This window comes from Oncorhynchus gorbuscha, linkage group LG04 (genome assembly GCF_021184085.1).
Source record: "Oncorhynchus gorbuscha isolate QuinsamMale2020 ecotype Even-year linkage group LG04, OgorEven_v1.0, whole genome shotgun sequence".
Lineage (NCBI taxonomy): Eukaryota > Metazoa > Chordata > Actinopteri > Salmoniformes > Salmonidae > Oncorhynchus > Oncorhynchus gorbuscha.
This window is the reverse complement of record NC_060176.1, coordinates 22,628,089-22,772,267: the sequence shown is the minus strand read 5'-3', so window position 1 is coordinate 22,772,267 and position 144,179 is coordinate 22,628,089. Positions and strand designations below refer to the sequence as shown.

The following is a 144,179-nucleotide window of genomic DNA, read 5'->3' as shown; positions in this document are numbered from 1 at the left end:
AGCAGCCACACACAGCCTAAGAATCACCATGCACAATTCCAAGCTATGGCTGGAGTGATGTAATGCTGGGCTATTGGACTCGAGGAGTGGAAACACGTTCTCTGGAGTGATGAATCATGCTTCACAATCTGGCAGTCTTAACGGACGAATCTGGGTTTGGCGGATGCCAGGAGAAGACTACCTGCCCGAATACATGGTGCCAACTGTAAAGTTTGGTGGACGAGGAATAATGGTCTGGGGCTGTTTTTCATGGTTCGAACTAGGCCCCTTAGATCCAGTGAAGGGAAATCTTAACGCGAAAGCATACAATAACATTCTAGACAATTCTGTGCTTCCAACCTTGTGGCAACAGTTTGGTGGCCCTTTCCTGTTTTAGCATGACAATGCCCCCATACACTAAGTGAGGTCCATACAGAAGTGGTTTGTCGAGATCAGTGTGGAAGAACTTGACTGGCCTGCACAGAGCCCTTGCCTCATCGAACACCTTTGGAATTAATTGGAACGCTGACTGCGAGCCAGGCCTAAATGCCCACCATCAGTGCCGACCTCATTAATGCTCTTGTGGCTCAATGGAAGCAAGTCTCCGCAGCAATGTTCCAACATCTAATGGAAAGCAGCAAAGGGGGTACCAACTCCATATTAATGCCCATGATTTCGGAATGAGATTTTCGACAAACAGATATCCACATCATCTTGGTAATGCAGTATTTGTTGGTCAGGAGAAGGCATGGCAAAATATCACCTGGACACCTGACCATGCATCACCAATTCAGTTTGTCTTCAGAGTAGGCCTTCCAAAATGTATTCAGACAACATATACTCTACAATACAGTTTTCAGACACTGTAAGTAGATTACTGTCAATAAAATAACATTTAAAATCGACAGTGTGTGTAACTTATTTTTAATACCCATCCATAGATGGGCTTTTGGGAAGAGGACGAGTAGATTTCCATAGTGGATAACGGGAGGGGTCGATAAAAGCAATACAGTCAACAGACTCTGAAGACCTTCATATTAGTCCCTCTGCTCCTTCTTCTTTAAAAAGGTTTGAGAGTGAGCTTTTAAGTGAAAACGTCCACCTTACTCAAAGCTCCTCTTGGTTTCAGACACCTAAAAGAGCCGACAGGTGAACCACACATGCATGCACACGCACACACACACACACACACACACACACACACACACACACACACACACACACACACACACACACACACACACACACACACACACACACACACACACACACACACACACACACACACACACACACACACACACACACACAGCACTTCCACAGACAGCTGTGCATACAAACATGAATCCTATTAGTAAATGTTTTATTTTATAAACAAATTTACCAGACAACATACCAATCAGTGAAACTGTTTACTTACAACAGTGGTTCCCAACCATGGGTACTAGGACCCCTGGGGGTATTTTGCCTATCCCACAGGGGGTACTTGAGAAGACTCATGAGACCAAAGGCGTGCTGGTAAAATGCACACGAGGAGGTACTTCAGGGCTACTCTTGGCAGAACAAAATGAAGGTGGTGGTACAATAACTGAAAAAGGTTGGGAACCAATGCCTTACAAGGACCATTCTGGACAAAGTCTACTCACGTATTACAGTGAAGCTGCAATCTCTTGGCAGTTATACTAGGAATGTATTTTATGTTTTGTTGGCCGTGAATCCAAATGCCAAAATTTGAAATATATCACAGTGCATTCAATTAATAATGTTATGTGATTATAGACCTAATTTCCAAAGGGATCTTTCTGGAATGGTGTGATAAGTATTCAATGTATGTGATTCATCAGACCAAATGAAATGCAGAACCAATCAAACTTTAAATGATCTACTATAATCCTTCCGTACAACCTCTAAATCAATATTGGAACCAATGGGTACTCCAGCTCCTGTGAGATCAATTCAAATCAAATTGTATTATTTGCATGCGACACAAACAGTACAACAGGTGTAGACTTTACAGTGAAATGCTTACTTACGAACCACTAACCAACATGCAGTTTCAAAAAATACGGCTACGAATAAGAGATAAAAGTAATTAAAGAGCAAAAAGTCATTCAAGAGCAGCGGTGAAAGATAACAATATATACAGGGGGGTGCCGGTACAGAGTCAATGTGCAGGGTCACCGGTTATTGAGGTAGTATGTACATGTAGTCAAGTTAATTAAAGTGACTATGCATAGATGACAACAGAGAGTGGCAGTGGTGTGGAGAGGGGGGGGGGGGTATGCAAATAGTCTGGGTAGCCATTTGACTAGATGTTCAGGAGTCTTATGGCTTGGGGGTAGAAGCTGTATAGAAGCCTCTTGGACCTAGACTTGGTGCTCCGGAACCGCTTGCCGTGTGGTATCAGAGAGAACAGTCTATGACTAGGGTGGCTGGAGTCTTTGACAATTTTTAGGGCCTTCCTCTGACACCACCTGGTACAGAGGTCCTGGATGACAGGAAGCTTGGCCCCTGTGATGTACTGGGCCGTACGCACTACCCTCTGTAGTGCCTTGCGGACGGAGGTCGAGCAGTTGCCATACCAGGCAGTGATGCAACTCATCAGGATGCTCTTGATGGTGCAGCTGTATAACCTTTTGAGGATCTGAGGACCCATGACAAATATTTTCAGTATCGTGAGGGGGAATAGGTTTTGTCATGCCCACTTCACGACTGTCATGGTGTGCTTGGAACATGTTAGTTTATTGGTGCTGTGGACACCAAGGAACTTGAAGCTCTCAACCTGCTCCACTACAGCCCCGTTGATGGGAATAGGGGCATGTGCTGTCCTCTTATTCCTGTAGTCCACAATCATCTCCTTTGTCTTGATCACATTGAGGCAGAAGTTGTTGTCCTTGCACCACACGGCCAGGTCTCTGACCTCCTCTCTATAGGCTGTCTCGTTGTTGTCGGTGATCAGGCCTACCACTGTTGTGTCATCTACAAATGTAATGATGGTGTTGGAGTCATGCCTGGCCGTGTAGTCATGAGTGAACTGGGAGCACAGGAGGGGGCTGAGCACGCACCCCTGAGGGGCCCCTGTGTTGAGGATCAGCGTGGCGGATGGGTTGTTACCTAACCTTTCAACCTGGGAGGCGGCCCGTCTGGTAGTCCACGATTCAGTTGCAGAGAGAGGTGTTAAGTCCCAGGGTCCTTAGCTTATTAATGAGCTTTGAGGGCACTATGGTGTTGAATGCTGAGCTTTAGTCAAGGTGGGAAAGGACAGTGTGGAGTGCAATAGAGACTGCATCATCTGTGGACCTGTTGGGGCAGTATGCAAATTGGAGTGGGTCTCTGGGATGATGATGTTGATGTGAGCCATAACCAGCCTTTCAAAGCACTTCATGTCTAAAGACGTGAGTGCTACGGTTCGGTAGTCATTTAGGCAGGGTACCTTAGTTTTCTTGGGCACAGGCACTATGGTGGTCTGCTTAAAACATGTTGGTATTACAGACACCGACAGGGAGAGTTTGAAAATGCAGTGAAGACAACGTGCTAGTTGGTCATGCTCTGAGTACACATCCTGGTAATCTGTCTGGGCCTAAGGCCTTGTGAATGTTGACCTGTCTAAAGGTCTTATTCACATCAGGTGCGGAGAGCGTGATCACACAGTCTTCCGGTACAGATGGTGCTCTCATGCATGTTCCAGTGTTATTTGCCTCAACGCGAACGTAGAAGTAGTTTAGCTCGTCCGGTAGGCTCGTGTCACTTGGCAGCTCTCGCCTATGCTTCCCTTTGTAGTCTTTAATGGTTTGCAGGCCCTGCCACATCCGACGAGCGTCAGAACTGGTGTAGTACAATTCGATCTAAGTCCTGTATTGACGCTTTGCCTGTTTGATGGTTCGTCTGAGTGCATAGCGGGATTTCCTATAAGCTTCCGGGTTAGAGTCCTTCTCCTTCAAACCGGCAGATCTAGCCTTTAGCACAGTATGTACGTGCGGTGACTGTGGGGACAACGTCGTCAATGCACTTATTGATGAAGCCAATGACAGATGCGGTGTACTCCTCAATGCCATTGGAGGAATCCCGGAACATATTCCAGTCTGTGCTAGAAAAACAGTCCTGTAGCTTAACATCTGCTTAATCTGAGCATTTTTTTATTGATCTAGTCAACGGTCTTCCTGTGATTTTTGCTTGAATGCAGAGATCAGGAGGATGGAATTATGGGCAGAAAATATGGCAGATACCTTCTCGATGGAAGCAGCATGCTACCAGTTAACACCGATCCAAGGGATTTGTGTGTCTAATGTGTGCACCTCGGCACACTTCACTGGCACAGTTGTGATGTTAGGGTCAGGAGATGACAAATCCATCTCTGCCTAGAATGCCCTTTCTGTCCGACTGCACCGGCTTTAGCACATTAAACAGTTCTCACGGGTTCCTCAGGCTTCAAGCTATAGACACTTGGGGTGGCAGGTAGCCTAGTGGTTAGAGCATAGGGCCAGTAAAATAAAGGTTGCTAGATCGAATCCCCTAGCTGACAAAGTACACATCTGTTGTTCTGCCCCTAAACAAGGCAGTTAACCCACTGTCCCTAGGCTGTCATTGTAAATAAGAATTTGTTCTTAACTGATTTGCCTAGTTAAATATTTTAAATAAATTGCATGCTGCCATACACACCAGGCTTGAGGTCCTGCTGCTGATGGAAAGTCCAGAGTAATAAAAATGATATATTCAGTAAAGGTCTTTACCGTCTTTAAAATGCTAATTGTTCCGTCAACAGTATTCATTTGCTAGGGCTCCCAAAGGGCATGCATCCATTTTGTTCGTTTCAAGCAGATGGAGGGTTTGTGTCTGTGCGTGCTTGCGTGCCTTCATGCATTTGTGTGTGTGTGTGTGTGTGTGTGTGTGTGTGTGTGTGTGTGTGTGTGTGTGTGTGTGTGTGTGTGTGTGTGTGTGTGTGTGTGTGTGTGTGTGTGTGTGTGTGTGTGTGTGTGTGTGTGTGTGTGTGTGTGTGTGTGTGTGTGTGTGTGTGTGTGTGTGTGTGTGTGTGTGTGTGCGTGCGTGCACAAGTCTGCATGTGTGTGATAATAGGACACACCTTGTTTGTCGAAACTGCCAACCAAATTTACAATGGGAGAAGATCGGATGAATGGCTTTCACAGCTAACAATAGAACAGTCCCTTTGTCACATCAGAGCTGTCAGCAAAGGTACCTATCCTTGTCTAGAATGTGGCAGTAATGAGGGATAGTCCTGCTGCTGGGTACTGCAGTGTACATTTTTAAGGTTAAATGATATGACAGCATTTAACTAAGTCTTTTAGCCTTAAAGGTCAAATGAATATTTTATCCCTGACCAGGCTGGATGTATTGAAATGTTAATGTAAATACCACTACAGCCAAAGCTGCGGGACAGCTTCAATGAAGGAGCTTTTCCAAAAGGTCATCCAGTCCCCCACCCACCATCCCTCATCTCCACCTTACGTGGCTTATGCAACAATTTTTGGTCACTAAGTTAGGGAACATGGAAACACCTCTCTTGGGACCTTAAAATAACTTGACCGCTAAGCCTCATTATGTGTAGTATTATTTGTAGAGCTTGCACCCAAAATGCCCCCATGGCTTCTATTTGTTGTCCAAGGAGGCTAACGCTAGCCAAAGGCTAATGAAACGAGCTAAATAACCCAAGCAGACAATGAAAAATAGTCAGTCGACACCAGCCAAGATAATGAATTTTGAATGAACTGTTTTCAGTCCTTAGCTACACCACCTACAAAAGTGTGGTAGAAATGTGAATACTTTTCAATTTGGACTCCCAGCCCTAAAATGTTGTATCTAAGTTACTCTTAGACAGGCAACCTTTCCCTGAGTATATAGTCCAAAACATTGAGTATTTTAGTCATAAAAATCGCTATCTCAATATAGTTTGCAGTGAATTAAACCTTGAATCATTATCCCCAAATACACCTTCTCACTGCAACTTTGGAGTGTTGATGAATTTGGCTGGATAAAGTCCTTAATGTCAAAATTACTGGTGTACCTTCATAAACATTTGCTCTGATATAGTGTTCATCAAAAAATGTGGTGCTAATCAGAGAGCTGCACTCACTCCATGAAAAAGACAGGGGGGAAACAATGCCTGCATTAATGAGGCAAAGCTACAATCCATTACCTGGCCGAGAGTGAATGATGAATGACATTACAATAAATTGTTGTCTTCCCCTGTTCCTCTAGGCTTTGTGCAGGTTTGCATGACTTGATCTTCTATGGATCCTGAAGAGTGGAGATGCTATGGCTATGTGTAAAACTGCAGTGGATGAAAAAAGTATTGACATTCACATTTTTACAGTAACATTCTAATTCCTATAAAATTGTTAATAAGATTGTGTCTATTATCCGTCCACTGTGTCCGCATTGTGAGCAGATTTCCTGGTCCCTCCTTATATGCAAGTTATTTGACAGATATTATTTCAAAATAATATATATGTTGACACATATTGATGCCATAAGTCAATGTTGCCACCTGTCAATGATTTTAGAGGGCAGAATAATGATGATTGAAATTATTTCACAGTCCAGGTCCATCGAAATCAGATCATAATGATCACATTTTTTAGACAGGTGTAGACAATCAAAAGACACTTTGCCTGCATTTACACAGGTAGCCCAATTCTGACCTTTTTTTCCTCTAATTGGTCTTTTGAACATTCAGATCAGCTCTAAAAAGTATCTGATGTCAAAAGATGCGATTGGTCAAAAGACCCATTAGAGGAAAGAAGTTCAGAATTGGGCTGCCTGTGTAAACGTAGCCATCATGTTTTTTGATTTCTACACCTGTCTAAAAAATGTGTGCATTATCAGAATGTGGACAAGGTTAGGACAAAGGACACATGTTAGAACCAGTTATAAACAGGGCTTTTCTCTCTCTCTCTCTCTCTCTCTCTCTCTCTCTCTCTCTCTCTCTCTCTCTCTCTCTCTCTCTCTCTCTCTCTCTCTCTCTTTTGACTAGGGTCAGCAAACATTCTCCTGTACTTCCTCATGGATGCAATCCAGGCTGAAACACCACATATGCTCGGTGGTTGGAAAAGATGCTGACGGTGGTGTAAAAGCACGGAGCCCTGTAGAGCACATCTGTGATTTCAGACCTCTACGAGGCCATGTCACACCGCAAGGAAATTCACCCACTCAAGTCATCATGCAAACTGTATAAGCGGTTTTTATTAGTTTGTATGCATTGTCAGATACATTTTGTTAGTAATGCTGACAGGTTTTCATTCAAATTTCTCAAAGCAAACTTTGAGTGTAAAACATGCCATGTGTCTTTTCAATGGTTTAATGGTTTATTGAGGATTTGATACACTTGTAATAAGCCAATTGTGTTACTTTGATTTAGATAAATTAAACATAGCAAGCCAGGAAGGAAGTCAAGCATCCCCAAGAAATGTACAAATACAGAAATCTCTTTGTGTTTCATAATTTTCCTTTAATTAGCAAGAGGCTGAATGACTGTATCACACTGGAGAAAGCATCCAAGCGAGCGAAACAGCTCCCCTCTATCTCAGTATGTGTAGCCCATCTATCTGATGCTGTCTGGTCAAAAAGAGCATGACATTGTTGCCGCCCGTAGCATTGAATGCAAGTGAAGCCAGTAAGCATTTAGCCTCCCTTTATATAGTTTTGTAGAATAATAGCCAATCAGCATTGAGCTCAACTGTGAATGGCCTTGGCACACCCCAAAAAATTGTTACGGGATGCCAGTTTGTATTTGACTTCATACCAATCTCATCACATCAAAAGCAAAACGTCATTGACAGAAAACACTCAGTGTGTCGTCCTCCGGTGGATAGCTAGCTAAAATTGTCCCTTTCCTAAATCAGCCAGGGAAGAAGATAGGGATTTGGACTTGTGGTTTTCCTTAATTCTCCATAATAGCCAATGATTATAACAGCAATTATGATCCAACCATCAATTCATACATTGTGCCCCTGGCCTGAGAGGATGGAAGTTCAATATGTAGCTAGATGTTGTAGGCTAATGTTAACTAGCTGGCTCATTGTTGCCCATGAAAGGAAATTAGGCATGCAAGCAAGCATTTTAGACAGGTAGCCTAGGGCAACAAAAGCTAACAGTATGTACTGTATGACAGAGTCATAGACCATTTCGAGAACATGAAAGAGAGGAGGATGGCATTGGCATCTCTCTTCAAGTAAGGTGGGTCAACATGTTTTTTCTACTTGCACGCACACACACACACACACACACACACACACACACACACACACACACACACACACACACACACACACACACACACACACACACACACACACACACACACACACACACACACACACACACAGAGATAAATAAGAACCATGGACAGCCACACCATATTCAGCTGATGTTTTTTTCCGGTTCCGGTTGGAGCGAGTGGTCGCATCTGCACGTCGCTCCAACGGGTAGTATAACTTTTTCATTATATTTCATTATATCACAACGGTTTGATTTGTCTTATCTTAGCAATTTCTTCTCAGCTAGCTACATAGCCGTCTTTGTATCAAAGATAATTGCGTAATTATCGTATTTCGCCGTCCTAACGTAGTCTTCACTAGCCAGCTAGCTAACGTCCACTGATTAGCTGCACTGAGAAACTATTACACTCAACTGAACGACTTGATTAGTTTAGTGTTAGCTACCTACATAGCTGTCTTTGCTGTCTTCGTATCATCGTAACATCGTATCCTAGATAATTGTGTTGTTTAGGTTTAGAGTGTGTAGTCTTAGAGTGATTATCTTAATTTACCGAGGTTAGCTAGCCAGCTATTTGTCGTCCTTAACGTAGGTGACTCTGCTAGCTAGCCAACTCTGCTAGCTAGCCAACAGCTAGCCAATGCTAGCCAACGTCTTCTGTATAGAACTCAACTACCCGGTCGCATTCACAGGTTGTATCACATTTTCACTTAATTTCATTACAGTACAACGGTTTGATTTGTTTGATCGTAGCTAGCTACTTAGCTAGCTACATAGCCGTCTTCGTATCAAAGATAATTGTGTAGTCTAGAGCGTTTTTCTAGGTTCGCTAGCCATCTATTGTCGTTCTTTTAACGCAACGTAACGTAAACAACACTGCTAGCTAGCCTGCTAGCCCCCGAATAGCAACACTGCAGAAACTATTACACTCAACGGAACGACTTGATTAGTGTAGTGTCAACAACGCACCCACTGCCAGCTGGCCTACTTCAGCAGTACTGTATCATTTTAATCATTTTAGTCAATAAGATTCTTGCTACGTAGCTTAACTTTCTGAACATTCGAGACGTGTAGTCCACTTGTCATTCCAATCTCCTTTGCATTAGCGTAGCCTCTTCTGTAGCCTGTCAACTATGTGTCTGTTTATCCCTGTTCTCTCCTCTCTGCACAGACCATACAAACGCTCCTCACCGCGTGGCCGCGGCCACCCTACTCTGGTGGTCCCAGCGCGCACGACCCACGTGGAGTTCCAGGTCTCCGGTAGCCTCTGGAACTGCCAATCTGCGGTCAACAAGGCAGAGTTCATCTCAGCCTATGCCTCCCTCCAGTCCCTCGACTTCTTGGCACTGACGGAAACATGGATCACCACAGACAACACTGCTACTCCTACTGCTCTCTCTTCGTCCGCCCACGTGTTCTCGCACACCCCGAGAGCGTCTGGTCAGCGGGGTGGTGGCACCGGGATCCTCATCTCTCCCAAGTGGTCATTCTCTCTTTCTCCCCTTACCCATCTGTCTATCGCCTCCTTTGAATTCCATGCTGTCACAGTTACTAGCCCTTTCAAGCTTAACATCCTTATCATTTATCGCCCTCCAGGTTCCCTCGGAGAGTTCATCAATGAGCTTGATGCCTCGATAAGCTCCTTTCCTGAGGACGGCTCACCTCTCACAGTTCTGGGCGACTTTAACCTCCCCACGTCTACCTTTGACTCTTTCCTCTCTGCCTCCTTCTTTCCACTCCTCTCCTCTTTTGACCTCACCCTCTCACCTTCCCCCCTACTCACAAGGCAGGCAATACGCTCGACCTCATCTTTACTAGATGCTGTTCTTCCACTAACCTCACTGCAACTCCCCTCCAAGTCTCCGACCACTGCCTTGTATCCTTTTCCCTCTCGCTCTCATCCAACACCTCCCACACTGCCCCTACTCGGATGGTATCGCGCCGTCCCAACCTTCGCTCTCTCTCCCCCGCTACTCTCTCCTCTTCCATCCTATCATCTCTTCCCTCCGCTCAAACCTTCTCCCACCTATCTCCTGATTCTGCCTCCTCAACCCTCCTCTCCTCCCTCTCTGCATCCCTTGACTCTCTATGTCCCCTATCCTCCAGGCCGGCTCGGTCCTCCCCTCCCGCTCCGTGGCTCGATGACTCATTGCGAGCTCACAGAACAGGGCTCCGGGCAGCCGAGCGGAAATGGAGGAAAACTCGCCTCCCTGCGGACCTGGCATCCTTTCACTCCCTCCTCTCTACATTTTCCTCCTCTGTCTCTGCTGCTAAAGCCACTTTCTACCACGCTAAATTCCAAGCATCTGCCTCTAACCCTAGGAAGCTCTTTGCCACCTTCTCCTCCCTCCTGAATTCTCCGCCCCCTCCCCCCTCCTCCCTCTCTGCAGATGACTTCGTCAACCATTTTGAAAAGAAGGTCGACGACATCCGATCCTCGTTTGCTAAGTCAAACGACACCGCTGGTTCTGCTCACACTGCCCTACCCTGTGCTCTGACCTCTTTCTCCCCTCTCTCTCCAGATGAAATCTCGCGTCTTGTGACGGCCGGCCGCCCAACAACCTGCCCGCTTGACCCTATCCCCTCCTCTCTTCTCCAGACCATTTCCGGAGACCTTCTCCCTTACCTCACCTCGCTCATCAACTCATCCCTGACCGTTGGCTACGTCCCTTCCGTCTTCAAGAGAGCGAGAGTTGCACCCCTTCTGAAAAAACCTACACTCGATCCCTCCGATGTCAACAATTACAGACCAGTATCCCTTCTTTCTTTTCTCTCCAAAACTCTTGAACGTGCCGTCCTTGGCCAGCTCTCCCGCTATCTCTCTCTGAATGACCTTCTTGATCCAAATCAGTCAGGTTTCAAGACTAGTCATTCAACTGAGACTGCTCTCCTCTGTATCACGGAGGCGCTCCGCACTGCTAAAGCTAACTCTCTCTCCTCTGCTCTCATCCTTCTAGATCTATCGGCTGCCTTCGATACTGTGAACCATCAGATCCTCCTCTCCACCCTCTCCGAGTTGGGCATCTCCGGCGCGGCCCACGCTTGGATTGCGTCCTACCTGACAGGTCGCTCCTACCAGGTGGCGTGGCGAGAATCTGTCTCCTCACCACGCGCTCTCACCACTGGTGTCCCCCAGGGCTCTGTTCTTGGCCCTCTCCTATTCTCGCTATACACCAAGTCACTTGGCTCTGTCATAACCTCACATGGTCTCTCTTATCATTGCTATGCAGACGACACACAATTAATCTTCTCCTTTCCCCCTTCTGATGACCAGGTGGCGAATCGCATCTCTGCATGTCTGGCAGACATATCAGTGTGGATGACGGATCACCACCTCAAGCTGAACCTCGGCAAGACGGAGCTGCTCTTCCTCCCGGGGAAGGACTGCCCGTTCCATGATCTCGCCATCACGGTCGACAACTCCATTGTGTCCTCCTCCCAGAGCGCCAAGAACCTTGGCGTGATCCTGGACAACACCCTGTCGTTCTCAACTAACATCAAGGCGGTGGCCCGTTCCTGTAGGTTCATGCTCTACAACATCCGCAGAGTACGACCCTGCCTCACACAGGAAGCGGCGCAGGTCCTAATCCAGGCACTTGTCATCTCCCGTCTGGATTACTGCAACTCGCTGTTGGCTGGGCTCCCTGCCTGTGCCATTAAACCCCTTCAACTCATCCAGAACGCCGCAGCCCGTCTGGTGTTCAACCTTCCCAAGTTCTCTCACATCACCCCGCTCCTCCGTTCTCTCCACTGGCTTCCAGTTGAAGCTCGCATCCGCTACAAGACCATGGTGCTTGCCTACGGAGCTGTGAGGGGAACGGCACCTCAGTACCTCCAGGCTCTGATCAGGCCCTACACCCAAACAAGGGCACTGCGTTCATCCACCTCTGGCCTGCTCGCCTCCCTACCACTGAGGAAGTACAGCTCCCGCTCAGCCCAGTCAAAACTGTTCGCTGCCCTGGCCCCCCCAATGGTGGAACAAACTCCCTCACGACGCCAGGACAGCGGAGTCAATCACCACCTTCCGGAGACACCTGAAACCCCACCTCTTTAAGGAATACCTAGGATAGGTTAAGTAATCCCTCTCACCCCACCCCCCCCCTAAGTTTTAGATGCACTATTGTTAAGTGACTGTCCCACTGGATGTCATAAGGTGAATGCACCAATTTGTAAGTCGCTCTGGATAAGAGCGTCTGCTAAGTGACTTAAATGTAAATGTAAATGATGTTGATTGGACTAAATAGTTTTTGGTATCTTTTATTTGTGACTGTATTAGACTAAGCATAACTGATTTGATGATGTTGAAATGTTGAAGATGGTGCTGGAATAGTGCAGGCAGCTCCTTCCGGTAACTTTCTGTGGTTCTAAATCAATAGTTGTTTCGTAGTCTGAAAATGTCTGAAACATTTCCTTGCTTTTCCATGCTGTAGGTTATGAACTGTTTGTTACATGCAATATGCTTTGTGGAGTTCACTGGACAGATGTTGCTCTCTGGTTTTGTGATGAAAATAAGGTGTGGTTGAATTTATTCTGCCAGTGTGTCTTCTTATTGTCTCGGCCATTGGCATATATTTCACAGAGGCAAGGCATATTAACTAACAGGTTATAGAGCAAATAATTATCCCAACACAGGTTGTAGTATGGCTTTTCCTTCTGGCTCCACTTCCCCAGTGATTTTATTCAGGCACCACTACTGCAGGTGAATAGCCCAACATTTAAATAGTCCACCACTGTGGACAAAATGTACGCCATATTTTGCCTGTCTTTCCCTTGATTAGTATGCAAAGTGTTTGTCTGTCTTTGGCATGTGCTGTGTTATTGCACCCTATTAGAGTGAGACCACTTGTCTTGGGGAGGGAATAAACAGAACTTAAACCAAGCACCCTGCAATTCAATTTAGAGGCGGGCAGGATGTCCGAAATTCTCAGCACACTCTAAGGTAAAGTCTCATCAATGAAGAACAAAATCACTATTAAGCCATTAGATGTGGTACTATCAGTAAATGAGTGTTCGTGGCTGTGCATGTGCATTTTGATTGTGACTGATTTGACCATAGCTGGCAGTAAAAGCATGCAGATGTGGTGGAACATGCATACCAACTCATCTCAACATCGGATATTAGATACAACTGAATGTTCATGGTCAGTACTGCAACATTTGACAGAACGGCAATCTCTTTTCAAACGTAGAAATGCTGTTGTCCATTCTCGTTATGCTCTAATGTATATAAATGGATAAACTGTAACTGAACTATAGTGTAATCATCATTGAAAGCCTTCACCGTAACCATTCTACCATGATATTGTGTTAGGGTTGAGGCATTGTTCATTCAATACAATGTGCGGGACTACGAGTATGGGATGTTTGCCGCTACTTAATTGATAGTGTCATTATAGAGATAGAGCTGCTTATTTGGTTTTCATTTCGATAACGCCCCCGTGAAAAAGAGTAGCTGATTATGACTTTTTCTTCCATGAGTCCACTCTATGTGTTTTAGGCACTCAATGTCTGCTCCCTCTAATTAAATGAGGTGAAACAGCCTTGTGTTGCACTTTTATGTTTCAATTTTGTCAGCATCTTTCCAAATGCACCCATCTGAATTTCAAGTGATAAATGTAAATATAAAGTCTACTCTCAGAGAAGCAATTACATTAAAGGCTACATTATGGAAATAAAGACAAAAACCTACAATGTGTAATTTCATTCCCTGCATTTAGTTCCTCATAGGGATATGAAGAAAATAACATTTATTCAATTTGCTAATATTTAAGTGCTTAGACTTCCCTGAAAAACCACATTATTGCTGGAATGAAATGAATGAAATGAAATATTTGCACTGTGCATTTCTAGATTTTCTTTTTTTTACTACAGTTATTACATTTGAATCGAGGATCCCTCATAGTTTTGAATTGGACTTATTTTAACATTAACCTTATGACCTCAGACAGGATAATGTTTCATTTTTTTGGCATAGATTACAAATATTTAACCAAAGGACCGTAGTTGCATGTAGCCTTGTAAAAATTCAGTCAAATTAACTCCTATTCCTCTTCGGTCTAACAGCGAATTTAACTAGCATGTGATTCCCAGGTGTGTCAGAAAATATTGTACAACTCATATGTTGCTCAGGTTCATTAATAAGTTGATCGTTAACTTTATTACCAAAGATCCATAAATATTGGGAAACTCATTCCTAAAGAGTTAAAAATGCGTGGGAAAATATAACTGATAGCATTGGCTGACCAAAACCTCTCCAAGATACAGAAGGCGACCTGTCACAAACAGATGAATGAAATTCAGATACATGACTGAATAATCTGTAAATCATACTAGAAGCCATTCCTAGAGATCATTTCTCCATGCATGGTTCCAACAGCGTTGGTATTAGTGGACATATGGATCACAGCCTGCAGGAATGCTTCAGTCTCACTGCAGAATCATTATATAGATAAACGGAGCCAGGTTACAAATAGGCTCATAGAGTTCTTGGGTGGCTCTCTTTTTGTTTCCAGACTCCCTTTTGTTTTATTGATCTGAATCTGTGCAGCCAATAGCTGCATGTCCTAATCAAGGGACATGCGCTCCAGTTCTCCAGTTCTGGTCTACTGCCTAGTACACCAATTTCAAATGATAGCAAATTCCAAAACTATCTAAGTGATCAGTTTGTACTTGTGCTGTCTAGCTGCCAGGGACACTTTATGAATTAATCATTTGAGGTCACTATGAATACAATTAAAAGGAGAGAGAACTCATTCTAGAGACATGCTGTTACACTGATGCATCTAACAGGCTATGCGGTATGCTTAACGTCACTTCACTATTTCCACCAGTAAATGTTAACACTGACTTGTCCTTCAGCTGCAGGTTCAGGTAGCAGTCAATTGTGTTTAAGTACAAGTATTTGTTTGAAAGATAACTTGCATTTGCTAAAAAACAAGGACAAACTTCATTTATCGCAGTTAGTGGACTTCTGGTCTACGTATTGCTCAAGTTTTTTGGTTCATGTTTGAAAGATAAGTTGTTCTGATCTGTCTTTTATTCCTTTACAGAGGATAATTCATTCTGACCAATATTCGACAGTTGAGAAGTTTGACCTTGGGCCCCAACTGTACAGCTATGTTTGCAGTTGGTGTAAATAACCACCATTCTAATCTGACGTGCATAGAACCTGAACATCTGCCTGGCTTACCAGAGGCCCTCCTTATGAGAGAGAGTTGTACAAATGACCTGATAGTGTTCACTTGTTGAATATCTTCTGGGATAGAAAGTGCAATCCCTGCTTTACCTAACACTAACATCCATATATACATATTGGAAATTGATTCAATGAGTTCAATGACAAAACAGCTTGACATCATACTTGAGGATGAATCCCATTGATGTGGCATTTAAGCAACGAATAAACCAATAAGCGAGACTAATTGGGTAAAAGAAATCGACACGTTTAGCATACATTGGGGTGGAGGTCTTTGGATGGGCACTGCAGGGAATTTGGGCATAATTGGGAGGAGTAAGTCTGTCTGTATCCGTCGGTCAGCAGCTGAGTGGAGAAGGAAAAGGTAGAGCTCACAGTGTCAGAGAGAAGTGCTGAGGAAAGTCCCAGGGTCCCCTGGGACATAATTAGGTCTAAAAAGGCTAATCATCTGATGTAAAATACAACCTTTCTTCCTGTAATTCCACGTGAACTCCCCTAGCTACATGGGAACAAGGATCACTCAGTCGCAATAATAATTTTGTTCTGCGTCAAATGGGTCTAAAAGAAAGTGCAAGAACATCCATACCTGTTAATCTCAATCAATTATTTTGATGTTGTCACATTAAAGTGTTTTGAAAGTGTTTGAAATGCTTGCACCGGAGTGAAAATGTCAATGTGAAAAAATTGGCATTAGGCAGGTTATTCTACTCCTAGGGCAGAATAACCTGCCTAAGTATGAGAGGAAGGATATGTTTGGATATTCCAAACTTGTGCGTAGGTCCAGTGGATAAACATTCTTAATATTAGCCCAATGCTGAGGTAACAGACTGGGTTTAAACTGAAATTCTCATGCAGTTTCACAGCCTCTATCAGTGTCTGTTTACGTTGTAGGAAACTTCCCTAATATCTTTCAGTCTAATTAGCTTGGCTTGCGAGCTTGTTCTCAATGCATTTGGACTGAGATCTGACACAGTTCTATTTGAGTAGTCCCTCTGCTCCCATTGAAAAGGAAGTATCAACCAATCAGCTCACAGGGGTGTCTTTGGTAAACCTCCCACTGGACATCCCACTTAAAAATGGATTTACTTTGAGGGTGAATTCAGTTGATAACCTTGATCTTCATCTACACATATTGTTTTAGGGAAATAAAGTTTTCAAGTTGTCAGAATTACCTGTAATGCGATGTAAGATGAACTATAAAATTAGGAACACCTGTTCTATGACATAGATTGATGGTACTTGTTAAATCAACTTTAATCAGTGTTGATGAAGGTGACGAGACAGGTTAAAACGTCTTGTGGCTGTCACGCCTTGGTCATTGTATTTTGTGTTTTTGTTATATGTTTGGGTAGGCCAGGGTGTGACATGGGTTTATATGTTGTATTCGTATTGGGGTTTGTATTATTTGGGATCGCGGCTGATTAGGGGTGTTAGGCTTGGCTGCCTGAGGCGATTCTCAATCAGAGTCAGGTGCTTGTTGTTGTCTCTGATTGGGAACCGTATTTAGGCAGCCTGACTTTCGCTTTGTATTTTGTGGGTGTTTGTTCCTGTCTCTGTGTAGTGTTCACCAGATAGGCTGTAATAGGTTTCACGTTCCGTTGGTTGTTTTTGTATTTATGAGTTATTTCATGTATCTTTCCGTTTTCCTTCATTAAAGTCATGAGTAACCACTACGCTGCATTTCGGTCCGACTCTCTTCCTTCAACAGTCGAACGCCGTTACAGTAACACCCACCACCTCTCATGGACCGAGCAGCGTGTAACTGGCAACGACATTATGGACAGCAGAAGCATGGAGTATACGACGTGGGAAGAAATTGACAGGTGGGCGGCCGACTCAGAGAGAGTGCAGGCGCCCGCCTGGGATTCGCTTCAGCAGTGCGAAGAGGGCTACAGGCGATTCGAGTCAAAGAAAAAGACACACCGGCTAAAACGGAGAGGCGCTGGTATAAACAGGCAGCGACAGCTGGAGCAGCAAAGGGAGGATGAATTATTCGGAGAATGGACATGGGAAGACGTGTTGGATGGTAAAGGTTGTTACACTTGGGAGGAGATATTGGCCGGAAGAGATCGCCTCCCATGGGAACAGGTGGAGGCACTAAGGAGAGCAGAGGCAGCCGGAGATAGGAGCCGACGATACGAGGGAACACGGTTGGCAAGGAAACCTGAAAAACAGCCCAAAAAAATTATTGGGGGGGCTAGAAGGGAGAATAGTTATGCCAGGTAGGAGACCTGCGCAAACTCCCTGTGCTCACCGTTGGGCTAGAGAGACCGGGCAGGCACCGTGTTATGCTATGGAGCGCACGGTGTTTTCAGTGTGGGAGCATAGCCCGGTGCGGCACATACCAGCTATTCCTATTGGCCGAGCTAGAGTGGGCATCGAGCCAGGTAAGCTTGGGCAGGCTCGGTGCTCAAGAGCTCCAGTGCGCCTGCACGGTCCGGTCTATCCAGAGCCACCTCTACACACCAGTCCTCCGGTAGCAGCTCCCCGCACCAGGCATCCTGTGCGTGTCCTCGATCCAGTACCACCAGTTCCAGCACCACGCACCAGGCCTCCAGTGTGCCTCGCCTGTTCAGCGCAGCCAGAGCTTTTCTCCTCTCCTGCGCTGTCGGAGTCTCCCGCCTGTTTAGCACAGCCAGAGCCTTTCTCCTCTCCTGCGCTGCCGGAGTCTCCAGTCTGCCCAGCGCCGCCAGTGCTCCCAGTCGGCCCAGTGCGGCCAGTGCTCCCAGTCTGCCCAGCGCGGTCAGTGCTCCCAGTCTGCCCAGCGCGGCCAGTGCTCCCAGTCTGCCCAGCGCGGCCAGTGCTCCCAGTCTGCCCAGCGCCGCCAGTGCTCCCAGTCTGCCCAGCGCCGCCAGTCTGCCCAGCGCCGCCAGTGCCGCCAGTCAGCCCAGCGCTGCCCGACAACCAGTCTCTTCCAGATCTGCTCGACAAGCAGTCTCTTCCAGATCTGCCAGCCAGCCAGGATTTACCGGAGCCTACTACCTGCCTGAGCTTCATCTCAGTACTGGGCTTCCTCTCAGTACTGGGCTTCCTCTCAGTACTGGGCTTCCCCTCAGTACCGGGCTTCCCCTCAGTACCGTGCTTCCCCTCAGTACCGGGCTTCCCCTCAGTACCGGGCTTCCCCTCAGTACTGGGCTTCCCCTCAGTCCCGGGCTGCTTCGGTCCCGAGCTGCCCCTCTGTCCTGAAATGCCCCTCTGTCCTGAGATGCCCCTCTGTCCCGAGCCGCTCCTCAGTTATGTGGGGATCTGGGTGAGGACTATTAGGCCATGGTCGGCGGAGAAGGTGGATTATCCCAGGACGCGAAGGGGAGGAAATAGGACATTAATGGAGTGGGGTCCACGTCCCGAGCCAGAACCGCCACCATGGTCAGACGCCCACCCGGATCCTCCCTATGCTCTTGAGGTGCGTCCGGGAGTCCGCACCTTAGGGGGGGGGGGGTTCTGTCACGCCTTGGTCAATGTATTTTGTGTTTTTGTTATATGTTTGGGTAGGCCTCTTCCTTCAACAGACGAACGCCGTTACAGTGGCTGAAATCCCGTTAACGGGATCGATTTGACAACAGCCAGTGAAAGTGCAGGGCGCCAAATTCAGACAACAGAAATCTCATAATTAAAATTCCTCACACATACAAGTATTAGACACCATTTTAAAGATAATCCCACCACAGTGTCCGATTTCAAAAAGGCTTTACAACGAAAGCATACCATGCAATTTTGTTAGGTCAGTAGAGATAAAGAAATAGAGATAAAATGAATGACTAACCTTTGATGATCTTCATCAGATAACACTCATAGGACTTCATGTTACACAATACATGTATGTTTTGTTCGATAAAGTTCCTATTTATATTTAAAAAATCTCAGTTTACATTGGCGCGTTATGTTCAGTAATGTTTTGCTTCCAAAACATCCGGTGATTTTGCAGAGAGCCACATCATTTTACAGAAATACTCATCATAAATGTTGATGAAAATACAAGTGTTAGACATGGAATTAAAGATATACTTCTCCTTAATGCAACCGCTTTGTCAGATTTCAAAAAAGCTTTACGGAAAAAGCACACCATGCAATAATCTGAGTACAGCGCTCAGGCACCAAAACAAGCCATACAGATATCCGCCATGTTGTGGAGTCAACAAAGTCAGAAATAGCATTATAAATATTCACTTACCTTTGATGATCTTCATCGGAATGCACTCCCAGGAATCCCAGTTCCACAATAAATGTTTGTTTTGTTCGATAATGTCCATCATTTATGCCCAAATATCTCCTTTTTGTTTGCCCGTTTAGTTCACAAATCCAAATTCAATATAGTGGAAGCCTTAGGAAGTGCAATCAGACCAAATTTTACACTGTATATTGGATAGGCAAAGACTTGAAAACCTACAATCCTCAGATTTTCCACTTCTGGGTGTTTTCTCAGGTTTTTACCTGCCATATTTGTTCTGTTATACTCACAGACATTAGAGTGTTTTCTATCCAAATCTACTAATAATATGCATATGTTAGCTTCTGGGCCTGAGTAGCAGGCTGTTTACTCTGAGCACCTTATTCATCCAAGCTACTCATTACTGCCCCCCAGCCATAAGAAGTTGATTTTTAAGCCTTGAGACAATTGAGACATGGATTGTGTATGTGTGACATTCAGAGGGTGAATGGGCAAGACAAAATATTTAATTGCCTTTGAAAAGGGTATGGTAGTAGGTGCCAGGCACACTGCGTTTTTCACATTTATCAATTTCCTGTGTGTATCAAGAATGGTCCACCCCCCCAATGGACATCCAGCCAACTTGTGGGAAGCATTGGCGTCAACATGGGCCAGCATCCCTGTAGAATCATTTCGACACCTTGTAGAGTCCATATCCAAATTAATTGTTGAGATGCAGCTTCTTAGGGTAAGAGAAATGCAGTATTAGGAAGGTTTACTTAATGTTTTGTAAACTCACTGTACAGTTATTTATATATATATATATATATATACTATTATTATGATATTTTGGAATCGTGTGTGAACTCTGTTTCAGCACAGCAGGGCATACATTGAATGCACTGGCTGTTACATCTTATTGACTTGTCAAGACACATACCCACTTTGCAATCAATTATCCCACACTCTAAATTTAATTCTGCACCTTCTTTTCTCCCTTGAATGCTAGGGGAAAATATCAACTTTACACTAATGCGAGTTATTTTTTGCAGACATCTGCATGACTTGCAGATAGCAATTAGATTGGGGGATATGTCTGACTCGGTGTCCACAATAGCAATCCTCAGGTTTTAATCTGAAATCTACAACTTGTTATCAAAAGAGGAAGGTAAATACCAGGCTCTCTATATTGCCCTTCCTTTCTCTCTCTATTTCTATCTTCTACCTCTGCCTCTCAAAATACAATATTTATCCCAGTCTGTTTGAGTTCACTCACCCTGATCATTGGGTCTACTCGCTCTGGCTCTCAGGTGGATTAGTATAGGACTCATTGACATTACATTGATCATGAAATATGCATGACACTATCAACGGCGAGGAGGAGAGTGAGGCTGCATCTCAACAAGACCTCTCAGCCCGAAGTTGATGCAACTCATTCAATAATGAAGAACTCGGAACCATGCACTACTATGGACCACAATGTAGCACGATAAAGATTGAGCCTTTCTAAAATTCAGAAAGGTTAACACACTTTTAAATGTATGAATTAATTACAAGTGTGGCACAAGAACTATTGATTTTGTACAGCGCTTTCAGAAAGTATTCACACCCTTTGACTTTTTCCACATTTTGTTGTGTGACATACTGAATTTAAAATGGATTACATTTAGATTTTTGCTCACTGGCCTACACACAATACCCCATTATGTCAAAGTAGAATTTTGTTTTTTGAAATGTTTACAAATTAATTAAACATTTTAATTAAGAGCTGAAATGTCTTGAGTCAAAAGGAATTCAGACCCTTTGTTATGGCAAGGGTAAATGCGTTCAGGAGAAACAAGTTGCTTAACAAGTCACATAGTAAGTTGCATGGACTCACTCTGTGTGCAACATGATTACGTTTAATATGATTATTTAATGACTACCTCATCTCTGTACCCCACGCTTGTAATTATCTGTAAGTTATGTCAGTCAAGCATTGAATTTCAAATACAGATTCAACCACTAAGACCAGGGAGGTTTTCCAATGCCTCACAAAGAATGAGACTTATTTGTAGATGCACAAAATTAATACATTTTCCTTTAACTTCTTGGATATAAGGGGCGCTCTTTTAATTTATGGATAAAAAGGTGTAGACTCCGGCCGCAAAAACCTAAACCTATAGGGGAGGGTCTGGGTGGGCATCTGTCCACGGTGGCGGTTCTGGTGCGGGACGTGGACCCCACTTCACCATAGTTCTAATGCGCCTCTTCGCCCGCCTCCTTGGCCTCTTTGGAAAGGCGACCCTCGCCGCCAACATTGGACAGGGAACCCTAGACATGGGTCCCGAATGGACGGGGGATTCCGGTAGAGCTGGACAGGCGGGAAGGACGCCTCCGGCAGCGCAGGACAGACAGGAAACTCCGGCAGCTCCGGAGTGAAGGGCGATTCTGGCATCGCCTGGGTGACTGACAGCTCTAGCAGATCCTGGCTGGCTGGCGGCTCTGGCAGCTCCTGGCTAGCTGGCGGGTCTGGCAGCTCCTGGCTGGATGGCGGCTCTGGCAGCTCCTGGCTGGCTGGCGGCTCTGGCAGCTCCTGGCTGGCTGGTGGCTCTGGCAGCTCCTGGCTGGCTGGCAGCTCTGGAAGGTCCTGGCTGGCTGGAGGCTCTGGTAGCTCCTGGCTGTCTGACGGCTCTGGCAAGTCCTGGCTGTCTGACGGCTCTGGCAGGTCCTGGCTGACCTACGGCTCTGGCAGGTCCTGTCTGACTGACGTCTCTGGAAGGTCCTGGCTGACTGACGGCTCTGGCAGGTCCTGGCTGACTGACGGCTCTGGCAGGTCCTGGCTGACTGACGGCTCTGGCAGCTCCTGGCTGACTGACAGCTCAAGACAGACTGGCGGCTCTAGCAGCTCAAGACAGACAGGAGACTCTAGCAGCTCAGGACAGACTGGCGGCCCTAGCAGCTCAGGACAGACGGGAGACTCTAGCAGCTCAGGACAGATGGGAGACTCTAGCAGCTCTGGACAGCCAGGATCCGCCAGAGCCGTCAACCAGTCCAGAGCTGGTGGTGGGGGGGGGGGGGTACTGTCACGCCCTGACCATAGTTTGCTTTGTATGTTCATATGTTTTGTTTGGTCAGGGTGTAATCTTAGTGGGCATTCTATGTTGGATGTCTAGTTTGTCTGTTTCTGTGTTTGGCCTGATATGGTTCTCAATCAGAGGCAGGTGTTAGTCGGTGTCTCTGATTGGGAACCATATTTAGGTAGCCTGTTTTGTCATTGTTGGTTGTGGGTGATTGTCTATGTTAGTTGCATGTGTCAGCACAGTTCTTATTATAGCTTCACGGTCGTTATTCGTTTATTGTTTTGTACAGTTTACTTCGTGTTTTTCGTCATCTATTAAAATGATGCATTCACACCATGCTGCGCTTTGATCCGCTTCTTACAACGATCGTGACAGAACCGCTTAGAAATTACAGCACTTCTTGTATATTGTCCCCCAATTTTAGGGGACAAAACATATTGGAACAAATTCACTTATGTGGATTAAAGTAGGAAACAAGCTAAATATTTGGTCCCATATTCATAGCATGCAATGACTTCATCAAAATTGTGACTCTATACATTTTTGAGATGCATTTTCTGTTTGTTTTGGTTGTGTTTCAGATTTGTGCCCAATATAAATTAATGGTAGATAATGTATTGTGTCATTTCAGAGTCACTTTTGTCAATAATAATATATGTTTTCAAACACTTCTACATGAATGTGGATGCTACCATGATTACGGATAATCCCGAATGAATTGTGAATAATGATGAGTGAGAAAGTTACAGATGCAGATGCACTAAAATATCATACTCCCCCAAAATGTTAACGTCCCCTGTTATGGTAATGGTGCTAGGTTAGCATGTCTTGGGGGTATGATATTTGTGCATCTGTAACTTTCCACTCATTATTATTCACGATTCATTCAGGATTATCAGTAATGGTCCCCCAAAATGGGAGGACGGTGTACAAAAAGTGCTGTAATTTCTAAACTGTTCACCGATATGGATGAAAATACCCTTTAAATTAAAGCTGACAGTCCGCACTTCAATTTTATCATTTCAAATCCAGAGTGATGTAGTACAGAGGCAAAACAACAACAAAAATTGTCACAGTGTCACGCCTTGGTCATTGTATTTTGTGTTTTCGTTATATATTTGTTCAGGCCAGGGTGTGACATGGGTTTATTGTGTTGTCGTATTGGGGTTTTTGTAGGCATTGGGATTGTGGTTGATTAGGGGTGTGTCTAGTTTAGGCTTGGCTGCCTGAGGCGGTTCTCAATCAGAGTCAGGTGATTCTTGTTGTCTCTGATAGGGAACCGTATTTAGGTAGCCTGGGTTTCACTGTGTATTTGGTGGGTGATTGTTCCTGTCTCTGTGTAGTGTTCACCAGATAGGCTGTAATAGGTTTTCACGTTCCGTTTGTTGTTTTGTATTATTTACAGTTATTTTCATGTATCGCTATTCTTTATTAAAGACATGAGTAACCACCACGCTGCATTTACGTCCGACTCTCTTTCGACAAACGAAGAACGCCGTTACAGAATCACCCACCACACACGGACCGAGTGGCGTGGTCACAGGCAGCGACAGCAGGAGCAGCGAAGGGAGGACGTTATGGACAGCAGAAGCATGGAGTATACGACGTGGGAAGAAATAGACAGGTGGGCGGTCGACCCAGAGAGAGTGCTGGAGCCCGCCTGGGATTCGCTGGAGCAGTGCGAAGAGGGCTATAGGAGAATGGAGTCGAAGAGAAAGACACGGCGGCGCAGAAAGAAAGCCGAAAGTCAGCCCCAAAAATGTATTGGGGGATGGCTCAGGGAGAGAGTGGCAGAGTCAGGAGTCAGACCTGAGCCAACTCTCCCTGTTAATCGTGAAGAGCAGCGATCAAAGGACTTCTGGACTTGGGAGGAGATATTAGACGGAAATGGACCCTGGGCTCAGCCTGGAGAATATCGCCGTCCCAAGGAAGAACTGGAGGCGGGAAAAAGCGGAGAGGCGCTGGTATGAGGAGGCAGCATAGCGACGCGGATGGAAGCCTGAGAGTCAGCCCCAAAAATGTATTGGCGGGGGCTTACAGGGAGTATGGCTATGCCAGGTAGGAGACCTGCGCAAACTCCCTGTGCTTACAGGGGGGCTAGAGAGACCGTCAGGCACCGTGTTATGCTATGGAGCGCACGGTGTTTCCAGTGCAGGTGCATAGCCCGGTGTGGTTCATACCAGCTCTTCGTATTGGCCGGCCTAGAGTGGGCATCGAGCCAGGTAAGGTTGGGCAGGCTCGGTGCTCAAGAGCTCCAGTGCGCCTGCACGGTCCGGTCTATCCAGAGCCACCTCCACACACCAGTCCTCCGGTAGCAGCTCCCCGCACCAGGCTTCCTGTGCGTGTCCTCGGCCCAGTACCACCAGTGCCTACAGTGAGTCTCGCCTCTCCTGCGCTGCCGGAGCCTCCCGCCTGTTCAGTGCTTCTAGAGCCTTCCTCCTCTACAGCGCTGCCGGAGCCTCCTGCCTGCATGGAGCAGCCAGAGCTGTCAGTCTGCATGAAGCAGCCAGAGCTGTCAGTCTGCATGAAGCAGTCAGAGCTGTCAGTCTACATGAAGCAGTCAGAGCTGTCAGTCTGCATGAAGCAGCCAGAGCTGTCAGTCTGCATGAAGCAGCCAGAGCTGTCAGTCTGCATGAAGCAGCCAGAGCTGTCAGTCTGCATGAAGCAGCCAGAGCTGTCAGTCTGCAAGGAGCTGCCAGTCTGCAAGGAGCTGCCAGTCTGCAAGGAGCTGTCAGTCTGCATGAAGCAGCCAGAGCTGTCAGTCTGCATGAAGCAGCCAGAGCTGTCAGTCTGCAAGGAGCTGCCAGTCTGCAAGGAGCTGTCAGTCTGCAAGGAGCTGTCAGTCTGCATGGAGCAGCCAGAGCTGTCAGTCTGCATGGAGCAGCCTGAGCTGCTATTCTTTATTAAAGACATGAGTAACCACCACGCTGCATTTCGGTCAGACTCTCTTTCGACAAACGAAGAACGTCGTTACACACAGTCCCAATACTTTTTAAACTCACTGTACTGTATATCCGGAACACTCTACCACCGTACTTAGACTAGTGTCCCTAGTGTTACCTGGAATCCCATAAAGACGACGTAATTCCTTGTCAACCTGACCAACCAGTTGGATCTCTCCAGTGGGGCTCGTGCATGATCTTTCTAGAGATAAAATAAAGTCAATGCAAAGAGAGTGTAGGATTCAATTAATGGAGTTGGATCAATGTCTCAATTTAATCACGGATGGTGTGAGCTATCTTATCTTCGTCAAGTTGATAAAATATAGTGACAGCAAGATGAACTAAGTTCTGTAAATAGAAAGTAGTTAAATCTTTTGTGGTTTGGGCCACGGACCCACCCTCAGTCATTTAAGGGGTTCTTGAACTGGAGTAAGTGCTGCAGAAGAGCTCTGACCAGACACTATTGATTTCCAGCATACTGCTCTTGTGAAGTGGTCAGGCTATATATCTGACTTGCAGCAAGAACTGAGACTGCATGCTTTATATCACTCCCCTTCTCTTGTGGATTCGATCAGTACGTAGTTTTGTTTTAAGAACATTCCAATGTTTGAGCTAATGAGCTCTCCTTACCAATGTTACGGTTTTCTTGCGGTGAAGGAGAGGAGGACCAAAATGCAGCGTGGTTAATTCGATACATCTTTAATGAAGATGATACACGAACAATACAAAACAATAAACGTAACGTGAAAACCTAAACAGCCTATTCTAGTGCAAACAAACACTGAGACAGGAACAATCACCCATGAAACACTCAAAGAATATGGATGCCTAAATATGGTTCCCAATCAGAGACAACGATAAACACCTGCCTCTGATTGAAAACCACTTCAAGCAACCATAGACTTTTCTAGATAACCCCACTATACCACAATCCCAATACCTTCAAAAAAAAACAAGACAAAACACACCACATAATAAACCCATGTCACACCCTGGCCTGACCAAAATAATAAAGAAAACACAAAATACTAAGACCAGGGCGTGACAACGAATGACGATTTGGAATATGCTTCTTCCAATGTTCCCATAATCCCAATTGTTAAATACAGGATATACAATGAGTGTATAAAACATTAAGAACACCTTCCTAATATTGAGCCCCCCCTTTACCTTCAGAAATGAGGCATGGACTCTACAAAGTGTCGAAAGAGTTTCTCAGGGATGCTGGCCCATGTTGACACAAATGCTTCCCACAATTGTGTCAAGTTGGCTGGATGTCCTTCTTGATACACACGGGAAACTGTTGAGTGTGAAAATCCCAGCACCATTGCAGTTCTTGACACATTCAAACCGGTGCACCTGGCACCTACCCCCATACACCGTTCAAAGGCATTTAAGTAATTTGTCTTGCCCATTCACACTGTCTTGCTGAATGTCACACATACACAATCCATGTCTCAATTGTCTCAAGGATAAAAATAATTATATAACATGTCTTCTCCCCTTCATCTACATGGATTAAAGTCGATTTAACAAGTGACAATTTAACAGTCTATGTCATGGAAAGAGTAGGTGTTCCTAATGTTTTGTGCACTCAGTGTGTGTTTAAACCAGTCAAAAGTAATGCAAATTATTACTTAAAAATCATACAATGTGATTTTCTGGATTTTTGTTTTAGATTCCGTCTCTCACAGTTGAAGTGTACCTATGATAAAAATTGCAGACCTCTACATGCTTTGTAAGTAGGGAAAACCTGCAAAATCGGCAGTGTATCAAATACTTGTTCTCCCCACTATATATACTGTACTCTATATAATCTACTGCATCTTTATGTAATACATGTATAACTAGCCACTTTAAACTATGCCACTTTGTTTACATACCCTACATTACTCATCTCATATGTATATACTGTACTCTATACCATCTACTGCATCTTGCCTATTCCGTTCTGTACCATCACTCATTCATATATCTTTATGTACATATTCTTTATCCCTTTACATTTGTGTGTATAAGGTAGTAGTTTTGTAATTGTTAGGTTAGATTACTAGTTGGTTATTACTGCATTGTCTGAACTAGAAGCACAAGCATTTCTCTACACTCGCATTAATATCTGCTAACCATGTGTATGTGACAAATCAATTTGATTTGATTTGACCCGTAGCACGCTCTCGGGCAGGTATATTTCACTGGTCATCCCCAAAGCCAACACCTCTTTTGGCCGCTTTTTTTTCCAGTTCTCTGTAACAATGACTGGAACGAATTGCAAAAATCACTGAAGTTGGAGACTTATATCTCCCTCACTAACTTTAAATGTCAGCTGTCAGAGCAGATTACCGATCGCTGCAGCTGTACATAGCCCATCTGTAAGTAGCTCATCCAACCAACTACCTACCTCATCCCCATATTTGTTTTTGTGTTTATGCTCTTTTGCACACCAGTATTTCTACTTGCACATCCTCATCTGCACATATATCACTCCAGTGTACATTGCTAAATTGTTATTACTTTGCCACTATTGGCCATTTATTGCCTTACCTCTTTACTTCATTTGCACACACTGTATACAGATTTTTCTATTGAGTTATTGAATGTATGTTTGTTTACCCCATGTGTAACTCTGTGTTGTTGTTTTTGTCGCACTGCTTTGCTTTATCTTGGCCAGGTCGCAGTTGTAAATGAGAACTTGTTATCAACTGGCCTACCTGGTTAAATAAGGGTGAAATAAAGAAATACAAAAATAAAAATAGTAGCAACACAATATGACAACAACATGGTAGCTACAACATGGCAGCAGCACAACATGGTAGCAGCACAAAACATGGTACAACCATTATTGCGCAAAGACAACAGCATAAAGGGCAAGAAGGTAGAGATAACAATACCTCAGGCAAAGCAGCCACAACTGTCAGTAAGAGTGTCCATGAATGAGTCTTTGAATGAAGAGATTGCAAGAAACTGTCCAGTTTGAAAGGTTCTTGCAGCTAGTTCCAGTCACTAGCTGCAGCGAACTGAAAAGAAGAGCGACCCAGGGATGTGTATGCTTTGGGGACCTTTAACAGAATGTGACTGGCAGAACGGGTGTTGTATGTGGAGGATGAGGGCTGCAGTAGGTATCTCAGATAGGGGGGAGTGAGGCCTTATAAATAAGGTTTAAAAATAAGCATCCAAAAGAGGGTCTTGCAACGAGTATACAGAGATGACCAGTTTACAGAGGAGTGATGTATCCTATAAGGAGCATTGGTGGCAAATCTGATGGCTGAATGGTAAAGAACATATTGCCGCTCGAGAGCACCCTTACCTGCCGATGTATAAATTACATCTCCGTAATCTAACATGGGTAGGATGGTCATCTGAATCATGGTTAGTTAGGCTGCTGGGGTGTAAGAGGAGTGATTACGATAGACGAAACCAAGTCTAGATTTAACCTTAGCCTGAAGCTTTGATATTTGCTAAGAGAAGGACAGTGCACTGTGTAGCCATACTCAAAAGTAGTTGTATGAGGTGACTACCTCAATCTCTAAACCCTCAGAGGTAGTAATCACACCGGTGAGGAGAGGGGCATTCTTCTTACCAAACCACATGACTTTTGTTTTGGAGGTGTTCAGAACAAGGTTAAGGGCAGAGAAAGCTTGTTGGATACTAAGAAAGCTTTGTTGTAAAGAGTTTAACACAACATCTGGGGAAGGGTCAGCTGAGTATAAGACTGCATCATCTGCATATAACTGGATGAGAGAGCTTCCTACTGCCTGAGCTATGTTGTTGAAATTGAGAAGAGCGTGTGGCCCAGGATCGAGCCTTGGGGTACTACTTTGGTGACACGCGGTGGCTGAGACAGCAGATGTTCTGACTTTATATACTGCACTCTTTGAGAGAGGTAGTTAGCAAACAAGGCCAAAGACCCCTTATAGACACCAATACTCATTAGCCGGCCCACAAGAATGGAATGGTGTACCATATCAAAGGCTTTTGCCAAGTCAATAAAAATAGAAGCACAACATTGCTTAGAGTCAAGTGCAATGGTGACATCTTTTAGAACCTTTAAGTTTGCAATAACACATCCATATCCTGAGCGGAGACCAGATTGCATACCATAGAGAATATTATAGACGTCAGGAAAGCCAGTCAGTTGATTATCGACACGTTTTCCAACACAGTAAGGATCTGCTTGATCTCGCTCTTTAACTTCTTGGTGACAGGGGGCAGTATTTTCACATCCGGATGAAATGCATGCCAAATTCAACTGCCTGCTACTCGTCTCCAGAAGATAAGATATGCATATTATTAGATTTGGATAGAAAACACTCTGAAATGTCTTAAACTGTTTGAATCATGTCTGTGAGTATAACAGAACGAGGCGAAACACAGAGGACAAACCATTCAGATTGTTTAGTTTGAGGTCACTCGCTTTTCATGACCAGAAAGGTAGCGTCAGTTTGTTTACTTCCTGTATTGAACACAGATCATCCAAAATCTTCAATTTTAGCGATTATTGATATTACAAAAGTAGTTTGAATTGTTTTGGCAAAGTTTACAGGTAACTTCTGAGATATTGGTGTATTTCTGGATCAAATGCGCCAAAGAAATTGACATTTTGGATATATATTTCGACGGAATTAATCGAACAAAAGGACAATTTGTGATGTTTATGGGACATATTGGAGTGCCAAGAAAAGAAGTTCGTCAAAGGTAAGGCATGATTTATATTTTTATTTCTGCATCTTCTACCATTCTACCATGAAGGCCTGATTCATGCAGTCTACACTGAACAGTTGATGTTGAGATGTATCTGTTACTTCAAATCTGTGAAGCATTTATTTGTGCAATTCCATGCGTGAAATTGCCAAGAAACTGAAGATCTCGTACAACGCTGTGTACTCCTCCCTTCACAGAACAGTGCAAACTGCCTCTCACAACTACAAGATACGTTACTCCAAGTATGGAAAGCTTAAATATCTTTATCATCACATTCATCTGTTTCTCAACCTCGACACTTTAATGTACTTGTCCTCTTGCTCAGTTGTGCACTGGGGCCTCCCATTTCTCAGAACAAGAATAGACTGACGAGTTTCAGAAGAAAGTTCTTTCTTCTGGCCATTTTGAGCCTGTAATCGAACCAACAAATGCTGATGCTCCAGATACTCAACTCGTCAAAAGAAGGCCAGTGTTTTGGCTTCTTTCATCAGCACTACAGTTTTCAGCTGTGCTGAAATAATTGCAAAAGGGTTTTCAAATGATCAATTAGCCTTTTAAAATTATAAACTTGGATTAGGTGTCACGTTCTGTCCTTTATTTCCTTTGTTTTGTATTTATTTAGTATGGTCAGGGCGTGAGTTGGGTGGGCAGTCTGTTTGTTTTTCTATGTTTTTGGGTATTTCTATGTTTCGGCCTAGTATGGTTCTCAATCAGAGGCAGGTGTCATTAGTTGTCTCTGATTGAGAATCATACTTAGGTAGCCTGGGTTTCACTGTTTGTTTGTGGGTGATTGTCTATGTTGATGGCTTGTTTCAGCGCAGCTCACATTAGCTTCACGGTTGTTATTTTGTTTACTGTTTTTGTATAGTGTTTCAGTGTTCAGTTCTTTCTTTAATTAAACATTCAACATGAACACATATTACGCTGCATATTGGTCCTCCGATCCTTCTCGCCTCTCCTCTTCAGATGAAAAGGAGGACGACCGTGACATTAGCTAACACAACGTGCCATTGGAACACAGGAGTGATGGTTGCTGATAATTGGCCTCTGTTTGCCGATGTAGATATTCCATATAAAAAATCTGCCATTTCTAGCTATAATAGTCATTTATAACATTAACAATGTCTGCACTGTATTTCTGATAGATTTGATGTTATTTTAATGGAAAAAACAATGTGCTTTTCTTTCAAAAACAAGGACATTTCTAAGTGATCCCAAGCTTTTTAACAGTTGTATATATGCTTTTTAACGGTGGTCTATCTATCTATATATATATATATATATATATACACTGTATATACCACTGTTAAAAAGCTTGGGATCACTTAGAAATGTCCTTGTTTTTGAAAGAAAAGCACATTGTCTATTCCATTAAAATAACATCAAATATATATATGGATATTGGCTGTACCTTTTTACTGATACAGTTGTGTGTGATAGAAAATAAAGGCAATAAACCCAATTTTGTCATTCCATCACCCCAAACTTCCTGACCTGGAACAGCAAGTTTGTTGTTCTCTATAGCATTGGTACTGCTAGATACAAGGTCATGGATATTGCACATGTCTACTGATACAGTTTCCTTATGTTGTGCCAATATAATTAAATTATGGACAACGATGATGTTCCAGTATTAAGTATTACACTAGTCAGCTTCCAAGGTTGTAAAGTTTCGATACGTATCCAATTTAGACTTTTTTTTGTTGGTAATGCTGCCCAAGTCTTAGAATTTGATTGTCCAGGACATGTATTACAGAAATTAAATGTTTAAATATCTTCAAGTTCAGCAAACTTTGTACTCAAGTGAAAAGTGAACGAAAGGGCACAAAGAACAAAGAGGTTTGAAGAAACTGTGATGCAAATGTACATTTTCTATATTTACGGGTATCTTTTCAATTAATCCAGAAAGTGTGTGCACCTCAGATCCCATCATTCTTTCGGTCACTGATACTGGCTCTCGCAGAGAAAAGCCACTGCAGCCAACGTAGCCAGATAGTTTTCATGTGGCTCACTGTAGAAGTGACAGCAGTGCACAGTCCAAACTACAGGACATCCAGGTTCAGCCGTGCTATCTGCCAACAGAGGTGCTAATTAATGCTAATTAAACGAGTGGGTCAATTTCGCACTCCACAGTGCATGATCAGCCCCACTATGTTACGGCATTACCAATAACCACAACCCTGCTCTTAGATTCAATCAAAACATTCACATTAAATAATACATTTCATTTGACCGTGACGAAAGGTAAAATGCTCTTAATCATATAATGAATGCTACAATTATGTGTTCAATTTAAACTTAGTCTTGGCATTTGAAGACGTAGCAAACAACTACTACAAACAGTATTTTTTGATGTTGTGAGACGTCTATATATTGTAAACACTAATTAACTGCTTAACATGAAACCACATTACAGCACTGGCCTTGGTGTCTGCTGTGACTGCACTGACTATGAATGAGCCTTTTCATATTTAGTAATAACATCCATCCTGTGATTGGATCTGTGCCCACATCCGGTGAAATCCGGTCACAGTAGGCAGGATCTAGTAATATCACCTTCCCGAGTTGGGCTATGAGGCATTCTGGTCATTATAATGCCAAGTGTAAAGAAACCGGGGATAGACAGAACGGTAGTGATGGTAATGATAATATCAGTATAAATGTGGTTTATGGACAGTCAGACAGAAGAGTCATGACAAAGGTCATGAAGACAGATAATGCAAAACAAAATGCAAAAACAGACTATAAAATTAAGCTGCAGACTAACATATTCTTACATTTGCATGTGTTGCAGGTTTTAATGATAGAAGGCAGCACTTTTGGCAAAGCAGTTACAGTTTCCCCGAACCATCAGGAGCCACGAGACAGTATTTAAACTCAGTAGAGAACATGTGCAAGGTTGTCACCAGAGGGGCACTTCCATTACGTGACAAAAGTGGGAAAATAATTAGATTTGCTGTTTAGTTAAGCAGCCCGTGTCAGACCTGCAGAAAAAAACATAACTGTGACTGGAGGAACTGGGACTTCATGAACCGTGACTGCAAATGAGCCGGTTGGTCTGCCGGGGTCACACATGTTGGATTCACTTTTCTTGCGGAGTATGTCAAAACTTTAAGAAATATGAATCAAGGAGGCAAACCTCCTTTCTAAATAAACTGAACAAAAATATAAACACAGAATGCAACAATTTCAAATATTTTACTGAGTTACAGTTCATACAAGGAAATCAGTCAATTGAAACACTTTCTTTAGGCCCTAATCTATGGATTTCACATGACTGTGCAGGGGCGAAGCCATGGGAGGGCCTGGGAAGGCATTGGCCCACCCACTTGGGAGCCAGACCCACTCACTGGGGAGCCAGGACCTCCCAATCAAAATGAGTTTTTCCCAACAAAATGGCTTTTTTAAACAGAAATACTCCTCAGTTTCATCAGCTGGTCTCAGATAATCACGCAGGTGAAGAAGCCGGATGTGGAGGTTCTGGGATGGCAAGGTTACTTGTGATCTGCGATTGTGAAACCGGTTGGACGTACTGCCAAATTCTCTAAAATTACGTTAGAAGCAGCTTATGGTAGAGAAATGAACATTGCATTTTCTGGCAAAAGCTCTGGTGGACATTCCTGCAGTAAGTGTGCATCAAATTTGAGAGAAATAAGCTTTTTGTGCATATGGAACATTTCTGTGATCTTTTATTTCAACTCATTAAACATGGGACCAACACTTTACATGTTTGCGTTTATATTTTTGTTCAGTATAATTTCCAGTAAAGTATACTAGTTGTGCAGTATGCAGTTGGGAAAAACACATGTAAAAGAACACAATTTCATTGAGTGCACAATGTGGACCCCACTACACATGTACATTACATACAGTGTCTTGCGAAAGTATTCGGCCCCCTTGAACTTTGCGACCTTTTGCCACATTTCAGGCTTCAAACATAAAGATATAAAACTGTATTTTTTTGTGAAGAATCAACAACAAGTGGGACACAATCATGAATTGGAACGACATTTATTGGATATTTCAAACTTTTTTAACAAATCAAAAACTGAAAAATTGGGCGTGCAAAATTATTCAGCCCCCTTAAGTTAAGCTAACTTTGTAGCGCCACCTTTTGTTGCGATTACAGCTGTAAGTCGCTTGGGGTATGTCTCTATCAGTTTTGCACATTGAGAGACTGACATTTTTTCCCATTCCTCCTTGCAAAACAACTCGAGCTCAGTGAGGTTGGATGGAGAGCATTTGTGAACAGCAGTTTTCAGTTCTTTACACAGATTCTCGATTGGATTCAGGTCTGGACTTTGACTTGGCCATTCTAACACCTGGATATGTTTATTTTTTAACCATTCCATTGTAGATTTTGCTTTATGTTTTGGATCATTGTCTTGTTGGAAAACAAATCTCCGTCCCAGTCTCAGGTCTTTTGCAGACTCCATCAGGTTTTCTTCCAGAATGGTCCTCTATTTGGCTCCATCCATCTTCCCATCAATTTTAACCATCTTCCCTGTCCCTGCTGAAGAAAAGCAGGCCCAAACCATGATGCTGCCACCACCATGTTTGACAGTGTGGATGGTGTGTTCAGGGTGATGAGCCGTGTTGCTTTTACGCCAAACATAACGTTTTGCATTGTTGCCAAAAAGTTCAATTTTGGTTTCATCTGACCAGAGCACCTTCTTCCACATGTTTGGTGTGTCTCCCAGGTGGCCCAGTGGCAAACTTTAAACAACACTTTTTATGGATATCTTTAAGAAATGGCTTTCTTCTTGCCACTCTTCCATAAAGGCCAGATTTGTGCAATATACGACTGATTGTTGTCCTATGGACAGAGTCTCCCACCTCAACTGTAGATCTCTGCAGTTCATCCAGAGTGATCATGGGCCTCTTGGCTGCATCTCTGATCAGTCTTCTCCTTGTACCAGGTCTTGGTAGATTTGCAGTGGTCTGATACTCCTTCCATTTCAATATTATCGCTTGCACAGTGCTCCTTGGGATGTTTAAAGCATGGGAAATATTTTTGTATCCAAATCCGGCTTTAAACTTCTTCACAACAGTATCTCGGACCTGCCTGGTGTGTTCCTTGTTCTTCATGATGCTCTTTGCGCTTTAACGGACCTCTGAGACTATCACAGTGCAGGTGCATTTATACGGAGACTTCATTACACACAGGTGGATTGTATTTATCATCATTAGTCATTTAGGTCAACATTGGATCATTCAGAGATCCTCACTGAACTTCTGGAGAGAGTTTGCTGCACTGAAAGTAAAGGGGCTGAATAATTTTGCACGCCCAATTTTTCAGTTTTTGATTTGTTAAAAAAGTTTGAAATATCCAATAAATGTCGTTCTACTTCATGATTGTGTCCCACTTATTGTTGATTCTTCACAAAAAAATACAGTTTTATATCTTTATGTTTGAAGCCTGAAATGTGGCAAAAGGTCGCAAAGTTCAAGGGGGCCGAATACTTTCGCAAGGCACTGTATGTGGTGTTTGGGTCCACTGGACCTGAGGGTAATAAAAGTGTGGATGTGTGTGTGTGTCGGTGAAAACAAGTAAAAATTAAACAAAAAGGTTTGCTGCATGCCTTCACTCTGTCTTCCTCCTTCCCGGGCTTGCTGTTTCAACATAGCACCAATAACCTGTCTGTCTCTCTGCCTGTCTGCCCGTCTACAGCTTTTCTCGCAACTCTTTACCCTTTGTATTGTGTGAAACTACACAAGGTCTTGCGGATCCTGCACGATGTTATTACAATACATTACTTAGATACATTATTTCGATACATTGTAGAACAATTCAGTGTTTTCCCACACTCTACCCCAGTCACGTGCAAATTGGGGGAGGGACACAATAAATAAAAAGCTTTTACATGTGTGGCTCCTGACCATAATCAATCAGTATGGCAAAAATAATCTTTGCTCAGAGGGCGTTAGAACTATTTTCTGCAGAGAGAGAGAAGCTAGTGTTGATGGAGCATCTTCCACTTTGAATTTTCAGAGTATGATGATCATGTCTCTATCAACTCGGGTCTGACAGTGAGTTAGAAGAAGAAGATGAGATTGACCCTCAGCCAGACCCAGGACCAGCCCGTCAACAACCAGCCCATCAGCAGCCTACAGGAGGAGCAATATGGATGTCAAAAAATTGTGAAATTGAATGGTCTTCTTCCCCAATTATGTGACAAAAGTGGGAAGATAATTAGATTTGCTGTTTAGTTAAGCAGACTGTGTCAGACCTGCAGAAAAAAACATAACTGTGACTGGAGGAACTGGGATTTCATGAACCGTGACTGCAAATGAGCCGGTTGGTCTGCCGGGGTCACACATGTTGGATTCACTTTTCTTGCGGAGTATGCCAAAACTTTAAGAAATATGAATCAAGGAGGCAAACCTCCTTTCTAAATAAACTGAACAAAAATATAAACACAGTGTCACGTCTAATCAAGGTGGGTGGAATCAGGCGCAGAGAGCAGATAGCGATATAAAGTTTATTCTCCGGTGAACAAAATATACACGGTCAACCCAAATACACACAGGGTGAAATTATACAACACAGGATAACAGACTAACCGGAGAATAAGAAACACAATAACACCGACAGATGAAATGAATGACAAAATAAACAATCCCGCACAAAACAAGGGCGGGACAACCTACATTATATACAGACACTAATTAAAACCTGTTAAGACTCTAGGGGCAGTATTTCATTTTTGGATAAAAAGACGTGCCCGTTTTAAGCGCAATATTTTGTCACGAAAAGATGCTCGACTATGCTTGGAATTGATAGTTTTGGAAAGAAGACACTGACGTTTCCAGAACTGCAAAGATTTTCACTGTGAGTGCCTTAGAACTAAAGCTACAGGCAAAACCAAGATGTTTGAGCAACCAGGAAATGAACAGGATTTTTGAGGGTACGTTTTTCATGATCGCCTTATATGGCTGTGAATGCGACAGGAATGAACGGACACTTTCTAGCGTTTCCCCAAGGTGTCTGCAGAATTGTGACGTATTTGTAGGCATATCATTGGAAGATTGACCATAAGAGACTACAATTGCCAAGTGTCCCGCACGGTGTCTGCGTGGAAATTGGTGCGCAAAAGTCACCTACCAGTATTTTTCCATCCGAATCAGAGAAGAATGCAGGCTTCTAGGACTGGCATTTCAATGAAGAGATATATGACAAAACACCTTGAGAATTGATTCAAACAACGTTTTCCATGTTTCAGCCGATATTATGGAGTTAATTCGGGAAAAAGTTTGATGTGTAGGTGACTGAATTTTCGGTTAGTTTCGGTAGCCAAATTCATAGTAACAAAATGGAACGGTTGTGTCCTACACAAGAATCTTTCAGGAAAAACTGGACATCTGCTATGTAACTGAGTCTCCTCATTGAAACATCTGAAGTTCTTCAAAGGTAAATTATTTTATTTGATCCCTTTGCTGGTTTTTGTGAATATGTTGCGTGCTAAATGCTAACGCTAAATGCTAAGCTAGCTATCACCACTCTTACACAAATTATTGATTTTCTCTGGTTCTAAAGCATATTTTGAAAATCTGAGACGACAGGATTGTTAAGAAAAGGATAAGCTTGAGAGCAGGCATATTTATTTCATTTCATTTGCGATTTTTAGAAATCGCTAACGTTGCGTTATGGTAATGAGCTTGAGGCTGTAGTCACGATCCCGCATGCGGGATGGGGCGGACTAAACAACACACAGGTGAAACCAATCAGACAAAACCAACAGATACACGAAAAGGGATCGGTAGTGGCTAGTAGGATGGTGACGACGACCGCCGAGCACCGCCCGAACGGGCAGGAGAGCCAACCTCGGTGGAAGTCGTGACACACAGAATGCAACAATTTCTAATATTTTACTGAGTTATAGTTCATATAAGGAAATCAGTCAATTGAAACAAATTCATCATTAGGCCCTAATCTATGGATTTCCCATGACTGTGCAGGGGCGAAGCCATGGGAGGGCCTGGGAAGGCATTGGCCCACCCACTTGGGAGCCAGACCCACTCACTGGGGAGCCAGGACCTGCCAATCAAAATGAGTTTTTCCCAACAAAATGGCTTTTTTAGACAGAAATACTCCTCAGTTTCATCAGCTGGTCTCAGACGATCACGCAAGTGAAGAAGCCAGATGTGGAGGTTCTGGGCTGGCAAGGTTACTTGTGATCTGCGATTGTGAAACCGGTTGGACATACTGCCAAATTCTCTAAAATTACGTTAGAAGCAGCTTATGGTAGAGAAATGAACATTGCATTTTCTGGCAAAAGCTCTGGCGGACATTCCTGCAGTCAGTGTGACTAATATTTGAGAGAAATAAGCTTTTTGTGCATATGGAACATTTCTGTGATCTTTTATTTCAACTCATGAAACATGGGACCAACACTTTACATGTTGCGGTTATATTTTTGTTCAGTATAATTTCCAGTAAAGTATACTAGTTTTGCAGTATGCAGTTGGGAAAAACACATGTAAAAGAACACAATTTCATTGAGTGCACAATGTGGACCCCACTACACATGTACATTACATACAGTATGTGGTGTTCGGGTCCACTGGACCTGAGGGTAATAAAAGTGTGGAAAAGTGTATGTGTAGGTGAAAACAAGTAAAAATTAAACAAAAAGGTTTGCTGCATGCCTTCACTCTGTCTTCCTCCTCCCTGGGCTTGCTGTTTCAACATAGCACCAATAACCTGTCTGTCTCTCTGCCTGTCTGCCCGTCTACAGCTTTTCTCGCAACTCTTTACCCTTTGTATTGTGTGAAACTACACAAGGTCTTGCGGATCCTGCAAGATGTTATTACAATACATTACTTAGATACATTATTTCGATACATTGTAGAACAATTCAGTGTTTTCCCACACTCTACCCCAGTCACGTGCAAATTGGGGGAGGGACACAATAAATAAAAAGCTTTTACATGTGTGGCTCCTTACCATAATCAATCAGTATGGCAAAAATAATCTTTGCTCAGAGGGCGTTAGAACTATTTTCTGCAGAGAGAGAAGCTAGTGTGGATGGAGCGTCTTCCACTTTGAATTTTCAGAGTATGAGGATCATGTCTCTTTCAATTCGGGTCTGACAGTGAGTTAGAAGAAGAAGATGAGATTGACCCTCAGCCAGCCCCAGGACCAGCCCGTCAACAACCAGCCCATCAGCAGCCTACAGGAGGAGCAATATGGATGTCAAAAAATTCTGAATTTGAATGGTCTTCTTCCCCAAGGAATGGCTGCCAATGTGATAAGGATACAACCACGGCCGACACGGATGGCGGTTAGTCATGTTAAGGACATAAAGTCTTCTTTTGAACTGTTCTTCCCAGACACCATCGAGAAAATCATTCTGGACTGCACTAATTTGGTTGGAAGGTGTGTTTTTGGAGGAAGATGGAAGGTGATGAACCAAACTAATTTACATGCAAACATTGGGGTTCTTATCCTTGCTGGTGTTCTCAGATCCATTGGGGAATCCACAGAATCCCTGTGGGATGCAGAAACTGGCAGAGAACTTTTCCATGCAACAATGTCTCTGAAAAATGTCCACATTATTTCCAGGATTATCCGCTTCGATATCCGAGACCCCAGACCAGATCGGCGGCAGAGAGACAAGCTAGCTGCAATCGGGTCAGTGTTGTACAAGTGGGTGGACCGCTTTCCCCAGCGTTACTGTTGATGAGCAGTTTATGACATTTAGGGGCCAATGCCCCTTCAGGCTGTACATACCGTCTTAACAGGCTAAATATAGAATCAAGATTTCGGCTGCCTGTGATGCTGCTTCATCATATATGTGGAACTTGCAAGTATATACAGGGCAGCCAGATGTAGGAGTCCCTGAGAAGAACCACGGGATGCGGGTTGTCCTGGATGTGACACAGGGACTCCGTGGCAACAACATCACATGCGATAACTTTTTTTCTTCGCACAAGCTGGGACAGGAGCTCCTCAAGAGGAAGCTGACGATGGTAGGAACAGTACAAAAAAGTCAGAGTCCCACCTCAGCTGTTGAATAGATGGAACAGGCCTATTCCTCTAAGTTTGTGTTCACGGTAGACACGTCCCTATTGTCCTACGTGCCAAAGAAAAGCAAAAATGTGGTACTCATGAGTACTCTACATAAGGATGGGAGAATCTGTGACCAGGAACATCAAAAACCAGAAATCATAATGGATTACAATGCCACAAAAGGAGGGGTGGACAATTTAGACAAGCTGGCGACTGGCTATAGCTGCAAAAGAAGAACCATACGCTGGTCACTTGTGAAATTCTTCAATATCTTGGACATCTCGGAGTACAACACATTTGTCATCTGGATGGCATTGAACCCAGATTGGAACTGAGGGAAGCTACAGAGGAGAAGGCTCTTTCTCGAGACCCCAGCTTCCGCAGCCATCGTGAGGAGGATTCAGGAGGAGGATGCTGGTGCCCCATCCGCCCGACTCACAGAACCAACAACTCCAACACCCAAAGTATGTGTGAGTGATGTTGTTGCATGCGTGCGTGTTCTAGGGCATGTTCTAAGGCTGTATGTAAAATTTGTCCTCCCAATTTGTTCAATTCAAAGCAATGAAAAGCAGTTGTGATGAAAACCTTGTTTACTTTATATTTGTTCAAGATAAACATGATTTATTCCACCCATGAATTGATTATAATCAATTTTTGTTTTCTAAAATCACATTCTATCCAAAATTACTAATAGCGCTTGTATTGGAAAAGGAAAATGGCAAACATTAACAATGTATGCTGCCTATATTGCTTGTAATTGATATAAGTCAACATCTAAGTAAATTGTTATGGCTGTATTGTTTTTAAAAACACAATAATGTTGTGGGTCCATCAGACCCGCGAACATTGGGTGAATAGCAAAAACATGAACACCACACAAGTGTTAATGGTGAACTTCTACAGTATATCCACATTTCTAACTGCCCATGAAGTATATGGGATTGAAATAAATAAAGACAGGAATAAATTATCCCCCCACTCTCTTTCTGTGTACCAATATAGAAATTAATTCAAGCACAGTCAGTAATCAACAAGATCAAGTTATTTTGTTATTCATGAAGAGTCGTTACAATATCAGATAAGATTGAACTCTAATCTTTCAGCAGGATTAACCACGAGAGAAGCTGATTCTCAAAATAAATCTATCTGTTTAGAAAGATGTGAGTAAAAAAGGAAAAATTGCAATGCCTCTAAGCCTTTCTTTTGTTTGTTAACACAATGGGGGACAGAATATTATTACTATATAACACAGTTATACAATGGAATTCAATGTAATTAATATAATCAAGGCCTATTCATTCCATGAGAAACCTTTTTACATGAGTAGGTAACTTTCCGAGACGGAATGTTGTTGGGTTCACTCTCTTTGAAGAGAAATGAGTGGTGAGAGGGTATACATAAAGAACATCTGTTCCGTCTAATTGAAAAACATATTTGTTTAATTAAAACCTCTTGAAGCTAGGGGGCACTATTTTTATGTTTGGAAAAATAATGTTCCCAAAGTAAACGGCCTATTTCTCATGACCAGATGCTAGAATATGCATATAATTGACATATAAGATAGATAGACACTCTAAAGTTTCCAAAACTGTCAAAATATTGTCTGTGGGTATAACAGAACTGATATTGCAGGCGAAAGCCTGAGGATAATCCAATCAGAAAGAGCCTCTTATTTTGAAACCTCTGTGTTCCTATGCGTGCCTGTCCTCCATTTAAAGGGACATCAACCAGATTCCTTTTTCTGTGTATTCCCAAAGGTGTCAACAGTCTTTAGACATATTTTCAGGCTTTTATTTTGAAAAATTAGCATGAAGGATTATATTGCGTAAGTGGAGAGGTGGGGGCTCTCAGAGTGAGATGGTGCGCAATTGAGTGAAGCGGCCATTGTTCCTCCTGCTGTTATAGAAAAAGCTACACAGTCGGTTGATATATTATCAAATATATATTTAAACAACTACCTGAGGAATGATTATAAAAAAACATTTGACATGTTTCTCTGGACATTATGACTGTTTGGAATTTCCGTCTGCGTTGTCGTGACCGCTCTTTCCTGTGGATTTCTGAACATAACGCGACTAACAAACGTCAGTATTTTGGATATAAAAATAATCTTTATGGAACAAAAGGAACATTTGCTGTGTAACTGGGTGTCTCGTGAGTGAAAACATCCGAAGATTATCAAAGGTAAACGGTTAATTGATTGCTTTTCTGATTTTCGTGACCAAGCGTCCTGATGCTAAGTGTACATAATGCTATGCTAGGCTATCGATAAACTTACACAAACGCTTGGATTGCTTTCGCTGTAAAGCATAATTTCAAAATCTGAGACGACAGGGTGATTAACAAAAGGCTAAGCTATGTTTCAAAATATTGCACTTGTGATTTCATGAATATGAATATTTTCTAGTAATATTATTTGACTGTTGCTATGCTATGCTATTCAGCGGTTGCAGACGAAAATTATCCTGCTGCAGGGATTGGTAGCGTCAAGAAGTTAACATAGATTGCTAACACCCGTGGGAAGCCATAGGAATGGCATCCAGAGAGCTCATTTTCAATATGACCTTACTCTTGCATTTCTAAGAGTATGGCTTCTCCAAAAAAAACAATTGGTTGGTTTTTCTTCAGATATTATCCTACCATATCATTTGTGTTATATTCTCCTACATTATTTTAACATTTCTTCAAAGTGTTTTCTTTCCAATGGTTCCAATTATATGCATTATCCTGGCTTCAGGGCCTGAGCTACAGGCAGTTAACTTTGGGCACGTCATTCAGACAGGAAGTGGAGAAAAAAGGGGCCTAGCCCTAAGATGTTTTAATTGTATATAGTTTACTTTTTTAAATATATTTGTGTTATTCCTTGATCTCCACGTTGTCTCCCTCTTTGTTACGGATTGCTAGCCAGTTCATGACACAAGAAGAATGGTCTAATGCCTCCCATCAAAACAAGCTGGCCCAAGCAAGCACAGGTTACACCTGAAGCATGAGGACTTGCAGAAAGTGGTTAACTTCATCAACAACTATGCAGAGGATAATGAAATAGTGTTACCAGGACAACACCCAGTACACAAACACTTTGGTGGAAAGCTGCTGCCATCCCATGTGACAAAAGCAGCAGTGTGGTGCTGCATAAACAACACATTTTGATTATTTAATTGACCTACATCATGATTGGCACTACTTTTATTGATGTCCCATTATTTCTGTATTTTCCAGAGGTATGTGTAGTTCCTGTCTTCCTTCAGGATTCTGTGTGGAAAATTGCTGCCCCACATCTCAAGCACTAAGCCCAGGACAGACCTGTGCTAGCAGTGCCAGAGGAACATCTATCAGGTCTTCAGATCAGCCATTCTGCCAGAAGCTGTTAAGTCAGCCAAGCTGAAGAAGCAAGAGCAGCATCTCCTGCTTGATCAGAGTGAGCGGTCTGTCTACCGGAAGATGGTTGCTGACTGCAAGACCACCTGAGAAGACCTGCAGTTGTCTCTGGGGGCCCCTACTGAACTAGCAAGCAAAGACATTAGGATGCATTATAGCTTTGATTTTGCTCAACAAGTCAGCAACATTTCCTCCGTTATACTGATTAATTAAGGACATAGATTTTTTCAGTGTATATCTATCACCAATATTGTTATTGTTCTTGTACATACTGTGTATTATTTTATTTATATTGACACTATCTATTTCTGATATAGCTACTATGCAAGTAACCATATGGCTGTATCGTTTTCATCTTCTGCAGAGACACATACAGTACATGTGGCTGGGGGTTACAGCATTCCTTTCACATGACCCATCATTTTAGACAAGTGTGTCTGGGTAAGTGGCATCTAACATTTAAACAATATTTGTATCTGGACACTTTCTGTTTACCTCAATTTTTTCCTTATTGTAGGCTACTACTTTTACCACTTTTAGTCTTCATCTTTACTACACTACTCACTGTTTAGCACATGATCTTAGTTAGATGTGAATCCTTAAAGAGATGGATTGGGCTGATTTAAGAGGGTGTGAACAATGCTGAATAAGTGTAGACAAATGAGAGCTCTCCAGTAGATACAGTACCAAAACATTCAACGGCCATTTTCTGAAAAATGAGTTTACAAGTTTATCAACTTTCAAAGCAGAATTACTTGCCCATTGTTCCTCAAATGCAGTGTATGATATACCATTTTGTTGCTCTGAGTCTCTACCTTATCCAATGTATGAAACACAATTTCAAATTTTGCTACGTAAGACCGATTTGAGCCGGTCAGTCACAAATGGGGCCTAATTAGACAATAACAATTTAGTCTTTCCAGTGAGATACTAACTTGCTTGAACAAGATACTAAGGGTTTCGGGGCTTCTGGACTCATCTTTATCAAGGGTTCCAATAATTTCCCTGACTGTAGGTTTCAAAACAATTAATTGCATCAACTACCAAATAAATCATTTCTAATTATATGATATGTGACATGTTGATATAGGTACTAACATATACAATTCAAGTAGGAACTATGCAAATCTCTCTTATTCCAAACATTGTAGCTGCTAAAGAAAGGCAAACTCATTCAGCAATATTTATAAAAATATATTTCACAAAGTAGGAAACAATACAGGGTATCTTAGATTACATTACAGGGAGTGAATACTTAAACATACACATTTATAAGCATTAAAGCACAGTAGAAAATATGATCTGCATGTTACACTATTTCATATATATTGTTAAGTCTACTGAGAACTGCCATATACTGTATCAGTACAAATTGAGTATGCACGCAGCTGTAGTGCCATTTTAGATTCTCATGTGCAAGAGCTAACGTGCATAGACAAAACCTACCACCTCAATGAAAGCTACGGATATTATCAGTAACTATGTACATGTATTTTTTGTCTAATAATATACAGTGTAGCACAATATGCAAGAGCCTGTATTTTATTTTTATGGGTTTTGTTACCAGTGGTTCCTAAATGAAATTGAAAATTGAGGGGTCGAATATTCACATCAATTAAATTATCCCAGCTATTGTGCTTAAATGGTCACTGGTAACTCTGTATACAGAATAATGATAAACAGTATACATTTTGTATGGGTAAAAGTTACCTTTCCATCCAATATTTTACTTTTCAGTAATTCCTGTTCTCTGTATACTTTATTAACAGCAATATCTAAACAACAAGTTCAGCTGTGATGAAATAGCTTCAGCGGTGGAAAGAACAGTTGAGAAAAGGGATCATTCTAAACTCTCACTCACTTATAACCTGAAGCACAGAAACAAACGCAAATAAGAACAGATATATAAAAAACGAATCATACAACGATAATGAAGAATCAAGACGATCATTTTCAAAAAACATTTGAATACAATTGCATTTAATGCTTGCTTCTGTAAAAAGAAGGCCTCAAAGTTTCTACATTTCTCTTTTTTTGTCTTTCGCTTTAGTCTTTTATAGGCTAATAATATTTGCAAACCACACTTGGAGCGTGTAATTACAAATAGTTGTATAAAGCAAGCTGTCTGGCTCAGACAGTTTATAAATGTGGCCACCTGGTATCAAATGATATCTAAACAAATTCATTTTAAAGCCAATATTGTAGTGGTTCTCATTTTGCTTTTTCAAATCATACATACATTCAACATTGTATTGTAGACCAAATATTGCTTTTTCTTTTAGTTTCCTATTTTATCTCGGATTATCTGGGTGGTGGGTAGAGGTCTGAGATGAGGGCCACTCAGTAGTACAATTGTTCTGTGGTTGAATCTCCATGTTGTCCAAGAAGGCTGTAAAACGTCACACAATCCCTCTATTCTTTCATCAGGCAACTACCAAGAATCCAGGCCTTTATGCTTCTGGCAGTCACAGAGAATGACAAATACCCAAAATACTGCTAGACACTCCACAACGGAATCTAAATTACACTCCACAAGAATCCTAGACCTCCTAATATATCGACATTGTTAAGTTTGGCTCAACAATACAAAGCGCTTAACGTGATAGATGATGAACGCTATACTTCACTCTAAGAGTACAAAAGGTGGCCCCCTTTTTTAAACAGCTGTTTCTATAAGCCGGCAAACCCTAGCATAATACACAAGTATGTGGACAAAATCAAAGGGTATCTGCTGATCAAAGGTCAAGTCTCCTTATCACTTTCACCCACTGAGTAGAGCTCCCCAAGTCTTCTGAAACGCGGACCCCACTCTCTGAGGTAGTCATAGTTCTGGTCTGAGTCTGAGGACGCAGTCTCGAGGGAGCTCAGAGACCCAGCAATGGAGCCCCGGCCCTCATAGCCATAGATCTGAATTGAGTCGTAGGGAGGGGCTGTGGGGTCGTTGTCCGCCTCGTGGAGTCTGACATTGATGAACTCATCCACGTCCACACCGTTAGGGCCACCACTCTGCCTTGGCATGAACTGCAGGTCTGGCTTGATATCCTTGCGGGGCAGGTAACCATTGATTCCATCAGGGTTCTGCAGTGTGGCAATGTCGAAGGCCTCAGTGTCTTCTTCTCCACCCCCCTCATCGTCATACCGGATGATGTTCTCCCTCACATCTTCGTCATCTTTGATGATAAGTGGCTTGTTCTTGTGTCTTCTCAGCGTCACAAACAGCACCACTATAACTGCCGAAAAAGAGGACATGTCAAAGTCATGTGCTCTCACAGAGACAATGTTTGTAGATTTTTGTTACATGTCTATTTTTCAGATGTAATCAAATAGCATTAAGTATCAGTATTATCTTACCTAAAAGTAGTATTATGCAGGCCAGAATGGCAATCAAAGCTCCCATGCTGAGGCCAATGGGTAGGACATAGGCCTCCACGTTGCATGACTGGACTATTCCCTCCCTGCTGCATCCACACACCCGGATGGTCAACGTGTTAGTGCTGCTCATTGGAGGATTTCCATTGTCAGTCACAATTATGGGCAGGAAATACATCTCCTGTTTCTGGCGCCGGAAGGTGTCATGCTTGGCTAAAACACTGATGGAGTTGTCTGTGGGGAGAGAAAGTAGTTGTAAAAAAAAAACTAGCTTCTGCTGTGTAAGACCATGTTTTTTCATAGAGTGACAAACCAAAATGTTTTGCAATCCAGTAAAAAATGAAAAAATGAAATGAGGTTGAGGTGATGACACTAGAAAAACAGCAGTTGCACTGGCTGCCAAGTGGTTTGTGGTCTCAGATGTATATTCTGTTGATGGCTTTCAGTCACCTTCCTCCTCAACATATTCCAATAGCAGAACTCTGTAAGAGATTGAACCCTATTTTGTCATACCCTTACTAAGATGTGGAAATGAAGCGACGTGAGTGTGACACTGACTTAGAAGATGGTACAAGGCAACGCTGAGCGGTGCCAGGGGCTCTTTGATGACACTTCTGTGAGCTCTGTGTTCATTATCTAGCTAATCATATCCACTCACACACATATTGTCAAACACTTTTATTCCTGTTAGAGTCTACTCAAGCCGGTGTAGTAGAAAATATGTTTCTTGTCACATGTTATCACATTAACTTCACATGAGCTCACGTGATCAAATGAAAACGTGTTTTTAGAACACTTCACATGGGAAATGAATAAGGTAAGTTCAATTGTCTACCCTCTGTCTGGGCAGAGAAATGCATGGCAGAGAAACGTGAAACATTAGCAATAAAGCCTAAAGGAAACATGTTGTCCATCACATTGTAACATCTTCATACCAAAAGTGTGAAAAAATGTATAATATTGATTCAACATGTGCTGAACCCTATGTGGCTCTGGTCAACAGTTGTCCAGTATACAGTAAGTCAGTATAAAGAGAGTGTAGAAAACATTAAGAATACCTTCCTAATATTGAGTTGCACACCCTTTGCCCTCAGAACATCCTCAATGTGTCGGGGTATGGACTACAAGATGTCAAAAGCATTCCACGGGGATGCTGGTCCATGTTGACTCCAATGCATCCCACAGTCGTGTCAAGTTGGCTGGATGTCCTTTGGGTGGTGGACCATTCTTGATAAACACAGGAAACTATTGAACGTGAAAAAACCCAGCAGCGTGGCAGTTCTTTACCCTCTCAAACCGGTGCACCTGGTATCTACTACCATACCCCATTCAAAGGCACTTCAATCTTTTGTCTTCCCTATTCACCTTCTGAATGGGACACACACAGTCCACGTCTCAATTGTCTCAAGGCTTAAAAATCCTTATTTAACCTCTCTCTTTCCCTTCATTGACACTGATTGAAGTGGATTTAACAGGTGACATCAATAAGGGATCATAGTTTTTACCTGGTTAATCTGTCTTGTTTTGTAGACTCAGCGTACGTCTGTTGGTAGAGCATTTCACTTACAACGCCAGGGTTTTGGGTTCAATTCCCACAGGAGACCAGTACTAAAAAATATTATTATGTTTGCACTCACTATTGTAAGTCGCTTTAGATAAGAGCATCTGGAAAAATGCTGGTTCCTATCGTGTCAATCTTTAGTGCAATCAATACAGCAGTATTACATTGATCACAATATATACCTGAAAGTTTCTCAGAGGTATTTTAACTTAAGAGTATGAGGTTAAAGCCTAAACAGCTTGTGTGCAGTAGCGTATCCTAGCTGGCTGACCCTGTTCCCTAGCCCTGGCTAACTAACCCTATCCTCTCCACAGCACATTCACTGCAATTAGAGTCATCATCACAAACAAACCAGCACACACAGGTTCAGAAGGTCTACTACTCTTCGCTGGAGTGGCTCTGCCTGCAGTATGCAGATGGAAATAGTCATACACGTGCTGTGCTTATATTTCTCATGTCGAATACTGACAGTTCATAACAGCTAGGTGTAGACTTTAACAAGAACAGTGACTTCTTAAACTATCCCATTTTTGCTGAAAAAATGTGAACGTCAAATTTGTAAAAACCTGTCTCTACTGTTAGCGATAAGTATATATTTGTATTAGTTTGTAGCAGTTTAATTCATATCTTAATGATATCTATAAAAAATATATATATATTGCTTCGATGTTGCCTATGGTTTTTGCATGACAAATTCAGGAACGTATCCTATTTGTCTCCTAATACACCTGTTTCCATGGTGGCAGGTTTCCATTTAGATAAAGAGGCTGGTGCATTTAATGTCCTGATTCTATATTTTCCTTTTACTAACAACTAGACACAGCAGTTCCTCTTGCCTGCAGCCTTCGCATCAAAACAGACGGACAGAACCAGATGAAGATTCTTCGCCCCAAGCTCTTTGAAAACATTACGCAACAACATCAGGATGAGCGTGGGCTCTTCAGTGAGAGTAATGGAAAAGAGCAGGGGAGGGGGAGATAGTAGACCAGAAAGCCTGCTAAACCAATCACCGTATTTAGCAAACAAATGTAGTGCCATCTGCCATGCGGCAACAGCTCTCAGGAAGTCACCCTACATTGAGCTGCAAGACTACCCGCAGACTATTTGGATTCAACTAATTGACTTTCTTTCAAAATCCACTGGGGAGTAAAAGTAGCTGATGACCAGGCTATTGCGCATCTGCTAACTACTGGGTACGGTAATCCAACCAGATTTCATCTTCGATTGGACTAATATGCCGCAGGATAGAAGACATTTTTTTTGTCATTCTCTCTCACGTTCTGTCCTTACCTCCATTGTTTTTTATCGTGAAATTAGGATTGTTTAGCATCTCTGGGATGAGGCGGTATTCAAAGTAGTGTCCCTGTATTGGGTCATCCTTGTCGACAGCACTGACCGTCTGTATCACCTGTGGAAACAGACAGAAAGAGAGGAGCCCAATGCCATTAGAGAGAGAGGTCATCCATTACTTTATTTTTGCCATCACAAAAAGCCTGACCGTGACATTGGCTCAGAGAAAATGACAAATATCCTCCATTCATTCCAGGAATTTGAAATTGTTATATGTGGTGCTGTCTCATCTGGCACACTTTTGGTTCCTGGGTTCATCTATTTATCTGCCATCATAGTTCTTATCAAGCTGTATGTCTGTGATTGATTAGAAACGAAAATTCAGCTATCTTGGTCATTGGTGTGTTTTTATTTTATTGTAGTTGTCTGAATGAATAGGATTGATGTGAAGGAGAATGCAAAGCACTTGTGCAGAATTTTGGCCAGAGATCCATTGTGCCATCTGGAGGAGGACATGAAAGACAATTCTGAATTATGATTCACTCTGATCAATGCTGACTGCTCTCATTTTCCCTCAGTCTCTGTGTGTTGTGTCAGGGGAGGAGTCTCAGAGAAAGGCCACACTCCTGCCTCTGTACTTTCCCATTGAAATAAATAGGCTATAATTCACCATGGGTGATCATTACTGAGGAGATGCAGGGGGAGACAACAATGACAGCCTTGATGAATGCCCCGTACCTGGCCAGGTTTGCCATTTTCACAGAGGAAAGCCTCGTATTCCGTCGCAAACTCTGGGGCGTTGTCATTTATGTCCAGCACTCGGATGGCCACGATAGCCCGTGATATCTGGCTGTGGTTTCCTGATAAACAAAACCCAACATCAGACAATGAATACAATAACATTGGATACTGTACAGCGGGAAATTAAATCCCAGGTAAATTTCATGACCCAGATACATTTTTTTCTGTTATTTTATTTAATTCCCTAGGCTGATAAAGACAGATGAGAAGCCACATCAATCTGAGTTTTAGCTGATATCAAGAATGCAAAACAGGAGTGATGAGAAAAAAAAATCACATTCAAAGTGCTTTTGAAATCCCCTGAACAAGCTCATGTTTTATGCATGAGGGTTAAAAAAAATGCATATTAATGAATCAACGGCAGCAGAAGTCTAAAAAGATAATAAAGGGCCATTTAATTAGATTTGATTTTTATTGGGATTATTCATCGCCTGTAATTGACAGTCCCTTTTGAGATAAATTATTGTATTTAAGTGTTGCAACCACTATCTTGGAGATATTCATTTGGTCCATAGAGCAATAGATGTCGCTCTGGCTGTTGACAACTTTCCTTTCTTTGTATGTTTGTGAGACCATACTGATAGCTAACATTCAAAACAATGATGTACATGATGCATATTGTCACATAAAAAACAGAAAATGTTTTTGATATATGGTTGTGAGATACATGGTTGTGATATAAGCACACCTTTAGCTGACTCACATAATACTCCAGTAGGTGGAGGATTCTACACTTAATTTTAAGAATGCTTCAGGACAAAATGCCCAGAGGTGAGCATAAGAGAGGAGAAAAAGAGTGGGAAACAGAGAGAAACTAAAATAGACAGTTTGCTAGAAGGTGATAGATGGACAGAGTGGGGAAAAAAAAGAAGTGTCCACGTTTTCCTTGTGCTCTGTTAATGTGACTTTCACTCCACCACATCAAGCATTGCCATCTGATTAGTCAGATGTCAACTGGTGCAAGCAGCAGAACGCCACACCGTTTGGGTGGCAAATGACAACGGAATTGGACTGGGAATGCAATTCTTCCTCTTCACGCCAGAGAGGATTCCTGCTTGCCTCCAATCCACAAAGAATAGTAAACAGACATATTTATTTTGGTAAATTTCTATTAAGTGTGTTCAGTGATGCTGCTGTCTTGAGTCACAGTCAGTTTAGCAAAAGTCATGAAAAGCACAGGGAGATGTATAAGACCAGGCTTGACAAAGCTAGCATGAATATCAACAGAGACACATTGCATTTACAGTAACATGCCACGAATGTATGCTCTACAGCATTTTTTTAATGCTTGTGGCAATTAGTGTGTTTCACTTTGATTATGAAAGGTGAGGGACAGCAAGTTACAAGTATTGTACATTTCTCATTCAATAGCTTCAAGGTGTATATGTTATTTCACCGCAACATACAGTCCCCCTGAAACAATATGTATGCAAATATAGTTTTACACATGGTTTGAGTTGTTTGTAGTACTACCTCAAATATGTTGTATAGTCAGTCAGTTTCCTGGATCACAGATGTTGCTGTATCTGTAATGGAAGCTGGCATTGGCGCATACAATGTCGGTATTTTGTCTTTACAACTGTTTATTTGATACTTCTTCAAATGTACTCGCACTTCCACAAATTGACTACTGAGCTGTTTAATTCAATCAAAATTCTGCAGATTAACATATTTTCCACCCCTGTGAATTCAAACTCTAATTATTTGTACCACACTACGGCCATTAACATCAGATAGGTTACAAGTGCGAGACTATTTTATCGAGGATTATGAAAGCCAGTCAGTCCTTTGTCGGAGGCAGCAATGAAGTTGTTCAAACTGTGTTAGTAAACAGATCTGAATGTTCACAAGCAGCTGTCTTCCCCCTGAGTTTACACTTGTCCTTCATCATTTCACTGATTTGAAAGGGAAATTGAATTTAGTTAATTATGTAGTAGACCACAAACAGCGTTTAGAAATATCTATTGGAAATGTTACTTACTGATTTCAGTGGCTGTTACTGTGATGTTGTGCCACATATCTGTCTCTCGGTCCAGCGGTTTGGCCAACGTTATTTTCCCATCATCTACATTAATATTGAACTGCCTCTCCAGATCGGTGTGGCGATCAATAAAGTACCTACAAAAAAAGAGTAAATCGTGAGAAGTTCTACATGCAGCACACAACTAACCGTTCTCGATAATCCCTTGGGTGCACTGACTAATGGAGACGTATCCATCAAGAGGTTCCCGTGGATGAATGTATGGGAAAAACAGTAGGAATTCAATTATAAACAAAGGATTAATTACAGGCCTCAGATTAGCAAGAGAAGACATTAAAGCACAATACGGTTTAGGAGGCTCTTTAAAAACTAAAGTGGACGTGAGTCTGGTTTGGTCTCCAAACAGTGGCTCCTTAATGTTCCCCTCCCTACAAGTAGGTAATTTACTGTTGTTTTATTTCTTTACTTACCCACACACACACATACTTTTTTTCTCTCCACACTATTGGTTAGAGCCTGTAAGTAAGCATTTCACTGTAATGTCTACACCTGTTGTATTCGGCGCACGTGACAAATAACCTTTTATTTTAAATTTTTTGATTAGTGAAGTCTGCAGGGCCCAGCAGGATCAGCACCATCATCCTTCTTTACATTCTCTCCTTTCCTTTTGACTTTACCTTGACCTCGTTTGAAAACTTCACAGGGTTCAATCTAAGGAGGGGTGGGAAAGTCACAAGGTAGAAGGGATACAATGTAAAGTTGCATTTAAATTCAAATCCAAATCGACCAATCCTCGTTTACTCTGATGTCCCTGTACTGTGGATTGAAGCAAGACGGAAGGAGCACTTCAAGGGCAACAACCTTATATATAATTCAACAACCTCACCAATAGCAACAACATGATGAAACATTGACCATTAAAAAAGCCTCAAGTTCATATTTATATGGATTTCTAAAATCATTGTAACTTTAGACCTGGATTTGTCACAATGCATTGTGTGTTGCCAATTCCTCAAACGCTTTCAGAAAGGAACTCTACTTTGTGCATGACACAAGTAATTTTTCCAACAATTGTTTAAAGACAGATTATTTCACTTATAATTCACTGTATCACAACTCCAGTGGGTCAGAAATGTATATACACTAAGTTGACTGTACCTTTCAACAGCTTGGAAAATTCCAGAAAATCATGTCATGGCTTTAGAAGCTTCTGATAGGCTAATTGACATAATTTGAGTCAATTGAGGATGTATTTCAAGGCCTAACTTCAAACTCAGTGCCTCTTTGCTTGACTTCATGGGAAAATCAAATGATATCAACCAAGACCTCAGAAAAAAGTCTGGTTCATCCTTGGGAGCAATTTCCAAATACCTGAAGGTACCACATTCATCTGTACAAACAATTGTACGCAAGTATAAACACCATGGGACTACACAGCCGTCATACCGCTCAGGAAGGAGATGCATCCTGTCTCCTAGAGATTAAAGTATGTTGGTGAGAAAAGTGCAAATCTATCCCAGAACAACAGCAAAGGACCTTGTAAAGATGCTGGAGGAAATAAGTACAAAAGTATCTATATCCACAGTAAAATGAGTCCTATATTGACATAACCTGAAAGGCCGCTCAGCAAGGAAGAAGCCACTGCTCCAAAACCGCCATAAAAAAGCCGGACTACGGTTTGCAACTGCACATGGGGACAAAGATCATACTTTTAGAAAAATGTCCTCTGGTCTGATGAAACAAAAATAGAACTGTTTGGCCATAATGAGGAGGAAAAGGGGTAGGCTTGCAAGCCAAAGAAAACCATCCCAACCGTGAAGCACGGGGGTGGCAGCATCATGTTGTGGGGGTGCTTTGCTGCAGGAGGGACTGGGGCTTTTCACAAAATAAATGGCATCATGAGCACTATGCCAAACTTCACCCAACTTATTGTGGCAAGCTTGTGAAGGGCTTCCCGAAACATTTGAAGCAAGTTAAAAAATTTAAAGGCAATGCTTCAAAATACTAATTGAGTGTAATGTAAACTTCTGACCCATTGGGAATGTGATGAAAGAAATAAAAGCTGAAATAAATCATTCTCTCCACTATTATTCTGACATTTCACATTCTTAAAATAAAGTGGTGATCCTAACTGACCTAATGCAGATCATTTTTTACTAGTATTAAATGTCAGGAATTGTGAAAAACTGAGTTTGAATGTATTTGGCTAAGGTTAATATGAACTTCCAACTTCAACTGTATATGTCTTAAGCTAAAGTGAACATCACTCATTGAATACGGCCGGTGCCGGTAAACTTCTGCAAAGAAGCGAAATGCAATTGTTGCCAGCATAGCTGGTTAGGCTGTTTTCATGTTATCCATAGGTAAATAAATCATCGGCCAGAGCTTCAAGTGTGTGCTCTGCACACTCTGAGGGTGAAAAAAGATGGGTGGGGCTCAAGCTTAAGAGGATGTGAACGATGCTGAATGGGTGTAGACAAATAACTCTTCACCAGATACCAAAACATTCAAAGGCCATTTTCTGAAAAGTGAGTTAACAAGTTTATCAACTTTCAAAGCAGAATTACTGTCCCATTGTTCCTCAGAAATGCAGTATGATATACCATTTTGAGTCTCTACCTTTATCGAATGTAAAAATAAAATAAAAACACAATTTGAAATGTTGCTATATAAGACAGAATCCAGGTGGTGAGTCACATATGCATGTGAATGCATGCATTCATTATTTGAATGCACTCAATGACACACAGAACATACATGTATATCCCTTTGAACTAAATGCCCCTCCCTGTAAACATAGCCCCTCTCAAAGCAAGTCAAAAGTGTGGCCAATGCCTTGCTTTTTCAGTAATCTAATTCTCCAATGTGCTTTGCAAACCTCCTCCAACCACCCTCCCAACCCCATCTCCCTTTACACACGACCTTGGGTCTCATCCTACTTCACTGTGGAACTGCTCATCCCTATCAGCACAGACCTGTTGACAGACCCATGTATTTTCTGCATGAGAAATAGGGGAGAAAAAAAACAACAATGACCAAATAATAATAATAATGAAAGCAACGAGCTAACACAAAATGAAATAAATAAGCCATTGCCGTAGATTCCAACTGTGGGAGATGTATTGAGCCATGACATTTTATTTTTTATTTTTTATGAAATGGTGTAAATCCTCAGACGACAGGCGGGAGGTCCAGGAGGACTCCTCTACAGACGCAGAGCACTTTCAAGACAGGCAGACAGCCCAAACCACCTGGGAGAAGTCTCCAGGAGAAGGAGTGGATTCTAGGCAGGCTTTGACAGCTTCACGTGGAGGGAGACCGACCCTGAAATGTTCTGCCACGTGTCAATCAAACTGACAATGTGATGTGAAAAGAATTAAAGCAAATACAATTATCAGATGTTCCTTGCAAGAGATGGGTGCTGACTGTCAAAGGTGTGAGGATGTGTTTGGGAGCGGACCACTGGATGTGAAAAATACAATGCCGGGAAAGGACGATGCAAATTAGCACCTGATACTTTTCACTCCTTCACTACCTGACTCAAATTACATTGGGCAGCCCTCCCCTAAACACATCTTTCTCATTCAATCATATGACATTTATAACTTTTAAATACTGTCTTAATATTATTTTAGGTTTGAACACTTTGTAAGCTACATTTACTAAGCTGTTCTCCGGGTCACAAACAGGAATGTTATAAGTGATAGTTAAAATGTGCTGGTTATAAAGCCATAAAGCCAGTAATATGTGTGAGTGTGAGACAGAGAACAAATGTATGACATTTCTGTCTTATATAAGGTCAGTAATTCTATTGGGAGGATCACAGATGTAGAACTAATTTCGCTGGCCTCCGCATGCTAACCAGCTCTTTGTAAGGACAGATGTATTCCTGTTTTCCCTGAACATGTCCTGAACTTGTTTCTCGACAAGAAAGTCTACTTGACATTAAATTTACATTCATTTTACATAATCTCTTTTACATGACTCCTTGTATTAACATTTGCAACATGTCAGCTGTCAAGGTAAGTAAATGATGTAGCGGAGCCTGAAGAAAGGCAGACAAGCTTACACAGTCACCTGACAGACCTGGCTCTCATTACCCATAAACTTTTGTAGTCCTATGATCCTCCTCTAAACCCTCAGTGCTGTGTGCATGTCCCACTCAACTCCACCAATGTACAAATGTTTCTCTACATGGTGTTTTGAGCAACTACCTAGGTTAACCATAATGTATTATTAAAAGGCATCATCAATACCAGGTACTGTAATGAGACCCTTGATTGGCTCTTACATTAGCCTTCAAAGCAATAGTGTCCATGTAACGCCCAAGGTCTGGAGCATAATGATAATTCAAGAATAAAATCATATTCACAGAGTATATCAAATCAAATCAAATCCAATTTCATTTGTCACATACACTTGGTTAGCAGATGTTAATGCGAGTGTAGCGAAATGCTTGTGCTTCTAGTTCCGACAATGCAGTAGTAACCAACAAGTAATCTAACTAACAATTCCTAAACTACTGTCTTATACACAGTGTAAGGGGATAAAGGACATGTACATATGCACATAAGGATATATGAATGAGTATGGGAGGATGCTGAAGGAATTGTGTTGCATTTTATGAAGTCCACCTGAAACCTTGTTTGAATGCATAAAGTATAGCTTGAGGGTTGAGGTCTAAGTGAGGAACCAGGCCTTGAGTCATCCTGGTCAGACTGAGAGACTGTGAGTCGTTTCGGTGTGAGAGTGTTTTACTCACAACCTGGATTCAGGGGTAGACGTAACATAGTAAATGTAAATCTGTCTCCCTCCATTCAGTATGATATGTTACATTTCATATGGTGTAAATTTGTGGATGTCCATCATCTATTTCGTATTATAGAATCCAAATGACAATTTGTATGATATGTTCCGAATCGCAATTCGTACAATGTTAATATTTTGCAAAACTTTATGATATGATACCAATACTAATTTATTGTGGCTAGGTTGTTAATGCTAACATTAGCTTGGATGATAATGTTAGCTAGGCTAGGAGTTGGGGACAAGATTAGGGTTTAGGTTAGGAATTAGGTTAAATGGTTAAGGTTATGATAATGGGAAGGGGAATGGTTAGCTAACATGCTAGTAGTTGCAAAGTAGCTAAAAAGTAATAAGTAGTTGCAAAGTTGCTAATTAGCTAAAATGCTAAACTTGTCCGTGATGAGTTTCAAATATGCAACCTCCAGGTTGCTAGACATTCGCATCTACCTGGTTTTGTCTAGACTATGAGATCAGGCTCAGGCTAAGGTTAGCTAAGGCTAACAATGTTCAGCCTATTACCTCTACGATGGTCACAACACTGCTTATTATCACTCCATAGACAGGCACTCTATCCAAAGCATTGTATGTCAAGGATAATGTTTGTCTGGGCATCCTCTGCCTGGTGCTACCTTACAATGAGAATGTAACACTTTGTGGCAACATACAAAGACAGTATGCTAATTACAGCATGATAAAAACAGGATGAGACTTCCATTGGTTGTCTCTTCATGGGGTCTCTGAGAGACAGTACTACGATGACACGTTACCGCATATTCAAAATTACACTTAAAATAATGTAAATAGATCACTTTAAAATGATAGAATCTCAAGGAGAGAAAATAGAAGACTTTACAGAATAGAAGTGACATAAGAGGTAGATTATAGATCTGACACATCATGAAAACCTACAGGGAAAATGTCTTGACTTTTGGTCGAAATATAACTGAAATTGTGAAAATGATGATAATGCCCTTTTAGTGCTCTTGAACAACAACAAAAACCTGCCTACAATTGTATTTGCATATGTATCCTCGTACTTTGTATGTAGGGTAGGTTATAGAGCAGGGATGGGCAATGTTGATGGGGGTTGGGGCATTAGTGTAAGAGCTGTTTGAAAAGACCACCTGAAATTTCAATCTATTTTTTCAATCTAAGTTTTGGCCTACCTGGTGACATCACCAGTTATGCCTGGTGACATAAATCAGATAATAGACAAATAAGAAAGAGAATTCCAAACCCCTCTGCCAATAAAATGTAGTTTTCAGTCCCCCCCCCTACTCAGACCACTCCCAGACAGTCCTTGCAAAATTATTTTTTGAGAAACTGCTATGTCTGACCAATTGAATTTAAAACAATCACAGTAAGGTGCTTCATTGTTACCAATAAACACTTTGATATTGAGATGAAAACTGCTGCATTGGACTTTAACTGAATCCCTACAAATGGAAGGCAAGTTCCCCATCCCTGCTCTAGAGTCTAGACTCTAGATCATGGGTCTCCAACAGGTTGATGACGAGCTACCAGTATCTCTCAGCCCACCCATGAGTAGCTCACAATTCATTGCTCAACTGAGGGACCTTACAGGTAATTGTATGTGTGGGGTACAGAGATGAGGTAGTCATTCAAAAATGAAATACAGAACTCATTCAAAAATGACTACTGCACATAGAGTGAGTCCATGCAACATATTATGTGACTTGTTATTAAGCCGATTTGTGACTCATTTCAGGAAACTAGGCGTATGTTGCACATCACTACTTCACAGGAGCAGCATTTGAATGTAAACATACATTTTTTATCTAAATGCATTTTTGGCAAAAATGTCTTCTGGAACATGTGAACTTTGATGTGCCTTAATAACTAACTTGGATTCCATCCATAAATTGGAATAAAATAGTTAAATTACGAGCCAAGTTGGTTTAGCCATGGAAAAAGTCGGAGACCTTCCGGCTAGCCATGATTAGCTGAGATAATGGATGGGCTGGACATGCCGAGAGATGAGTTTGGATAGGTCTGCCATGTAGAATGCTTCTGTCTATAACGTGAGCTGTTCAGTATGTGTTGACAGTCTTTTCTACCACGCCGTTTTTGAAAGATAAAATGTTAGCCATCAAGAACTACAAAAATGTTGCTACTTTTCTCAACAACATTGACGCCCTGAATTTAGCAGGCTCGATCGACAAATCAGTTGGAAAAAGTGATGGGCAACTTTATGCACACGCCACGGTCAGTGTGACCCGGAGTGACCTGATACAACGCTGGCCAAACAAGATGTAGCTACAAACAAAACTGAGTTAAATGCTTCCAGTCTGCCCTGAAGCTTTCATCCATGTATACGGGTAAGGGTCTAGCTACATTTTCAGATATAAGTTTCAGAAAGTCGTTTTTATTGCAAGTTAAAGCTAGCAAACGTTAGCTTGCTGGCTTGCTAGCTGACGTTACGTGTATGATCTGTGTAGTAATATTATTTGAATCAGAAATCAATGTGCATTGCTAGTTATAGCCTAATGTTTACTAGCTAATATTGAACCTAGTTTGTTAGCTTTAGCTACCTGCAGATTCATACTACAGCTATTACAATATTTGTCTTGTATAAATTGGGATTATTTCGGTTCATTGTTTAGCTAGCTAGCTAGGTAGCTAGCTATATGTCTAAACGAAAGACCCCACTTCGGCCCGATTATTACATGACCCATCCAATTAGCCAGGTGTGGCATGGGGGTGTTTATAGCATTTCCAACCCATGACCCGTCAATTTAGACAATTGTGTCAGGAAAGTGTCATCTAACAATTCTAAAATATTTATTTAAAAAATTTCTGGACACATTCTGTTTTTGATATTGCTACTATGCAAATAACAACTTCACTATACCGTTAAGCATAAGCATAGACTTTTTTTTACATAGGGTGTGTTTACCACATGGCCTCACATCCTTAAAAATATGGGTGGGGCTAATGCTTAAGAGGGTGTGAACGATGCTGAATGGGTGTCGACAAAGAGGAGCTCTTCAGTAGGTGAACCAAAAATATTCAAGGGCCATTTTCTCAAAAGTGGGTTTATCAACTTTCAAAGCATAATTACTTTCCCATTGTTGATTACCTGCTGTGTATTATATACTACTTGTATCCAATGTGAAAATAAAAAAAAACACAATTTCAAATGTTGCTACATAAGACCAAATCAAGGCGGTCATTCACATTTTTACTCCTGAAACTCCTTATTTAGGCTTGCCATAACAAAGGGGTTAAATACTTATTGACTCAAGACATTTTAACTTTTCATTTTTAATGAATTTGTTAACATTTCAAAAAAAATAATTCCACTTTGACATTATGTATTATGTATGTATTAAATAGTGTGTGTAGGCCAGTGACACAAAATCTAAATGTAATTCATTTTACATTCGGGCTGTACCACAACAAAATGTGGAAAAAGTCAAGGGGTATGAATACTTTCTAAAGCCGCTGAAGCCACAATTGGCTTGAAAAGCCAAACGTAACAAAATATCTGCCTATTTATATCCATTATTATTGCCCATGTAAGTCTGTTAGCCATAATGGTATCTGTCTTCTGGGTAGACAGCAATAATTTCCCAAAAACCTTCTCAGTAAAATGTTTACGACAACGTAGGCTTACCTGGCAGAATTATATCCTGATTATTTGTATCAATCTCATGTCATGACATAATGCAGCAGCAAAAACATCGCTTAGACCAGCACATTCCTCTTTCTAAAGGTGTATGACACTCAAAAAGTATATTCTGATGGGATTTAAGCATTGACATGGACTCCCAACATCCAATTTCATTGTTTCTCTATGAGTAATTCAAAAATGTGAGAGAAAAACTGAAAAAAATCCCAAACCAGCTAAATTAAAAGTGAGAAAATGTATGATTAGCTCGCGACATGTTTCATAATTTAAAAGTAGCTCTCATGCTTGAAAAGGTCGGAGGCCCCTGGTCTAGGCGATCCTATCTGCCAACCAGGGCTGTGTATGTACATATATTAGCATTTGTGTCAAGAAGACATGATCAGACTGAGCATTTCAATGGCCGCTCAGGGGAAAAAATGATAAATATTTTGGAAATTATTTTCATGAAATAAACACACACAGTGATTTATTAGACATACAGTGATGAATAATAATTTGAAAAAGACTGCATGGGGCTTTAAAGGTACATTCCATCTTGCTGTGGAGCAAATGATCAGTATTGGGAAACAACACAAGATGGCAGGAACATCTCAAGCTGTGTAAGAGCCATTCCCTTCCTCTCCTTAACAGAATGCCTTTACTGTTGAATGCCTTCATTGACATTGGCAGACATGGGAAGCAATGTGACATTAACCACTTACGTACAGAAAATCACTACTTTCCTCTGGCTCCAAACTCTTACAGCCTCCAAGTAGGTTCCGTAAAGCGTCCTCTAACTCTGATTGCTTGAAAGCTTTCGGACAGCCTTACAAACACTGGCATAATATCCTACAGCCTCAATTCACTTATCGAAATGTGTAATCTTATCCACAAAATATTAAATACATGAAGTGCTCTTTCATTCAAAACAGAAAACAAGGAATTAGAAAATAAACATCAAAAAGTATATTTTCAAATGAGAAAGTCCAGATTGAAAAAACAACCTAATACATCATTACACAGAAAAAAATGTGATTCCTAATAATAATAATTCCTAATTGCCAGTCTGAGGTGTCAATATAGTACAATATAGTATGTTTATGACAATTATTTGAATCAATTGGACAGACATGTTCACATACAAATGAAAAAGGGCAGTGCTTATCACACATCGATCAGCAGAATAATATATACCACATATCTACACACTACACACATCAATAAATACGCACGCGCAGCACAGTGATAATGAAAAACTTTGGGAAAATGCAACATAAAAGAACATTGGGGCCACGGAAGAAGAAAAAAACGAAGGAAAAGGAAAAGGGACACCCAAACATGAGAACAGGTTACATTATATTGGTATGCCTATTTTATTTTTTAAATTATGAAGATGGAACCAGGTTGAATTCCCCTTCTTTGGCAATAGCCAATAAATGATTCCCAGCTCACACTCTGTTCACCATGAAATTACACAACCTGTTGAGTGTTGTCCGGGGAAAGCGGCAAGTCACTGGAGAATTAATGAAATGACGTAGTGGATGGAGAGAAATTGCCTGTATAACCTATACAAGGTGCCCTTGTGAAATGTCTAAGAATAAGTCACACAACTGAAACGCAGCAGACAAAGTCACCACTAAGAGAAGTTCTTTCAAGTTTACGACATTGTGGTCCTAAGGAAACAAGGGCAGCCATCGGCTCACATTTAAACTCCAAAGGAACATGCACAATGGCAAGACTATATTTTAAAAATATATATGTGATTCCATGGCACACCGCACTCCTTATATGGGTGGGTAAACAATAAAGTAAACAAGTATTTGGTGAAATGAGGTTGTGAATAGCATCTTGTTTCTTACCTGACTAGACTGCCAGTGACATCAGGATCGCGGGCTGTGACTGTTCCTATAACCGTGTTGATGGGGGCATTCTCGTCCACCTGCAGGACAAATGTGGGCTTGGAGAAGACAGGGGGTTCATCTGAATCTTCCACTGCAATCTTCACCGTGGCTGTATCTTTGAAGGAGGCACCACTGTTGGGATCAAATCGAATGTTGGCCGCCTCCACCTTCAGTGTATATGACTTTTTAGTCTCGAAGTTCAGGGGCTGTGGAAAATGACAGAAACAAATACCTTTCACTGATGTCCAAAGCAGCGAGAGAAAAAAATTGCACCTGATGTGGATGGAGAAGAACTTTCGGAGTTGAAATGTAATAGTGTGATCTCTGATCCTATCAAAAACATTTAAGGAAAGAATCCAAGCACAGGGTGGAACAACATTTGTAATTATTAGCAATAACCACAATCTCACCTCAAGTAATCCATGTGTTACCACATCTGCTCTAGGTTAGAATAAAGCTGTAAATAAGATTAATCTAATCTGGTATCACACCAATCTGGTTCAAATGTGTTAGGAAATCATTAAAATAATGTTATTTGTAGGTTAGTGCTACCTGAAAATATAATTTTGTTGGTAGTGCACAATAACACTGTTACAAAATTATTGCCGGCAATCATTTGAAGGATAGCAATTATTGAGGCATTATCATCACATGAATAGAAGTGGATGTGTATTCAGGAATTCTAACATAATAATGACATTTCCTAGGGGGAATTGCATACCTATGAGTGCTTCTGTGGCAAGAAACGTACCCCTGAAATTACAGATGGTCTCTTTCCTATTTCACAAGGACATTAAGAACCAATGTCCACTACTTTTTTAGACATCATTGAATATTTGCAACATGTAAAAACACCACAATTTAACTCTCTGGTGTCTTAGCAGCCATCCCAGACTCTCACAATTGTATTTTGAATCACCTCTGGCCACTCTTATAATACTCAAATAATGGGATCAAGTCACTTCCAGGCTCAAAAACCAGGATTTATAGGGAAATCAAAACTGGGCCTTGCCGCTTGAGGGGATCTGAGTTGGCTTTGGGAATGAGAGGGGTTAGCAGAGGGATCAAAAAATGTATTCCAGCTTTTCACAAAGAAATAAAAAGAATCCAATGGTCCCCTAGGCTGGGTCGGGCCAGCGCTGGGGCAGTGCCGGCAGCAGGCCCAGCTGTGAGAGAAAAGCAGCTGGGGACGGGGACTGACAGGGGGCTTTGAAGTCCACACGTCTGGCGTCAGGGCACCCGTATGGAGAGGGCCCTGCAGCCCAGTCTTCTGCTGTCTGAGAAGCTATTTGGAGCATTTTCATTATTAAACGCCCTTCCTCTCTCTTCTCTCCCCACCTTCTTCTCCTCCTCCTCTATGTTCAGAGGAGTGAACAGCTGGACCAGGAGCAAACATTGGTTTCAAAGGATTCCATCTTAATACCAAGTATAAAGGAGCCCAGGGCTAAAAGTGTACAGGGGTCAATTGTCATATTGATTACACCGCAGTTAAAGAAAGGAATACCACAATAGTCAAACTATTCAGCTCCATTTCCTGATCACCTCTATTCTGTTTTTGTATTCGATTAACAACAACAATTAACAAGACTCCATACTGCATTGCTGTTATATTTCTACTTTTAAAATGTTATGCATAATTGACCATGCCTTAAAACAAAGCAGTATGTTCATTTTTTTTGTCTCTTAACACTGGTATGCTCGTTTCAACAAGCAACTCTACCTCGACAGTTTTACCTCAGAATAGAACTTTGAAGATAGTATTCCTATTCGCATCCTCTCAAATGATCCTCAATGACATCTGACCTCTCCACTGAGTCAGCCATATTTGAATTGGCCCTCTATGCCACTCTGCCATTACTCATTGTTTTGGGGGAGGTCAATTCATGCAGCACTTGACTCTCTATAATCCGGAGAGCAGCACTTTGGTTTTCATATTGATGGAACATGGTAGTGGAAGCGTTAGACCGGCTTGTGTTGCTACAGTATGTGCACATGAAGATGGGGCAGCTTTTTACTCCATTTTCCCCATGCTTGCCCCTTGTTGATGTCCCCACCTTAGAGCCCTCCTGTGCCATGCATCAAATTCCCATGAGCCTCAGGATAGGATCTGTATGTATACACACAGGCCATTTAGAGACATCAAAGTTCAGTGCTGGCTGGTGGAGGAAGCAGAACTTCCCACTAACATCCCCCGATAGGCCTGAGGGGTGGAAGATAAAAAGCTTAGACCCAAAACAACAAAGCCACTTCCTAGTTTGTGTTTCTGCAGTCATGTTTAGATCAATATTTTTTAACCTTGCCGCAAAGAATCTTTAATAATTTGCACTTGGTATTTGACAGCATTTTATTGAGCTATTTTTGTTGCTGTGGGTGTGGTTGTGCTATTTGCTCCATTTCATCCTTTGTTATTCCACATTGGCTAAGAAAAACTCTACAAGCTGGTACAACAGGGCTCTGAAACCAAGAATATGTTGTTCAGAGTGCGGAACGGAAGCAGAAATACCAGTTCTGCTAAAGTAATCTGAACTTCACCATCTGGAGATGTAGAGGTGAGAAGAGAGTAGGCAGTTGACTTCCTGTTTTTCACATGCAATCTCATCCATCATGCTATTAGCAATGCAGGCAACAGATTCCAGGCCAAGTATACGAGAATAAAGTGACGAGGCAGAGCAACAGCACTGCTGTCACTATGAAATACTAGAGGGAAGTATCTCAAAGGTCTTATTGATCATGTCTAGTTTGTTCTCAAGCCGTCTGTTTTGTTTAGTAGAGTATAATCTATTCAAGGCAGATCATCAGAAAAAAAATATTATTTCATTTCATCCAATAGCTTGTTCATAGTTACAGGAAGACACAGTGGATGTCCTAATGTGATGTCATTTAGAATCCAAAACGCAATGACATACTATCGCGCATGAATGATCTATAGCTCTAACTCTAGACATTAAACTAACCGTGAGTCAAGACGTGGGCACACATCCATCACTCATGTATACACTTGAATACTTCAGGCCTGAAGTAGTTCCTTCTTCTATCACCGCAGTTCTACAGAAAATGTGTGATAATTTGTAAGTCGCTCTGGATAAGAGCGTCTGCTAAATGACTTAAATGTAAATGTAATACTGTATATTGCTGTGTAACAGTACACATTTAGATTGCTGGAGGCAAACATGACATATCATTTGTTTTCCCTTTCGTACATTTAATCATCTACCAAATCAACAGTGTACATTTGGTAGCTGTTGTTGATATAGTCTTATAGATCAATTCAATGGTGCATTAATGGGGGTCGCCATCTTTATGCATCTTCGCCATTGAAACTGCTTTGCATGATATATGTAGCACAATAGCATTTTTTTCCCCATGGTCAATTTAAATGAAATCATTCTAGATATACAGTTCTGACCTGTAGCCTGTGTGAACAACCTTCCTCCTTTGATACCCCGTCTTGCAATCTAGTATTTGGGCCTTGTTTAAGTTGAAGCTGTTAAAGATATGAAGTGGTTGTTGGTGGAACCCTAGGGCAAAGCAGTTTGCATCAGGTCCTTACCTTCTTCAGACGAAGGATCCCCTCTTGAGTCTGGGCATCTGTAGTGATCTCGAAGACGTCCTTCTCATCACCGTCAATGATGTTGTACGTTGATTTGGCGTTCTCGCCAATGTCCCTATCATTTGCCTTTACCTTGCCACCAGGTTGACCAATGCCAAGCTCCTCTGGGATCACAAACTCGTACAGACCTGAAGAATTGGACACCATGATTATTTCACCCTAACAGTAGATGTTTCCTTATCTATGCATCTATATAACTAGTACAATTCATGAAAAAACACAACGCAGCAAAACACCAACTAATACATTCAGATTTGCCGATGATGGGTTCTAACTATAGTGTATGGAGAGAGAATCGGACATTTTGTTTACTTTTTGAGAACTTTGGCGGGTTATCGTTGACATCTGTTAGTGTGACAGTAACTGTTGTTGTCCCTGACAACCCTCCCATATGACCACCCATGTCTTTTGCTTGAATGACGACCAGGTACTCCTCTCGCATCTCTCGATCCATCCCATGTAAAGCAATTTTAATGATCGCTGAAAGCAAAAAAAAAATGACCATCAAATACATTGTTATTGCAAAAAAATCAACATACACATAAATGAACAGAATGGGGTATACAAAAGCATTCATAACACTTGACATGATTGCTTCACTGCACCTTTAAGAGTGTTGCAGTATCCTTCATTACAACCTTTAAGCATTTATTTTATTAAACAGTGGTGGAATTTCTGACAGAACACCTGGAGAGAAGCTCTGATCCTGTGGTTAGCATTGCAAATCAATGTGTTTGATTGCTGAAGTGTTGTACTGCTGTCTGCGAGTAATTTGTGCTCTGATTGAATGGAAATTACGTGGTCCAGGTGCGTAATGCACCCTGAAAATCTGAAGGGACACCAAGTACATGAGGATGGCTGGGGGGTGGAGAATTTAGCTTTTTTTAACAGCTGAAACCATTTTTACCTGAAATCTAGAGTCATCATTTTTATACTTAATTGTATGTAAAAAAAAATATATATATTTTTTTAATTTCTGCACATCTAAGCATACCTTTTGAGCTGTCTGTATCCTCCTGACTGGTGGTTCAATTTTTAAAAAATAAGCTAAATATGATTCTCTGCATCTCTGTAAAAGATTCAATGTCTTATTCAGTGCATTTAGTATTTTGCTTGCTTTTCTAAAGTCTACCAACCTTGCCAGCAGGCATGCCAGCTAAGATAGTTAGACAGGCTAGCTGCTCTAACTTGATTGATAGCCTGACATGTCTTTGTGGTAGCTAGTTATGGGAGATTGGGAACCTATCTGGCATAGCTAAAGCCAATATTATAAAATTGCTAAGTGGCTTTTTGTATTACAGAGAATAAAAAATATACAGTACCAGTCAAAAGTTTGGACACACCTACTCATTCAAGGGTTTTCTTTATTTTTACTATTTTCTACATTGTAATAGTGAAGACATCAAAACTACATCAAAACTATGAAATAACACACATGGAATCACCTAGTAACCAAAAAATTGTTAAACAAATCTAAATGTATTTTAGATTTTAGATTCTTCAAAGTAGCCACCCTTTGCCTTGATGACAGTTTTGCACACTCTTGGCATTCGCTCAACCATCTTCACCTGGAATGCTTTTCCAACAGTCTTGAAGTAGTTCCCACATGTAATGAGCAATTGTTGGCTGCTTTCCTTCACTCTGTGGTCCAACTCATACCAAACCACCTCAATTGGGTAGAGGTCAGGTAATTGTGGAGGCCAGGTCATCTAATGCAGCACTCCATCACTCTCCTTCTTCGGTCAAAAAGCCCTTACATACCTGGAGGTGTGTTTTGGGTCATTGTCCTGTTGAAAAACAAATGATAGTCCCACTAAGCGCAAACCAGATGGGATGGCGTATTGCTGCAGAACGCTGTGGTAGCCATGCTGGTTAAATGTGCCTTGAATTCTAAATAAATAACAGACAGTGTTACCAGCAAAGCACCCCCACACAATCACACCTCCTCCTCCGTGTTTCACGGTGGGAACCACACATGCGTAGATCATCCTTTCACCAACTCTACGTCTCACAAAGACACGGTGGTTGGAACCAAACATCTCACATTTGGACTCAACAGAGCAAAGGACAGATTTCCACCGGTCTAATGTCCATTACTCATGTTTCTTGGTCCAAGTTGTTTCTTTGCAGCAATTTGACCATGTAGGCCTGATTCACTCAGTCTCCTCTGAACAGTTGATGTTGAGATGTGTCTGTTACTTGAACTCTGTGAACCATTTATTTTGGCTTTCAATCTGAGGTGCAGTTCATTCTAATGAACATATCCTCTGCAGCAGAGATAACTCTGGGTCTTCCTTTTCTGTGGTGGTCCTCATGACAGTCAGTTTCCTCATAGCACTTGATGGTTTTAGAGACTGCACTTGAAAAAAAACGTTCAATGTTCTTGAAATTTTCCACATTGACTGACCTTCATGTCTTAAATTAACGATGGACTGTCACTTCTTTTTGCTTATTTTGTAACGTCGTTCTTCGTTTGTAGAAAGAGAGTCGGACCGAAATGCATCGTAGTGGTTACTCATGTCTTTAATGAAGAGATCGCGATACATGAAATAACTTATACATATACAAAAACAACAAACGGAACGTGAAACCTATTACAGCCTATCTGGTGAAACTACACAGAGACAGGAACAATCACCCACGAAATACACAGAGAAACCCTGGCTACCTAAATACGGTTCCCAATCAGAGACAATGAGAATCACCTGACTCTGATTGAGAACCGTCTCAGGCAGCCAAGCCTATACAACACCCCTATTCAGCCGCAATCCCAAATACTACAAACCCCCAATACGAAACACAACATTAAACCCATGTCACACCCTGGCCTGACCAAATATATAACGAAAACACAAAACACTAAGACCAAGGCGTGACATATTTGACTTGGTCTTTTACCAAATAGGGCTATATTTTGTATACCACCCCTACCTTGTCACAACACAACTGATTCTTTGAAGAATCTAAAACATAAAATATATTTTGATTTGCTTTAACACTTTTTTGGTTACTACATGTTTCTACATGGGTTATTTCACAGTGATGATGTTTTCACTATTATTCTACAATGTAGAAAAAAAAATAAGAAAAACCCTGGAAGGAGTTAGTTTGTCCAAACTTTTGACTGGTACAGTATATACAAAAACAATGTTTATGCAGAATGGACCTTATTGACTGCAGTGGCAAAGTGCAGAATATGAACAGCTCAGGGCAAGGATAATCCGCTCAGAAAACAGAGGCCGGTAGAATAATCGAATAAATCATCAACACTTAATAAAGGTCTGCTTTAGCCTGACACATTTGGCATATTATGCCAGATGGGGGGTGGAGGGGGGGGGGGGGGGGATTTAGACTCTATTATCAGAGAAACAACTTTTATGCTACACTGTCTTGAATAAACGTTTTTTTACACTACGGAAATGACTTTGAAGCAGGTAAGAACAACATCTCCCTAAAAGAAGTGCTCGCACACACACACAAACTCACACGTATGCACTTCAGTTATCCTCTGTTGCTCACTCTACTGTCATCTCTGTTGATCATCGTTAGCTATTCAAATGAATTCCTAATCACGGAAAAGGATGGAAAGACAAACACTCATTTCCATAGATATTTTCTAGGATTCTTTTTTCTACCGTCCATTAACCAAGTGATGGATTGGGGCATGACGTTTATTTATTTATCACATGCCTTTCATTTCCTTCACGGTGTTGGAAGTGTCAAATGGATTATAATGTTTGTTTTTCCCTTACCTTTTATTTGTCATTAACATTCATTAAAACATCTGGCTCACTTGAATGAGCCATCTGCATGTGCTCAGTAATCATGCAAAGCGTACACGCTGATCCTCAAATTGTCCTTTGATAGATGGATTCAATATACCTTTCTCCATTTTATTGTGGTAGATGTGAGTGATTCAAATGCATAATATTGTCGAGGAGGAAACAGGGTTTCTACATGTAGAAATATGTCTTCGTATGTGTTTATGTACATAGAGTTTTGACGCTCTTGGAGCTTGTTCATTGTATGTTGTTTTTCCAAATTGTGAGCAGCTGATTTCCATCTCATTGCTTATTAATGTAATTTCACCATTATTTAATCATGTTGCTTACAGACACACTGTTAACAAGTCGGCTGAAAATGCAATTAGGAAAACAACAAAGTCAAGGTTGAAGAATAAGCAGACGGCAGATGGAATTCAAAAAGATAGCACTGTCATTTATATGTAACAGTCCTTGAATATCTTGTCGGGAGTTATATCCTCATGTATATGCTGAGTAATTGTCTATGTATGGATAATATGCATTCAATCTGTAAATGTAGCTAAAACAACACTTGTTTTGACTGCAATCGAATCATGAAAAAGGAGAGTATCTGTTCAGGGTCAACAACTTTACATACCATGACCCTGAAAGTTACATGTATTTTGCAATGTTGAGGAAAGAGCTGCAAGTAAGCATTTCACTGTACAGTTTACACATGCTGGTTCCTGTACATTTGACGAATAAACTTTGATTTGATTTAGTATTTCACCATGGCAATCCACTCACCAGTGTTGGGGTCTATGGAGAAGTAGGGCTGTCCTTCCAGTATGCTGTACACAAGTTTAGCACTGTTTCCATAGACTGGGTCATCTGCGTCTGTTGCCGTCACCCTAGTGACTGAGGTACCTGTACGTGGGAAAGGGAACATTATTCAAAATAGAGTGGACTTCTGACACCCATAATCACTCCTTACAGCTAGCTTCTCTCCTTGTAATCTTCCTGGTTCCACTATAAAGCCAGAGGTACTTATTGGTAAGGTTAAAGACAAGCTTATTGCCAGACACATGAATGACACAGCATACTGTGCTACAACGTCCCAACAGAGAACACTATCATACAGTGAAGGCTTTGAAAAATGAACAATAAAGAGCAGGGCTGATGCTGATGCCCAACTCGTCATTAGTCTGTGGCTCAGGTGGGAAGAGAATAAAAGGAGGAAAGCTGTTCGTAGGAAGCAACTTGACAGTACAGATGGTATGGTAATTTTTTTTTTTTGTAAAATATGTTCTCAGGTGTTCTGACAACATCGGTAAATGTTCATGGTTACAGAAGGCATCAGGCCTAGCCACAGGTATCCAGGCCTGTTGTCTGCAGGAGACAGAATGGGTCATAGTGGGGGACAACACTAGTTAAGGCCACCTCTGTGCCTGTCATTAGGCTGTGCCATTAATCTGGCACAAACAAAGTAATAACACCAGGCCAGTTTAACATGGTGCTTCTCAGTTTTAATGTAAGGATGCTGACTTTTTTCTATTCAAGTTGATTTCTCTGCTGTTTGTTGTTAGGACCATTGAAAGAAAAGTTTTGGAATAGAGGTGGAGATGTTTCCCTCATGCAGCTGCTGGCAAGGAACACAGTCTGTTGGCCCAAACTCCTCTGTTGTACCTTGTATTACCTGGCTTTGGGGCTTGGCAAATGTTTTTGAGGCTGAGAGCATGAGTTGTGCCTTTGTAGATACAGACATTCTGCAGTTCAGAATATGTGGTGCTCATCATCAGTTTTACAGGTACACTGAATAATATTCTCATGAGCCTATTCATATGACATGTTACAGAATAAAGACCCACTCCAGTAGAATTTCAAGACTGTTTCATGAGAGAGGGTCATTAAATATTGCACATGTGGGGAATGCATTTCCTGTTTATACAGCCCAAACATGTCAAGCAATGATTAATAGTAACCCTGTCCTCCCTTTTACAAAAGCAAAACAAAGCATATAGACCATCATTGCACTTTGACTCAAAAACCTGCTTTGCTATTGCTACCCAATTATTTCACATAGAGAGCCTCAAGTGGCCCTTTGAGACATGTGTTTGTTGGTAATGTATGTGCTGTGATGACCCTTACTGTTGCCAGGGCTTACCTTTACATTTCATACTGCTTATTATTTCTAAGGCTGTGTGTGTGTGTGTGTGTGTGTGTGTGTGTGTGTGTGTGTGTGTGTGTGTGTGTGTGTGTGTGTGTGTGTGTGTGTGTGTGTGTGTGTGTGTGTGTGTGTGTGTGTGTGTGTGTGTGTGTGTGTGTGTGTGTGTGTGTGTGTGTGTGTGTGTGTGTGTGTGTGTGCCTGAGAGTGTGTACATGTATGCGTGCGAGAGATGGACTACGTTGTATCAAACCCTTTCATGACATTTTATGCAATATCATTCATATACACTGTTTTCCCTGTGGCCGAAAATCACAGAACAGCTTCAAATACTCTTACAATACCAGAACTGTAGTAAACCTAGATTAATTGAAAGTGTCACAAAGTCTTTGTTTAGGGAATGGGCAGGGAATGTATGGAACTAATACAAATTAATTACAAATGAGGTACTATTGATGTATTCAACAATACAAATGAATCTATTCCTGCAAAGCTGGCTGAGAATAATGTATATGGTATATGCTATAGGTATTTGCCAATTGTCAAATGAAATTAAGACAGGACAGGAAATTGCTCCACTTTTCAGAGATAATAAGTCTTATCTGCCTAAAAGTTAAATTGTTAATACTACAATGGCAGTGGGAAAATGGAGCCATATTTGCATTTAATTATGAAAGCACCTTCATACTTCTGATTGCTTGAAAGGTGTGTCTGCAGCAAATAGCAAATCCAAACTATGTGACAATACATAGGGATTGAAGTGTGGAACAAAACAGTGGAACTAGTGGGCCATGAAATAGCCCCCTCTACCTTTTTCCTTACAGAGGTGTACATTCCTCCACTCCTCTGACAAAAAAAAATATGAGGGATTAAAAAAGCTTCTGTTTGGCACGGTTTCAAATCAGTAAAGATTAGCTTGTCCTTCCTGGATATTGTACTGAGAATTCGGGGACACTCATGACTGCAGAGTTGGATGCACCTCTGGGCCCTTGGTCGAGGAAACTCAATTGTGGGAATATTGTCTCTGGTTTGATTTGATGCCCGTAGCCCACCGGTGCAATTACAAAGATGTAATACCTATCAACTTTAGGAGATGAAAAATAACAATCGCTTATAAAAAATGAAATTCCAAAGCTGATTTGGGTCTGTGACAAAACCTCTGCAGGTTAGAGGCCTAAATCGACTGATGTGTGCAGTCACACTACTGACGTTAATTCTCAAACAAATGTCACTTACAGTATGTGGTAGTATCTGAACTACCTTTGAGATGATCGAATGAATCCATGCTATTCCCCTGTCTAAAGACATGTGTCATGGACTTTGTTCTCTTCCAGAAGCCCACAAACACCCAGAGATGCTACAGGTTGTGTTCTTGTGGTAAACCTAATGTAATCTCATTAATATTAACTAGAGTACTGAGGACTTATTGCTACACAAATTATGAAAACAAATGTTATGCCCACAGGTTATGAAACTATTAAGCAATTAGGAGTTATGGTCATAGTCTTTATGATGAAGCCCATGTCGAAACAACCTCAGCCCCAGAGTCACTAGTAGGACCAGTAGCCTCCCCTGATGGGTTTCTGGCCTCTTACTGACATCAAAATGTCCAGCAACTCCAATAGCAGCGTGGTAGCGCAGGGAAACGGATGAGCTCTTCCACGAGCCCGGTGACAAGATCTACCCGAGGAGTCCACATCTGAAGGAACCTCCCGGGAGAGACTCAATGGAATAACTAGAGGCCGTTATCCGGACCGTTCACCTTGGCATAAGGAAGCCAGGGCCCTAGAAGCCTCCTCACCAAAACTGAACGGTCAAAACCCGAATCATCGTTCTGATCTGTTAGAGCAATCGCCCTGCCTCCCAGATAGCTGTGCCCCATTCTCGAGCCCGGCCAGTTGAAATTCAGCCGAGCTCTCTCTCTAGAGTATGTGTGGGGTTGGAGAGGCAGCGTGAGAAAGGAGGACTCAGTGGGCTGCCCGGGAGTAGCAAGATGGGTTATTAACCCTCAAGAGCAAGGGCGGGATAAAGATGTTGGGGTATATCCTTTTGTCTCGTCAGATGAAAAACTAAGAGGGCACCTCCCATTTACTGTGTACACTGCTACAGTGATAGAAAATCAATAGGAATCTTCCTTGAAAACTGGAGAGGGGATAAATCCAGAGGCTTAGTGATGTCAGTTGTGGCACTGTGGCAGTGGGAGTGGGAGCTCTTGGTTAGTGCAATGGCTTTGTTTCCCAGTGTCATAATTGTTTCAGTCTTGCCAGGGACCCATGAGGCTAACAGGACGCCAGACAGGCTATCCTGGTTGGCTCGCCACGGACAGTGAGGGAGAATGGGGCTCTGTGGCCACGTGTACATGTATGCAGTCACTGAGACATACGGAAAGTAGTATCCGACTCTAGAACCTTGGATACACCAGTGCTGTTATCTCACTGTGTCTGCACTGTGGGGTGCACATAGACTGGCAGAATTATTCACGTCTTGCCTCATTGAAATGTACCACATTTTCTATCTGAGATTGCAAATAATATACAAATAAATATTATGAAAAGAATGTCCTTGAAAGGATTACTCATTCACATCTTTCCATATTTATACTCAAACGTATTGAATAATACAGTATGTGAATTAGGTTTCAATGACTCATCAGGTTGATGAATGGATGTTCCCCAGGTCCATCATCTCCTCTGGTTTCTAGGTCAAATCAAATGAGTGCCAGTTCTCAACTGGCTGACCGGTAGTCAATGGTCTATGAATGCATTAGCCTTGTGACAAGAGAATGACCATGTATTGATTGCCATCAGATAGATATTGGCACTGTTATCTTTTGTGGCTATGCCGCGATAAAAAAAAATAGCTCATGGTCAGACTAAGAGACTCATGTGGATTGGCGAGCTTGCTGTGGTGAATGCTGCTGCTGTGTGACCCAGTTGATTGAAATGCATAGACTGGGAAACCCATTAAGCACTGTCAGGCCTGTTGTCAAATGAAAATAGCAGGCCAAAGCTCTTGAATATAGAAATAGGGTAAACAAGGTTCAGTAAACAACCATCTACTGTAGGTGCAATGCCATACTTGGAAAGCTACCAATGTATTATCAGAGTTGTCAACCAGGTTCTATATGGGTTACACATGAACTTTGAGGCAGATGGATCGGATGGAAATTCTGAAACAGATCAGTATGGAAATGACTTGAAAGTGTCAACTTTGTCATCTGCCATTCAACATGGAAGTCCAATTTCCCACCCAATGTTCAATCCAGTATGATTTTACAACTAGCACTGTCATTAAAAAGGGTGTCACAGCACATGCCATATTGCTCATAAGGAGACATGAGCATGTGGTAAAAGTCTGACAAGAAATGATAATCAGTCAGTAAAACATTGTCTCCCTCAACAGATCACTCATCATAACCCTGGTCATGCGTACTAATGCTCAACATTGTGTGCAAGTAGGGCTACTTTAATGGATATGAGGAAGAAATGAAAGACATCACGGTCAGGGCAGTCTGAATCTATGAGGATCAAAATCCATGTGTTTACATCAAAGACGTGTTGAATATCAGAGAGATACTGTGTAGGCCCAGACAGGAAACTAGAGAATATCCCCCCAAAAATTGCTCCCCTGAGCCAGTGATGGATAGGGTACGTCATGCCTGTGAAGTGTAAGGGACTGTCACACATAACCACTTACATTGTCATTTTTGCAGTACAATTAATGGTATTTTTCTAAGACACAGAGGAAGCCTTCACTGAGAAACTAGAAGGGAATGTGTGTGTGTGTGTGTGTGTGTGTGTGTGTGTGTGTGTGTGTGTGTGTGTGTGTGTGTGTGTGTGTGTGTGTGTGTGTGTGTGTGTGTGTGTGTGTGTGTGTGTGTGTGTGTGCGTACGTGCGCGTGTGTGCATGTGCGTGTGTGTGTGTGCATGTGCGTGTGTGCGTGTGTGTGTGTGTATTGTAGGGGGAGTGACAAGGAAACCTTACATAACAAGCAGGCTGTGGAGTGTGAGCCGTGACAAGCCGTTTACAGGAACCACAGGAACAAAACAATTAAGAGTGTCCTTTGTTCACCGCTGATGGCTGTGACATATGCCGCCATTTTAAAGTGTTGTGTCATTGATTCACTTTAATTAGTTCTTAGGAAATGTGTGCAACATGCAGATAGTTCAGGGGAGAAAGTTAGAGACAGAATGGGACACTTCACATATTTAATTGCTCCCAGGACAGATATAATGGCTGGGCAATAACAAATGAAAAGTCAGGGTATATGTTCTAATGAATATATTCATCCTGAGTAAGTGACCATAATGGGATTCTTTCCAATACTCTAACAGCAAGGGGTGTAAATATTTAGTACAAATTATGTTTTCGAAAAACAAGTTACAATATGCTGTAGGAACAGTTCTGGAAAGTGATAGTGTGGTTAAGGTTTATTCAATAGACTGAAACTGGCCATGGTCAACAGAGACTTGAAACCAAGAATGACAGTGTTACAATAATGTCCAATGCACTACACTGACACAGACAAATAGAGTGTAAGCACACTGTTTTTACATACCTAGATTTGCATTGTAAATTGTCTTTTGTCTTGTAAAATGTATCCAAATGACCCCTACGTCGCACTACAACGCTGTAGTCAAAGGTCCCATAACCTGGGGGGCAGCAGCTGAGGGTGAGCCTGGCACTTTTGAATGGCACATAGGACCAACTACCACAGGTATAACCTTTGACATGGGTCTGACACCTACTAGAGAACTGTATCAAAACATGCACCTCGTACTCAGAGGCAATGTGAGGGTAAGAGGGAACACCGGAGAACCTATCGTTGAGTCAAAAGGGTTAACATGCTTCCCGGAGGAATCTGAGAGGTAAGACCAAAACCACTGTACGTGACTTGTGACTCAATGCATCAGTCAGGCATATGGAGTATTTCTACTGCCTACTGACGAGCAATCCATCATTGGGAACACACAGAAGCTTGTGGGCACTTACACTACGTCCCTATAAAATGCATAGGAACGCATACACACACACAAAAACACACAACAGATGGATCGCACAAAGAAGAGAGCAAATAAAATGGAAAGCGCCTCCAAACTCCAAGTCATCTCCTGCTTTGTTTCCACTCCGTGAAGTGAGGTGAAATTTTAAAGGGCAGCCAATTACCCAGAAGCCCTTATGTGAGATAGTCATACCTGTTCACTGACTGGTGCTGGATTGACTACTGTGGACACCAGCCTATGACTGTGGAGAAACCACAGACTGGTTAAATCGATACTCCGGTGTAAGGAGCAATGCAACTGTCAATATTTTACTAACAGCGAAACTGGAAAATGGCACTGTGCTCCAGAAAAAAACAAGCCAAATACCAACAAGAGCAGGGAGGTGAAGAAGAAAAACACTCCTCAAAGAATAATCATCATCTACACAACATATAACAGGCTGAGTGCTGTTTAAAGGTTTCCACACATAGGTTAGAGAAGTGGTGGAGAAAGCATGAGCAGAGGCAGTGTAACAGAACATTGGCTTTTGTTAATGGGACAGGCATCTGTGAGAATCACAAAGGCTCCACATAAAGGAGATTTACCACTTGATCTCACGTTCTTATGTTTCTTTTTCAAATGACCTTGCTGAATAGACATTTATGCCTTCCCTTTATTCTCTGCTGTGATTGGATGGGCATCTTTGCTCAAGTCTCTGCCACCTTGATGAATGTGTGTTCCCTCCCATTTATGTGTCTTTGTGGAATCCCCGCCACCAGCCATGCCACATGAATCTTCTGCTGGGCCCGTTCAGGAAGTGTTAGCAGAGGAGTGACACTCTCACCCACACACAAACAAAAATCATACATGTGTGTTTACTGAAGTGATACTCAGAAAGCTCTTTACTTTTGTGTGTGTCCTCCACTTGTGTTCTCCAAGAGGAGATGCATACTTAAGTTAGTGTGGGTAGAATCATGGACCTTTTTCTTCTCTAGTAAGTGTTGACTTTGTGTACTGTCTTTAAGCCTTTTGAAATGACTATAAAGATAAAGTGTTTGTTTTTTTCTCCACAGGATGCAATCAGTGCTTTTTAATTTGGGAGAGCACGGTTGTGCGCCTGTGGGGACCAAACAACTAGGGTTTGTACCTATGACAATTAATAATGCAGACAGAGAAAGATGGGAGGGCATAGGATCCTGCACTCACTGCTGAGTACTCTACAATCACCAGGAGCAAGAAGAGCATGAGAATAGACAACTGTTCACCCCAACGCATTCCTTCAAACACACACACACACACACACACACACACACACACACACACACACGCACACACGCACGCACGCACGCACGCACGCACACACACACACACACACACACACACACACACACACACACACACACACACACACACACACACACACACACACACACACACACACACACACACACACACACACACACACACACACACACACCCATATGAAAGAGTTTGGGGGTGGAAAACAAGTGAAATATAGTGAGAGAGATACACAGAGATAGCGGGGAAAAGAGGCAGGGAGTAAAAAGAGCAAGAGCAAGAGCGAGAGGGAGAGCTGTAGAGAAAAAGCCTCAACGCAACATTACATATCTGCAGCTCTCCTCCTGCATAATTAATATGTGGAGCAATATTTTGAACTGAAGAATGTCTGAGAGAAAGCAACCTGGCACCCCAGCAGATATGAATAAGCATGGCCAATGCTGGGGTGCGAATTAGAACAGTTTCGCATTCAGCAATCACTCCTCGCCTCACTCCCACCCATCATGCAGCCTTTGGGTTTCCCTGTTCACCTCCAGTCAATTCATAATAGGGTTGGGTCGGTATCCAGATTTTCATACCGTTTCTGCACTATAATGTAAATGTCTATACTGGGGTATACGGTATTACCTAATGTGCACACAAGGGGCGCTATAAAAATAAAACACTAAACCATTTAGGCGACAGGAATCTTGATCCAGTAGGGGATTCCATATCTCTGCTGTAACCAAGAACTTTGATCTTGACATCTAGCCACTAGCTAGCAAGTTAGCAAATCAAATGCATAGCTGGAGCACTGAGCTGGATATCAATTATTTGACACATCTTAGATTTCTTATAGTTATACTTAAACGTAAAGTTATATTCAGTGGCTTGCTCCCAAAACCGAAAAAATAAAAACATATATATACGGTTTAAAATCATACCATCAATTTCACAATACCCCGGCCGGTATACAGTACAAACGGCCTAATTCGTAATATGCTCAATAAAACTTTGCGCATGTAAAGCTCTCACATTGTCATCTCTTCCATGCAAATGTCAATAATGTAAATGAACGTCTGCTTCCAACTCACACTCTCAAACACGTAGATCCCCTGAACGCAGCTCACTCTCCAGATCCCAATCCCCTGAATTCTGATCACCCGTTCACACACCTGTATGTCATTATCACACACCACTTAGTTCAGTTCTTTGCACCCCATCATTGTGAGGTATTGTTTGTTTAGTGACACACTTCTATGCGGAGCACTGTTTTTTCCCCGTAATTTAATCCTCCTGTGTATGATAGTTTCGTTACTAGCCTTTTCCCTGCCTGTACTGTTGCCTTTTTGGACCCCCTGTGTATGACCTTCTGCCTGCCCCTGGACCCTGCTACCTGCCTCCTCCTGTGGTCCTTTACCAATAAACACCTGCTGCGCCCTGTACTTGAAACCAGCTCTCTGTCTCCCATTGTGTTCATTACAACATCAAAATATATATATATATATGTTAGGAAGGTGACATGAGCACCTCACTGTGTTTTTACATGTGGGAACTGGACTACGCTTGCCAGCTAAATGAAGTATGTAAAAAGCTAGGCAGCATAAATGTAATATCAATGTAAATCATATGACGGCCGCTACGGTATACACTGGGCCTTGATTAGGCCTGTAGTATCACATATAGCATGTTCCATTCTCAGCATGCTCTCCATTCCTCCCTTCTCCATCATGAGAGGGATAATGTCAGTGTCGAGCATCGTACTGATTACCTTGTCAAAGGGGATCAGTCGCATCACTCCAGCCGACACAATGCTGCCCAGACCCATTAGCACTGGCCTTGGGTGTTTATGTACCTTCCTCTCACCACAAGAGCTGCCCGGACAAAAACACACTTCAGCTCATTCATTTCCCTCTCTTTTATCACATGTTGTCTCTTATCTCTTCTTCGTTTTTTGGGGATTCATGGCCGGGTGACTTTTGAAAAGCGCCAGTCGGGGGTTTTGTCCTTCGTGTCATTGAGCTCTTTACCATTCATCCGCAGAGCCAATCTTATGCAGAACATTTTGAAGGGCATCATTACCTGGGAGCCTGTAGTTTTTGTTCACTCACCAAGGAAGACCAAGCTGAGGTATTAGAGAGGGAGAGATCAGGCTGAGCCACACAGGGGAGCAGGACAAATGACACGCAAACAACAGCAAATTTGGAACTGCAAGGCACAGTTGTATTAATGCAGTTGTTGGTATGTTAGGTGTGCCACAGAGTGCATGCTACATAGAAAGCCTGCATAACGTATGCTACAGAGAACAAATGCCTTAGGAGGCTTTGAAAGACCAGAGACTCATCATATTACATGCATAATTCAGAGTTACGCTGGATAATAAATAACGTGATGAATAAGTCATGTGTGAGTCAGTGTGTGTGTGTGTGTGTGTGTGTGTGTGTGTGTGTGTGTGTGTGTGTGTGTGTGTGTGTGTGTGTGTGTGTGTGTGTGTGTGTGTGTGTGTGTGTGTGTGTGTGTGTGTGTGTGTGTGTGTGTGTGTGTGTGTGTGTGTGTGTGTGTGTGTGTGTGCTCTTTCATTATTTTGGTACAACCCGACAGATGCAGCAGCTGGGTGATTGATTCAATTGAATGATGGCAGAACCAGTCCAGACATGCCTGTTGTCTCTGAATATTCACACTGTTTGTCTGACAAAACAACAAATTCCCAAAACTTGAAATTGTTTTCCCTCATCCAACAAGCCATATCAAAAGGCTGTTTCAGAAGAGGAATATAGATTTGTATGTAAGCATAGGTAACCATATGGAGAGCGAGTGAGAGAGCGAGAGAGAGAGAGCGAGAGAGCGAGAGAGAGAGAGAGAGAGAGAGCGAGAGAGTGAGAGAGAGAGAGACAGAGAGAGAGAGATGGAGAGCGAGAGAGAGAGACAGAGAGAGAGAGAGAGCGAGAGAGAGGGTGAGAGAGTGAGAGAGCGAAAATGTGCGAGAGAGAGAGAGCGAGAGAGCGAGAGAGAGAGAGAGAGTGAGAGAGAGAGAGAGAGAGAGAGAGAGAGAGAGAGAGAGAGAGAGAGAGAGAGAGAGAGAGAGAGAGAGAGAGAGAGAGAGAGAGAGAGAGAGAGAGCGAGAGAGAGACAGAGAGAGAGAGAGACAGAGAGAGCGAGAGAGCGAGAGAGCGAGAGAGCAAGAGAGAGAGAGAGTGAGAGAGAGAGTGAGAGAGTGAGAGAGCGAAAATGCGCAAGAGAGAGAGAGAGAGAGAGAGAGAGAGAGAGAGAGAGAGAGAGAGAGAGAGAGAGAGAGAGAGAGAGAGAAAGGACACTCCAAATGCAGAATGAGGTGAAATCGAAGGAGCAAGTTATTTACAGCTAGGCCCAGCTTGTCTGTGATGTCCCCTCTGCCTTGGACTCCTGTCCTATCCCTATTTAGCAGCACCGAATGGGCTGGCTGGGCTGAGAGAGTCACTCCAGGTTCACTGGCCTGACCCCTGCCTCAGCTGAGGCCATGGGCCTTCTACAGCACCGTGCCTGGCCTGCACGGCAGATGTGACTCTGCTATGGCCCAGCTGCATACAGTGTTAAAGGCCCACAACCTCCTGCCTCCCTGCCCATCTGCCAGAACCTAGAGTCCTGAATCAGAAAGGCGAGTCACACCAGACAGAAGCCCTGTACCAATGTTCTCCACCAAGTTGTTACAGTTGAAGACCATGGTCTAAAAATGTATGTTTTCAAAGATAAGACTATGACCCTCCAACTACTCCAAAGCCACGGTTTTGATCAGAATTGACAGCAAGATCAGCGTTATACAACAAAGATCCGATCATGTGTTTGAGGTCATCAAGCAAGGAAAATGTATAACACATCTGGCCTAAATGGAGCGTGGAATGGTATCAAAATAGCCCTGCTGTCCTGATATGAATTTGACACCTGTAATGTGTTGAAATATTGTGTGTAAGAGCATCTCACAGTTGACTAATGTAACCCATATGTCCCTTTGCTTTTTTCACTTGTGATCGATATCTCTCCTCACATGCTTTGATATAAAAACGTGTTATGTTTCACTGTGTATATGTTTCATTTATGAAGTTGTGTTAATATTCAAATGAGGTGTCTAATGTACGTATACTGTATGATAATGTGCCCAATGGAAGTCTGCATGTAGCAGACTCATTTCCATACGTCTCTCCTTGATCAAGTCAAAATCAATGATGACAACTCTTTACTTATTTCCCAAGCTGCCATCATTGATCAATGCATAATCAGAAATATCATTAGAGCCACAGACCGTGCCTGTTAGTCCTGTTACCGATGTTCATAATAACTTTCAAAATGCAAATGAACTCCAGGTAATCTATTAATGTCACTTCAATTTCATGTCTTTGCTCCAATTTAGCAGATCCTGACACGTTTGCACGCCTGGTGCTTCTATACACAGGCTCATTTTACAGGGGGTTGAGAGCGGCCGCGCTGCGCGGAGAGGAGGGCTGAGGAGCGACATGCCATCTGTCTCTCCACCAGTTTATTAATCGCCTTGATAATGAAGCAGGCACAGGCAAGGCTCCCGAGGCTTCACGTTGGAGTTTTAGGTGGCAAAACAACTTTCCAAGTTTATTTCTCTGTGTAGCAATTATTGTCATTCACACCCTTTCTTTGGTAGAGAGGAGGGTCGGACGACCTGATTCTAATTACCTGAATCGTCACTTCAAGCAGACTCTGTAATTTAAACTACATCACATTCCCCTCGTTAGGTCCAGAAGGCAGGGAGCGCTATAATTCCAGCGTATGGTTGGAGGACCTAGTGGGGGAATTTGCTTGTCTTGGCCTTAGAGTCAAAGACCCCATCAACAAGAAAACAGATCCAATAATCCAATGAGATTTGGCCAATCCGTGCAAATGATGCACAATTCCCCTTGTGAGAAGACCTATACTAATAAGTAGCAAACTCATTTAGAATTTAAGACAAATTGAAATAATGAAATATCATGAATATAGATACAGCATTTTCACACTTCCAGTATCATACAATGAATGGATGAGTATAGTGTATTAAATATTTATAATATAAAACCTTTAACAGGGTATTTGGTGCTTGTTCAAAAATGTATTTGCCCACACTCAAAGGCTGATAGGAAGATGTAATAAAAATGAACACGACAGACACCCCAATAACGTCCCGTTTGAGATAATGTTGAAGACATGCAGTCCGGTATGAAAAATACAGAATCCCCCCCCCCCCCCCCCCAAAAAAAAAATGTTGTCCTCTTAGAATGAGATCATTAAGTGTTACTATCAGGGAACCAGATCAAGAGTAAGAAAACAGGAGAATCTCCTATAGGTTGAATGCACACAAGTAAAATAAACGTCATGACATGTACTCTGCACTCTTTTGTCTTTCAATGGAGAATGTTAGTACACCAATAACAAAAACCAAAACTGTGAATGCTTTTATTTGATTTGTTACTCAATAAATGCTGTAATATGAAGCGAACAAAGCTACGATTCTTATCCAGCTCACCTTCAGAAAGAACAAGGCATTCTCAGGCATGTTCTATTAATCTTTGTGTTCACCCGCACACAGGAAACATGAAGACCTTACCTGCACACGTCACCTATATTTTCTTCTCGTGGTAACTGACTGCCAAGGTTGTGATGACACTGGGGCATTGTATAGCCTATATTTGAATGTGTACTATGAGAGGCATGTCAGCCCAAACATTTTAAAAAGCTAACCTTTATTTGATAAAGCTCCAAATAACAGCTTACTGTTTTGGAATTGACCTTTTTAATACTTTTGAGTTACATGTTTTTGTCAGATATCCAACAATAAGAGTTTATTTTCCTCTGTTTCTGCAATAGGCTTTATTGGAATTTCAAAGCACAACATGAAAATAGAGAGCTCTATATAAAATCTCATTTTAGTGTGATAGAAATTAAACACAAAAGATTGACGAATATGAGACGGAAGATGAAAAAAAAAACACTGAATGTTTGTTTCTGTCTTTATGTCCAGAGCTTTTGATTCCTTCCATAACACCACAACACATAAAAACTTAACAAGACAGAAACAAGTTGTTTCAAAAAGCCTTTCAAGCTAACAAGAGAACATTGGTGAATGTTTAATTAATCAGCAGTGATCCAAAAAAAAAGAAATAACAAAAGGCACCAACTTCCATTTTTATATTGTATTCCCATTGGCAAATTCCAGTCTCTGCAGTCAACTAGCACTTTGCTTTTCACCCCACTACTAGCAATTCCCCTCACTTCACTGTCAAAACTCATGGATAAATACAATGAACATTTCAATTGTAAATGTAAATGTAAATGTAAATTGTGAACAGCACACTCCAGTTAATTCAGAAGCCATTCAGACCCCATGACGTTTTTTCATATTATGTTACAATACAGCCTTATTTTAAAAATGATTTCTTTTTAAATAATTCATCATCAATCTACACACATTACCCCATAATGACAAAGCAAAAACAGGTTTTTAGATTTTTTTTGCAAATATATTAAAAATAGAAATACCGTATTTATATATGTTTTCAGACTCTTTGCTATGAGACTCGAAATTGAGGTCAGGTAAGTCCTGTTTCCATTGATCATCTTTGAGATGTTTCTAGAACTTGTTTTGAGTCCACCTGTGGTGAATTCAATTGATTGGACATGATTTGTAAAGGCACACACCTGTCTATATAAGGTTCCACAGTTGACAGTGCATGTCAGAGCAAAAACCAAGCCATGAGGTCGATGGAATCGATCTAAGGAAGGGCACAGATCTAAGGAAGGGTATAAAATAAATGGCTGCAGCATTGAAGGTCCCCAAGAACACAGTTGCCTCCATGATTCTTCAATGGAATAAGCTTGGAACCACCAAGACTCTTCCTAGAGCTGGCCACCTGGCCAAATTGAGCAATGGGGAGAAGAGCCTTGGTTCGGAATGGTCACTCTGGCAGAGTTCCAGAGTTCCTCTGTAGAGATGGGAGAACCTTCCAGAAGGACAACCATCTCTGCAGCACTCCACCAATCAGGCCTTTGTGGTAGAGTGGCCATACGGAAACCACTCCTCAGAAAAAGGCAAATGACAGCCCATTTGGAGTTTGCCAAAAGGCACCTAAAGGATTCTCAGACCATGAGAAACAAAATTCTCTGGTCTGATGAAACAAAGATTGAACACTTTGACCTGAATGCCAAGCGCCACGTCTGATGGAAACCTGGCACCATACCTACGGAGAAGCACGGTGGTGGAAGCATCATGCTGTGGGGATATTTTTCAGTGGCAGGGACTGGGAGACTAGTCAGAATTGAGGGAAATATTAACCAAGCAAAGTACAGAAAACCTGCTCCAGAGTGCTCAGGACCTCAGACTGGGCAAAGGTTCACCTTCCAACAAGACAATGCCCCTAAGCACACAGCCAGTTCAACGCAGGAGTGGCTTCGGGACAAGTCTCTGAATGTCAAGGCCCAGCCAGAGCCCGGACTTGAACCCGATCTAACATCTCTGGAGAGACCTGAAAATAGCTGTGCAGCGACGCTCCCCATGTAACCTGACAGAGCTTGAGAGGATCTGCAGAGAAGAATGGGAGAAACTCCCAAAATAGGGTTAGGGTTAGGGTTAGGGTGTGGCCACCCCCACAGGTGTGCCAAGCTTGCAGCATCACAGCCAAGAAGATTCGAGGCTGTAATTGCTGCCAAAGGAGTTTCCACAAAGTACAGAATAAAGGGTCTGAATACCTATATAAATGTGATATTTCTGGGGGGGGGGGGGGGGGGTTATTTATACATTTGCTAAACTTTATAAAAAATGTTTTTGCTTTGTCATTATGGGTTATTGTGTTTACATTGACGAGGGGAAAACATCTACTTAATCCAACTTTTGACTGGTACTGTATATGGTATCCCTTTGCAGGAATTGTTACTACTCAATGCTGAGGACCATATTTAATATGACTACATGGAATTCATGATAGTAACACGTAATTAAAAAGTCAGGCAAAAATCTGTTCTATGTTTGTATTATATTGACGCCCAATGTTGTCATCAGTATACACCCCCCCCCCCAAAAAAAAAAAATGTGTTACTAAATATCACGATAGTTACCTAAATACCCTACAATTACACACAAATAAAGATTATATTCTCAAATGATGTAGAGATGGGGTTTTATGCCTGCAGAAAGAGACGTGAAGGCCTTCACTTGACTTACCCACTTGAGACATCTCTTGGACAGAGGCCCGGTAGGGGCCTTCAACGAACTGTGGCGGATTGTCGTTTATATCCTGCACCTTTATGATGAACTCCGAGGGCGGTTCCAGGGGTTGATCGGTGTCTCTGTTAGTGACTTGTGCTGTAAGCGTGTACTCTGCCTTCTCCTCTCTGTCCAGTCTCTTCATGGCGTGAATATCTCCCGTAATCTCATTGATGGCAAAGATGGTACCCGCCCCTTCGCCAGCCAGGACATACTTTATTGGTGTGCTGCCAACATCCAAATCTGTGTGTAGCTGAAAAAAAGGAATGATTTGGTAAGTTTCACAATGTATTCTATTATCATTGGCATAATCTTTAAATTAACAGATTAGAGTTTTATGAATGTTGAAAACCAATGTTGGCGCAACTGGCGCAGTCATAAACATTTTTCTTTGTATATGTTGATAACTAAGGCCCACTGAGAACAAAACATATGGTCAACTGATACACAATAGAAAGTGGGTTATGTCTGCTTTATTATCTTATCATGAAGCACACTATACAAATAACAATGCCAGCACACGTTAGTGTGAAAAATATTCTATGACCAGAGGTTTTTGTTCTAACCAACATCAAACACTTTCATTGCCTATATGTACAGTGGTGTAAAGTGTAAAGTAAAAAAAAACTTTGGGGGGTATCTGTACTGTACTTTAATTTATTTATATTTTTGACAACTTTTAGTTTTACTCCACCATATTCCCAAATAAAATATGTACTTTGTACTTCATACATTTTACCTGACACCCAAAAGTACTATTTACATTTTGAATGCTTAGCAGGATAGGGAAAGTGTCTAATTCACACACTTATCAAGAGAAAATCCCTGGCCATCCCTACTGCATCTGATCTCGCGGACTCACTAAACACAAACGCTTTGTTTATAAATGATGTCTAAGTGTTGGAGTGTGCCCCTGGCTATCCGTACATTTAAAAAACAAGACAATTGTGCATTCTGGTTTGATGTATATTTTAGAAATAACATTTATTTTTGATACTTACGTTGAATTAAAACGTAAGACTTTCACTCAGTATTTTACTGGGTGACGTTCACTTTTACTTGAGTCATTTTCTATGAAAGTATCTTCACTTTTACTTGAGTCATTTTCTATTAAAGTATCTTCACTTTTACTTGAGTCGTTTTCTATTAAAGTATCTTCACTTTTACTTGAGTCATTTTCTATTAAAGTATCTTCACTTTTAATTGAGTCGTTTTCTATTAAAGTATCTTCACTTTTACTTGAGTCATTTTCTATTAAAGTATCTTCACTTTTACTTGAGTCATTTTCTATAAAAGTATCTTCACTTTTACTTGAGTCATTTTCTATTAAAGTATCTTCACCTTTACTTGAGTCATTTTCTATTAAAGTATCTTCACTTTTACTCAAGTACGAGATTTGGGTACTTTTCCCACCACTGCCTACATATAGAGTCACCTGTCAAGGTCTTTGACACTGCAGTCTGGCAAGCGAGCACACATTGTGTGAACAGTAACGGATTCAAGTACAGACAACCCTTTTCATGTTTCAAACGACTAAAGAGATTCATGGGGAATAAGACGATAACAGAAATGGAGCTCCAAGGTAAGAGACAGTTTTTTTTCTTCAAATGAGGAGCAGATATGGCTGGTTTTTATTCTATCCTTATATTAGGAACTTGATCCCAAAGGTAAGTGACTAAGGATTGAAGGGGGGAGGGGACCATAGAGTAGAACATTTGCAAATTGGACAATGTTCAGCATCGGTCTAAAACATGTCCAGAAGCGGTGCTCTTTCTAATTTGTATTTTTGTAAAGATCTTGCACCAGAACATCCTATTCAGCAACTTCCATTTCATTTTCTGCCCTGAAATTTGCCAGAGGTATTCCTTTGAGACCATGTTTGGGGACAGAGTAACACGGTAAAATGTGTGTACAAAAATCCAGACCTCTATAAAGCCTCCATGATTGTTTTATAAACCCGTTTTATGCACATACTGTCTCAAAGGTGCTGTTCACAGACACTGACAAAGCACATTCACTTAAATTGTCACACCTTGCACTTTTGTTTTCCTAATTGTGCCATCGTTTCACATGAAAGATGTGGCTCATTAACACAACAGCTTCACATCATTCCACACACTACAAAACCCCTTAAATGAGCCCAAATGAATGTCTGTCAGTTTACTTGGAGACTATCTCTGTGTGTGTGTGTGTGTGTGTGTGTGTGTGTGTGTGTGTGTGTGTGTGTGTGTGTGTGTGTGTGTGTGTGTGTGTGTGTGTGTGTGTGTGTGTGTGTGTGTGTGTGTGCGTGCGTGCGTGCGTGCGTGCGTGCGTGCGTGCGTGCGCGTGCGTGTGCGTGTGCGTGTGCGTGTGTGTGTGTGTGTGTGTGTGTGTGTGTGTGTGTGTGTGTGTGTGTGTGTGTGTGTGTGTGTGTGCGTGCGCGCGCATGTGCGTGCGCGCGCATGTGCGTGCGTGTGTGCAAGTGTGTGTGCTTATATGTCTTAAAATACAAAGCTGGCAAAGAAAAATCATACACGATATGAAGTCTTCCTTGCATAATTTAATCCATTATTCTAATCTTGGAACAAAAATAAATATCAGTCCCCCCACCCATCATATGAATAAATGTATGTATAGTAAGTATAGTAAGCAGTGAGAAACCTACTCTCACCAGAATGTTTCTAGATAGAGTGTATACTGTCCAGTGAAAATGGTGCCTCTTTCCCTCTCGTAAGATGATCTTTACACCACAATGCACAAGTGATCATCAGAGAATTAAAGAAAAGGGGCTGACAAGGCTGTCTATCATTATCCAAGTTAGCAAGGCAACAAAACTGCACCGGCAAACAATGACATTCTGGGAACACTTAACCTGAACCGTTTTGTGTTCATTAAAACTGTTCTGTCCACGTTTGCAATTGCAACGATAACGTTATATGGTACAGACACTCAACCACTCAAACCCTCAAACTGCACTTAAGACCAAGTCTGCACTAAATAAGCATAAGTAGATTAATGAGTGGGAAATAACCCAATAGCAATGTCACAACCGCAGCCTTGCATGATAATGAAAACTGCTCACATATCCGGACTTCCCATCATGCATCTATGTATCTATGTTTATTAGAAACCCCTCTGCATGTAAGAACTCAGACATCACGCTTATTGGCCTGCATTATAGTTCACTGCTTCATTATGAATCGCAATGCACAATGAGGGGAATCATACCCTCTTCCCACTGTACCCCCAATCAATGCCACATGGGGCAGCTTTTACTGTCAAGCTCAGGAGAAAATATGTCACTCCATACTCAAGATGAGCTTTTATAGCAATCGGAGGAACAATAGTGCATCCTAATGAGGAACATCTCATCCCCCTCGGCCTCAGGCTCCACACATAAGTGTGGCGTTAAGCCCTACATGGCGAATTAATGATTTTGCTCCTTGTCAGGGCAAGTGGTGGAGAGGGCATGTGCTGCTCCTCTCTGCAGGGAGAGGGAGTATGAGGGAGAGGGCTCCCTGTCACCCTGTAAGACTGGGTGTCAGCTGGCATCTAGCATGTCAGAGCAGTTCCCCATCTGAATCTCATCGCAAGGCTCAATTAGGCAGGGTTTCTTTGTGCTGTTCGCCCTGCAAGCTTAAATCCTTATATGCTGATTTGTGTGGTGAAATTCATCCAAAAATACTTGCTTTTTTTTCTAAAAATGATGTGTGGGTAGCCAACTGATACAGTTGAAGGTGGAAGTTTATATACGCTTATTATGGAGTCATTAAAAATTGTTTTTCAACTACTCCACAAATTTCTTGTGAGCAAACTATAGTTTTGGCAAGTCGTTTAGGACATCTACTTTGTGCATGATACAAGTCATTTTTCCAACAATTGTTTACAGACAGATTACTTCACTTATAATTCACTGTATCACAGTTCCAGTGGGTCACAAATTTACATACACTAAGTTGACTGTGCCTTTAATTAAAAAGCTTGCAAAATTCCATAAAATTATGTCATGGCTTTAGAAGCTTCTGATAGGCTAATTTACATTATTTGCGTCAATTGAAGGTGTACCTGTGGATGTATTTCAAGGCCTACCTTCAAACTCAGTGCCTCTTTGTTTGACATCATGAAAAAGTCCAAATAAATCAGCCAAGACCTCAGAAAAAAAATTGTAGTCCTCCACAAGTCTGGTTCATCCTTGCGAGCAATTTCTAAACGCATGAAGGTACCACAGTCATCTGTACAAACAATAGTATGCAAGTATAAACACCATGGGACCACGCAGCCGTCATACAGCACAGGAAGGAGACGGGTTCTGTCTCCTAGAGATTAATGTACTTTGGTTCAAAAAGTGCAAATCAATCCCAGAACAACAGCAAAGGACCTTGTGAAGATGCTGGAGGAAACAGGTACAAAAGTATTTATATCCACAGTAAAACGAGTCCTATATCGACATAAACTGAAAGGCCGCTCAACTCCAAAACCACATTATAAAAAGACAGACTACGTTTTGCAACCGCACATGGGGACAAAGATCATAATTTTTGGAGAAATGTCCTCTGGTCTGCTGAAACAAAAATAGAACTGTTTGGCCATATTGACCATCGCTATATTTGGAGGAAAAAGGGGGCGGCTTGCAAGCCGAAAAACACCATCCCAACCGTGAATCACAGGGGTGGCAACATCATGTTGTGGGGGTGCTTTACTGCAGGAGGGACTGGTGTAATTCACAAAATAGATGGCATCATAAGGATGGAAATTGCGTGGATATATTGAAGCTGTAGACATCAATCAGGGAGTTAAAGCTTGGTCGCAAATGGGTCTTCCAAATGGACAATGACCCCAAGCATGCTTCCAAAGTTGTGGCAAAATGGCTTAAGGACAACAAAGACAAGGTATTGGAGTGGCCATCACAAAGCCCTGACCAAAATCCTACAGAACGTTTGTGGGCAGAACTGAAAAAGTGTGTGCGAGCAAGGAGGCCTACAAACCTGACTCAGTTACACCAGCTCTGTCAAGAGGAATGGGCCAAAATTCACCCAACTTATTGTGTGAAGCTTGTGGAAGGCTACCCGAAATGTTTGAACAAAGTTAAACAATTTAAAGGCAATGCTACCAAATACTAATTGAGTGTATGTAAACGTCTGACCCACTGGGAATGTGATAAAATAAATAAAAGCTGAAATAAATCATTCTCTCTACTATTATTCCGACATTACACATTCTTAAAATAAAGTGGTGATCCTAACTGACCTAAGACAGGGAATTTTTACTCGGATTAAATGTCAGGAGTTGTGAAAAACTGAGTTTAAATGTATTTGGCTAAGGTGTATGTAAACTTCTGACTACAACTGTATGCAACACAACATGTGAGCAAGTGTGAACAAACTGAAACCCTGTTTACAGCTGGTATGATAATGAGGATGACTATTTCCTAGTTGAATGACTATTTACTAGTTCTCATATGGTCAGATCACAATCAGATAAAGGGTCAGATACGATGTCCACTTTGCTCACTGTAATAATTTCTCACTGTATGAGGTCACAGATACCATCATAGGGGCTGTAGTACTAAAAACATGGCATCATATGTATATAAAGTATATTCCACTTACCTTAAGACTACACTAAGAAATTACTTAATGTAGTTTCTTGATCCTGAGCAAAAAGTCTAGCAATTTATATAGACACTTTTTCATTAGAAAGATTTAATTAGTTAATTACACCTACATGAATAATCTGTAATTCTAAATATTGCAATAACATTTGGAATTTAAGGAACAGATGGCTCGATGCATGATATATGATACACTTAGCTATTCTTGGGGACAATTTTCCCTGCAGTCCATCCCATGAAAGTACCATTTTAATCAAATCTGACAAAAATGTCCTCAGTGAGAACCACACTACTCCACCAATGAGAGGTACAATAATTACAGTCAGATCCACTGTCTTGAATGGTGCAACCTCTCAATGCAGAACCCTATGGAGGAAGAGAAGAGGAAGAAATGGCAGCCATTGTGTTATTGAGCCAGACTATTGCTTCACAAGATTAATTCAAAGGCAAAAAGATCACAGAGCAAATGACTCGGCTACCTTTAGTCTAAGAGGCCAATGCAATTAGATGTGCTCATCCATGAAAATATGTTGTTTGTGTGTGTGTGTGTGTGTGTGTGTGTGTGTGTGTGTGTGTGTGTGTGTGTGTGTGTGTGTGTGTGTGTGTGTGTGTGTGTGTGTGTGTGTGTGTGTGTGTGTGTGTGTGTGTGTGTGTGTGTGTGTGTGTGTGTGTGTGTGTGTGTGTGTGTGTGTGTGTGTGTGTGTGTGCACATGCGTGCGGTTGTGGTGTGTGAGGAGGGTGTAATGTGTATGGGTTTGTGTGTGCGTGTGTGTGTGTGTGCGTCTGTGTGTGTGTGTGTGTGTGCGTGAGGAATTTGTGGTGTGTGTGTGCGTGTGTGTCCGTACGTGCGTCCATATGTGTGTGTGTGTGAGGAGGGTGTACGTTAGGCTGCCCGCCTGCTGAGAGAAAATTATTCTGGAGTATACTTTAAAGCCTAACCTGCTATAGTGAGGGAATAACCTTTGTTATGTAAGAAACTAAACCTATAGAGTCATTCCCACTGTTCATTTAATTTCTTACAATTTCCCACACTGAGCCAATCAATCTGCTACTGACGTCTTCACGAGTGTGCTATAAAAAATATTTAACTATAAAGTAAAGTCATTGTATAGCCCATTCCATATGCATTCTCTGAGAATCTGTGTAAACCTCTGCATTATGTAGAGTGCAGAGACAAAGAAGCCGTAGCAGTAAAAATTCATTAGGAGATGGATGCCATGCGGTGTTCTAAACGGGGGTAGGTTTTTAGCTTTAACCTCCGCCATAGTGTGATTAGCCTACCTATGAGCCTAAATATACACACCAGAAGCCAGGGGAGAAGCCAGAACAAAACAACAATAATCAAGGAGCAAATTGTTTTCTTTTTTCACGCAGCTGACCTACTCAAATCAGAATGAGATTGATTTCGCAAGGTACAGATGGAACCTGTAGCAAGTCTAATTTGATGCATAATTTCGTTATGATAGATTAATATTGCTGTCCAGATGGCGCTGCTTGGGTTTGTAATTCACATTTCAACATTCTTTTGTTTTTTAATTATTGAACAGCTGAATGAATTAGCTAGAAGATAGAAGATAGGCATCTCACTCTCCAGTACAACATGCAATGTGATATTGTAAATGACACCACTACAAGCAACACATTGTTACATGGTAAGTGCTTATCAGAGTCCAAAAACATTTACGCATCCTTTAAAACTTTTCAAAGTCTTGGCACGTTTCTCCAACCGTCACCAGGTCGGTTAGGAATGTTGGGGAGGTGCGTGGTCGGGCTGTAAGTCCAGCTGACGGTGGTTGCAAAAGTCAGATTTCACAATGAACCACAGAGCTATCCGCAGCTTTGGACTCTGAATTGCGCCTTAGACATTTGAGCTGCGTTCTTCATATTGGACTGTTGAGATGGCCTACTCTAATTTACAGAGTATTATTATACTATCTATCTTCAAAGTTCGCACTGTTAGGTGACCTAAACTGGGACATGCTTAACACCCTGTCCATTCTACAATCTAAGCTAGATGCCCTCAATCTCACTCAAATGATCAAGGAACCTACCAGGTAAAACCCTAAATACGTAACCATGGGTATCCTCTTAGATATTACTCTGACCAACTTGCCCTCTAAATACACCCCTGCTGTCTTCAACTAGGATCTCAGCGATCACTGCCTCATTGCCTGCGTGCGTAATGGGTCCGCGGTCAAATGACCCCCCCCCCATCACTGTCAAACGCTCCCTAAAACACTTCAGCGAGTAGGCTTTTCTAATCAACCTGGCCTGGAATGATATTGACCTCATCCCGTCAGCAGAGGATGCTCGGTTGCTCTTCAAAAGTGCTTTCCTCACCATCTTAAATAAGCATGCCCCATTCAGAACTAAGTAGAACTAAGAACAGATATAGCCCATGGTTCACCCCAGACATGACTGCCCTTAACTATCACAAAAACATCCTGTGGCATTCTACATTAGCATCGAATAGCACCCACGATATGCAACTTTTCAGGGAAGTCAGGAACCAATATACTCAGTCAGTTAGCTTTTTCAAGCAGATTTTTGCTTCCTGAAGCACTAATTCCAAAAGTTTTGGGACACTGTAAAGTCCATGGAGAATAAGAGCACCTTCTCCGAGCTGCCCACTGCACCGAGGATAGGAAACACTGTCACCACTGATATATCTACGATAATAGGTCAATTCAATAAGCATTTTTTTACGGCTGGCCATGCTTTCCACCTGGCTAACCCTACCCCGGCCAACATCTCAGCACCCCTTGCAGCAACTTGACCAAGAACCCCCCCCCCCCCCTGGTGATTCTCTGATCAACCTCTACGCTGACGACACCATTCTGTATACATCTGGCCCTTCTTTAGACATTGTGCTAACAAAGCTCCAAACGAGCTTCAATGCCATACAACACTCCTTCTTTGGCCTCCAACTGCTTTTAAATGCTAGTAAAACTAAGTGCATGTTCTTCAACCGATTGCTGCCCGCACCCACCCGCCAGACTAGCATCCCTACTCTGGACGGTTCAGACCTAGAATATGTGGACAACTACAAATACCTAGGTGTCTGGTTAGACTGTAAACTCTCCTTCCAGACTCACATTAAGCATCTCCAATCCAAAATTAGATCTAGAATTGGCTTCCTATTTCGCAACAAAGCCTCCTTCACTCATGCTACCAAATACACCTTCGTAAAACTGATTATCCTACCGATCCTTCACTTCGGCGATGTCATTTACAAAATAGCCCCCAACATTCTACTCCACAAACTGGATGTAGTCTATCAGAGTGCCATCCATTTTGTCACCAAATCCCCATATACTACTCACTACTGCGCCCTGTATGCTCTCATTGGCTGGCCCTCGCTACATATTCGTCACGCCAAACCCACTGTCTCCTGGTCATCTATAAGTCTTTGCTATGTAAAGCCCCGCCTTATCTCAGCCCACTGGTCACCAGAGCAACACCCACCTGTAGCACGTGCTCCAGCAGGTATATTTCACTGATCATCCCCATAGCCAACGATTCCTTTGGCCGCCTTTTCTTCCAGTTCTCTGCTGCCAATGACTCGAACGAATTGCAAAAATGACTGAAGCTGGAGTCTTATCTCTCTCTCTAAATTTAAACATTAGCTGTCACAGCAGCTTAGTGATCATTGTACCTGTACCTAGCCAATCTGTAAATAGCACACCCAACTACCTCATCCCCATATTATTACTTACTCTCTTGCTATATTGCACCCCAGTATCTCTACTTCCACATCATCATCATCTGCACATCTATCACTCCAGTGTTAATGCTAAATTGTAGTTATTTCACCTCTATGGCCTATGTATTGCCTATCTCCCTACTCTTCTACATTTACACACACTGTACATAGATTTAAAAAAAATGTTCTATTGGGTTATTGACTGTACGTTTGTTTATGTGTAACTCTGTGTTGTTGTTTTTGTCACACTACTTTGCAGGTCGCAGTTGTAAATGAGAACTTGTTCTCAACTGGCCTACCTGGTTAAATAAAGGTGAAATAAAAATACATTTTAAAAACTTTAAAAAATTGTAAATTTTTCACAGAACATGGTCAACAATGAAACACAATATTATTAAGTCATATGTCTATTAAACACAAATACTATGTTTTAAATGCTCTGACAAGATTTTCCTGCACACAGCTTTGACCTACTACAGTAGCTATGTAACCAATGTGAAACGGCTAGCTAGTTAGTGGTGGTGCGCGCTAATAGCGTTTAAATCTGTGACGTCACTCGCTTTGAGACCTTGAAATAGTGGTTCCCCTTGCTCGCAAGGGCCACGGCTTTAGTGGAGCGATGGGTAATGATGCTTCGTGGGTGTCAGTTGTTGATTTGTGCAGAGGGTCCCTGGTTCGAGCCCAGGTTGGGGCGAGGAGAGGGACGGAAGCTATACTGTTACAGCTACATATGTTGGTCTATTGTACTTCAAACAATGTGTAAGCAGGTTGCTTAGGATTCAAACCTTCTTGAACAGCCTATCAACCAATCACCATGCTAATAGGCTAACGATACATAATAATTCCACTAAAATCATTGAATCTTATTCTACGATAAGTTTAACCAGTACACTTCTAGACGACTATACCCCCATGATCTGTACAATGAGTCATGACATACATTACGAAGCACTGAGAGAGACATGCAATGCAACAACCTTTATTTAGAGCTCCCTCCCATGGGGGGAAAAAAAGTCAGACCATTGTGACTGCAGATGCCCACCTGTGCAACATCTCAATAACAAAAGAATAGACTTTGAGTGCTTGACCAAGCGTGATGGACAACTTCAGTTAGAGTTTTCTCTGTAAGTATGTCCTACTGAACAATATGTCACAAGTGCACTAATAACAAGACTCTGTACCCTGTGGCTAGCAGGAATATTAAACTAAGTTGAAAATCCAGCAATAAACACGCAGCAACAGTTGTATTTTTTATAGAAACATAGCTTGCATATCTCTCCATTGGGATATTTCATGTATAGCTATCAGAGAGAAATGTATCTGGAGGCATGTAATAAATCTGCAAACATTGCTGTTATTGGTCCGATTGACATTTTTCCTCCCTTAATTTAAGAAGCTTGGCTTTTCGAGTGTCATTAGATATGCAAATAACAGCTCCATTTTATGTTCCTAGGTGAACAAAAGAAAAGGATGCATTGCTGTAGCGGGAAAACAATGAAGCAGTGCTCTTCACAGCAGCAGCTGGCAGCTCCCTTCAGATAGCTAGGGGAGAGAAAAGGTCCCTCACTTAGGCAGCACCGTCAACGCAGATAGTCTAGTTGAATGTGGAATTACACAAAGCTGTGTTTGAAGATGTCACATCACCTCCGAGTGGACTGTCTGTGTGAGTCATGCTTGTGTGTATGTGCTTCACACTGCCGAGAAAAAGGAACCATTGACTAGGGAAAGAGACATCACCATACCCCCCCCCCACCCCCCCCCCCACCCCCTACAGACAGCATTGATGCTGTTTTTTCTTTCTTTAGAAACTCAGTCATCTAAGTGCATTATCATTGTAGCTCTGAGACACAGTTCACAATGCTCTGTCACTTGAGACAAAATACGCAGGGTTACATAACTTTATCCCATGGCAAAACGGCTGACCTTTTACATCACACTGCACCACACTCAAAAGAATGTAGCAAAATAACAGACAAGGTCCTGAACATTCATATAAAGTGCTCCCATTTTAGTCCAGCACTTCACTCTAGATAATTTCAACTAAATATTGTTATATGCTACAGAAAGATAGTAATTTATTTCTCCCTACGGTGCCAAAGAAAATGGAAATTGCTTCATGTAAACTCATCCTAGCAACCTCACTTCATTTGAAAGTTATCCATTTTTCTTTCCCCATCAAATCTGGAAAATATCTTAGTCTATTTAAAGGTTACCCAAGAAAAAATAAGAAAACAGGTTAGGTCTTTGTGGTATTGTAAATGTAAGAACGAGCATTTAAATGTGTCATGTTTGTCATTTATTGTCATGTCTTGTCCCTGTGCTCCCCATGCTATTCGTTTCCCTCTGCTGGTCTTGTTTGGTTCTATCCTTCTCTCTCCCCCTCCCTCTCTCACTCTCTCGCTCTCTCTTCTCTCTGTCGTTCCGTTCCTGCTCCCAGCTGTTCCTATTCCCCTAATCATCATTTAGTCCTTCCACACCTGTTCCCGATCCTTTCCCCTGATTAGACTCCCTATTTATTCCTTTGTGATCCGTTCCTGTTCCGTCGGTTCCTTATATTGTATTCACCATGCTGTGGTTGCGTTTCGCCCTGTCCTGTCGTGTTTTTTGCCGTGATTGTGTATCACCCTGTTCTGTCGTGTTTTGTGCCTTCATCAGACGCTGCGTGTGAGCAGGTGTCTCAGTCGACTACGGCCTGCGCCTACCCGGCGACCTGCAGTCTGTGGCCGCTTCTCCAGTTGTTTTCCCTCTACAAATCTAGAGGATGTCAGTTATTCCGTTTTGAACATTATTAAACTCTGCTTCTGTTAAGTCGCTTTTGGGTCCTCTTTTACCAGCATGACAGAAGGAACCGACCAAGGAATGGACCCAGCGACTTCAGACGCTCGTTACACTGCCGTCGAGTTCCAAGGAGCCATGCTCGGCAGACACGAGCAGGAATTGTCTGCTGCTCGCCATGCCGTGGAGAACCTGGCCGCTCAGGTTTCCGACCTCTCTGGACAGTTCCAGAGTCTACGTCTCGTGCCACCTGTTACTCCCTGGCCTGCCGAGCCTCCTGAACCCAGGGTTAATAACCCACCTTGCTACTCCGGGCAGCCCACTGAGTGCCGCCCCTTTCTCACGCAGTGTGAGATTGTGTTCTCTCTCCAACCCCACACATACTCTAGAGAGAGAGCTCGGGTTGCTTTCGTCATTTCACTCCTTACTGGCCGGGCTCGAGAATGGGGCACAGCTATCTGGGAGGCAAGGGCTGATTGCTCTAACAGATTCCAGAACTTTAAAGAGGAGATGATTCGGGTTTTTGACCGTTCAGTTTTTGGTGAGGAGGCTTCTAGGGCCCTGGCTTCCTTATGCCAAGGTGAACGGTCCATAACGGATTATTCCATTGAGTTTCGCACTCTTGCTGCCTCGAGTGAGTGGAACGAGCCGGCGCTGCTCGCTCGTTTTCTGGAGGGACTCCACGCAGTGGTTAAGGATGAGATTCTCTCCCGGGAGGTTCCTTCAGATGTGGACTCTTTGATTGCTCTCGCCATCCGCATAGAACGACGGGTAGATCTTCGTCACCGGGCTCGTGGAAGAGAGCTCGCATCAACGGTGTTTCCCTGCTCCGCATCGCAACCATCTCCCTCTGGCTTTGAGACTGAGCCCATGCAGCTGGGAGGGATTCGCATCTCGAATAAGGAGAGGGAACAGAGGATCACCAACCGCCTGTGCCTCTATTGCGGAGTTGCTGGACATTTTGTTATTTCATGTCCAGTAAGAGGCCAGAGCCCATCAGTAAGCGGAGGGCTACTGGTGAGCGCTACTACTCAGGTCCCTTCATCTAGATCTTGTACTACTATGTCGGTCCATCTACGCTGGACCGGTTCGGGTGCTACATGCAGTGCTTTGATTGACTCTGGGGCTGAGGGTTGTTTCATGGACGAAGCATGGGCTCGGAAACATAACATTCCTTTCAGACCGTTAGACAGGCCTACGCCCATGTTTGCCTTAGATGGTAGTCATCTTCCCAGTATCAAATTTGAGACACTACCTTTAACTCTCACAGTATCTGGTAACCACAGTGAGACTATGTCTTTTTTGATTTTCCGTTCACCGTTTACACCTGTTGTTTTGGGTCACCCCTGGCTTGTATGTCATAATCCTTCTATTAATTGGTCTAGTAATTCTATCCTATCCTGGAACGTTTCTTGTCATGTGAAGTGTTTAATGTCTGCCATCCCTCCCATTTCTTCTGTCCCTACTTCTCAGGAGGAGCCTGGCGATTTGACAGGAGTGCCGGAGGAATATCATGATCTGCGCACGGTCTTCAGTCGGTCCCGAGCCAACTCCCTTCCTCCTCACCGGTCGTATGATTGTAGTATTGATCTCCTTCCGGGGACCACTCCTCCTCGAGGTAGACTATACTCTCTGTCGGCTCCCGAACGTAAGGCTCTCGAGGATTATTTGTCTGTGTCTCTTGACGCCGGTACCATAGTGCCTTCTTCCTCTCCGGCCGGGGCGGGGTTCTTTTTTGTTAAGAAGAAGGACGGTACTCTGCGCCCCTGCGTGGATTATCGAGGGCTGAATGACATAACGGTTAAGAATCGTTATCCGCTTCCCCTTATGTCATCAGCCTTCGAGATTCTGCAGGGAGCCAGGTGCTTTACTAAGTTGGACCTTCGTAACGCTTACCATCTCGTGCGCATCAGAGAGGGGGACGAGTGGAAAACGGCGTTTAATACTCCGTTAGGGCATTTTGAGTACCGGGTTCTGCCGTTCGGTCTCGCCAATGCGCCAGCTGTTTTTCAGGCATTAGTTAATGATGTTCTGAGAGACATGCTGAACATTTTTGTTTTTGTCTATCTTGACGATATCCTGATTTTTTCTCCGTCACTCGAGATTCATGTTCAGCACGTTCGACGTGTTCTACAGCGCCTTTTAGAGAATTGTCTCTACGTAAAGGCTGAGAAGTGCTCTTTTCATGTCTCCTCCGTTACTTTTCTCGGTTCCGTTATTTCCGCTGAAGGCATTCAGATGGATTCCGCTAAGGTCCAAGCTGTCAGTGATTGGCCCGTTCCAAGGTCACGTGTCGAGTTGCAGCGCTTTTTAGGTTTCGCTAATTTCTATCGGCGTTTCATTCGTAATTTCGGTCAAGTTGCTGCCCCTCTCACAGCTCTTACTTCTGTCAAGACGTGTTTTAAGTGGTCCGGTTCCGCCCAGGGAGCTTTTGATCTTCTAAAAGAACGTTTTACGTCCGCTCCTATCCTCGTTACTCCTGACGTCACTAGACAATTCATTGTCGAGGTTGACGCTTCAGAGGTAGGCGTGGGAGCCATTCTATCCCAGCGCTTCCAGTCTGACGATAAGGTTCATCCTTGCGCTTATTTTTCTCATCGCCTGTCGCCATCTGAGCGCAACTATGATGTGGGTAACCGTGAACTGCTCGCCATCCGCTTAGCCCTAGGCGAATGGCGACAGTGGTTGGAGGGGGCGACCGTTCCTTTTGTCGTTTGGACAGACCATAAGAACCTTGAGTACATCCGTTCTGCCAAACGACTTAATGCCCGTCAAGCTCGTTGGGCGTTGTTTTTCGCTCGTTTCGAGTTTGTGATTTCTTACCGTCCGGGTAGCAAGAACACCAAGCCTGATGCCTTATCCCGTCTGTTTAGTTCTTCTGTGGCTTCTACTGATCCCGAGGGGATTCTTCCTTATGGGCGTGTTGTCGGGTTAACAGTCTGGGGAATTGAAAGACAGGTTAAGCAAGCACTCACGCACACTGCGTCGCCGCGCGCTTGTCCTAGTAACCTCCTTTTCGTTCCTGTTTCCACTCGTCTGGCTGTTCTTCAGTGGGCTCACTCTGCCAAGTTAGCGGGTCATCCCGGTGTTCGAGGCACTCTTGCGTCTATTCGCCAGCGCTTTTGGTGGCCGACTCAGGAGCGTGACACGCGCCGTTTCGTGGCTGCCTGTTCGGACTGCGCGCAGACTAAGTCGGGTAACTCTCCTCCTGCCGGTCGTCTCAGACCGCTCCCATTCCTTCTCGACCATGGTCTCACATTGCCTTAGACTTCATTACCGGTCTGCCTTTGTCTGCGGGGAAGACTGTGATTCTGACGGTTGTCGATAGGTTCTCTAAGGCGGCACATTTCATTCCCCTCGCTAAACTTCCTTCCGCTAAGGAGACGGCACAAATCATTATAGAGAATGTATTCAGAATTCATGGCCTCCCGTTAGACGCCGTTTCAGACAGAGGTCCGCAATTCACGTCACAGTTTTGGAGGGAGTTCTGTCGTTTGATTGGTGCGTCCGTCAGTCTCTCTTCCGGGTTTCATCCCCAGTCTAACGGTCAAGCAGAGAGGGCCAATCAGACGATTGGTCGCATACTACGCAGCCTTTCTTTCAGGAACCCTGCGTCTTGGGCAGAACAGCTCCCCTGGGCAGAATACGCTCACAATTCGCTTCCTTCGTCTGCTACCGGGTTATCTCCGTTTCAGAGTAGTCTGGGTTACCAGCCTCCTCTGTTCTCATCCCAGCTTGCCGAGTCCAGCGTTCCCTCCGCTCAAGCGTTTGTCCAACGTTGTGAGCGCACCTGGAGGAGGGTGAGGTCTGCACTTTGCCGTTACAGGGCACAGACGGTGAGAGCCGCCAATAAACGCAGGATTAAGAGTCCAAGGTATTGTTGCGGCCAGAGAGTGTGGCTTTCCACTCGCAACCTTCCTCTTACGACAGCTTCTCGTAAGTTGACTCCGCGGTTCATTGGTCCGTTCCGTGTCTCCCAGGTCGTCAATCCTGTCGCTGTGCGACTGCTTCTTCCGCGACATCTTCGTCGCGTCCATCCTGTCTTCCATGTCTCCTGTGTTAAGCCCTTTCTTCGCACCCCGTTCGTCTTCCCTCCCCCCTCCCGTCCTTGTCGAGAGCGCACCTATTTACAAGGTACATAAAATTATGGACATGCGTTCTCGGGACGGGGTCACCAATACCTAGTGGATTGGGAGGGTTACGGTCCTGAGGAGAGGAGTTGGGTTCCGTCTCGGGACGTGCTGGACCGTTCGCTCATCGATGATTTCCTCCGTTGCCGCCAGGATTCCTCCTCGAGTGCGCCAGGAGGCGCTCGGTGAGTGGGGGGGTACTGTCATGTTTGTCATTTATTGTCATGTCTTGTCCCTGTGCTCCCCATGCTATTCGTTTCCCTCTGCTGGTCTTGTTTGGTTCTATCCTTCTCTCTCCCCCTCCCTCTCTCACTCTCTCGCTCTCTCTTCTCTCTGTCGTTCCGTTCCTGCTCCCAGCTGTTCCTATTCCCCTAATCATCATTTAGTCCTTCCACACCTGTTCCCGATCCTTTCCCCTGATTAGACTCCCTATTTATTCCTTTGTGATCCGTTCCTGTTCCGTCGGTTCCTTATATTGTATTCACCATGCTGTGGTTGCGTTTCGCCCTGTCCTGTCGTGTTTTTTGCCGTGATTGTGTATCACCCTGTTCTGTCGTGTTTTGTGCCTTCATCAGACGCTGCGTGTGAGCAGGTGTCTCAGTCGACTACGGCCTGCGCCTACCCGAAGCGACCTGCAGTCTGTGGCCGCTTCTCCAGTTGTTTTCCCCTCTACAAATCTAGAGGATGTCAGTTATTCCGTTTTGAACATTATTAAACTCTGCTTCTGTTAAGTCGCTTTTGGGTCCTCTTTTACCAGCATGACAAAATGAGTTATTTTTATAACTAGTTACTGTCAGGGATGGAATCCTTAGTGCTGCAAATGCAGTTCCATAGCAGAAGAGACAGGAGTCAAAACGGACTTTTTGAATTGTTCATGTGTCTTTTTTTCTCTCTCGGTCTGGAATTGCCTATGGGTAATGTCAACAGAGATTTCACGGCACACTGCTGGTACCGTACATCAGCCAGGCTCAGATTCCCCTTACCTGTGATTTACATCAGAGCTGAGCCACAAAGGGATTTTCCATGCCACTGACAGGGCTACACTCCAGGGCTCCAGAGTTACGCACTCGAACAATGCTGCTCGGCCACACGGCATAGAGATGCTTTTATCTCCAAGAGAGAGACTCTGCATGACTGCATTTAGTCACTTTCCCTACTACACTATTAAATAACTTAAATGTGATATGCTGAAAATACCCTATGAAACAGAGCTTGTCTTGTAGTGTTATCTTGGGATAAAGCACAGTACATTTCAGAATATACATGCATTACCTTATAACATATTCATGCAAATATATTACAAAACCAAATGTGTGTGGACACCCCTTCAAATGAGTGCATTCGGCTATTTCAGCCACACCCGTTGCTGACAGGTGTATAAAATCTAGCACACAGCCATAGACAAACATTGGCAGTAGAATGGCCCATACTGAAGAGCTCAATGACTTTCAACGTGGCACCATCATAGGATGCCACCTTTCTGACAAGTCAGTTCGTAAAATGTCTGCCCTGCTAGAGCTGCCCTGGTCAACTTCTGTTATTGCTGTTATTGTGAAGTGGAAAGTCTAGGAGCAACAACGTCTCAGCCTCAAAGTGGTAGTTCACATAAGCTCACAGAATGGGGCCATCGAGTGCTGAAGCACGTAGCACGTAAAAATCGTCTGTCCCCGGCTGCATTACTCACTACCAAGTTCCAAACTGCCTCTGGAAGCAATGTCAGCACAAGAACTGTTCGTCGGGAGCTTCATGAAATTAGTTTCCATGGCCGAGAAGCTGCACACAAGCCTGAGAACACCATGCACAATGCCAAGCGTCGACTGGAGTGGTGTAAAGCTCGTGGCCATTGGACTCTGGAGCAGTGGAAACACGTTCTCTGGAGTGATGAATCACGCTTCATCATCTGGCAGTTCGACGGTCGAATCTGGGTTTGGTGGATGCCAGGAGAACACTACCTGCCCCAATGCATAGTGCCAACTGTAATGTTTGGTGGAGGAGGAATAAGCTCTGGGGCTGCTTATCATAGTTCGTGCTCGGCCCCTTAGTTCCAGTGAAGGGGATTCTTTGTGGCAACAGTTTGAGGAAGGCCCTTGCACAAAGCAAGATCCATACAGTGAAGCAAATAGTGTCCTTCCTGGAATGGTGGCTATAACAGGAAGGGGGAGGGGATTGTCCCTGTATGAGTGCCCCTCCCTATTACACCTGACTGGGAGATGGATTCTGGCTGTCACACCTGCCTGACTCTGTTCCTGCCAGATGCGGAAGGGTCACAGGGAAAGCACCCAAACACTCATCAATCTCACCATTGTCCAATGCTCCTCTGGCTTCTATAACAGGTTCCAATATCCATTTAGTAACTCCAGATGCTTACAAAAATGCTTACATACACAAAAATGGGGTGGTGAAATCTATTGACCTGAAATACCTGTGTGGGTAGATAAAAAAACAAATATGGAGGGAGAGATAAGAAGAGTTAAATGCCATATTTTGTTACATTTAGAGCAAATTAATGGAGATATAGAGATACTTCTTCCAAGACATTTTAAAGCCAGAAACGATCAATTCCAAGGATTTTAGGTCAAAAACTAGCTCTTATTTGGGGTCTGTTGTGGTCATAATAGAGGAAGAACAGCGTTTCCTTGAGCGATGTATAATTTGTCTAACATTGTTCCTGCTGTAAAAAGGCTCTGCAACTGTAATGGTGTGAAAATATTGTATTTTTCCCCCTCCCCACCCTTTAGTTCCCTCTCTTCATTTTTAATTCTCTCAACTCCTTGCTCTCCAGGGGTTGAGAATAATGTACACAAGCACCACAGCAGAATTGAGAAGTACTTGTGTTGTTTGTGCCTGGTGAAAGAAATCCTCACCGCATTTTCTTTCCCCAAACAGACTTAATTGCAGAGAATCAGAAAGTTGGAGAATTCCCCCAGTATGCAGATCCACTTTGATTCTGTCACTCATACTGTGGAGCTTTTGATTAGCCATTGTTCGACACAGCCTTTTCATGACCACGAACGGTTACCAGGCGCCCGCCATTAAACTAACTTACAGTAACTTCATGCCCTTCTCTAACTGGGGCACCAGCTAGACCTCAAACAGCTTGTTATTGGAGGGATCACAACATAATACAACTTCTATTCAAGGGAACAAGCTGGTAGAAAGAAAACTAGCAAAAAAACAGGGATAATTCAGTGACAAATTGGAAACCAATAGGTTTCTGGTACCTACATGAGGCATAGCAATAATACATGACATACAATAGATACAGTCAATTTAGTTGAAGTCACAATGGGGCAAATCTCATCATATCCTAATCAGATGATCAGAAGTCAATATATAAATTCCCCTGACAACAAATCAACAAATCCACTCACAAAATCTGCCATGATTTGTTGAAAATGGATTGTTATTTTCTGAGCTTGCTGTATATGGCAGATGGTGCTAAACTAACCCCGTCTTCATAGCCACCAGTCTATGTACCTGTGTGTGTGTGTGTGTGTGTGTGTGTGTGTGTGTGTGTGTGTGTGTGTGTGTGTGTGTGTGTGTGTGTGTGTGTGTGTGTGTGTGTGTGTGTGTGTGTGTGTGTGTGTGTGTGTGTGTGTGTGTGTGTGTGTGTGTGTGTGTGTGTGTGTGTGTGTGTGTGTGTGTGTGTGTGTGTGAGAGAGAGCGAGAGTGTGTTTGCGAGAAAAAGAGAGGAAAAGAGAGAGCCCATGAGACTTTCCCGCTAACACCTACTCCTCATGCTGTACAGAGGGAGTCCTTGCCTGAGGACAACCTTTACAGTGTCAGTGTCAGAGCAGACGGATGACTTGTTCTTCAGTGGCTTGCTAGTCCTCTCAGACAGTGAAGTCACACTGCCTGGCATTCCCAGAGCTGCTTGCCAGAGTGCCTGGCCCGACCTAGCTCCCTGATTTACACACATCAGAGGGCTAGGCCAGTTGGGATCGTCACTTTAACTGCCTGCAGAAGCCTTCTCCCAGGCTAAGTGACTAACTCCACAAGATTGGATTCATATGCTAAAGGTCAGGACAGTAGATCATAAGGCCTACATGGTCTGAGCCGGAAATGAATCCCAAGGCATCAGTAGTAGGGTAAATTAAGCTATCCCGAAATGTGTTTTCCTCAACACTATTGTTAATTACTACCACAAAACGACAAGTGAATCGAGAAGGAAATAAACAAAAACTATTGACTAATTAATGTGTTTGGGGGATGGAACTTGTTTTTGCTAATTGGCATTCATATTTTAAAGGGACACTTTCTGTTCGTGGTGACGAATGGCTCATAACACAATGCTTCCTAAGAGGATACTTATAATATTTGACAGGTTTTATCTTCGATATTCTACCCATACACAAATGCAGAGACATTTCCGCTCCAATGAAATATGTAAAGAACAGTAACTGTGCAAAGACACTATAATTAACAATGTTGTCATTTCTTTGCAAAAATGCAATATTTGTTTTCAGATATACTTTTCTGGTCATTGAACATGAAGACAAAAACAATGATTTGTCCTGAGGCACTAATTGTATGCCTTCCATAACTTTCACCACTCGTCATTAATACAACAGTTGTAACCGCAGCCAGACAATGACGATAAGCAGCTCACTAGTGTTTGTGCATCGTAAGGATTGGGGTATAAACAAGAAAACTAAATCAGACATAAAACAAATGCTGCCCCAAGACAGAATGCAACAAACAGAATATTTCGACAAAATGGATGGGGATAAAAATATCTTGCCTGGAGAATTCCAGATTTGCCAATATACAAGCACTCTATAAATCAAAGTTTTCCTCCAATTTGCACTTGTTCAGATATCTGGGGGGACTGTGTTTGTTTATTTTCCCCTCAGAGTCTGGCAGTTAACCACTTTGAAATTAAGCCTGTGACAAAACATAGAGACGTATTGTATGGGAAAGCAGGCATGTCAGCTTTGGAGAACACGATTTATACTCATACATTATATTCTATTTACAAACCGCATTAACGCCCATGGCAAAATCCCCTCTCCCATAAATCTAGGGTATCCCTTCTTCTTCTAGTATCTGACTGGCCCGCAGTTTTCAATTTCTGGAGCAAGAAAAGGACAGAGGTATAAAGCTCTTTCGACTGTTACATCTGTTCTACTTTATTACCAGTCTTTTGGGAAAATAGGAGGACAAGCTTTTCAGCCAGCTATCTGTTTACATTTTCTCTACAACACTATATTGGAATTATAATTGTGTTCTATGGTGCCTTCTTTTGGTGCATAGGTCTGTTTAAAGGTCCTGTGGTGCCAGAGAAATGAAGAAAAATGAAACCATTTTTGAGGGATTCGATTACTTGGTAGAAAGCTCAGCTGCACAGATTTCTCCTCTCTCTTTTTTTCTTCATGGTGCCACTCTCGCGGGAACGATGATATTAAAGGGGGAATGGGGCTGATGCAAACACATTGAAAATATTTAGCAATTAAGGCTGATGCAGACAAAGGAAATATTATTATTGATGGAGGATTATGAATGGGATAATTACAACGGATCTAATGTTCACAGTCACAATTCTAAGTGCCTGGCCAAAGTGATATTAATTGCTTATTGACTTTAGTGACTCCCAATGTTCGAGGTCACAGTGTTCAAGGTTACATGGTGCATTTGGTTGGTTAGAGGTGCCTTGGAGTCCAGCCATCACCAGATTGGATATCTGAGCCTGGCAAATAGACCTTGGTGAATAAAACATTGGTGAATGAAACAAACATTATTTTGTGCACATTTTCTTCTCCCGCATTTGATTCTCAACTGTTCATAAAGATTGTATGCATGTTAGGAGGTTGAGTATCTTCAGGATAAAAATGTACATTACTTTAGTGAAACAGTGTTACCAACCAACTTTGGCCTGCAGTTGAAGGTGGACGGGAGGTTGATAATGATGATGAGTCTCAACACGAGGTGAATCTGAAGCAGCACAAAGTTAATTATTCAGTCTAGATTGGCAGCGCTCTCTCTCTCTCTCTCTCTCTCTCAACTCATGTCCACCTATTGATTAAGCAGAGGTTCTCAACTTGGCCCCGTTTCCACCTCATGTTATAATTTCCTCCAAAATATGAGACTGTCAATAAGTAATTACTTGCTTGGCAATTTGCAAAATGCAAAATGTTCATCGGAGAGTGGAAGATCCATATCAATTGTTCATTTACATATGCAAATGAATCTAGCAGGAGGAAAACCAACATCAGTGCCATCAACATTTGAATGCGAGTGCTAAAAAGCCAAGGTTCTACAACAGTGTCACGCCTTGGTCATTGTATTTTGTGTTTTTGGGATATGTTTGGGTAAGCCAGGGTGTGACATGGGTTTATATGTTGTGTTTCGTACTGGGGTTTGTAGTAATTGGTATTGCGGCTGATTAGGGGTGTGTCTAGTTAGGCTTGGCTGCCTGGGGCGATTCTCAATCAGAGTCAGGTGCTTGTCGTTGTCTCTGATTGAGAACCGTATTTAGACAGCTTGACTTTCGCGTTGTATTTTGTGGGTGTTTGTACCTGTCTCTGTGTAGTAGTCACCAGATAGGCTGTAATTAGTTTCACGGTTCGTTTGTTGTTTTCGTTTATTCAGTTATTTCATGTACCACGATACTTTCATTAAAAGTCATGAGTAACCTACACGCTGCATTTCGGTCTGACTCTCTTCATTCAACAGATGAACATCGTTACAAACAGAGAAAAACAAAGGTCTACAGAGTGAATTTGGAGAAATGTCAAAAGCCCGAAACGTATGTTAGGGTGTAATTTCAGTGGGGAACAAATGTGTCCAGATTTGATCACTCTTGTAAGCAGTTCCGTATGTGTGGCATACATTAGTGGGAGATGGACTCTTAGCTGCTCCATTAGTTTTCCCCAGATAATGCAACACATTTTAGCCCCCGTTTACTTAACATGCAGGATCCGGCCCCTCTATTTGCTCTAATCAACTGATAAGACGAAAGCCCTTTCTCCAACCCCTGGAGGGTGAAAACGGAACTCCTAATGGTCATTAGTAGTAATTATGTTCCGTAACTGGCACATCCAGCCCCTTTACTGTGTTGATCCCAGTCGGGCACAGGGGACCCAGATAGCTGATCCAAGGCACTTCTGGGCATGCCGTTATCTGCCAGGCAGACCGCAGCTCGTAAGATAAAAGTCAAGTTAACTTTCCGGTGTGATGAGACATGCTGTGTTGGTTGGGCCAATGTGATTTGAGCAACACTGTTTCTTTTGTTTGGAAAAGTGTGCTGAGGTGTGTGTGTGGGTGTATGTGGATAGAGCAAGAAGAACGATTTAGCACTGTATCACCATTGTATGAGCTAATTGTTGACAAACGTATCCTGAGGACACAGTAAGCTAGGCTAAGTCCAGGGCTGGGCATGTAACAATAGCCTCAATCAGCTGACACAGCCTTTTTCAAAATGGTTTCTGTGGAGTTGTGATTTTATGCAATCCGTTTTCCTCTCCTTTCTCAGATCAAACGCCTCTGCCCTAATCCCAAGAGCCGAACCTGTGGAGCGTGATCCTTATCGACAAGTGCAAAGCCAGTGCAGACAGAGTGGGATTCAATTACATATGCACAGACCTTTTCAGAATACAGCATCCTTGCTACTAGTGATGCAACAAAGGATGGAATCTCCTTACTCTTGCATTGTAAACGTTTGATAATCCAATCCAAAAGACTCATCCCGATTCTTCAAAGGTCCGACCGACCTTTCAGATGTGATGAGATGAACCTGTTCAGTCAGTTGATGAGCAGGCTACCTTGAAATTAGTATCTCTCACTAAGTACATTGTTGAAAAGGTTATTGAATTCATATTTTAATGTCTGATCATCATTGCCATGATTAAATGAAAAGAACAGAAATGAACATGAATAATACAACAGCCATTGTCAGCTAGTCATAATCTCAGTGTTAATTGGCTTTGCTTTTTATACTACTTGATATAAATCAGATGTAGTGATAGAGCTGTATTATTGCAACGCCCACATGTTCCATTTTAGCCCTTATTAAATGAAATACGACGATGATATGTAACTCAACAGCCTTAAAGTGAACCCAAATCTAGGCCAAATATGTTCCACTGAAGCTGCATCTTTAAGCGATAGCTTAATCAAGAGCAATAGGAACTGTGTGAAGAGAGGACGGCATACGGGGGAATCATCTTTGTATATACAAGACAACAGGAGTGTGTTTCCTATCCGCTGGCTGTGACGAGGCAGGCCATTGTCAGAAAACTAATAAAGAGGCTCCATGTGTTGTAGTGCGGTAATTACACAGCCTGGGATATCGGTACGCTATTTATGAAAACATTGTGCATCAACAAAAAGAAAAGGTCATCAACATGGAAACACCACTAGCATTAGCATTTTCACAGCCCACACTGTGTACCTCTATAAATGGGAGATAAGAAAACATGACATTCTTTTTTTTGAGTGCAAGACAACATTGATAAACATGGCACATTTTAGCAGTGGGGATACAGGCTACTGTGATTGGAGCAAACATCACCAGGTAGGGGGATATACAAATAGTGAAAAACACGGTGCTGTGTGGCAGCATCAATCCAGAGGTCGCACTCGGTTTGCTAGGTCATCCCCTATGAGTGAGTGTGATACATTTTAAGATCAATGAAGATATGAAGTGATGAAACTATCACAGCAACTGTAAATATAGGTAAACTCCTTCCCCGGGTACCTGTTACTCATAGGTCAATGATCAATAAACATCATACATCTACAATGTGAGTAGTTCCCAAAAGATGTATCTGTGATTGACATTGGTTGTGCTATTTAAATGATCATGCACATGAGGTAGTACCATTTCTCACTATGTGGTGGAGCAGGTGAACTCCTTGATGTTTATTCACAGTTCCAGGGTAACCAGATGAGCTCGGGATATGGGGCTCAAGTTAAACGTCAGTCCACATGGGCAGTGATGTCAAAAGACTTTTAAAAAATATGTACATTTGATCATTGGACCCTCTTCTATTGATAACAAAACAAAAATATGCATATCGTAACTGTTCGTTGTACGATAGAACGGTAGAGAGTGAGGAAAAAAATGAAATAAAAAATTCAGACTTATCTTGTGAATCTCTATGGACACTATCAGACATGTCCTTCCCAGTTGCATAACCAAACTGATGATATACCATTATAGCTGCGCCCCAAGAATAATGCATTTCACTGTACTGCAAGTCATAGCTTTTCACACAATTGTTGGCTTACTCGTATTCCTCCCATCCCTCTTGCTTACTATCAGCCAAGGGCACATGTCTGAACAACACAATACAGCGAAGAGATGCTGTATAACGGCATGTGTGTGTCTAAAACAGAAGCCCATTACCAACACAATTGGCGGCTAACAAAGAAAGCCATCCCTCTTTGAGCACTATTCCACAACCCTACATATTCAGTCCTGATTCCCATTAAGGATTCATGACTGATCTGGATTTTATATTACAGCGTTCTGAATTTTTCATGCACGCACCCACCCCCCACCCCGTCATCCAAAAGAAAAGGGAGAAAAAAAACTGAAAAATCGGCAAATATTTTATATCCATAGGTTTCACACATTTCACTGCATTGCCACGACTACCTGCCAGTAGGTCCTTTCTATATGATGGACGTTAAATCTTTATTTGTAAGGCTTTGCTGTTGAATCATGGACACCACTGAGATGCAAATACAGCCAAACACATTGGCAGAGGATATGAGTTTGTATGTGCACTGGGTTGTTGAGAAAGTTGCCCTTTTAAGGTGTTTTATTCCTTCAGCAATTATTTCAGCTATTTCTTTCTTTTTGCAAAAAGGATCATTAAACAGAAATAATTCATTTGTGATAAAGGTCAGAGGCACAGTCTGTTGGCTGAGGCAGTGTCACTGAGAAACGCCTGGGCCATTGATTCTCCATGGATACTTTCTTTTACAATTTCTCCTGCTCAACTCACCATAATAGCTACAAAACAGTGACTAAGGTTAGCACCTTTTTTCCCTTCCACTCTGCTATGATTATCATCATCTTTGCAAGTGGAGATTGGTAAAGAAATGGGTCTTCAAGCAAATGTCAGCGCCATTGTAGATTTCAGCTTTGTTGTTATTTTGGTACAGGAGGGTGAGGTGCGAGGGGGAAGGGGGGCGGGTTCTGTCATCTTAGAGAATTCCAGAAATAGGCTTTCCTCCCACCCCTTCCCATTGTCTTCTTCCGGCAGCCCACATGTGCTCCTAGCTAACCATGAAGCCAAATGCACAATAACAACATCCATTCTTAACAAGATTACTTTGTAGTCCCAGTTTTGCTCCTAGGCTGTGTATGGGAGTAGAGGCACAGGGATAAGCTGTGCTGCCTGCAGCTACTCATGCTGAGGATGCCATCCATAGGAGAGAGATGGAGAGCTGAGCCAAACATCTACTGGCTCAAAGGGTATCTTAGCTGCCCACGATCACTGAAAGAGGCCAATTAGTAGGTTTTAGATCATTATAATCGTAGATTTGAATAATCAGATTTGGATCATTTGTAACCTCAATTATGGCAAATTGATCCTGCCTGCCCAATGTTTAGTGCATGTCTTGAATGAATATAGGCCTACATTACATTCACCCATAGAGGGTGACATAAAGGTCACATCCCAACATGTCTCCATAATGAGCTCTCTATAGTGGTACACATACGGTGCATGTATAATATCCCCGGAATAATTGGGGTTAGTTAACTGGCATATCTAGAAGACAATGAATGATGGAATGTCAATAAAATACTGTGAGACTGAAAGCATTAAGCCTGTGGATTAAACAAATGGCTTTTTGGGTTGGGGAAAAGTGAGAAACCCAAAAAAGAGATGATTTAGCCAAAGCAATGCACAAGCAAAGCATTAGAGGTGAACTGCTTAATTCCAATTATTAGTTTGAGCAGAGTTCACGGCACTTTGCCAGCCGACTCCGTTCAGCCGCTCATTGCACCAATACCACATCTACAGATCGAGCCGGGGCCAGGATGCAGGAAGCAGAGCCGCCAGTCGCTAGAGGAGAGGTTAATACCACATATCAGCTCGCTAACACTGACATGGGAGCACTAATCACTGCAAGCCTTTCCAAGGTTATATCACAAAATACCCATTTATTATGAATCTGCACTAAATCCTGAAAATACCCATAAGTAGCTGTATGAATCTGGTCATACACTCACTAACCCAGCACCTTGGTGTGAACAATCGCTACCTTGTCATATAGTCAGGGATTCTGTGGCAACAGACTTGGACACTGTATGCATATACTGTAATATTTGATGCATGTATAGGGAACAATTGTCTCACTCTATATAATATATGACCTTAAGAGTATATATCACTGCGTTTGAGTGATTGTGGCATCTCTTGCTTCCTACATCTTGCCTGACGATATATGCATGCTGTTCACTGTGCAATCACACAGTCAGTCAAAAGGTAACAATGAGAGAGGAAATAGAGTATGTGTGTGTATGTGCACATACTGTATGTGATTTACACAGGCACCATCTCAGTGTTATTGCCATAAGACAAGGTGTAGGTGTGCATGTTGGTGTATCTGAGAGAGAGCGACAGAAAGAAAGAAAGAAAGAAAGAAAGAAAGAAAGAAAGAAAGAAAGAAAGAAAGAAAGAAAGAAAGAAAGAAAGAAAGAAAGAAAGAAAGAAAGAAAGAAAGAAAGAAAGAAAGAAAGAGAATGAGCAAGAGACAGACAGAGAGGGAAAAAGAAAGAGAGAGAGACAGAGAGAAAGAGAGAGAGAAAGAGAGATACAGACAGACAGACAGACAGACAGACAGACAGACAGACAGACAGACAGACAGACAGACAGACAGACAGACAGACAGACAGACAGACAGACAGACAGACAGACAGACAGACAGACAGACAGACAGACAGACAGACAGACAGACAGACAGACAGACAGACAGACAGACAGACAGACAGACAGACAGACAGACAGACAGACAGACAGACAGACAGACAGACAGACAGACAGACAGACAGAGAGAGAGAGAGAGAGAGAGAGAGAGAGAGAGAGAGAGAGAGAGAGAGAGACCTAGAGAAGAGCATGAAGAGAAATAGAACGCCAGCATTTATTTAAGTCCTGCATTGTATGCATTTTTAATGATACAACACCTGGTCAAAAGCAATTGCAATGGGACTTTTATAATTGCACTCATATCATGACTGTGGTGTTTTAGATTATACTTCCTACTAATTTTTGGTTTTGTCCCTGTGCCCCACCACACCACACACATACACCTTGTTAATGGGGAGCAAAACGACAACACAGAGCAATAGACAACCTGTCAACCTCTTCCAAGGAAGCAATAATGTGATCCCACAGCTCAATCAGACTCAATTCTGGGGCCTGGTGTTTTATTACAGTCACTGTAGAAATGGAATGGGGGACTGGGCTCATGTTCCAATGATATAAAGGCCTCCATGATATATACTAGCAGTAACAGAGTAAGATAACCCACAGCAGAGAGACATACAAGGAGAGAATATTTGTTATAAATGTTATAGTAAGACTGATTCTGTAGTCGATACCTAGTGTTCAACCTTCCCAAGTTCTCTCACGTCACCCCGCTCCTCCGCTCTCTCCACTGGCTTCCAGTTGGAGCTCGCATCCGCTACAAGACCATGGTGCTTGCCTACGGAGCTGTGAGGGGAACGGCACCTCAGTACCTCCAGGCTCTGATCAGGCCCTACACCCAAATAAGGGCACTGCGTTCATCCACCTCTGGCCTGCTCGTCTCCCTACCACTGAGGAAGTACAGTTCCCGCTCAGCCCAGTCAAAACTGTTCGCTGCTCTGGCTCCCCAATGGTGGAACAAACTCCCTCACGACGCCAGGACAGCGGAGTCAATCACCACCTTCCGGAGACACCTGAAACCCCACCTCTTTAAGGAATACTTAGGATAGGATAAAGTAATCCTTCTCACCCCCTCCCCCCTTAAAATATTTAGATGCACTATTGTAAAGTGGCTGTTCCACTGGATGTCATAAGGTGAATGCACCAATTTGTAAGTCGCTCTGGATAAGAGCGTCTGCTAAATGACTTAAATGTAAATGTAATGTAAATCTATCATTTTGGTCTCCACATTAGCGTTCATTAATGAGGAGTAATACTCGTGTTCACTCCTACTCCGAAGCCTTCAATCAAGAGCGAAGATCAATATCCACTCGACCCTGCACTGACTCCGTCCTAACCTAAGCAAATGCAGGGTAACGCGTGGGATCTTCTCAGATCACAGTTCACTTTGGACGGGGCTGAATTTGATCTACTAAAAAAAAAAAACTCGTCAGGAAGCTCAGAGGAGGACGTCGTCTGTAGCACCACCAACACCCAGAGAGAGCTTGCCGCCACGCATTATTGAAGTCGAATACGACGAAAACTTGAACACTGTCAGCCCCCCCCCACACACACACACACACTCCATCGCCCCTGAGGACAAGCTTTCCAGGACTCAAGAGTCCCTCTCACTTTAACAAAGCCTATCATACAGAAGGAGAGAGCGAACTGACAGATGAATAGGAGTAAAACTTCAGCCAGCTCCTTGGTACTCTTATGGATAAACAAACATCTGGGACTTGCCTGGATACCCGATGAGTGTCTCTTCACCTGTGAGGAGCAGTGCACCAAGAGTTGTTGTCACTTAGTGAAATATCCTATGACAATATTTCAAAATTATAGTGATGGTGAGAAGCTGTTGATCAAACAATTAGTATCAATATATGGGTGATTTTAATCAAATCAGTTGCTAACCAAAGAAAAGTTGTGAGATACGGGATCTATATCCAAGCCCACACTTTTGCAGGCCTTGCATGCTATCCATCTTATGGTTACAGATATCTTGTTTTGAACAGCAAAAGGAAACATCTTCTTCCAAAAAATATATATATATAAAACGTTCATTTCTGCATTAATAATCAAACCCAATCTCTTTATTACTGTCAGTCCTCACAATCTTGTAGCTCAGTATGAATTGTTGAATATTAATGGTTATTATCAATTCTCTTTGTGCAAAACACATACAATTGAATCAGAGATAAAAGCATCGGACAATAAGAAACAGGATCATTTGGATACATCTGCACCACAATGGGAAGAATGGAGTCCATTCTTATCCATTCTTCAAGACATTCAAATACATGAGATCAAATGAAAAGGAAAATGAAAGTTGCATCAGCGCTATGTGAGACACAGCACACTGTAACACAGACTATAATCAATTTGACGCTTTACAAACAGAGTCTAATTTTCTTTGGTTGGGAAAAAAAATGTTGATTTGCTGAATATGTATCTCTCCTTTCAGTGCAATGTTTGGTTTTGTGGATTAAAATGACTGTGCACTTTGCAACATTAAATGATTAAACTCACAGAGAGCTCAACTCACAGAGAGTTCAACTCACAGAGAGTTAAATCCAAGGATGAAAAGTTTTTAAAAAGTCCTGGCTTAGACTAGGATTTGTGAGAAGTTTGGACAGTCTGAGGAAGACTTAGTAAAATTAGGAAAAAAAACTAAAGAATTAAACGTCATGCCAGAATATACACTTTATGCTGTTAATATGACGTTCTACAAATCAAATCTCCCACCTGCACTCACATTGCTCTTAATGAGTTGTTGTTTTGGAAACATTGCTCAATCAGAGTTAATCTTAAAATCCCCCGCACACCACTTCTACATTGGAGCAACAAGCTTATACAGCTGTCTCGTCAGCTTCAGTTTTACAGGCACTGCCTTCAAATGGGAGTGACACAGGGTAACGCAGATCCAGCTCAGTGAATCACAATGTCAGACTGGCGGTGCTGTAAAGAACAGCACTGATGACGCCGTCTCGCATTGTGACCATCTCACACTCCCACACCGCTCACTTTTGCATTTATGCTAATAGTCTCCTTCCAATGCCAGCAGGAACTCAAGGGGATCTTGGTCGCTGAAAAGACAGGAGATCTATGTATAATTAAACATCAGAGTGCCGCACAATAAAATGTAAAGGATGGAATGAGTCTAATCTCGGCCTGGGGTTCCTCAATAATCAACACACAACCACAGGCTGCACTGAAAAACTGAGATCTGAATCACACCTCCCACTTCCATTTGATTCATTTTTTAATTAAGCATGAGAAAGAGAGAGCCAGAGTGTGAGTGAGAGACAGAGAGAGAGAGAGAGAGAGAGAGAGAGAGAGAGAGAGAGAGAGAGAGAGAGAGAGAGAGAGAGAGAGAGAGAGAGAGAGAGATCATACAGGTGTAGGATCATAATTTGACCAGTTTCTCACAGCAGGAAAATAATCCTGCAGCAACAGGTTTTAATGTGTGGATTAAAATGAATGGACATTTTTGTTGAGGTTGATAATTTTTTTCGTGAGGAAATCAAAAAATGTTATAAGCCTTTTTAAACCCACAAGATAGCATTTCCTGCTACACAGGACTTTTCCTGCAACAACAGGGTGATCAAATGAGGATCCTACACCTGTATCTTACTGCAACATTGAACTTATCTTTGCTCTGCCAGCCATGCTCAGGAGTACTTAACCTTGTGAATAATAATGCAACTCATCAACACTGTCTCTCAAATGCGAGACAAATCCATCCTCAACCAAACTAACTCCTACAATCCTTGCAATGTCCTTCAGCCTACACATGCTAATTATTTTGAGTGAGAACGGCTAAATATGCTTAAAACAATCCCCGACTAAGAACAGGGGCTTCATGCACACCTAAAACCAAACAGATTTGAGTGCTATCCTTACTTGCCATGAACCCTCCTGGCAATTCTCTCCAGCAGTGTGACCAACTCTATATGCATGCCAAAAGCTGCATCAATCTAATTCAAAGATACACCTTGGAGATCATTACAGGGATACGAAGAGCCATTAGAGGATCCGACAGAGACTGTTTAACTGAAACTCGCGAAATATGAATGCTGCACTTATCTATATTTTGGTGTTTGTATGGTAGTTGGAAAACACATGTGTAAACACCGCATTTGAGCATGTGATTTAATGATATACCCATGTGACAATAATCCCCCCCAAAAATCAAGTTAGAGTGCTAAATTAGGTGACATCCTGCCAAACTTTAGGCTTTCAGACAGTACTGTAGGGCTTAATTTTCCACCTCATGAATATTTAGAGACTTCTACCAAACCATGAAGCCCTTGCTTTATAGTACCATTCTGCTATTAATTATGATCATCATGAATTCCTTCTTTATCGCTGTTATGTTTTGCAAAGATTGACCATAAAACTATGTGTTTTTCATATTGCAATGGTGGGATAGGGATTGAGATATAGGTGCAGCAATCATTCAAACAACATAATAGCTGCCTTGTCATTTCAGCATGCCCCCAACTACTAGTAGTATATGTCATGACAGCATTAAGGTACAAAATATACAGCAAGAAATAACCTCATCAATAAATCGATAAACGGCTGCAGTACGGTATGTGTAAATCATGCTACTGTGTGGTCAAATATTATCCTTGATGGCATATTCTGTTGCATGTGCTAGAGAGGTTGGGTAATGGTCAGAGGTGGTAGCTGCCAGGTTGAGACTCCCCAGGTGCGTTCTTGCAATGAGCTGTGAACAAGCTGCTTCGGCCTGCCTCGTCAACAACCCTCACTGGGCCCTGAGCCCTGAGCCTTGGCCCGGCCACGTCTACACAGGCCAGGTACCAGGTGTCCCTCATCCTTTGGAATATAGGGCTCTTTCAAATGCTCAACAATGAAATGTTGCAAAAATTCCCCCTTTTTATCCTTGTGTTCCTATGACAAATACTTCAAAGGAAAACCACACCCAATACCCTGGCCAACAAAAGAACGAAAATGGAAAATGGAAAAGAAAAAGATAGAATAAAACAACGAGTAGATATTTCTACTGTACACATGGTTGTACTGTAGGTCATTCCACTGCAATGTAACGCATCATTAGTTATTCATTTTCACTCTGTTATTCCATATTTCAGGGACACGACACAAAACGCCTCAGCGCAGAATTTGGTAGCTCTGGATTTATTTGTTCTCTCCAAAACCCTGCATGAGATCAGGCCAGTGTCTGTCTCTCTCCAGCACTAAAACTAGCCCACAAAAATGTTTAAAAAAAACTATTGTGGAGCATTTAAATGGCTGAATTAATGTTTCTACACGATAAGCAAGCTTAATATACAGCTGACAATTACAGTACTCACCCTGCCAACTAGAATTGGATCTGGTCCAGAGAACTCCTCCAACACAAACATTTGATTCCAAACCCATCCTCTCTTGGCTCGACTAAGTATTCTTTGTCCTTCGGCGAGGCCACGTAGGAGCGCAGTGGAACCAGTTTGTAAACTTTTGGACTGGCTGATGATGGGGGTCATGGATGTATAAGGAACACACGTAATCCACACAAGCAACAAGGAAGTCCACACGTCTGTCAGCATCTCCTCGGACCGTTTGGGCATTGTTATGACACTTATTTTCCCAAGATCAACAGCTCTCCCTTAGATGATTAACAAAGGTTACTTCTTCCTTCTTTGAGCGTCAGAGCTTGAATTCATTGTGCGATGAAGGTCACTCACATGGCTTCATTTGCCTCCATTGCAAATGGTGAGGGGATGTACTACTCAATACACCATCCATTTGGTGTTCCTGCAGTGTGAACGATCTAAAAGGGAGAAAACAGAGGTGATCTGTTTTAATCGTATAAATTACAAGGCAACTCCAGTATTCAAAGGAAGGAACCCGAGAGAGCGAAATCAAGGTCCTCACTTTAGATCAGTGGTACCTGACTTTTAAAGCAATATTTAATATTTAACTCGTACAAACAATCACTAGAGTTAGTTAATGATAATCAATGGACGATAACAATGATATCAACCATTTATTAATCAAAGAAAATGACAGGAGCAGGAAGAGCTGAAGAAGCAGTCCTCTTCATTACAAATGGTATGAAGCAGCAGAAAGCATTACCCTGTGTGATCCTGTGCTCATATCAGACTGCTACAATGTAGGGTAAATGATTGTGTCTCTGGTCTTATACATCTGGTCCAGTCTGATACATGAGATTGCCTATCTTTAATCTGATGTTCTGGAGATTATCCTTGAAAGATTTTGAGCCATTCTTTTTTCGTTATGATAATTGTTTTCATATTACTTTGGATCAAATGCATTTACTAATATGCTTTTCATCAAATACCATAGCCATATGAGTCAAATGTCCCACATATAACTGTAATTTAGGCTTGAAAAGATCAGAGCAGGTAATCTATTTCAGTAAGTACTTATATCCCTGATGAGATCATGCCTGGAGTAATATGATATAATCTTGCTTATCAACTCATCTACTACTTCTATACAAGTGATTGAATGAACATCAACTATTATTTTGACTGTAAAGAGAGAAATCAGTGTTAACATTGTGGTACATAAACTGTTTTACAAATATACCATTCGTGGTACTTAAATCTAATATACAAGAAATGTCTACAGAACTTGATGTTCATTTACTAGAAAAAGTAAAAGAGTGGCATGTTGCAATGTGCATACAGATGCCAATTTTAGTCCTGCAATCATAGAATTCATAGGATTTTAAATAGCCTATTCAGACCAATGAGGGAATCTTCCACATTATGTCAATTGAGATTAAACAATATGAAATGGGAAACGACCAATCATTCTCCTCATTAACAAAATAATTTTAAAATCTCATGGGCAAATGCAAACACTTAAAAACGGTCTCTCCATTTATCAAAGTTTTTAAAGAAAAAAGACAGCAGTGACAGCATTGGAGTTCATAAGGATTTCTTGATAAAGGCCTGTGTACGACATAGCTATTAGAAATTACTCAAATAAACTGTGATAAACAAGTCAGGGATAAAAGCAAGGCTGAGGCAGATACCGACATTTCACAGACAGTAGACAGACATAATCCCTCTATGAACTGGTTGGATTTCAAATACCTACTGTTAGTGCCAAGTAAAACATGACAACATTCTCTGTGCCAAATATTAATTGATAATAGTCAACGTGGTTATTACAGTTGAATGTATATATATATATATATATATATATATATATATATATATATATATATATATATATATATATATATATATATATATATATATACATATACACATATACACACGTATATATACATATATATATATATACACATATATATATATACACACATATATATATATACATATATATATACACATACATACACACACATATATATACACACATATATATACACACATATATATACACACACACACATATATATATATATATATATATATATGTGTGTGTGTGTGTGTGTGTGTGTGTGTGTGTGTGTGTGTGTGTGTGTGTGTGTGTGTGTGTGTGTGTGTGTGTGTGTGTGTGTGTGTGTGTGTGTGTGTGTGTGTGTGTGTGTGTGTGTGTGTGTATATATAGCCATAGCATGTTTCAATTTGGACGACATGGCAAGTTTACATAGAAACATGCTATGGCTATGTTAATTATACACCCCAGAAGCCTAACAGTGCATATGTATGTCTGCTGCCTAATCACTCTCACTTGCTGTTATTGGAATAAAGGAATAAAGGAATAGAAACATCATAAACATCCAAACATTGAAATTATGCTTATTAATGATGACTGAAACCCTCATTGAATTACATGAAGACCGGTCCAGTATTAGCTCGTTGCCGGCTAGTTTCAGCACCACTCAGAGTGGATAGCGCCACATGAGGTATCGTTGGGCTTCAACTACCGTACTAGCCTACACCTAGCCTGCATTGTCGAGAAACAAAATAGACTACAACACGTAGTAAGTCATTCAGAATAAATGTCCAGTGACAACATAACGCCTGGTCAACGATGTATGATTTTCTCATTCATTTGAAATGGTTGGTAACCACAAAAAAAACGAAGACAAGTTGCTAAGTTAAACTACTTACATACTATGGTTTCACTGCAAATGGACAGCACGTCGTCTCAACTGCACTGCCTGGAAGTTAAGCATTCAACACATGTAGTTTCCTTTTCTATCCATCGAAGAGAGATAAAAATACACGGAGCTGAAAATAGACTACGACATTGGAAAGCTGCACTTCCTAAATAGTTTTCACATAGATAGTCAACCTTTCTTTCGACTCATTGTGCTGTCCTCATCCACAAGCTAATCTCTGAGTTTTTTTGATATGCAGAACGATATGCAAACATGCAATAGAAGATCGAACAAAAGCCCCGTTCTCTCCCAAACATTTTCATGCACCTGTTAATATATTGTCCTTGTTACTTACTACAGTATCTCGCATCCTTGTGCTTGCACCATTTGACCCGTTCAAAAATGGATTAAAAACATTGCTATCGCGTTTCTCTTTTCATTCAAGGAGAGACGTTTACAAATGAAAAAATATAACAAAAAGTGTGAAGACACGGTGGAAATCCTTACAGTTTAGTTACCCCGCAGTGGCACTACTTATTGTAGCTCCGACAGGCTTGCTTGCTGACTAGAAAAGTGAGGAGATGGAGGAGAAATGTTCGGTGTGAAGAGCCTCCCCTTTTGCCGTGCCCATTGGACTGATGAAGAGGCAGGTCAACAGCCTCGGAAATTTATGCACGCGTTCAGACACCACACAACGTTTATGGTCGGGTCGGTGGTAGAGTATTGTTTCAAAGATACACTACATGACCAAAAGTATGTGGACACCTGCTCATCGAAAATCTAATTCCAAAATCATAGACATTAATATGGAGTTGGACCCCCCTTTGCTGCTACAACAGCCTCCACTCTCTGTGAAGGCTAGATGTTGAAACACTGCTTTCTGGGCTTGCTTCAAGGAAGCACCGAATAATCTAGAATATCATTGTATGCTGTTGCGTTAAGATTTTCCTTCACTGGAATTAAGGGGCCTGGCTCGAACTATGAAAAACTGCCCCAGACCATTAGTCCTTCTCCACCAAACATTACAGTTGGCACTATGCATTGGGGCAGGTAGCGTTCTCCTGGTATCCGCCAAACCCAGATTCGTCTATCGGACTGCCAGATGGTAAAGCGTGATTCATCACTCCAGAGAATGCGTTTCCACTGCTCCAGAGTCCAATGAATATCGGCGAGCTTTACACCACTCCAGCTGATGCTTGGCATTGTGCATGGTGACCTAAGGCTTGTGTGCGGCTGCTCGGCCATGAAAACCCATTTCACGAAGCTCCCTACAAACAGTTAGTGCTGACGTTGCTTCCTAAGGCAGTTTGGAACTTGGTAGTGAGTGTTGCAACTGAGGACAGACGATTTGTACGAGCTACGTACTTCAGCACTCGGCTTCCCGTACTGTGAGCTTGTGTGGCCTAGCACATTTCCACTTCACAATAACAGCACAGTTGCCGGGGCAGCTCTAGCAGGGCAGAAATTTGACAAACTGGCTTATTGGAATGGTGGAATCCTATGATGGTGCCATGTTGAAAGTCACTGAGCACTTCAGTAAGGCCATTCTACTGCCAGTTTGTCTATGGAGATTGCATGGTTGTGTGCTCGTTTTTATACACCTGTCAGCAACGGGTATTGTGGAAATAGGAAAATCCACAAATTTGAAGGGGTGTCCACATACTTGTGTGTATATAATGTATCTGTATCTTACACTGTTTTCAGTCTAACAAAGCAATAGAAACAAATGGACTTCAATTAGTTGCTTCAATCCAGTTATATGAGCTCACAGAGCATTTGTTGTTGGGTTTTCCTCCCCCCATCCATTCCAATAGTGAAATTAAATATATCAATTAACCCGCTACTCATTTAGGCAGGCCTGCACGGTCACCTGATACACAAACAGGTAAGTCGCGAGAAGTTGTGAGAAATGTACTCTGTATTTTTCAGAATGTGGGCTTACTGCCGTGTTTTGCTTCAGTTATAGCTGATTATGTAGAAATGTGTTTATACAGACAATTTCCTTAAAATGCTTATTCATGTCTAAGAAACACTTTCCTTTGACTAAAAACACTGTTTGCTTCAGAAGGTTACTCACTCTCAATTATTTGCAGCCAGAGGTGTAATAAACAACATTTCTTGAATTATGTTGCTTGAAGTCCTTCATCAAATAACATAAACAATTATTATCAAAAGAAAAATGGTCTTCTTTGAAAAACCTATATGTAGGTAATATGAGCAGGCTATAACAAAAGGTGTATGCATAATTATATTGTCATAGAGTATGTTTTCACTGAAAGGGCACTCTATTTGCTTGAGTAAGGATGAAATAGTCGCTGTACTCATACAATACAAAACACAAGGGATAGTATTGCATTCTCGCTTCATGCAAAAGCTATTGTTGCATGGAAACAGTAGCTGAAGGGTAAAACAACAGATAAACTACTACCACTGCTAACTTAACCACAACTTCCATTGTTACTGGTAGTGGTCACGCTGTAGATTATGATATAGAGCACTCCATGTTTAATGTGAGATATAGGCCTGTGCACTAGCAGAATACATCTGCAGTGTAGTGTCTCAGTGAAACAGAGTAACAGTGAGAGCCCTCTAGTGTTCAGCAGCCTATTAAGCTGCAGCTTTGACAGAGAGAGACACCGACTGGTCAGTCCTTCAGGCCTTCAGGGAATGGGCTTTATTAGTCAGAGTGGATGGTCAAGTTCAGTAAACACTCAGGGACACGTCTGTGTTTTTCAATTATGAGACCTCCTTATTAAACATCTGTGCTGCACATAATGCATTAATGCTTATAGGCCCTACTGTTCCTCTGATATCTGTGTCAGGACTGGGATTACATTGACACAATTTCCCAGTCTAATTCAATATCATTTATCAATATTATTGATTCATACTTAATAGTAATAGTAGTTTTAATAGTAGCAGTAATAGTGGTAGAAGTGAATCTATCTTTTACCAGACATTTCATTTCCGGGAAACTCAAAATGTTTTACACTACATGATTTCTCTTTATCCCGCTAAAAATGTTTCCCCTGACTCACTACTTAGGGCCTTTGACCAAGATGCCATAGATCCCAATTAGCAAAGATATCAACTCTACTATTATTTTTTATGAGCCATTTAATTTCCCGCCCACTCACACTTTGATGCTGCAGCATATTTCAGATGGGAATTCAAAACGGATATTTTTAAGAGCCTCTGCTATGTAGGAATATTTTCCTTATTTTATGCTCAAGCCATTTGCATTTGCTTATGCTAGAGCATGCCATTTAACATTGGAGCGTCTATTTAAAATTAAGAGTGACACATCTTTATGCTTATGTTATGCTTCATGGAATCTCATCTGTATTATCTTACTTAACAGAACTTTAGACTGATGTAACTTGCTTGGGACCAGTGAGAGGATCCTTCTGTAGCTCAGTTGGTAGAGCATGGCGCTTGTAACGCCAGGTTAGGGGGTTCGATCCCCGGGACCACCCATACGTAGAATGTATGCACACATGACTGTAAGTCGCTTTGGATAAAAGCGTCTGCTAAATGGCATATACTATATACTAGGATGAAGTTTCGTGTTTACTCCGTCTTCTTAAATAATCTTGATAAGGATTTCTGTGCATATACCAGTGGTGGGAAAAGTTCCCGATTGTCATACTTGAGTAAAAGTAAAGATACCTTAATAGAAAAGGACTACAGTAAAATTCTACTTGAGTAAATGTCTAAAAGTATTTGGTTTTAAATATACTTACGTAAGTATCAAAAGTATAAATACTTAAAAAAAAAATCTTTATATTAGGCAAACCAGACTGCACTATTTTCTTGTTTTTTATTTTATTTGCAGATAACCAGGGGCACATTCCAGCACTCAGACATCATTTACAAATTAAGCATGTCTTTAGTGAGTCTGCCAGATCAGAGACATTAGGGATGACCAGGGATGTTCAAATCAAATTGTATTTGTCACATGCACCGAATAAAACCTTACAGTGAAATGCTTACCTACAAGAACCTTAACCAACAATGCAGTTTTAAGAAAATACCCCCCAAAAAGTAAGAGATAAAAATAACAAATGATTAAAGAGCAGCAGTAAATAACAATAGCAGAGCTATATACAAAGGGTGTTGGTACAGAGTCAATGTGCGTGGGAACCGGTGTCGAGGTAATTGTGGTAATATGTACATGTAGGTAGAGTTATTAAAGTGACTATGCATAGACAATAACAGAGAGTAGCAGCTACGTTCCAGAGGGGGTTGGGGGGGTGCAATGCAAATAGTCAGGGTAACCATTTGACTAGCTGTTCAGGAGTCTTATGTCCTGGGTGTAGAATCTATTTAGGAGCCTCTTGGACCTAGACCTGGCGCTCCGGTATGCGGAGGCAGAGAGAACAGTCTATGACTAGGGTGGCTGGAGTCTCTGACAATTTTTAGGGCCTTCCTGTTCTCTTGATAAGCACATGAATTGGACCATTATCCTGTCCAGCTAAGCATTTAAAAAGTAACAAATAATTTTGTGTGTTGGGATACATGTATGGAGTGAAAAGTACATTCTTTTCTTTAGGAATGTAGTGAAGTAAAAGTACCAGTAGTAAAAATATAAATAGTAAAGTAAAGTACAGATAGTAGTAAAGTACAGATACTCCAAAAAACGACTTAAGTAGTATTTCAAAGTGTTTTTACATAAGTACTTTACACCACTGGCATGTAACCAATATTTTTCTCCACACTGAGTGAAGGTAATGATGGTTTTAAATAAGATTAACATCCTTCACTTTTTTCCGGATAAAATTAAATATAATGAAATAAGTGAACATCATCTTAGAAATCACTAAAACACTATACTATCTAAATGAGGACAGGCTATTGCTTATATTTAAATATGTGATTAATTGTACTGACATGGCCCTAACTGGTGATCAAAATATCAGATGACTTTGAAAAAGGCAAAGTAAGTGAAGGGGAAATGGTCTTTAGGGCATCTTCAATCAATCATTAGTTACTGCTTTGTCAGAGGAATTAATCACAGAGCCATTGCTGTGTGTACAATTGGCATCCTAGACGGGGACTTCAGCATGTCACCACTGCAGGCCTAAATTAGGGCGCTCCATTAGCACACAGGAAACAAACCATTCTTTGATAATCAAATCAAATCCACATGCTTTGTAAACAACAGGTGTAGACTAACAGTGAAATGCTTGCTTATGGGGCCCTTACCAACAATGCAGAGACAAAGAAATAGAGAGATAATAGAAAAGTAAAACACATAATAATAAAAGTAATAATAAATACACCAGTGACACCAGTTACCAAGTCGATGTGCAGGGGTACGGAGTAATTGATGTAGATATGTACAGTTGAATTCGGAAATGTAAATACAACCTTAGCCAAATACATTTAAACTCAGTTTTCCACAATTCCTGACATTAAATTCAAGTAACAATGCCCTGTCATAGGTCAGTTAGGATCACCACTTTATTTTAAGAATGTGAAATGTCAGAATAATAGTAGAGAGAATTATTTATTTCAGATTTTATTTCTTTCATCACATTTCCAGTGGGTCAGAAGTTTACATACACCCAATTTGGTAGGATTGCCTTTAAATTGTTTAGAGGCAAGGCGTTCCCCTCAGGGAACTCCACCCCCCCCCCACCCTTCAGCTGAAAAGGTGGTGCAGGGAATGCAAAAATATTCTTAGAAATATTTAACCTCCACACATTAATAACTTGGGTCAAATGTTTTGGGTAGCCTTCCACAAGCTTCCCACAATAAGTTGGGTTAATTTTGGCCCATTCCTCCTGACAGAGCTGGTGTAACTGAGTCAGGTTTGTAGGCCTCCTTGCTCGCACACACTTTTCAGTTTCTGCCCACACATTTTCTATAGGATTGAGGTCATGGCTTTGTGATGGCCACTCCAATACCTTGACTTTGTTGTCCTTAAAACTTCTCAAGGGTAGGGGGCAGCATTCGGAATTTTGGATGAAAGCGTTCCCAAATTAAACTATCTGTCACTTAGGCCCAGAAGATAGGATATGCATATTGGTAGATTTTGATGGGAAACTCTCAACGTTTCCAAAACTGTAAAAATCGTGTCTGTGAGTATAACATAACAGATTTGGCAGGCGAAAACCTGAGAGAAAAATCCATTCAGGAAGTAGGATTTTTTATTTATTTTTCTATTCAATGCCAATACATTATCCATCGATTTAGGACTCAACTTGCAGTTCCCAGTTCCAGTTCCTTCCACTAGATGTCAACAGTCATTAGAAATAGTTTCAGGCTTGTATTCTGAAAAATGAGGGAGTAAGAGCAGTCTGAATGAGTGGACCCAGCTGTGTCACAGTGAACTTTACGGATACAAATTGTATTTTTTTTGTATGCCTGTTGTGACTGCGTTTAAGTCTGTAGATTACTGAAGAAAACGCGCAAACAAAACAGAGGTTTTTGTATATAAAGAGAGACTTTATCGAACTAAAGGAACATTTATTGAGTAAATGAATGTCTTCTGATTGCAACCATATGAAGATCATCAAAGGTAAGTGATTAATTGTATCTCTATTTCTGACTTGTGTAACTCTTCTACTTGGCTGGTTACTGTTTGTACTGATTTGTCTGCTGGGCGATGTTCTCAAATAGTCGTAAGCTATGCTTTCGTCGTAAAGCATTTTTAAAATCTGACACCGGGTTGGATTCAAAATAAGTTCATCTTTAAACCTATGTAAAATACTTGTATGTTTTATGAATTTTTATAATGAGTATTTCTGTATTTGAATTTGGCGCTCTGCAATCTCACTGGATGTCGGCCTAGTGAAGTTTTTAAGCCATTTTGCCACAACTCCGGAAGTATGCTTGGGGTCATTGTCCATTTGGAAGACACATTTGCGACCAAGCTTTAACTTCCTGACTGATGTCTTGAGATGTTGCTTCAATATTTCCACATAATTGTCCTGCCTCATGACGCCATCTATTTTGTGAATTGCACCAGTCCCTCCTGCAGCAAAACACCCGCAAAACATGATGCTGCCACCCAGTGCTTTTGGGATGGTGTTCTTCGGCTTGCAAGCCTCGCCCTTCTTCCTCCAAAACATTACGATGGTCATTATGGCCAAACAGTTCTATTTTTGTTTCATCAAACCAGAGGACATTAATAAAAAAAGTATGATCTTTGTCCCCATGTGCAGTTGCAAACCGTAGTCTAGCTTTTTTAAGGCGGTTTTGGAGCAGTGGCTTCTTCCTTGCTGAATGGCCTTTCAGGTTATGTCGATATAGGACTCATTTTTTACTGTGGATAAAGAAATTTTGTACCTGTTTCCTCCAGCATCTTCACAAGGTTCTTTGCTGTTGTTCTGGGTATGAATTGCACTTCTTGCACCAAAGTACGTTCATCTCTAGGAGACAGAACGCATCTCCTTCCTGAGCGGTATGATGGCTGCCTGGTCCCATGGTGTTTATACTTACGTACAATTGTTTGTACAGATGAACGTGGTACCTTCAGGCATTTGAACATTTCTCTTAAGGATGAACCAGACTTGTGGAGGCCTACCATTTTTGTCTGAGTTCTTGGCTGATTTCTTTTGATATTCCCATGATGTCAAGCAAAGAGGCACTGAGTTTGAAGCTTTGCCTTGAAATACATCCACAGGTATACCTCCAATTGACTCAAATTATGTCAATTAGCTTGTTTGGGATAGGGGGCAGCATTTTCACTTTTGGATGAATAGCATGCCCAGAGTGAACTGCCTCCGACTCAGTCCCAGATGCTAATGTATGCATATTGGATAGAAAACACTCTGAAGTTTCTAAAACTGTTTGAATGATGTATGTGAGTATAACATAACTCATATGGCAGGCAAAAACCTGAGAAAATCTGAGGTTTGTAGTTTTTGAACTCACCCCTATCGAATACACTGTGGGATATGGGTTATTTTGCACTTCCTAAGGCTTCCACTAGATGTCAACCGTCTTTAGAACATGTTTCAGGCTGCTCATGTGAAGGGGGGCCAGATGGGAGCTGTTTGACTAAGGGGTCTGCCTACAGCTTCGTTCTCAGTCACAGGCTTTAACTTGAGAGGTAGCTCTCGTTCCATTGCTTTTCTACAGACAATGGAATTCTCCGGTTGGAACATTATTGAACTTTTATGATAAAAAACATCCTATAGATTGATTCTATAATTAGTTTGACAAGTTTCTTCGACCTGTAATATAACTTTTTGAATGTTTCGTCCGAATGGACCAGATCACGCTTTTGTATTTGTTTACCAAACGCCCTAACAAAAGAAGCTATTGGACAAAAAAGGACATAAATGATGGACATTATTGAACAAAACAAGCATTTATTGTGGAACTGCAATTCCTGGGAGTGCAGTTCCACAATAAATGATGAAGATCATCAAAGGTAAGTGAATATTTATAATGCTATTTATGAATAATGTTGACTACCCTACATGGCGGATATTTCTCTGGCTGGTTTGGGCTCTGAGCGTCGTTCTCAGATTATGCTTTTTCCGTAAAGTAAAAAATAAATCTGACACAGCGGTTGCATTAAGGAGAAGTGTGTCTAAAGTTCCATGTATAATAGTTGTATTTTCATCAACCTTTATTATGAGTATTTCTGTTCATGTGAGTTCATGTGGCTCTCTGCAATATCACTGCATGTTTTGGAACCACTAAACGTAACACGACAATATAAAATAAGATTTTTGGATATAACTTTACCGAACAAAACATACATGTATTGTGTAACATAAAGGCCTATGAGTGTCATCTGATGAAGATCATCAAAGGTTAGTGATTAATTGTATCTCTATTTGTGCTATCTCTATTTGTGACTCTTCTCTTTGGCTTGAAAAATGGCTGGGTTTTTCTGTGAGTTGGTGGTGACCTAACATAATTGTTGGTGGAGTTTTCACCGTAAAGCATTTTATAAAATCAGACACTGTGACTGAATTAACGAGAATTTTATCTTCAAAATGGTGCCTAATAATTGTATGTTTGAGAATTAGATTTATGAGATTTCTGTTGATTTGTATTTGGTGCCCTGCAATTTCATTGGCTGTTGACGAGGGGTTCCGCTAGCGGAACGGGGTTCCCAGTCCTAGACAGGTTAGCCTTTCAGAAGCTTCTAAAGCCATAACACACTTTTCTGGAATTTTCCAAGCTATTTAAAGGCACAGTCAACTTAGTGTATGTAAACTTCTGACCCACTGGAATTGTGATACAGTGAATTCTGTGTGAAATGATCTGTCTGTAAGCAGTTGTTGGAAAGATTACTTGTGTCACGCATAAAGTAGAAGCCCTAACCGACTTGCCAAAACTATAGTTTGTTAACAAGAAATTTGTGGAGTGGTTGAAAAACAAGTTTTAAGGTCTCCAACCTAAGTATATGTAAACTTCTGACTTCAACTGTATATACAGTGTAACTAGGAATAGAGTGACTAGGCAACAGGTTAGATAATAAACAGAAACAGCAGCTCATGTGAGTCAAAAAAGTTAGTGCAAAAAGAGTCAATACAGATAGTCCGGGTAGCTATTTTGTTAACTACAGTATTTAACTAACTATTTAGCTGTTCAGGTTTCTTTTGCTACCAGACTTGGTGCATTGGTACCGCTTGCCATGTGGTAGCAGAGAGAACTGTCTATGACTTGGGTGGCTGGAGTGTTTTAACAATTGTTAGGACTTTCCTCTGACCACCAGGTATAGATGTTATGGATGGCAGGGAGCTGGGCCCCAGAGATGAACTGGGCCATACGCACTACCCTCTATAGCGTCTTGAGGTCATATGCCATGCAGTTGCCATACCAAGTGGTGACGCAGCCAGCCAAGTTGCTCTCAATGATGCAACTGTAGAACTTTTTTAGGATCTGAGGGCCTATACAAAATCTTTTCAGCCCCCTGAGGGGTAAGAGGCATTGTTGTGCCCTCTTCATGACTGTTTTGGTGGGAGGGGACCATGAAAGATCCTTAGTGATGTGGACACCGAGGAAGTTGATGCTCTCGACCCGCTTCACTACAGCCCCATCAATTTGAATGGGGGCAAGCTCTGCCTTCCATTTCATGTAGTCCACAATTACATTTGTTGTCTTGCTGACATTGAGGGACTGGTTGTTGTCTTGGCACCACACTGCCAAGTATCTGATCTCCTCCCTATATGCTGTCTCATCATCGTTGGTGATCGGCCTACCAGAGTCGTGTAGTCAGAAAACGTAATGATGGTGTTGGAGTTGGAGTTCAGGGCGGCCACGCGGTCGTGAGTGAACAGGAAGTACAGGAGGGACTAAGCATTCACCCTGAAGTGGACCCCATGTTTAAGGTCAGCATGGCGGATGTGTTGTTGCCTACCCTCACTACCTGGGGGAGCAACGTCAGGTCGTACAGGATCAAGTTGCAGAGGGAGGTGGTTAGTCCCAGGGTTCTTAGCTTAGTGATGACCTTGGAGGGTACTATGGTGTTGAACACTGAGCAGTATTCAATGAACAGCATTCTCATGTTCCTTTTGTCCAGATGGGAAAGGGCAGTGTGGAGCGCAATAGAGATCGCATCATCTGTGGATCTGTTGGGATGGTATGTGAATTGGAGTGGTTCCAAGGTGTCTGGGATGATGGTGTTTATGTGATCCATGACCAGCCTTTCAGAGCATTTCAAAAATACAGATGTGTGCTATGGGGCGATAGTCACTCAGACAGGTTACATTGAAGTTCTTGGGCACAGAGACTATAGTGGTCTGCTTGAAATACAGTATTACAAACTTGGTCAGGGAGAGGTTGAAAATGTCAGTGAAAACACTTGTCAGCTGGTCAGCGCATGCTCTGAGTCCGCGTCCTGGTAATCCGTATGGCCCTGCGGCCTTGTGAATGTTAACCTGTTTAAAGGTCTTACTCACATCGCCTATGGAGAGTGCGATCACACAGTCATCTGGAACAGCTGGTGCTCTCATAAATGGTTCAGTGTTGCTTGCCTCGAAGCCAGCATAGAAGGTATTTATCTTCCTATGAGCGTCAGTGGGATTTGATATTATTCCTGTTTTGATGCTTTGCCTGTTTGATGGCTCTAGGTGGCTCAAGGTTGTAACGGGATTTCTTATGAACATCTGGATTAGTGTCCTGCTCAGTGCGAATGTTAACTCTAATCCATGGCTTCTGGTTGAGATATGTGCATCCCACCGCTGCCACCATATGTCACGTAGAGTAGGCCAGAAGGCTAAACTGGATAACCTAACCTCTATCAAAATAAAAAGATGGCGGAACCGCAAAAGTTCTTCTGTGCAAAGGTGTTTATTTACAAGTGATTCCGGAACAAAAAAACAACAGTACTGCCATCAACGTCTACCTTATGGGACAGCTTAAAAACAATGCTGCCCCATCCATAGCTCAATCCAAAAACAAAAACCTATGACTGAAAGAGAGGCTCCTTTTGTAGGGCTAGCCCCTCCCCTCAGAACAATTAACCCTAATTAATTAATCAATTAACAATACAAACCTAACTTTTCCATGAACTAAACATACTAAAGGATATACATTGCAACACGGTTTTAAACAATATCACAACATAACATTTACAACATTACCTCACTACTGACAATATCTTTCAATATGCCCATATGCATTACTGAGCCATTTGGGACAGGCACTATAAAGCCAACCCAATTCCCTTAGCTCGGGTCCTTTTCCAGCATACCCGGAAGCTACAGAGATGGAGAGAGAGGAACAGAACAAACAAACAATGCGCTCATCCACAACATTGATAAGTATAATACTTATTGTATCTCTCAAATATGAACACTGACAGGTGTGAAATGCATGCACCAAGACAGAAGTTAATTTGTGTGTCGACCCACATTGTTAACTTATCTTATAATGGCGCAGGGAGGAGTGAAGAATATGTGTGTGCGTTAAAGAACCAAATGCTGCCCGCGGCCAGTGACGTACTTCTCCGTCACAGGTCACTATAAGGAAGACATCATCAATACACTTACAGTATTAATGAAGCCAGTGACTGATGTGGTAAACTCCTCAATGCCATCGGATGAATCCCAGAACATATTCCCAGCTGTACTAGTGAAACAGCCCTGTAGCTTAGCATCTGCTTCATTGTACCACTTCCGTATTGAGTGTGTAAGCAGGAATCAGGAGGATAGAGTTCTGGAATGATTTGCCAAACGGAGGGCGAGTGAGTGCTTTGTATGTGTTTCTCTGTGTGGAGTAAATGTGATCTAGAGTTTTGTCTCCTCTAGTTGCACAGGTGACATGATTGTAGAAGTTGGGTAAGATGGATTCCAGCATTAAAATCATTGGCCACTAGGAGAAACGCTTCTGGATGAGCATTGTATATTGTTTGCTTATGGCCCTATACAGCTCGTTGAGTGCAATCTTAGCGACATTATCTGTTTGTGGGGGTAAAAAATATATAGATGAAAACTCTCTTAGCAAATATTATGGTCTGCAGCTTATCATTAAGTATGGTAACTCAGACTAGCAGAACCTTTAGACTTCATTAATATTAGAGATAGTAGTTGTTGTTAATAAAGAGACACACACCTCCCCCTTTGAGCTTACCTACTCGATACTGCCATTCAATCCTGCTGTTGCATAGAAAAAATAGCTAGATGTACAGTATATTACTCATGTCCCTGTTCAGCCTCAACTCCGGGAAACATATATTACAGTCCTTTAGGTCCTGAAAGTCTTGAAAGGTGCTCATCCAATTTGTTCTCCAGTGATTGTACATTCACCACTAGAACAGAGGGTAGAGGCAGATTATTTATTAGCCAACATAATTTTGTCAGGGTGCCCGCATGTCAGCCTTTCTTACTCCATCTTTTCATTTTCTGTGTCTCTGGGATTAGTGCCTGGTCTGGAGTGAGCATTATGTCCTGGGCCACTGACCAATTTTCAAATTGTGGGTGGGTAAACCTAGTTGTACCTGATCCCATACATTCTCTCTAAAGCATACTTACCAGAAGTACACTTGCATGCTCCTATAATAAAATGATCACAACAAGCAAGTACAGCTCTGGACAGTTAGCTCACAGTGGTAAGACACCAACTTCCTGACATCTATTGCCTCTTACGGTGTTCAAATCCCCCATCGAGTGCCCCAAAAATCTTTGAAATGTGGACTCATATTTATTGAGTTATCATGTTGGTAAGAAAAGTTAAATCATCACCTTGAAATTTAAGATTAGGGGCTCAATTCAATCCAACCCGCAATGCCGAATTTACGCAATATCTCTTTTTCCAATCATCAAATTAACTCACAGATTGGACTTTGTCCATGAAAACCTACAACTACTACCAGGGTGACCCCTATCACAGGTACGCTTTCACATTTCAGAATTAGAAAAGTGTGAATATTGTAAATAAAGGATTTGAAGAAAAATAACAAATCCGCCCCATGTGGGATTAGAATTCGCAACCATTGAACTTTGAGCCAACTGTTTAAGTGGACAGCGTCGATAGTGTGCAACTGCAAATCAAATCCTATTTGGTCTATCACATCTGCCGAATACAACATCCGCCGAATTTCACCCTACCGTGAATTGCTTACTTACAAGCATTTAGCCAACAATGCAGTTTTAAGTAAAATAAGATTTAAGAAAATATTTCTAAAATTAACTAAAGTAAAAAAAGAAGAAGAAAAGAGTAACAATAAAATAATCATTTATTTCACTTTTATTTAACCAGGTAGGCTAGTTGAGAACAAGTTCTCATTTGTAACTGCGACCTGGCCAAGATAAACGCGTAGCAATTCGACACATACAACAACACAGAGTTACACATGGAATAAACAAAACATACAGTCAATAATACAGTAGAAAAAAAAGAAGACAAAAAGTCTATATACAGTGAGTGCAAATGAGGTAAGTTTAGGATATAAATAGGCCAAGGTGGCGAAGTAATTACAATATAGCAATTAAACACTGGAATGGTAGATCGGCAGAAGGTGAATGTGCAGGTAGAGATACTGGTGTGCAAAGGAGCAAAATAAATAAACAAATACCAGTATGGGGATGAGGTAGGTAGATAGATGGGCTGTTTACAGATGGGCTATGTACAGGTGCAGTGATCTGTAAGCTGCTCTGACAGCTGGTGCTTAAAGCTAGAGAGGGAGATGTAAGTCTCCAGCTTCAGAGATTTTTGCAATTCGTTCCAGTCATGGGCAGCAGAGAACTGGAAGGAAAGACGACCAAAGGAGGAATTGGCTTTGGGAATGACCAGTGAGATATACCTGCTGGAGCGCGTGCTACAAGTGGGTGCTGCTATGGTGACCAGTGAGCTGAGATAAGGCGGGGCTTTACCTAGCAGAGACTTGTAGATAACCCATAGCCAGTGGGTTTGGCGACGAGTATGAAGCGAGTGCCAACCAATGAGAGCGTACAGGTCGCAATGGTGGGTAGTGTATGGGGCTTTGGTGACAAAACGGATGGCACTGTGATAGACTGCATCCAGTTTGTTGAGTAGAGTGTTGGAGGCTATTTTAAAGATGACATCACCGAAGTCGAGGATCGGTAGGATGGTCAGTTTTACGAGGGTATGTTTGGCAGCATGAGTGAAGGATGCTTTGTTGCGAAATAGGAAGCCGATTCTAGATTTAATTTTGGATTGGAGATGCTTAATGTGTGTCTGGTAGGAGAGTTGTCATGTTTTGTCATTAATTATCATGTCTTGTCCCTGTGCTTCCCCTTCTATTCGTTTCCCTCTGCTGGTCTTATTAGGTTCTTTCCCTCTTTCTATCCCTCTCTCTCCCCCTCCCTCTCTCACTCTCTCGCTCTCTCTTCTCTCTATCGTTCCGTTCCTGCTCCCAGCTGTTCCTATTCCCCTAATCAATCATTTAGTCTTCCCACACCTGTTCCCGATCCTTTTCCCTGATTAGAGTCCCTATTTCTCTCCTTGTTTTCCGTACCTGCCCTGTCGGATCCTTGTCTATATTCACTGTGCTGTGTCTATGTTTTGCCCTGTTGTGTCGTGTTTCCCTCAGATGCTGCGTGGTGAGCAGGTGTCTGAGTCTGCTAGGTTCAAGTGCCTTCCCGATGCAACCTGCAGTTTTTGATCAAGTCTCCAGTCTGTTCTTGTCTTTACGAGTAGTATTATGCCTTTTGTTTTGTTAAGTATCTTACTGGATTAAAAACTCTGTTTTCGCCAAGTCGCTTTTGGGTCCTCATTCACCTGCATAACAGAAGGATCCGACCAAGGAATGGACCCAGCGACTACAGAGGCTCGTAACACTGCCGTCAAGATCCAAGGAGCCATGCTCGGCAGACACGAGCTGGAATTGTCTGCTGCTCGCCATGCCGTGGAGAACCTGGCCGCTCAGGTTTCCGACCTCTCTGGACAGTTCCAGAGTCTTCGTCTCGTGCCACCTGTTACTTCCTGGCCTGCCGAGCCTCCAGAACCTAGGGTTAATAACCCACCTTGCTACTCCGGGCAGCCCACGGAGTGCCGCTCCTTTCTCACCCAGTGTGATATTGTGTTCTCTCTCCAACCCAACACATACTCTAGCGAGAGAGCTCGGGTTGCTTACGTCATTTCACTCCTTACTGGCCGGGCCCGAGAGTGGGGCACAGCTATCTGGGAGGCAAGGGCTGATTGTTCTAACAATTACCAGAACTTTAAAGAGGAGATGATTCGGGTTTTTGACCGTTCAGTTTTTGGTGGGGAGGCTTCTAGGGCCCTGGCTTCCCTATGCCAAGGTGATCGATCCATAACGGATTACTCTATAGAGTTTCGTACTCTTGCTGCCTCTAGTGACTGGAACGAGCCGGCGCTGCTCGCTCGTTTTCTGGAGGGACTCCACACAGTGGTCAAAGATGAGATTCTCTCTCGGGAGGTTCCTTCCAGTGTGGACTCTTTGATTGCTCTCGCCATCCGCATAGAACGACGGGTAGATCTTCGTCACCAAGCTCGTGGAAGAGAGCTCGCGTCAACGGTGTTTCCCTGCTCCGCATCGCAACCATCTCCCTCCTCTGGCTCAGAGACTGAGCCCATGCAGCTGGGAGGTATTCGCATCTCGACCAAGGAGAGGGAACGGAGGATCACCAACCGCCTGTGCCTCTATTGCGGATTTGATGGACATTTTGTCAATTCATGTCCAGTAAAGGGCCAGAGCTCATCAGTAAGCGGAGGGCTACTGGTGAGCGCTACTACTCAGGTCTCTTCATCTAGATCCTGTACTACTATGTCGGTCCATCTACGCTGGACCGGTTCGGGTGCTACATGCAGTGCCTTGATTGACTCTGGGGCTGAGGGTTGTTTCATGGACGAAGCATGGGTTCGGAAACATAACATTCCTTTCAGACAGTTAGACAAGCCTACGCCCATGTTTGCCTTAGATGGTAGTCATCTTCCCAGTATCAGATTTGAGACACTACCTTTAACTCTCACAGTATCTGGTAACCACAGTGAGACTATTTCTTTTTTGATTTTTCGTTCACCTTTTACACCTGTTGTTTTGGGTCATCCCTGGCTAGTATGTCATAATCCTTCTATTAATTGGTCTTGTAATTCTATCCTATCCTGGAACGTATCTTGTCATGTGAAGTGTTTAATGTCTGCCATCCCTCCCATTTCTTCTGTCCCCACTTCTCAGGAGGAACCTGGCGATTTGACAGGAGTGCCGGAGGAATACCATGATCTGCGCACGGTCTTCAGTCGGTCCCGAGCCAACTCCCTTCCTCCTCACCGGTCGTATGATTGTAGTATTGATCTCCTTCCGGGGACCACTCCTCCTCGGGGTAGACTATACTCTCTGTCGGCTCCCGAACGTAAGGCTCTCGAGGATTATTTATCTGTGTCTCTTGGACGCCGGTACCATAGTGCCTTCTTCCTCTCCGGCCGGGGCGGGGTTCTTTTTGTTAAGAAGAAGGACGGTACTCTGCGCCCCTGCGTGGATTATCGAGGGCTGAATGACATAACGGTTAAGAATCGTTATCCGCTTCCCCTTATGTCATCAGCCTTCGAGATTCTGCAGGGAGCCAGGTGCTTTACTAAGTTGGACCTTCATAACGCTTACCATCTCATGCGCATCAGAGAGGGGACGAGTGGAAAACGGCGTTTAACACTCCGTTAGGGCATTTTGAGTACCGGGTTCTGCCGTTTGGTCTCGCCAATGCGCCAGCTGTTTTTCAGGCATTAGTTAATGATGTTCTGAGAGACATGCTGAACATCTTTGTTTTTGTCTATCTTGACGATATCCTGATTTTTTCACCGTCACTCGAGATTCATGTTCAGCACGTTCGACGTGTTCTACAGCGCCTTTTAGAGAATTGTCTCTACGTAAAGGCTGAGAAGTGCTCTTTTCATGTCTCCTCCGTTACTTTTCTCGGTTCCGTTATTTCCGCTGAAGGCATTCAGATGGATTCCGCTAAGGTCCAAGCTGTCAGTGATTGGCCCGTTCCAAGGTCACGTGTCGAGTTGCAGCGCTTTTTAGGTTTCGCTAATTTCTATCGGCGTTTCATTCGTAATTTCGGTCAAGTTGCTGCCCCTCTCACAGCTCTTACTTCTGTCAAGACGTGTTTTAAGTGGTCCGGTTCCGCCCAGGGAGCTTTTGATCTTCTAAAAGAACGTTTTACGTCCGCTCCTATCCTCGTTACTCCTGACGTCACTAGACAATTCATTGTCGAGGTTGACGCTTCAGAGGTAGGCGTGGGAGCCATTCTTTCCCAGCGCTTCCAGTCTGACGATAAGGTTCATCCTTGCGCTTATTTTTCTCATCGCCTGTCGCCATCTGAGCGCAACTATGATGTGGGTAACCATGAACTGCTCGCCATCCGCTTAGCCCTAGGCGAATGGCGACAGTGGTTGGAGGGGGCGACCGTTCCTTTTGTCGTTTGGACAGACCATAAGAACCTTGAGTACATCCGTTCTGCCAAACGACTTAATGCCCGTCAAGCTCGTTGGGCGTTGTTTTTGCTCGTTTCGAGTTTGTGATTTCTTACCGTCCGGGTAGCAAAAACACCAAGCCTGATGCCTTATCCCGTCTGTTTAGTTCTTCTGTGGCTTCTACTGATCCCGAGGGGATTCTTCCTTATGGGCGTGTTGTCGGGTTAACAGTCTGGGGAATTGAAAGACAGGTTAAGCAAGCACTCACGCACACTGCGTCGCCGCGCGCTTGTCCTAGTAACCTCCTTTTCGTTCCTGTTTCCACTCGTCTGGCTGTTCTTCAGTGGGCTCACTCTGCCAAGTTAGCTGGTCATCCCGGTGTTCGAGGCACTCTTGCGTCTATTCGCCAGCGCTTTTGGTGGCCGACTCAGGAGCGTGACAAGCGCCGTTTCGTGGCTGCTTGTTCGGACTGCGCGCAGACTAAGTCGGGTAACTCTCCTCCTGCCGGTCGTCTCAGACCGCTCCCCATTCCTTCTCGACCATGGTCTCACATCGCCCTAGACTTCATTACCGGTCTGCCTTTGTCTGCGGGGAAGACTGTGATTCTTACGGTTGTCGATAGGTTCTCTAAGGCGGCACATTTCATTCCCCTCGCTAAACTTCCTTCCGCTAAGGAGACGGCACAAATCATCATCGAGAATGTGTTCAGAATTCATGGCCTCCCGTTAGACGCCGTTTCAGACAGAGGTCCGCAATTCACGTCACAGTTTTGGAGGGAGTTCTGTCGTTTGATTGGTGCGTCCGTCAGTCTCTCTTCCGGGTTTCATCCCCAGTCTAACGGTCAAGCAGAGAGGGCCAATCAGACGATTGGTCGCATACTACGCAGCCTTTCTTTCAGAAACCCTGCGTCTTGGGCAGAACAGCTCCCCTGGGCAGAATACGCTCACAACTCGCTTCCTTCGTCTGCTACTGGGTTATCTCCGTTTCAGAGTAGTCTGGGTTACCAGCCTCCTCTGTTCTCATCCCAGCTTGCCGAGTCCAGCGTTCCCTCCGCTCAAGCGTTTGTCCAACGTTGTGAGCGCACCTGGAGGAGGGTGAGGTCTGCACTTTGCCGTTACAGGGCACAGACTGTGAGAGCCGCCAATAAACGCAGGATTAAGAGTCCAAGGTATTGTTGCGGCCAGAGAGTGTGGCTTTCCACTCGCAACCTTCCTCTTACGACAGCTTCTCGTAAGTTGACTCCGCGGTTCATTGGTCCGTTCCGTGTCTCCCAGGTCGTCAATCCTGTCGCTGTGCGACTGCTTCTTCCGCGACATCTTCGTCGCGTCCATCCTGTCTTCCATGTCTCCTGTGTCAAGCCCTTTCTTCGCACCCCCGTTCGTCTTCCCTCCCCCTCCCGTCCTTGTCGAGAGCGCACCTATTTACAAGGTACGTAAGATCATGGACATGCGTTCTCGGGGACGGGGTCACCAATACTTAGTGGATTGGGAGGGTTACGGTCCTGAGGAGAGGAGTTGGGTTCCGTCTCGGGACGTGCTGGACCGTTCGCTTATTGATGATTTCCTCCGTTGCCGCCAGGGTTCCTCCTCGAGTGCGCCAGGAGGCGCTCGGTGAGTGGGGGGTACTGTCATGTTTTGTCATTAATTATCATGTCTTGTCCCTGTGCTTCCCCTTCTATTCGTTTCCCTCTGCTGGTCTTATTAGGTTCTTTCCCTCTTTCTATCCCTCTCTCTCCCCCTCCCTCTCTCACTCTCTCGCTCTCTCTTCTCTCTATCGTTCCGTTCCTGCTCCCAGCTGTTCCTATTCCCCTAATCAATCATTTAGTCTTCCCACACCTGTTCCCGATCCTTTTCCCTGATTAGAGTCCCTATTTCTCTCCTTGTTTTCCGTACCTGCCCTGTCGGATCCTTGTCTATATTCACTGTGCTGTGTCTATGTTTTGCCCTGTCGTGTCGTGTTTCCCTCAGATGCTGCGTGGTGAGCAGGTGTCTGAGTCTGCTAGGTTCAAGTGCCTTCCCGAGGCAACCTGCAGTTTTTGATCAAGTCTCCAGTCTGTTCTTGTCTTTACGAGTAGTATTATGCCTTTTGTTTTGTTAAGTATCTTACTGGATTAAAAACTCTGTTTTCGCCAAGTCGCTTTTGGGTCCTCATTCACCTGCATAACAAGAGTTTACAGTCTAAACAGACACCCAGGTATTTGTAGTTGTCCACGTATTCTAAGTCAGAGCCGTCCAGAGTAGTGATGCTGGATGGGCGAGCAGGTGCGGGCAGTGATCGATTGAATAGCATTCATTTAATTCTACTTGCGTTTAAGAGCAGTTGGAGGCCACGGAAGGAGAGTTGTATGGCATTGAAGCTCGTCTGGAGGTTAGTTAACACAGTGTCAAAGGAGGGGACAGAAGTATACAGAATGGTGTCGTCTGCGTAGAGGTGGATCAGAGAATCACCAGCAGCAAGAGCAACATCATTGATGCATACAGAAAAGAGAGTCGCCCGAGAATTGAACCCTGTGGCACACCCATAGAGACTGTCAGAGGTCCGGACAACAGGCCCTCCAATTTGTGAACTCTATCAGAGAAGTAGTTGGTACACCAGGCGAGGCAATCATTTGAGAAACCAAGGCTGTCGAGTCTGCCAATAAGAATGTTGTGATTGGCCAGGTCAATGAATATGGCTGCACAGTAATGTCTCTTATCGATGGCGGTTATGATGGCGTTTAGAACCTTGAGCGTGGCTGAGGTGCACCCATGACCAGCTCTGAAACCAGATTGCACAGCGGAGAAGGTATGATGGGATTCGAAATGGTCAGTAATCTGTTTGTTAACTTGGCTTTCGAAGACCTTAGAAAGACAGGGTAGGATAGATATAGGTCTGTAGCAGTTTGTGTCTAGAGTGTCACCCCTTTTGAAGAGGGGGATGACTGTGGCAGCTTTCCAATCTTTGGGAATCTCAGACGATACGAAAGAGAGGTTGAAGAGGCTAGAAATAGGGATTGCAACCATTTCTGCAGATCATTTTAGAAAGAGAGGGTCCAAATTGTCTAACTAGGCTGATTTGTAGGGTCCAGATATTGCAGCTCTTTCAGAACATCAGCTATCTGGATTTGGGTAAAGGAGAAATGGTGGGGGCTTCTGGGGGTTGCTGTGGAGGATGCAGTTGACCGGGGTAGGGGTAGCCATGTGGAAAGCATGGCCAGTCGTTGAAAAAATGCTTATTGAAATTCTCAATTATAGTGGATTTATCAGTGGT

At 42.3% G+C, this 144,179-nt stretch overlaps 1 protein-coding gene across 1 annotated transcript; it reads right to left on the bottom strand.

Annotated features, from left to right (window-relative positions):
* Positions 1 to 44,823: 44,823 nt before the first annotated feature.
* On the bottom strand, positions 44,824 to 123,684 carry LOC124033855 (cadherin-8-like). Its single transcript, XM_046346225.1, has 12 exons — positions 123,484 to 123,684; positions 120,397 to 120,854; positions 86,957 to 87,251; positions 71,143 to 71,262; positions 66,905 to 67,072; positions 66,533 to 66,720; positions 62,941 to 63,188; positions 52,645 to 52,781; positions 50,601 to 50,722; positions 49,863 to 49,980; positions 46,994 to 47,245; positions 44,824 to 46,872 (listed from the first exon to the last, which is right to left on the bottom strand). Exons 2-12 carry the CDS (start codon positions 120,649 to 120,651, stop codon positions 46,385 to 46,387), a joined length of 2,391 nt encoding a protein of 796 aa, XP_046202181.1. The 5' UTR covers positions 120,652 to 120,854; positions 123,484 to 123,684; the 3' UTR covers positions 44,824 to 46,384.
* Between the last annotated feature and the right edge of the window lie 20,495 nt (positions 123,685 to 144,179).

What these genes read in the sequence shown, in the direction of transcription:
- LOC124033855 (XM_046346225.1), bottom strand. Translation starts at nt 120,651, where the DNA reads ATGCCCAAACGGTCCGAGGAGATGCTGACAGACGTGTGGACTTCCTTG. An exon ending in CTCCATAGACCCCAACACTG is followed by an intron (nt 67,073 to 71,142) that starts GTGAGTGGATTG and finishes TTTTGCTTTCAG; the next exon opens with CGATCATTAAAATTGCTTTA. An exon ending in CTGCATAATACTACTTTTAG is followed by an intron (nt 46,873 to 46,993) that starts GTAAGATAATAC and finishes CTTTTTCGGCAG; the next exon opens with TTATAGTGGTGCTGTTTGTG.